The 121,376-nt window shown below is 42.0% G+C and overlaps 4 protein-coding genes across 22 annotated transcripts; all 4 read left to right on the forward strand.

Moving 5' to 3' along the window:
* The first annotated feature begins 11,035 nt into the window (after positions 1 to 11,035).
* Positions 11,036 to 30,713, forward strand: LOC135362865 (zinc finger protein-like). Of its 4 annotated transcripts, none has more exons than XM_064581518.1 (6): positions 11,106 to 11,153; positions 14,988 to 15,079; positions 17,963 to 18,005; positions 18,175 to 18,330; positions 19,071 to 19,163; positions 26,858 to 30,713. In XM_064581518.1, the coding sequence occupies exons 5-6, from the start codon at positions 19,127 to 19,129 to the stop codon at positions 28,249 to 28,251; spliced, it is 1,431 nt and encodes a 476-aa protein (XP_064437588.1). In that variant the 5' UTR covers positions 11,106 to 11,153; positions 14,988 to 15,079; positions 17,963 to 18,005; positions 18,175 to 18,330; positions 19,071 to 19,126; the 3' UTR covers positions 28,252 to 30,713. The 4 variants fall into 4 exon arrangements, with proteins under 4 accessions (XP_064437585.1, XP_064437586.1, XP_064437588.1 ...); XM_064581517.1 differs by having other exon boundaries at positions 18,175 to 18,301; XM_064581515.1 differs by lacking the exon at positions 17,963 to 18,005 and having other exon boundaries at positions 11,036 to 11,153; positions 18,175 to 18,301.
* Positions 30,714 to 39,178: 8,465 nt separating this feature from the next.
* Positions 39,179 to 59,208, forward strand: LOC123855738 (zinc finger protein 234). 2 transcript variants are annotated; one of them, XM_045891699.3, is made up of 5 exons: positions 39,179 to 39,247; positions 40,861 to 40,931; positions 45,762 to 45,856; positions 47,708 to 47,834; positions 55,569 to 59,208. In XM_045891699.3, exons 3-5 carry the CDS (start codon positions 45,848 to 45,850, stop codon positions 57,431 to 57,433), a joined length of 2,001 nt encoding a protein of 666 aa, XP_045747655.1. In that variant the 5' UTR covers positions 39,179 to 39,247; positions 40,861 to 40,931; positions 45,762 to 45,847; the 3' UTR covers positions 57,434 to 59,208. The 2 variants fall into 2 exon arrangements, with proteins under 2 accessions (XP_045747655.1, XP_064437374.1); XM_064581304.1 differs by lacking the exons at positions 39,179 to 39,247; positions 40,861 to 40,931; positions 45,762 to 45,856 and having other exon boundaries at positions 47,708 to 47,830.
* On the forward strand, positions 47,722 to 81,157 carry LOC135361442 (zinc finger protein 226-like). 8 transcript variants are annotated; one of them, XM_064581298.1, is made up of 5 exons: positions 47,722 to 47,834; positions 71,255 to 71,311; positions 73,949 to 74,075; positions 75,154 to 75,246; positions 78,531 to 81,157. In XM_064581298.1, the coding sequence occupies exons 2-5, from the start codon at positions 71,297 to 71,299 to the stop codon at positions 80,714 to 80,716; spliced, it is 2,421 nt and encodes an 806-aa protein (XP_064437368.1). In that variant the 5' UTR covers positions 47,722 to 47,834; positions 71,255 to 71,296; the 3' UTR covers positions 80,717 to 81,157. The 8 variants fall into 8 exon arrangements, with proteins under 8 accessions (XP_064437368.1, XP_064437366.1, XP_064437367.1 ...); XM_064581296.1 differs by lacking the exon at positions 47,722 to 47,834 and adding an exon at positions 67,352 to 67,514; XM_064581297.1 differs by lacking the exon at positions 47,722 to 47,834 and adding an exon at positions 67,352 to 67,499.
* Positions 81,158 to 97,190: 16,033 nt separating this feature from the next.
* Positions 97,191 to 119,990, forward strand: ZNF227 (zinc finger protein 227). 8 transcript variants are annotated; one of them, XM_045891684.3, is made up of 8 exons: positions 97,191 to 97,305; positions 97,798 to 97,965; positions 100,107 to 100,179; positions 100,417 to 100,516; positions 100,600 to 100,661; positions 102,042 to 102,168; positions 102,916 to 103,038; positions 116,759 to 119,990. In XM_045891684.3, exons 4-8 carry the CDS (start codon positions 100,495 to 100,497, stop codon positions 118,882 to 118,884), a joined length of 2,460 nt encoding a protein of 819 aa, XP_045747640.1. In that variant the 5' UTR covers positions 97,191 to 97,305; positions 97,798 to 97,965; positions 100,107 to 100,179; positions 100,417 to 100,494; the 3' UTR covers positions 118,885 to 119,990. The 8 variants fall into 8 exon arrangements, with proteins under 8 accessions (XP_045747640.1, XP_064437992.1, XP_045747644.1 ...); XM_045891683.3 differs by lacking the exon at positions 97,191 to 97,305 and adding an exon at positions 97,312 to 97,497; XM_064581922.1 differs by lacking the exon at positions 100,417 to 100,516.
* The last annotated feature ends 1,386 nt before the right edge of the window (positions 119,991 to 121,376 follow it).

A 121,376-nucleotide genomic window follows, 5' to 3' on the forward strand; every position in this document is an offset into this window, starting at 1 on the left:
AAGCAGTCGCCTCCTCCAGTCTCTACTAACTGGCTTCAGTAGAGAAATACTATCACTAGTCAGCTGGCTAGGGATTCTGAGGCTTTCTCAGAACTTTTCTTTCTTTTTTTTTTTTTTTAAGATTTTATTTTATTTATTTGACAGAGAGAGAGCACAAGTAGGCAGAGTGGCAGGTAGAGGGAGAGGGAGAAGCAGGCTCTCCGCTGAGCAGGGAGCCCAATGCGGGGCATGATCCCAGAACCCTGGGATCATGACCCAAGCCAAAGGCAGACTCTTAACCAACTGAGCCACCCAGGCGCCCCTCTCAGAACTTTTCTATGGATACATCCACTCCACACTTTGTTTTCTCTCTTGATGGGGACATTTATAAGATTGTATGCCTTTTCTCTACCCCACAAAGCCAGGACTGGTGTTGAGAGCCTCCCTTTTTTCCCTTTATGGTTTTTCCCTGAAGTGCTTATGTTTGTGTTCCTTTTCCAAATCCTGCAGAATTGGGCTGGCTTTCTATGTGTGTTTGCTAGAGGTCTGCAAAGGCTCATGCTTATCATCTGCTGGGGTAGGTGCAGGGAGCTAGTCGCAAGGTAGAGGAAATGAAGTATGTGGAGGGTTGGGGGTGCCAATAGGCAGTTTGCGGAACTGCAGGAAAGTCATCCCCAACAGCAGCTTGTGGGCAGGCTTCCTGACAGTCTGTGAAGCATTTAGTAGAATCTGTGTATCTTTTATGAGTTCCAAGCCCTGGTTGCTGTGCTCCCAGCCTCTCCCAACCCTTCAACCATGCAGATCACCTCAGTGTTCTGGGTAGAGCAGGAAAGAAGTGAGCCTCTTGAGCAGCATCCCACACAGCTAGGGAAGCCGAGTACCCACTCACATGATCATACTTTCCCACATGGGAGAAATTGGAGGCCAGTGGCATCTCTCTTGGCAGTGAGACCTGCTGTCTTGGAGGAGATGTGACACAAGTAAAGTGAAAATGTTCTTATCCTCTTTAATGCATCTGTTCTCAGATGTATTGCTCCAACAGTGCTGGAAATTTTCTGTTGGGAATACGGAATACCTACAAATGTATGCTTGTCCATGAGTGATTGCTTTCAAACCCCTGAATTTTGCAAAGTCGTCCTTGCCACTAGAAGCAGCCATTCCACTACTGCCTGAGGAAATTGGCCTTTTTATGCCTGAATAACATGCAGTGGTTTCCTCTGAAATAGATACTGTGAAAGACACTGCTGATTCTCCTCAGGACCAAATCCTGCCACACTTCTTTGCTTCCACACCTATACTTAGATTCAAGTCACACCTGGTACCAAAGACTTAGGTACAAACACGACACTGAGGTGGTACTCCACACATCAAGAGAATTTCATGATTTTTCAATTTATATAGACAAATCTGGGAACATGTTTGGGAATGGATCTTAGGGATATGGATCATGTACAAGGAGTATAAAATTGGGTGAGATGAATATACTGAAATAGGCTCACTAAGCAGAGATTCTGGATTCAAATATTTTAGCTCCATAAGTTGGAAAGAGCTTTTTTTTGCTTGTTTAGTTGGTTGGTAGTTTGAAAAAAATGGAAGGAGGTGTAGCTACGGTAAGTTGAGTTGAAATTCCAGAATTTCTTTGGTACAATGTAGAGGAAAGTGATCAAAGTCATAGGGAGATTTGAATGTTAGAGCAGATTTATCATGTTAGACATGCTCACCCACCATGGAGGAATAGAGAAATCATAATTCACCATGAGAAGGAATTTGTGAGAGGAATCTCAGCATCTTTGAAGAGCTCAAGGTTTGTTCTTCTCTGCAGATGAGTTATTACAGTGGGTACGCCATTGAACTGGGATCCCTAAATGAAATTAAATGATGGGATCCTAGTGTGATATCAGCCAAGTGGTGGCATTTAATCCCAAGACAAGTTGGGCAGGGATACTCTAATGGACAGCAGAGCCTATGTGGTATTCAGAATAGCCTGATAATATGACAACTTAATGTCCCTGAAATAAATAGATGTGAAGAATACTAAATTCTTAATTGATGTATATAAATGGAATAGTTCTATGTCATTTGGACAGAAGTCCAACTGCATCTACCAAAAACAGAGATTAACTACCTCTTAAACAGCACCGAGACATGAGCCAGTTTTAACACCCAGAGTTTATTGAATTAAGGAAAGGTTGAATCTTCCTGAGTAAGTACCCTGCTACCCTGCCAAATACTGCAATTTTAATCTTTTTTCCCGGGCTTCCCCCAAAGGGACCATTTACCTGGGATTGCTGGATCCTGGTTCAGAACTGGCACATTGGTTGAGGCTTATTGGCCCTGGTGATCAGGAAGTCACTGTTATCCTAGGCATATTGGTAAGACTGTATGCCAGAGGGTGAGAAATAAATTCCCTAAAAATCTAGGTGCCTTCCACTTCAGTAAAATTTCTAGGGGGATCATTGGTGTTGGCATGTTGAAATACCACTTCTAAAGTAAAGGACATGTTGCATCTGGCCCCTCCTACAACCAAAAGAGAGTCATCATGCCTAGTGTGCTCCCTCAGATTTTTGAACAAGCATATTCCTCATTGCAGGCTGCTACTCTGTTCTTCTTTTGTGTGACCTGAAAACTTTCTGACTGGAGCCCAGAGGAGAAGAAGGCTCTCAACAAGTCTAGGCTGCCTTGCATAAGTTGCTCTGCCACTTGCGTCATATGATCCAGCAGATTCCAGGGTTCTTGAAATGTCAGTGGCAGACAGAAATGGTGTTTTTAATGTTTGGTCAGCTCCTATAGATGATTCATAGCACAGACCCTTAGAATTTTGGCACAAACCCCTGCATCCTCTACAGACACACCTATCTTCCCTTTAAGAAACAGCTTTTGCTTTACTATTGCACTTTAGTAGTGGCTGAATAGTTAACCATGGGCTACCAAGTTACCATATAAGTTACCATATACCCTGACCTTGCTTTCATGGATTAGGTGTCATCTTACCAATGTAGGCTTAGATGTGGGCATGTACAGAAGCACTCCATTATCAAATGAAAGAGAGATATATATATGAGAAGTAAATGGAAGTATATATGAGGCATTGAAAGCATCAGTAAATGGCCCAAATGCCCATGGTCCATACTTGTGCTACATTACTTTCTCCCAGTGTGCCTCTATGGTTTTACGGAAAGTTCCTTATGACTAGCCAGGTGAGGAAGGGAAAACTCACTCCTGACCAATTTGCAGATGGTTCTGTGTGATATGTAGGCACGGACCTGAAATTGTTCAACTGGAACATAACACTCTTTCTGAGACATCCCTGAAGGACAGTTGTGAAGGGAAATCCTTCCAGTGGGCAGAACTTTGAGCAGTGTACCTTGGTTGCGCATTTGGCCTGAAGAAACAAATGGCTAGAATTAAGAGTCTATATAGTTTCATGGGTGATGGCCAAGGGTTTGGCTGGACTTTCAGGTTCTTCAAAGATAAATGATTGGAAAATTGGTTGCACAGGATCCTAAGGGAGAGGTAATTTGGATAGACCACTGAGTGGAGAAAGAATGTGAAGATAAGTGTGCTCCATGTAAATGGCCACCACAGGGTACTTTCAGTAGAGGAGGGTTTTTTTTTTTTTTTTTAAGATTTTATTTATTTATTTGAGAGAGAGAATGAGAGACAGAGAGCACGAGAGGGAAGAGGGCAGAGGGAGAAGCAGACCCCCTGCTGAGCAGGGAGCCCGATGTGGGACTCGATCCCGGGACTCCAGGATCATGACCTGAGCCGAAGGCAGTCGCTTAACCAACTGAGCCACCCAGGCGCCCAGTAGAGGAGGGTTTTAATAAGTAAGTAGTTTGACCCAGTGTGTTGCCACCTTTTAGCTTTTGTCAACAGCTACTTCTGTCATTGCCCAGTGAACTCATGAGCCAAGTGGCCATAATGGCAGGAATGGAGGTTATCCACAGTTTCAGCAACTTAAACTTCCATGTACCAAGGCCATCCTGCCTATAGCCATTGCTGAGTGCCCAGTTGCCGGCATCAGAGACCAACACCGGTTCCTTTATATAGCTCCTTTCCCCAGGATGATTTTGCAACTACCTACGGGAGTTTGGTTCCATTAGACCATTCCCATCATGGAAGAGGCAGTGCCTTGTTTTGAATTGAATAGACACTCTGGAAATAGATTCACCTTCCAGGCCTGTAGTGCTTTTACTAAAACTACCAATTATGTACTCTAACAGTTCTTTTCCACCATTGTAGGATTCCACACAGCATTAACTCTCTTTTTTTAAAATTTATTTTTATTTCAATTCCAGTGTGGTTAATATACAGTGTTATATTAGTTTCAGATGTACAATATAGTGATTCAGCAATTCCATATATTACTCAATGCTCATCAAGATAAGTGTACTCTTAATCTCCTTCACCTATTTCAACCATCCCCCACCTCCCCTCTGGTAACCATCAGTTTGTTCTCTATAGTTAAGAGTGTTTTTTGGTTTGTCTCTTTTTTCCCCTTTGTTCTTTTGTTTTGTTTCTTAAATTCCACATATGAGTGAAATCATGTAGTATTTGTCTTTCTCTGATTGGCTTATTTTACTTAGCATTATACTCTCTAGATCCATCCATGTTGTTGCAAATGGCAAGATTTCATTTTTTAATTTATTTTATTTTTTAAAAAGATTTTATTTATTTGTCAGAGAGAGAGAGAGAGCGCAAAAGCAGGGAGAGCTGCAGGCAGAGCTGGCAGAGGGAGAAGCAGGCTCCCCGCTGAGCAAGGAGCCCAATGCAGGACTCAATCCCAGGACTCTGGGATCATGACCTGAGCTGAAGGCAGATGCTTAACGACTGAGCCACCCAGGCGCCCCTGTTTTGTTTTTTGTTTTTTTTTTTTTAAGATTTTATTTATTTATTTGACAGAGACATAGCGGAGAGGGAACACAAGCAGGGGGAGTGGGAGAGGGAGAAGCAGGCTTCCAGCGGAGCAGGGAGCCCGATGCGGGGCTCGATCCCAGGACTCTGGGATCATGACCTGAGCTGAAGGCAGATGCTTAACCAACTGAGCCACCCAGGTGTCTCAAGATTTCATTTTTTAAATGGCTGAATAATATTCCACTGTATATATATATCACATCTTCTTTATCCATTCATCTATTGATGGACACTTGGGCTACTTCCATAATTTGGCTATTGTAAATAATGCTGCAGTAAACACAGGGGTGCATATATCTCTTTGAATTAGTGTTTTAATATTCTTTTTTTTTTAAAGATTTTATTTATTTATTTGAGAGAGAGAATGAGAGAGAGCACATGAGAGGGGGGAGGGTCAGAGGGAGAAGCAGACTCCCCGCCGAGCAGGGAGCCCGATGCGGGACTCGATCCAGGGACTCCAGGATCATGACCCGAGCCGAAGGCAGTCGCTTAACCAACTGAGCCACCCAGGCGCCCAGTGTTTTAATATTCTTTGGGTAAATACCCAGTAGTGCAATTACTGGATTATATGGTAGTTCTATTTTTAATTTTTTTGAGGAACCTGCACACAGCATTGCTTCTGATAAGGGATTTACTTCATAGCAAATGAAGTGTGGCAATGAGCCCATCCTCATGGAATGCACTGTTTCTATCATGTTCCCCATTACCTTGAAGTAGTTGAATTGATAGAAAATGGACTAACCTTTTGAAAATTTAGTTGCATTACCAAGTAGGTGGCAGTCTCTTATTGGGCTGGAACAATGTCCTCATAGATGCTGTATATGATTTAAATCAGTGCCCAGAATATGATGCTCTTTTACCCATAAACAAGTTTCACAAGATCAGGAATCCAGGGGTAGAAATTTGAGTGGCTCCACTCACTATTACTTCAAGTGATCCAATAGCAAATATTTTGCTTCCTGCCTCCATGAACAAGCTCTATAGAGATCTTATTTCCAAGGGAATGAATGATTCCATCAGAAGACACAATAATGATTCCATTGAATTTGAACTTGATACTTCCAACTGGGCACTTGATGTCTCTTACTTCTGAATGAATAGTCAAAGAAGGGGGTTATTTTACTGGCTGGGTAATTGATCCTGATAACAATGAGAGAATTGAGTTGCTATAACACAGTGGAGGTAAGCAAGAGTATGTCCAGAATGCAAGAGATCACTTAGGGTGTCTCTTAAAAGCACCATGTCTTATGATTAAAAACCAATGGAAAAATACAACACCACAATTCAGGCAGGACTGTTAATGTCTCAAAACCTTTAAGAATGAGAATTTAGTTCATCCACTAGGAAAAGAATAGGAAAAGAACCACAATGAACTGAGGTGTTTTCTGAGAGTAAGGGGAATATGGAATGAGTAGTGAAAGGTGATAGTTGTAGATAACACTATTACATCGGTTCCAACAATGGTAACTCTAATAGTTATAAGTATTCATTATTTTGTTATAAATATTTTCACATACATATTAACCAAATATTTATTTTCTTTTTAGCCCCAATTTTATTGAGAAATGATTGACATACATCACTGTATAAGTTTAAGGTGTACAGTGTGATGGTTTGATTTACTATATTGTGAAATGATTACCACAATAGCTTTAGCTAACATCCATCTTCTCGCATAAATAGAAGAAAGGAAAACATTTTCTCCTTGTGATGAGTACTCTTAGGATTTACTCTCATAAGAAGTTTCCTATATATTATATGACAGTGTTAGGTATAGTCATCATGTTATACATTACATCCCTAGTACTTATTTATCTTATAACTGGAAGTTTGTAGCTTTTGTCTACTTTCTTCCAATTCCCCCCACCCCCCACCCTCTGCCTTTGGTAACCACAAATCTGTTCCCTTTTTCTATGAATTTGTTTTTTGTTTTAGTTTTAGATTCCACGTATAAGTGAAATCATGCAGTAATTGTCTTTCTCTGACTTATTTCACTTAGCATGTCTTCAAAATCTATCCATTTTGTTGCAAATGGTAGGATTTCATCATTTCTTTTTTTAGTATATGTGCTGCTGAAGCGAGCATTGATCACTTCTTTTTATGGATGAATAATATTCCATTGTAAATATACACCCAAACTTCTTTATCCATTCATTCATTGATGAAAACTTAAGTTGTTTCCTTGTGTTGGCTATTGTGAATAATGCTGCTATAAACATGGGGGTGCAGATATCTTTGCAAATTAGTGTTTTCATTTCCTTTGGCTATATTCCCAGAAGTGGAATTGCTGAATCATATAGTAGCTCTATTTTTAATTTTTTAAAATTAAATCAATTTACAATCTAACCAACAGTGCACAGCTGTTCCCTTTTCTCCACATTCATGCCAGCATTTGTTATCTCTTGTCTTTTTCATGATGGCCATTCTAACACGCACAAAATGATATCTCATTATGATTTTAATTGGGGTGTTACTAATGACTAGTAAAAGTGAGCGTTTTTTCGTGTACCTGTTGGTATTTTGTATATCTTCTTTGGAGAAGTGTCTATTTAGGTCCTATGCCCATTTTTAGTTAGGTTATTTGGGAGGGGGGTGGCTTGTTTGTTTGTTTTGATATTGAGTTATATGAATTCTTATCTATTTTGGATATTATCCTCTTACCAGATATATGGCTTGTAGATTTTTTTTTCCCATTGCATAGGTTGTCATTTCACTTTGTTGATGGTTTCTTTTGCTGTGCAGAAGCTTCTTAGTTTGATATAGTCTCACTTGTTTATTTTTTATTTTGTTCTTTGTGCTTTAAGTGTCATATCCAAAAAATCATAACCAAGATCCATGTTAAGAGGCTTTATTCCTGTTTTCTTTTAGGAGTTTCTTACATTTAAGTCTTTAATTCATTTTGAGTTAATTTTCGTGAGTGGTATAGATATGGGGCCAGTTTCATTCTTTTACATGTGAATATCCAATTATCCCAGCACCATTTATTGAAAAGAAAGTCTTTTCTCCATTGAATGTTCTTGACTCCCTTGTCAAATATTAGTTGACCATATATGCTTGGGTTTATTTTAGGGCTATCAATTCTGTCCCATTGATCTGTTTGTTTTTATGCCAGCACCATACTGTTTTGATGACTATAACTTTATAGTATAGCTCGAAATCGGGAAATGTGTTACCTCCTGCTTTATTTTTCTTTTTCAGGCTATTGGGGGTCTTTTGTGGTGCCATATAAATTTTAGGTGTTTTTTCTACTTCTGTAAAAAAAATTGCCATTAGAATCTTGATAGGGATTTCATTGAATTTATAGATGACTTTTGATAATATTGATATTTTAATAGTATCAACAATTCCAATCCATGAACATGAATACTTTTCCATTTGTTTGTATCCTATCATATTGGGGCCCCACTCTAATGACCTATTTAATCTTTTTTTTTTTAAAGATTTTATTTATTTATTTGAGAGAGAGAATGAGAGAGAGAGAGCACATGAGAGGGGTAGGGTCAGAGGACGAAGCAGACTCCCCGCCGAGCAGGGAGCCCGATGCGGGACTCGATCCCGGGACTCCAGGATCACGACCTGAGCTGAAGGCAGTCGCTTAACCAACTGAGCCACCCAGGCACCCAATGACCTATTTAATCTTAATTGCCTTCTTAAAAACCCTATATCCAAATAAGTCACACTGGAGTTTAGGGCTTCAACATATGCATGGCAGAGGGGCACAATTCAGTCCATAGTAACATGTGAGTGGGAAACAGTTTCAAACAGGCCAATATCTTTTTTTCAATTGAGATATAATTCACATACTTTAATATTCACACTTGTAAGGTGTATGATTGCATGACTTTTGGTATATTCACAAAGATTTAAACTATCACCACTATCTCATTCCAGAGCTTTTTCATCAGCCTACCAACACCCGCCCCCATCCATTAGCAGCCGTTTTCCACTCCCATTGGACAAGTCCCTGATAACAACTTATCTTCCTGTATAGACTGATGTCTTCTGCACATTTCATATAAATGGGATCATAAAATACATTCTTTATTGTGTCTAGCTTTTTTCACTAAGCACGTTTTCAAGGTTAACCCTCGAATGAATCGGTACTTCAGTTTTTATTTTTTTATTTTTATTTTTTTAAAGATTTTATTTATTTATTTGAGAGACAGAGAATGAGAGAGAGAGAGAGCATGAGAGTGGAGAGGGCCAGAGGGAGAAGCAGACTCCCCGCTGAGCAGGGAGCCCGATGCGGGACTCGATCCCAGGACTCCAGGATCATGACCTGAGCCGAAGGCAGTCGCTTAACCAACTGAGCCACCCAGGCGCCCCAGTACTTCATTTTTTAATCACAGAATAAGATTCTACTGTATAAATATACCACATTTTATTATCTAGTCATCAGTTACTGGACATTTGGATTGTTTCTATAATTTGGCTATTCTGAATAATGCTGCTATGAACATTTTTTGTACAAGTGTGTACATATGTTTTAATTTCTCTTGGGTATAATTTCTCTTGGGTATTGGGAGTGGAATTTCTCTGTCATAAGCTCAATCTTTTTAAAGGCCAGTTTTGGTGATGTCAGGCTAGGGCTGACATCATAGATGAAGATACTCATAGCTGTGCAGCTTCTAAGACTGTATGTACTAAAGTGGTGCATGCACCCTGATGTTTGTAAGCAGCATTATCAACAATGGCAAAATTATGGAAAGAGCCCAAATGTCCATTGACTGATGAATGGATAAAGAAGATGTGGTATATAAATAAAAACAATGGAATATTACCCAGCCATCAAAAGAATGAAATCTTACCATTTGTAGTGATGTGGATGGAGCTAGAGTACATTACTCTAAGCAAAATGAGTCAGTCAGAGACAGACAAATTACTATGTGATTTCACTCATATGTGGAATTTAAGAAACAAAACAGATGAACATACAGGAGGGGGGAAAATGAGAGAGGGAAATAAACCATAAAAGGCTCCTAATGATAGGGAACAAACTGAGAGTTGATGGAGGGAGATAAGTGGGGGATGGGCTAGATGGGTGATGGGTATTAAGGAGGGCACTTGTTATGATGAGCACTGGGTGTTGTATGTAAGTGATGAATCACTGAATTCTCCTGAAACCACTATTGCACTGTATGTTAACTAACTAGAATTTAAATAAAAATAAAAGACTATGTGTGCTTAAGGAGGTGAGACTGTCAGTTAGAATGGAGGAGACTGTATAGCTCTTAGATCCAAGTAGATCGGGCCAGGCCCTGTGCCTCGAGAAGGCCCACACTATGCAGTGCCAATTTTTTTTATGTTGCCCTCTGCTGCCTGAATTTGGTCATTACTGGTAGTGAGTGTTGTCCAGTTGGGGTGCCTAGAGCCAGGATCTGGACCCGTGTGTGTCCAATCTTGTTTGTCCTTCTGGCGTTGTCTCTGGCCTTTATTCCATCTGAGTGGTCTACCAAATATCCCAGGAAACTCCAAGACTTGTGTCCATGAGGTTCTGTTGAGGTGCCTTGGCTATTCTTGTTAAAGGCGCTTCTCTGTGGCACAATATTTCTTTAGACCATCACGTGATAGTGTACTGACAGAATGGAGGTGACTCGTGGATTTTGGGTGATTCAGACTCCTGTGGGAGAGGTAATAAAGAATCAACCAAATTACCATACCTCTCTTGGGCCCATGAATTTTGCAATACAGTTTTAAAGTGTTTTTCTCAACAGTTCTGTGTAGATTTCCAAATGTACAGCTTCTTAAGCCTTGACCTTGTGCATTCTTCCGAAGATCTTAAGTTCATCATTGCAGTTTCAGACTAACCTTTCCAGTGATATATTAGCTAGGTTTGCTATTATTGTACAGACAAAACTAATAGCAGCTTAAATAACAGAATATTTTATGATGCCGGATTCCGGGAGAGGTGAACTCTAGCCCCAGTATGGGAACGCACGTTACCGCCCAAGAACCGGACAACACGAACTCAGCCCCCACGGCCATTGTGGGAACTAGAGAGCCGCATCTCCCAGGAGTCGCAAGCACTTCCGGCCGGGGAGGATGGGAATGGGGGCCGGTGTTCTCCGGATTTCTGGGAAATGTAGTCCGCCAGTTCGGTAGAGACTCGGGTACTTCCGCAAGGCAGCCGGGAGAGAGGAATTCTGGGTAGTCGATCCCCTCGGAGTTTGGGGCGGGGCGGTCTCAGGCACTTCCGCTCAGGTGGCCAGGTTGTTCCCGGCTCCGTTGCGGGCTCTGCTGCAGGCTCTCCGGTCGCTGTGGTAAGTGGGTTCTGGTTTCGGGACCCTCCTGAACTTCCCTGGGTGCTAGTACCGCTGGCCATTGATTTGGGGGGGAGAGCTGCGCGCGAGAGAGGTGGCTTGAGGGCTGGAGTGGCGTTCCCCTCCAGGGACCCTCTTGGCTTTTGAGGCGGTTGAGCAGCGTATGGCCTGGTGGAGGGTCTCCCGGACTCTCCGCCTGCAGTCCTGCCTCCCCAGGCCGCCCACCTTTCCCTCGCTCTGCCCTTGTCGCGTGGTTGAACATTCATTGGGCCACTTACTTAAATTTCTCTGTCTCGGAGGTTGGGGGGGGTTGGGTTTTTTGTTTGTTTTTGTTTTTTTGTAAAATTGGGATGACGTTCCTACCTTCCTATAATCCAGTGGTTTGAGAATCAAACGAGATGGTATAAATAAAAGTCTTAAGGACACTTCCTGCCGCGTGGTGAATGGTGGTCTCTTGGTATTAGACTCTAATTTTGTTAAGTGCTTAGTAACCGGACAGCCACGAATATCGTGGCTGCAGTGAGTCCTGGCACTTCTTTTTGATCCCTGTAGGAAGCTTGATAGTCCCGAACCCTTTCTGAGGAGTTACTCCTGTGTAAAATTAATAAAGGGAAACCTCCTTTAGAATGGAGTCCGAGGCCGGCAGGGGGAAAGCGCTCATACCCTGCCATGACTCTTGTCGATTGCAGACCCACTTGGAAGAGACCACCTGATACTATTTTAGCTCTTAGTTACTATCCCAGAGGGAGGAAGAATGGCTTCCCGCCCCGCGTCAGCCCAGCCCATGAGAGATTGTCAAAACTCAGCCAACGAAAAGCCACTATACTTCAAGCCCCCGTTTGCTCCAATGGACTTTTTCTTTATGACAGCATTCCCAAGTTCTCCCTTTACCCTGTAAAAGAGTGTTCCTCTCCTTTGTTCTGGGGACTTGCCTGTGTTTTTGCCATATCTTGCTTGTCCTGGATTGCGATTTTCTGCTATTCCAGTAACATAACTGGCAGTTTTATTTTTAAGGTTAACACTCCCAAACCATTTCGGGCTGGAAAGGAGGAGGGGCGGGGCGGGGGCAGAGTATCTCCTGATTTCTCAGGGACAAAGACGTAATTGTGGTGTTTCAGAGCCTCCTTTCTGTCCTTGGCCTTTGTCTCAAAAAAGAGTGCCTTTTTTGTTGCACCATTGACACTAAGTAGTTATGTCTGAAAATTGCTGATATTCTTGAAATTATTTATGATGAGTTGAAAACACCAAGGCCTAGCTGCTTCCAGCTGTCAACTGCCCTTGCCTTTTTTCCTTCACGCATCTCTTCCCCCCCCCCCGAAGAATTTGAGATTATGCTGTAGACGATACCTCTATGTCCCTAAGTGTTTGTATTGTTAACAAAAATTCAGCTGACTAAATTTGAAGACTTAATTGACTTTATTAAATGATTCATACCCTGGGCAGCATCCCATAAAGCAAGTAGAAGGCAGCTCCCGGGAGTTGTACAAAATGCAAGGTTTTTGTAGGAAGGAGGGTGGGGCAAGGAAGTTATTAGCAAGAGGAAAGAAAGGATTGTTTCAAGCAAGGCCACTTTCCCTTGGAGGGAAGAGCAGAGGATCTTATGCATCTTGAAGGGATGGAGAGGGCCTGTGTGTCAGATTAACTTCATAGGTGCTTATCAGAAAATTCCTGAGTGACTGGTTAACACTGTGTTTCTGGGGGAGGTTGAAACTGCAATTAGGTTAGTCATTAAGCCCCAGTTTGGTGACTTGGCCTAAGTGATGCCATTTTAGGCCTGTGTTTTTCTTTTAAACACTGTTTATTTTCTAGGAATCGGGATAGTCTCTTCTATAATCACAGTATCTAGATCAAAATCAGAAAATTACATTGTTAATGTGCTATTCTCTGACCCTCAGTCCATACTTAAATGTGTTCTGTTTTTCATTTAAAATCCTTAAAACTGTTTTCTCCTGATTAAAGCCAATGTTGTGGGCTGCCTTTTGCTGTCATGTTTTCTGTTGTCTCCTTTAACCCAGAATGATTCCTCATCCTTCATTATTTTGTTCGTGATGTTTTTGTTCATGATGTGTAGGCAAGTCGTATCAGAGAAAGCCCATCTTTTGAATTTTATGTGATAGATTTCACTGTTTGATTCAGATTATGCATTGTCAGGGATTCCACAGAAGTGGTGACGTGGCCTTTTCAATCAACATAACAGGAGCCGAAGGACATATTTTGGCTTTTATATTGGTGATGTCAGTTTTGTTCACTTGGTGAAGGGGATGTCTGTGCCATTTTACCACTGAAGTTACTGTATTTGTTTTTGTAATTAAAGTTTCCAGTGGGGAGACATGTTTTATTAGTGGGCTTTCTGCTGTAAAGATCAGCATCCCTTTTTGTCCCTCTTTTTTTTTTTCATTCAGTCAAATACAAATTTCATATGGACTCAGTTCAGGTTTGTTAACTTAAATGAGATGTTGCTTCTCAGACAATTCTTAAAAACAACTTAGTTGATCTCGATTTTACATATCAGAATTTTCCCTTTGCATGTGTACAATTCAGTGATTTTTGTAACATTGAGGGGTGCAGCTCTAGCCATAATTCAATTTTAGAACATTTTCATTCCTCCAGTAAGACCCCTTATTACCATTTATAGTTAATGTCTGTTCTCAACAACCCCAGACAACCACTAACTTCTTCTCTGTCTCTATATTGTGAACCCTTTATTTAAATGGGATCATACAAGGTGTGGTCTTTTGTGACTGGCTTCTTTCACTTGTGATATTTTCAGGGTTCATCCATGTTGTATACATCATAATTTTATTCCTTTTTATTGCCCATTAATATTTCAGTGTGGACACACCACACTTTGTCCATTTATCCATGGGTGGACATCTTAGTTTCCAGTTTGGGGTTCTTATGAATAACAGTTTTATAAATACATATGTATATGTTTTTGTTTGGAGATAGATTTTCATTTCTCTTGGGTAGATACCGAGGAGTAGAGTTGCTTGGCTGACTGGTAGCTTTTGGTTTAACTTTTTGACAAACTGCCAAAACTGTTTTCCAGATTGGCTTCATCATACTGTCCCCACCCACCCCACCCCCCAGAATCTTGTGTTTTCTTAATAGATACTAGAAACCGTTGTTGTTGTTGTTGTTGTTTGGGAAAACAGTGGTCCACAACAATTTAAAAATTATCACTAAGGTAACACAATATTAGGGAAGACAATGAGGCAGAGTTAACTGGTTTTTCAGAGGTTACAAGTGACCTTCACACAACAGGACAATCAACGTCAGAGCTTCAGTCAGGTATCCTACAATGTCTTTTGGAAATCACATGCATAAGAGCAATTTCATATTGCAGAATGTCATCTTTTTTTTTACTAGAGCTACAAAAGTAAGAAACCCTGAGTGTATTCCAAGTGTTGTCCAGCTCTCAACAGTTCCATGAGTTGGAAATATTATTGTCCCAGTTGTATAGATGACAAAATTGAGGAAAAGAGATGTTATTAATTCATCCAAGATGATTCAATTACTGAGCAGCTGAGGTAGGATTTGAGCCCAGATATTGTTGCCCCAGAGATGATTCTTGCTTGATGCATTATGTTGTGTCAGTTTCCATCATATCAGAATCTGAACTGCTACCTTGGGAGCAAGGCAAGATAGCACAAGGCAACACACAACAACCAGTGTGTGTGTTTTGTAGGAATGGAGTAGCCCTGATCTGCTCTTCGCGCTGTGGACAGCAACAGCCATCCCAAGGAAGGGGCTCCTTGGCTAATTCACAGTAAGCATTCATGTAGGCGAGCATCATCCCTGGGCACCCTTTCATGTCCTTTTCTGCCTTTCCAGACACGACCAGGCCCAGGTCTGCCTTGCCAGGACTCCGTATTCCAGGAATCTACCTCTCCAGAAGTAGGAAGAAAAAAATGACCACATTCAAGGTGCATATGGCTTGCCTTTCTTGCTGTTAAAATTCCATTTCACTACTCAGAATGTTACATATTGGGGCGCCTGGCTGGCTCAGTTGGTTGAGCGTCTGACTCTTGATTTCGGCTCAAGTCATGGTCTCAGGGTCCTGAGATCGAGCCCTGCCTTGGCTCTGTGCTCAGCCAGGGGCCTCCTTGGGATTCTCTCTTTCCCTCTCTGCCCCTCCCTACAGCTCGCTCTCTCTCTCAAAAAAAAGTTACATATTTTTTTCATTTCTTGGGGTGACTCAAGGAGAACACCAAGCTAAATCACCTGTTTACTCTGTATTTGCTTTTAGCAATAATTCTGTCATTATTCATTTTATTTCAAAAATAAACGTGTGTGGTGATGAGCACTGGGTGTTATACGCACCTAATGAATCATTGAACACTGCATCAAAAACTAATGATGTATTATATGTTGGCTAATTGAACATAATAAAAAATACATATATATTAAAAAAAATTAATGTGGACCAATTACTAGGAATGACCAGTTCTGCTTGCTTCACCAGTGACACATTAACTATTTTTATTTTCTCATACTTTCTTATGTATATTCATAGATTTATTAATATTCATGATATACATCTAATATTGACTTGTGCTTCTTGGTTTAACATAGAACATTCGTTATTTGTGGTTACATTGTATTTCTATTAAATTGATACGATTTTTTAAAAGATTTTATTTATTTATTTATTTGACAGAGAGAGAGACACAGCGAGAGAGGGAGCACAAGCAGGGGGAGAGGGAGAGGGAGAAGCAGGCTCCCCGCGGATCAAGGAGCCCGACGCGGGGCTGGATCCCAGGACCCTGGGATCATGACCTGAGCTGAGGGCAGACGCTTTAACAACTGAGCCACCCAGGCGCCCCTCAATTGATACGATTTTTAATTTTTAACTGCTTGCTGCTCCTACACATTAAGGTGGCTTAGGAGTTTGATTGTTTGAAGCAACACTGCAGTGATCGTTTTCCTACCTGCCGTTTTTTTCTGCAAAAAATCACTTCTCCGAATAAGCTACCTATTTTTTCTCCTCAATGTATTAGGAGCTCAATAATGAAAAAGTACATTTGATACATGCCACGTTAGAGTTTTGTAGATAAGATACCCAAATACGCCACAGCGCAATAGGCTCTAACTGCTGCCTTATGCGAATCTCGTTGGAGATTTTCACACAGGAAGAGCTAGATTCTGTCTTACGTCTGAGTCATCCCCTGCATGTCACTTACTGATCTGCTTTTATTCTGTCATGTATTAGTTTTTTCAAAGTAATGTATAACCTTGGGTTTGTGTATATATGTATATACATAGACTTTATTTTTTAGGGCAGTTTAACATTCACAGTAAAATCCAGAAAGTACAGGGGCGCCTGGGTGGCTCAGTTGGTTGGGCGACTGCCTTCGGCTCAGGTCATGATCCTGGAGTCCCGGGATCGACTCCCGCATCGGGCTCCCTGCTCGGCAGGGAGTCTGCTTCTCCCTCTGACCCTCCCCCCTCTCATGCTCTATCTCATTCTCTCTCTCAAATAAATAAATTAAAAAAAAAAAATCTTTAAAAAAAAATCCAGGAAGTACAGAGATTTCCCACCCTGCCCCCAAACACCCACAGACTCTCCCATTGTCAGCATCCGCCACCAGAGTAGTACACTTGTTACAATCGATGAACCTCCATCAGCACATCATTATCACCCAGAGTCCATAGATTACTTTAGGATTCACTCTTGATGTTGTTCTTTCTGTCGGTTTGGACAAATTTGTAATGATGTGGCCCCACCATTATAGTATCCTACATAGTAGTTTCACTGCCCTAAAAGTCCTCTGTGTTTCACCTATTTATCCTTCCCTTCCCCTAACCCTTGCCAACTACTGATCTTTTCTCAGACTCCATAGTTTGTAGTCTCCATAGTTTTACCTTTTCCAGAATGTCATATGGTTGGATTCATACAGTATGTAGCCTTTCAGATTGACTTCTTTAACTTAGTCATATGCATTTAAGGTAACTCCATGTCTTTTCATGGCTTGATAGCTCTTTTTGTTTTTTAATCCTTAAATTATACTCTGATCGGGATGTACAGTTTATCCATTTACCACCTAAGCGACATCTTGGTTGCCTCCAGTTATAAACTGAGGTATAACCTTAGTTTAAAACATCCAGGCCTGGGGCACCTGGGTGGTTCAGTTGGTTAAGCGTCTGCCTTTGGCTCAGGTCATGATCCCAGGGTCCTGGGATTGAGCCCCACATCGGGCTCCTTGCTCAGTTGGGAGCCTGCTTCTCCCTCTGCCTGCCGCTCCCCCTGCTTGTGCTCTCTCTCTCTCTGTCAAATAAATAAAAATAAAATCTTAAAAAAAAATAAAATAGGGTGCCTGGGTGGCTCAGTTGGTTGAGCGACTGCCTTCGGTTCAGGTCATGATCCTGGAGTCCCAGGATCGAGTCCCATATTGGGCTCCCTGCTCGGTAGGGAGTCTCCTTCTCCCTCTGACCCTCCTCCCTCTCATGCTCTCTGTCTCTCATTCTCACTCTCTCAAATAAATAAATAAAATCTATAAATAAATTAATTAATTAATTAATTAAAATAAAATAAAATAAAGGGGTGCCTGGGTGGCTCAGTCGTTAAGCGTCTGCCTTCAGCCCAGGTCATGATCCTGGGATCGAGCCCCACATCGGGTTCCCTGCTCTGCTGCTCCTCCCTCACCCACTCCCCCTGCTTGCGTTCCCTCTCTCACTGTATCTCCGTCTGTCAAATAAATAAATAAAATCTTTAAAAAAAATAAATAAAAGTAAAAAAATAAAAATAAAACATCCAGGCTTCCTGGATTTGCCATGCACTTAGTTCTGTCTCTGCATTTACTCCTTAGAGCTGCTGTATAAGGGGGGTTCCTGATTTCATCTTCCACCCAGGTATGTAAAATATAAGAAACCTACTCAGGTTCACACAGGAAACCAAGGGTCAGAAATGTTAGCCATTCTGTTGAGTAAAAGTGACAGATAAGAAGATATATCTCTTAGCGCTGTCCCTCTCAGTGAAGGTCGGTTGTAAGGTTGAGACAACATGTGCTTGGTGTTGTAGGAGACGGTGACGTTCAAGGACGTGGCTGTGGTCTTCACGGAGGAGGAGCTGGGGCTTCTGGACCCCGCCCAGAGGAAGCTGTACCGAGACGTGATGTTGGAGAACTTCGGGAACCTGGTCTCTGTGGGTGAGGACATCAGCCCTCTATTACTGAATGTTAGTTCCAGGAGTGGCTTCGTATCCTTGGGTTTTCAAGGCTTTGGGGCCCTCGAACTGGTTCTCTGAGTTTGGGGATCTGATTTTCCTAATATATGTGGGACTCACAGAGAGCATTATTTGTTTTTTTAACAACAGGCAAATCTTTGTTTTGTTGAAGAAAAGTAAATGGATGGTATACAGCTCTGCCTCATGTATTTCTGACCCTATCATGAGTTATAAAACCAGTACAGTGAGTCCTGTTATCAACTTTTTTTTTTTAATTGAGCTTCATTTTTTTTTTAAAGATTTTATTTATTTATTTGAGAGAGAGAATGAGAGAGAGAGAGCACATGAGAGGGGGGAGGGTCAGAGGGAGAAGCAGACTCCCTGCCGAGCAGGGAGCCTGATGTGGGACTCGATCCCGGGACTCCAGGATCATGACCTGAGCCGAAGGCAGTCGCTCAACCAACTGAGCCACCCAGCCGCCCCCTGTTATCAACTTTTAATGAAATAAATAAATTAGATAATAGCAGTCCTTCTCTCACTCTTCCAAAAAATCAAAGAAGAGTAAGTACTTCCTAACTCATTCTGTATATGTGTAGGAGACTTGGCAAATGATATTTTTCAAATGGTCATGAAAACAAATGTTTGAAAAACATTGCTTCTGATTGCTTGAAGAATATGTAGTGGGAACCCCATTTTCCAGTGAATTTTCCCTAGTGTGTTGACTTTAAACATATGACTTTGTGTGCTCCCAGGGCATCAACCATTTAAACGAGATGTGGTCCACTTGGTAAGAGAAGGAAAGTTTTGGATGGTGAAGTTAGCAACCCAAAGAAAAGGCAGTTCAGGTAAGAACCAAGTAACCATGAGTCTTGGAGGCACCTCTCCCGTCTGTTTGACATACATTTCTTCATGCTTATTTCCATCACCTTGTTGTAAATTGCCAAACCTTTTTCCTGGATTATTACAACAGCCTCTGTACGGGTTGTCCTGCTTCCACCCTTCCCGTCCTACACCTGTTTTCCACAGAGCAGCCGAAGTGATCCTTAGGCAATGTAATTGAGATTGCCATTCCTCTGGTCAAAATCCATTATGTCTGGGCACCTGGGTGGCTCAGTCCATTAAGCGTCTGCCTTTGGCTCAGATTATGATCTCAGGGTCCTGGGATCAAGTCCTGCTTCGGGCTCCCTGCTCAGTGAGGAGTGTGCTTCTCCCTCTCCATCTGCCCCCCCCCCCCCCCGGCCACTCATGCTCCCTCTCTCTCTCTCTCTCTCTCTCAAATAAGTAAATAAAATCTTAAAAAAAAAACAAACAAACATCCATGATGGCTTCTTTTTTTCCCCCACCTTAAAGTTAAAACCACTTAAAGTGGCTCTTGGAATCCCCTGGAGTCTGCTCTGCATCCCCAGTCCCTCTCCTTTGAATACATCTTCTGTCCTCTCTTTCTTGCTCCCCTTTTATTTTTTCCAAGGTTTATTTATTTATTTATTTTTATTTTTTATTTTTTTCAAGATTTTATTTATTTATTCATGAGAGACAGAGAGAGGGAGAGAGAGAGGCAGAGGGAGAAGCAGGCTTCCCGGCCGAGCAGGGAGCCCGATGCGGGGCTCGATCCCAGGACCCCGGGATCATGACCTGAGCCGAAGGCAGATGCTCAACGACTGAGCCACCCAGGCGCCCCTGCAGGAGGAGAATTTTAATTGTTTTGATAATTGGTGTGTCCTTGGTGCCTAGACTAGTGGAGGGATGAGGCAGATACCTGTAAATATATATTGACTTTGCGAATGAATTAATGGATAGGAGAATTTAACTGTATTTCTTGTCGCTGGTGATGCAGGATAGTTTGTTTTTCTGAATGCTTATTACAGGCTTTTAAATTTATTCCACAGCTCACTAAAGGTCTTTAGTTTGCAACTTAAAAATCTGGTGCAAAAGACAAGTTTATCTATATCCAGTTTTTCCACCCTATTTTCATTTTTTTTTTTTTTTTTTAAAGATTTTATTTATTTGACAGAGAGAGACACAGCGAGAGAGGGAACACAAGCAGGGGGAGAGGGAGAAGCAGGCGTCCCGCAGAGCAGGGAGCCCGATCCGGGACTTGATCCCAGGACGCTGGGATCATGACCTGAGCTAAGGCAGACGCTTAACGACCGAGCCACCCAGGCGCCCCTCCACCCTATTTTCAAAGAAACAGGCCAGAAGCCTTGTAAGAAACCAGGGCATAGGCTTCCTTTTCACCAGTCAGTCCATGACTCGTGGCAACAGCTAATAAGTGACCATAAACCAGAATGAACTGAAGATATTGAGGAATATTACTTGTCTTCAAATGGCTACCTATCCAATTTTTACTTACTTAGATGACTCGAAGTGTGATTGTGTGTTTCTGTGTGAGCACTTGACCCAGATCCCAAGGAAACCTCCAAGCGCTGTGGTTGTGACCACACCAGGGAGCATGCTTTCCCTGTAGACTTTCCTTTTGTAGGGGGCATAGTCATTTCTGGGAAGAAAAACTTTTTTTTTTTTTTTAAGTTTTAATTTTAATTCCAGTTATTTAACATACAGTGTTATATTAGTTTGAGGTGCACGGTATAGTTATTCAACACCTCCATATAACACCTGATGCTCATCACAAGTGCCCTCAATCCCCATCACCCATTTCACGCCCCCCCCCCACTTCCCCCACCTCCCCTCTGGTCACCATAAGTTCTCTATAGTTTCTTGGTTTATCTCTTTTTCTTTTCTCCCCCCCTTTGCTCATTTGTCGTCTTTTTTTTTTTTAAGATTTTATTTATTTATTTGATGGAGAAAGAGAGAGATCAAGAGCAGGAACACAAGCGGGGGGAGAGGGAGAAGCAGGCTTCCCGCCGAGCATGGAGCCCTACAAGGGACTCAATCCCAGGACCCTGGGATCATGACCTGAGTGGAGGCAGACGCTTAACAACTGATCCATGCAGGCGCCCCACTCATTTGTCTTCTTTCTTAAATTCCCTGTGTGAGTGAAATCATATGGTATTTGTCTTTCTCTGACTTATTTTACTTTACTTAGCATTATACTCTCCAGATCCATTCATGTCATTGCAAATGGCAAGATTTCATTCTTTTAGATGGCAGAATAATATTCCATTACACACACACACACATACATACACACCCCACACCTTTTTTATCTGTTCATCAGTCGATGGACACTTGCGCTGCTTCCATAATTTGGCTATTGTAAATAATGCTTCTATAAACATAGGGATGCATGTATCCCTTTGAATTCGTGCTTTCATATTCTTTGGGTAAATACCCAATAGTGCAATTGCTGGATTGTAGGGTAGTTCTATTTTTAACTTTTTCAGGAACCTCCATACTGTTTTCCACAGTGGCTGCATTAGTCTGCATTCCCACCAACAGTGCACTAGGGTTCCTTTTTCTCCACATCCTCACCAACACTTGTTTCTTGTGTTTTTGATTTTAGCCATTCTGACAGGTATTTTGATAGGGTTTGCATTAAATGTGTAGATTGCTTTGGGCAGTATAGACATTTTAACAGTATTCTTCCAATCTGTGAGCATGGAATGTCTTTCCATTTCTTTATGTCATCTTCAGTTTCTTTTATCAGTGCTTTATAATTTTCAGAGTACAGATCTTTCACCTTTTTGGTTAGCTTTATTCCTAGGTGTATCATAATTTTTGGTGCAATTGTAAATGGGATTGATTCCTTAATTTCTAATTCTGCTGCCTCATTATTGGTGTGTAGAAATGCAACAGATTTCTGTACATTGATTTTGTATCCTGTGACTTTACTGAATTAATTTATTCTAGCAGTTTTTCAGTGGAGTCGTTCAGGTTTTCTATATATAGTATCGTATCATCTGCAGATAGCAAAAGTTTTACTTCTTCCTTACCAATTTGGATGCCTTTTATTTCTTTTCGTTACTTGCTGAGGCTGGGACTTCCAGTACTATGTTAAATAACAGTGGTGGGAGTGGACATTCCTCTCATTTCTTTTTTTAAAGATTTTATTTATTTGACAGAGAGAGACACAGCGAGAGAGGGAACACGTGCAGGAGGAGTGGGAGAGAGAGAAGCAGGCTTCCCGCCGAGCAGGGAGCCTGATGTGGGGCTCGATCCCAGGATCCTGGGACCATGACCTGAGCCGTAGGCAGACGCTTAACCGACTGAGCCACCCAGGCTTCCCTCCTCTCTTATTTCTGACTGCAGAGAAAAAGTTCTCAGTTTTTTCCCTTTGAGGATGACGTTACCTGTGGGTTTTTCGTATATGGCCTTTGTGTTCCCTCTAAACCTACTTTGTTGTGGGTTTTTACCATGAGTGGATGTGGTACTTCATCAAATGTTTTTTCCACATCTATTCAAATGATGATAGGGTTTTTATCCTTTCTCTTATTGATGTGATGTACCACGTTGATTGATTTGCAAATATTGAATGACCTTGGCAACTCAGGAATAAATTCCACTTGATTGTGGTGAATGATTTATTTAATATATTGTTGGATTCAGTTTGCTAATATTTTGTAGAGGATTTTTGCATCTGTGTTCATCAAAGATATTGGCCTGTAGTTCTCTCTCTTTTTTTTTTTTTTTGGTGTGTGGTGTCTTTATCTGGTTTTGGTGTCAGGTTAATACTGTCCTCAAAAAATGAATTTGGAAGTTTTCCTTCCTTTTCTATTTTTTGGGATAGTTTGGTTTGGCAGAATTTGCCTGTGAAGCCGTCTGGTGCTGGACTTTTGTTGGGAACCCAACTTTTGTTGGGACTTCTTAGATTACTGACTCAATTTCTTTGCTGATAATTGGTCTGTTCGATTGTTCTGTTTCTTCCTATTTCAGTTTTGGTAAGTTATATGTTTCTAGGGATTTATCCCTTTCTTTTAAATTGTCCAATTTGTTGGCATATAGTTTTTCATAATATTCTCTTGTAATTATTTGTATTTCTGTGATTGGTTATTTCTCTTCTCTCATTTGTGATTGTATTTATTTGAGTCCTTTCTCTTTCTCTCTTGATAAGTCTAGCTAGAGGCTTATCAATTTTATTAATTTTTTTTTTCAAAGAATCAGTTCCTGATTTCATTAATCTGTTCTATTGTTTCTATATCATTTATTTCTGCTCTAGTCTTTATTATTTCCTTCCATCTGCTGTTTTTAGGTTTTGTTTGTTGTTCCTTTTCTAGCTCCTTAAGGTGTAAAGTTAGGTTGTTTGAGATTTTTCTTGCTTCTTGAGGTCAGCCTATAAGGCTTTAAACTTCCCTCTTAGAACTGCTTTTTCTGGGCGAATGAGTGGCTCAGTGGTTAAGCGTCTGCCTTTGGCTCAGGTGGTGATCCCAGGGTCCTGGGATCAAGTCCCACATGGGGCTCCACATGGAGCCTGATTCTCCCTCTCCCTCTGCCCCTCCCTACTTCTTGTGCTCTCACGCTCTCTCAAATAAATAAATCTTAAAAAAAAAAAAAAAAAAAAAAAAGAACCGCTTTTTCTGCATCCCAAAGGTTTTGGACAGTTGTGTTTTCATTTATTTCCATGTACTTTTTATTTCTTCTTTTATTTCTTGGTTGACCCATTTATTGTGTACTAGCATGTTATTTAACTTGCATGTATTTGTAGTCTTTCCAGATTTTTTCTTGAGGTTGACTTCTGGTTTCCTATCGTTGTGGTCAGAAAAGATGCATGGTATGACTATGATCTTTTTGAACTTGTTGATGCTTGTTTTGTGGCCTAATATGTGATCTGTTCTGGAGAATGTTCCATGTACACTTGAAAAGAATGTGTATTGGGCTGTTTTAGGATCGAATGTTCTTTTTTTTTTTTTAATTATACATTTTGTATTCTGAATGTCTGTTTTATTTTTTTAGGATGGAATGTTCTTAATATGTCTGTTAAATCCATCTGTTCCAGTGAGTCATTCAAAGCCATTGTTTCCTTGTTGATTTTCTGTTTAGATGATCTGTCCATTGATGTAAGTGAGGTGTTAAAGTCCCCTATTATTATTATTTTTTAAGATTTTTATTTATTTATTTGAGAGAGAGAACATGTGTGCAAAAGCAGGCAGAGGGGCAGAGGAAGAGGGAGAAACAGACTCCCCTGCTGAGCAGGGAACCCAGTGCGGGACTTGATCCCAGGACCCTGGGATCATGACGTGAGCCAAAGGCAGATGCTTAACTGACTGAGCCACCCAGGTGCCCCAAAGAAAACTATTATAAAGGGATAGTTTATTAAATAGAACCATAAAGTAGTATCTACCAGGAGGTACACACTCACCTATTAATAATTTTCCAAGTTTTCACCCTTAGGGCTTACCTTTCCATATGAACAATTTGTTTAATGAAAGACCTGCTGAGTTCCTGAACTAAGTTTTCAGACTTTAGAACACAAGCCCTACTAAGAAATGCATCTTTCAGTGTATCCAAAAGAAATATTTCATGCATATATAGATTTATATATATGACTTTGTAAGACAATTCATGCAGTCACCCCACTCCTGTGAGTAACGACGCTCTGATAGTTTCTGTCCCTTTTTCCTAAATGCTTATTGCATGATGTTAAATTTATTTTACAGCTGACTAAAAGGCTGCAGTTTTCACTCAGAAAAACTGATGTGAAAGCCTAATTTATCTACATTCAAAGATTTTCTTCACTCTGTTTTGAATGAGACGGTCCAGAAGCCTCAGAAGAAACCAGTGCATAAACCTTTGTGTAGTCTTTTCACCCCTAGTGGTTCTTGCCATTTTCATTTCTCTTATCAGGAACACCACCCTCCTTGTGGGTATGCTGACTTCACAGCAAAACTACAGTTTGCTCTCCCTTTTTAAGGTGTATTAACTGTGTGTATTAACACAGGAAAATAAGATGAACTATACACATTATGTAGAATTTGCAGGAATACTTAGAATATATAGCTATAATCAGTTCTAGGTGCTTGATATATAAGATTGCAAATTGTTTAAGCAACTATAAAGTTTAGAGGGACAGTTTACACAGACCTCCTGGCACTTAACACCAAATACAGGTTTGAGAGTTTCCAAAATTGCCTTCAGATTGAATCATTTTCTAAAAGGACTGGCAAAATTCACTGAATGCTGTTATACTCACAGTTAGTGTTTATTACAGGGAAGGATACACCTTACAATCAAGCAAGAGAAAAAGCACATGAGAGGGAGTTTAGGGAAGTACCAGAGGCAGAGTTGCCATGTTTTCTGTCCATGGAGTCAGGGATGTGTTATTGTGTTACTTTCCAAAATGAAGGTGTACAGTTATACACAGGATATTACCGATTAGGGAAACTCACCTGATCCTGTGTCCAGAGTAATTATTGGAGTTCTGTCATATGACCAGTGTAGACTGAATGGTTTCATATGGTTATTCTCAGGCTCTTGGTCCACACCACCAGGTGATTGAAAGCCCCACCTAAAATCATATTCTTGGTCTTTCTGGTGTGGTCAGCCTTGTCCCTAAATCATATTGTTAAACTGTCTAATGTGACTGAAGACCCTACGGCATTCCTTTGAGGCCTGACACGCCAGGGGCTTAGAACTATCTTTCAGATATTGAGGACAAAGGCCTTCATTGTGTATATAATTTATTTGCTGCATAATTTACTATTTAAGAGTTTATTGGGGGCACTTGTGGGGCTCAGTCAGTTGTGTCTGACTCGATCTCAGCCCAGGTCTTGATCTCAGGGTTGTGAGTTCAAGCCCTGTATTGGGCTCCATGCTGGGTGTGGAGCTTATTTTTTAAAAAAATAAGAGTTTAGGGCGCCTGGGTGGCTCAGTTGGTTAAGCGACTGCTTTCAGCTCAGGTCAAGATCCTGGAGTCCCTGGATCGAGTCCCGCATCGGGCTCCCTGCTCTGCGGGGAGCCTGCTTCTCCCTCTGACCCTCCCCCATCTCATGTGCTCTCTCTCTCTCTCATTCTCTCTGTCTCAAATAAATAAATAAAATCTTTAAAAAATAAATAAATAAATAAATAAATAATAAAAAATAAAAAAATAAGAGTTTATACACTGATTTATGAAATTCAGTAGAAACAGCAAAATTAACCTATATCATTATTACTTTTGTTATTAAGTCTTTGATTTCTAACTTGTATATCACATACAAGGCTTGGAGTGATTCTCAATTTGTTTCATTGATGCTTGCTTAGTGGATAGGAGCCTACTAGACTACCTCTTGGTTTGTGTAGGCATTTAAACCAGAGACCATGATATACACTAGAAGGATGTAGGGAATATTCCCTGGATTCATTAAAGTCCTGTGCTCTTGGGGTGCCTGGGTGGCTCAGTCGTTAAGTGTCTGCCTTCGGCTCAGGTCATGATCCCTGGGGTCCTGGGATCGAGCCCCGCATCAGGCTCCCTGCTCCGTAGGAAGCCTGCTTCTCCCTCTCCCACTCCCCCTGTTTGTGTTCCCTCTCTTGCTGTCTCTCTCTCTCTGTCAAATAAATAAATAAAATCTTAAAAAAAAAAAGGTCCCATGCTCTTTCCTAACATATAGCTATGAAGACATTGAACAAAGCCTTCATTTGTCTCTATCTGCATTCTCTGTCATTTTAGGAGAAAAAGTCCAACATGAGATGGAGACTATTCTTAAAGCAGAACCACATGAAGAACTTTCCTGCTGGCAAATCTGGCAACACATTGCTAATGACTTAACCCGGTGTCAAGACTCCATGATAAAAAGTTCTCAATTCTACAAACAACGCGATTTACCTGGCCAGGTTGGGGCAGGACTGTCTATAACTCAGACAGGCCAGAGAACTTACCAGGGAAATGGGTGTAAAAAATTCTTCAGTGATACCTCCAACTATGATCTTCAACAGTTAAACTCAGAAGAGAAGTCTCATACATGTCATGAGTGTGGGAAATGCTTCTTTTATAGCTCAGCACTTCGTATTCATCAGAGAGTTCACCTGGGAGAGAAACGGTATAGATGTGATGAGTGTGGTAAGGAATTCAGTCAGAGCTCACATCTGCAAACCCATCAGAAAGTCCACACTGTAGGGAAGCCATTCAAATGTGAGGAGTGTGGGAAAGGCTTCAGTCGTAGATCAGAACTTAGTAATCATTGCAGGTTACACTCGGGAGAGAAACTTTATAAGTGTAAGGGATGTGGGAAGGCCTTCATTAATGCTTGCCATCTTCAGGACCATCAGAGAGTCCACACTGGGGAGAAGCCGTTCAAGTGTGATATCTGTGGTAAGAGCTTTCGTCGTAGATCAGCACTTAATAGTCATTGTGTAGTCCACACAGGAGAAAAACCATACAAATGTGAGGAGTGTGGGAAGTCCTATACTTGGCGTTCACGTCTTCGTATCCATAAGAAAGTTCACATGGGACAGAAACCACACAAATGTGAGGAATGTGGAAAGAGCTTCTTTTCTAGGACACATCTTTATTACCACCGGAGGTTCCACACAGAGGAGAAACCCTATAATTGCAAGGAATGTGGGAAGAGCTTCAGATGGGTCTCACCTCTTTTGACACATCAGCGAGTCCACAGTGGAGAAAAACCATTCAAATGTGAAGAGTGTGGGAAGGGATTTGGTCAGAAATCATGCCTGCAAGCTCATCAGAAAGTCCACACCAGAGAAAAACCATACAAATGTGAGGAGTGTGGGAAGGGCTACAAGACAAGCTTGGATCTTGATGTGCACCAGAGTGTCCATATGGGAGAGAACCCATACACCTGTAGGGCATGTGGTAAGCACTTCACTAGGACCTCAAATCTTAAAGTTCATCAGAGAGTCCACACTGGAGAGAAACCGTACAAATGTAGTATGTGTGGTAAGGTCTTCAGTCAGTCTGGACATCTAAAGTCCCATCAGAGAGTTCACACAGGGGAGAAACCTTATAAGTGTAAGATATGTGGTAAGCAGTTCAGTTCAAGTTCCTATGTTAAAATTCATCACAGAATCCATGCTGGTGATAAATTTCATCCAGTCTCGTAGGGAAACCATTTGTTTCAGTAACAATGTTTCTGCCATAGCTGAATACATCCTGGTGATCCCAAGATCACACAAATGGTGCAATGAGGACTTTAGTTAGAACCTTAGCAGTTGTAGTTTTCACTCAAACAGGCTGAAATAATCTTTCTTTAGGCACTTATCAAACTCTAATGGTGGATATTAAAATTGATGTCCCCTGAAATACAAGCTTCGTGAGGGCAGGGAGTTTATTTGCTGTTGAATTTATACAATCAACACTGAGTAGCACTCTGTATGTGCACTTAGTACTTGCTAAGTGAGTCAAAAAGAAGAGAGAATTAGGGAAGATAGCAGAGTAGGAGGATCCTAAGCTTTCCTCCTCCCATAGATACAGCTAGACAACAGTCACATCAGCGTAAGTAACCCAGAAATGGCCTGAAGACTGGCATAACAAACTCATCAACTAAAGGTAGAGAAGAGGCAATATCAAAGAAGGTAGGAAGGGCAAAGATGCAGTTTGAGAGTGAAACAGACTGTGGCCATCTGTGCTGGGGACAGAGCTGGTGATGTGGAGAAGGCAAAAAACAGATTATCACAGTGGGGAGACCACATGGGGAAGACAAATCCCCGTAACATTTGGCTTTGAAAGTGAGAGGGGCCAAATTTCATGAGTTCTTACAACCAGTGGGACTTAAAGCCTGGATTTTCAATGTTTGTGGGCTGGGCTCTGGGAGAGCATGACAACCAACCAGTGGAGGTACAGCCAGGAATCAGCAGTTTGAAAAATGCCAGGGGCAGACGGGAGAGAGATTGACTTAATCAGAGCATGGCCTGGAGAGGCAGGGACCCCTCCAGGAACAAAGGAGCTGGTAGGCACCACTTCCCTCCACAGCCCCCTGGCATGAACACATGGCCTCTTGCTGGAACCAACGTGGTGCCAACACTCCTTACCTAACTTGCTTACACGGAGCCCCGCACCCCTGTGGTCCAGTGGAGCCGCCTTTCCCCATCACACTCGCTTCAGTCCTGGCACTGCAAGCCCCCTCCCCCGGGAGATCAGAGCAAACCCCACAAACCCCTCATCTGACCTGCATGTTTCATGGGATATCACGTCCAGAGGTGGCAGTGGCAGCATGCAGACCAACACACATTAGGATGTGCCCCACCCCGCTGAAGACCAGACGCTGCCCACAACGGGCAGAGAGAGCCTCCGCAGATGACTGGACTGAAGGAAAAAGAGGCCAGGACACAACGGCAGGCACAGGCAACACGCTTAGGAGACACTCCCTGAAGCGACGGTTCCCAGGGAACAGGAGACCATGCACTGCAGGGCAGTACAGACACCTTCGTGAGGCCGTTACCTTTGAGAGCCAAGAGACATAGCTGACTAATAATACACAGAGATAGAGACAAAATGAGGAGGGGTGGTATCTCCAAATGAAAGAACAGGACGAAACCACAGCAAGAGACCTAAGCAAAACAGATGTAAGTAATATATGCCAGATAGAGAATTTAAAGTAATGGTCATAGAGATACTCACTGGACTTGAGAAGAGTGAAGGACATAGTGAGAACCTTAGCACAGAGATTAAAAAGAACCTATCAGAGATGAAGAACACAATAAAACACTTGATGGAATAAGTAAGTTAGATGACTGAGGAATGAATTAATGACCTGGAAGGCAGAGTAATGGAAAGTAATCAACCTGAGCAAATAAAAAAAAAAATATGCAAATTGAGGATAGTCTTAGGGAAAATTTATTTGAAGAAAAAATTGCTGAAAAATTCATTTTTGTGGGGAAGGAAACATAGATCCAGGAGGCACAGAGAGCACCCCGAAAATCAACCCAAGAAGGTCCATACTGAGACACAGTTCTTAAAATGGCAGAAAGTTGTGATAAAATATTATAATCAGAGAAAATGTGCAATATTTAAAAATTGTATCTGGAAAAGGAAACCAGCAAAAAAAATAATTCTGAGAAACAAATAGGAATTGAAATGCAGAAATACACAGTACTGCATTCCACAGCATTATTTTGGTAGTATCCTATTGCAGTTGGCTCTTGGTATACCCTCAGCCTCTATTCTGTGGTTGGGTTATTTTTTGGGTTTTGATTTCATGTTCCATTGGTTTATACAGTAGAAAATCAACTCTTGTGATTTTTCTCACATTGCAGACAATTTTAACACTGATAACTGGCCACTGCACATAGCTTAATTGAATTTTCTCAACAATGTTAAGGCAAGGGTTCAAAGTAACATTAAAAGTGTCAGAGTAATGATAAAAATTTTAATTTTGAGTTCATTGATTTTTAAATTTCTGCATTTCTGTGTAATCTTTTATATGATTGCCTTCTAATTGTAGCACTTTTTTTCTTTTTTTAAATCAAACTTCTATGGTAGAAGCTATGTCAAATTTGAAGGACATTTAGCTTGTCAGCTTCCCATATTCTTCCCTCATCCCCATGAAATAAATAATAGAAAAATTTGGGATTTGGTGGTTTCATCAGATATATTAATTACTGATGCAGAAATGACAGTTACATGTTTTTCTTTCTTGGTGGCAATACATATCTTTTGAAAAGCAGTATATAACGGAATGTGTAACATGCAACTGTGATCTGGAAATCATACTATAGAAATACATGATTATGAGATTCAAACAATGAAAAGATGAAAATCACATCATTAATGTCACACAGTTTTTAAATGGAAATAACAAATGTTCACCAATAAGAATTTGTTTAAATTTCATATGATCCCATAATAATATGGGGTGTTTGAGGTAATGTCAAGGACATGTAATATCAGGAGAACATAATACAGGCTTTGTGAAATCAGACCATAGCCATCATAGTATAATAAAATTCATAACTCTCTTGTGTATATGTGTGTATTCTCTGTATGTCCATACATAATGTAGGAGTGGATGCTGTTAATATTCTTTGGCAAGGAGTATCTCCAGCAGACCCTGCTGAGCACAGAGCCAAATGCGGAACTTGATCCTACGACCCTGAGATCATGACCTGAGCTGAAACCCAGAGTTGGACGCTTAACCAGCTAAGCCACCCAGGCGCCCCTCTATTATGTTTTTATTTCTTAATGAACATCCATTTGATCAAACTGGTAAATTATGTACAATAGAATTTGAAAAATTATGAGTCCCTTACAGTTAAGTCACCTAATTAAGATTGCTCTACATTATTGTATGACACAGAAGATCAAAATTAAGGAGTAGGACTCCAGTATTCAAAAGCAAAAAAATTTTTGCTTTGAATACACTGATAAGCTAACGAGTATGATTGACCATCTTTGTAGTTGATGCACAAGATGCATCTTGAGGCATAAGCCAGGGAGCAGACAAATACTGGAGATACCAGTAAAGTGGTTATGTTGTGGAGGTTAAAAGAAACGCCTTTTTTTTTTTTTTAAAGATTTTATTTATTTATGTGAGAGAGACAGTCTGAAAGAGAGCGCACAAGCCCGGGAGGTTGGGTGACGGGCAGAGGGAGAAGGAGAAGCAGACTCCCCGCTGAGCAGGGAGCCTGATGCGGGGCTCAATCCCAGGACCCTGAGATCGTGACCTGAGTCAAAGGTCGACACTTAACTGACTGAGCCACCCAGGTGCCCCCAAAAGAAATGCTTTGAAGAAAAAATGCAGGGGTACGGATCATAGCATAGCAGTCAAGCCTCTAAGGGGGAAGAGCAGCTTTAGATGCCTTTCCACACTTCTTGGACACCATGGTGATATTTTAAGTGTATTGACTGAAGGGCTTTATTTACAAAATATATCTAATAGATTCATTTTCATAATCTGTTTTCTGGGCTATATCTTCACAGGATACCAGATACTGAGATCCATGCTGTCTCAATTTGTGTAGTCGTTTGGGAGTCCCTAACACCACCTTGAGGTTCTTTGATTTGCTCAGAGAATTCAGAATATAGTTGGATTTAGGACTATATTTCAGTGAAAAAATACAGAGCAAAATCAGTAAAGGGAAAAGTTACACAGATGTCCTTTTTTTAATTTACATTCAATTAGCCAACATATAGTACATTATTAGTTTTTGATTTAGTATTCAATGATTGATTAGTTGCGTATAACACCCAGAGCTCATCACATCACGTGCGCTCATTAATGCCCATCACCCAGTTACCCCATCCCACCCACACACCTCCCTTTCCACAACCCTCAGTTTGTTTCCCGGAGTCGAGAATCTCATGGTTTGTCTCCCTCTCTGATTTCTTCCCATTCAGTTTTCCCTCCCTTTCCCTATGATCCTGTGCTCTATTCCTTATTGTCCACATATGAGTGAAAGGAAACCAGGCGTGAGCTTCTTTTTTTTTTAATTATTATTTTTTTTATTTTTTTAAATTTTGTTTTTTATTTATTCATGAAAGTCAGAGAGAGAGGCAGAGGCAGAGGGAGAGAAGCAGGCTCCCCGCCCAGCAGGGAGCCCAATGCGGGACTCGATCCCAGGACCCCGGGATCATGGCCTGAGCCGAAGGCAGACGCTTAACCATCTGAGCCACCCAGGTGCCTCCAGGTGTGAGCTTCTAAAAGCCCTCTTCCCACGGTATCAGGACTCACTCAACTCCAGCATTGAATTGTGGCCACACGTGTGAAATGCCTACAAAAAGACTTCATTAGAGACCAGTACCCAGGGTTCTTACTAAGGGCTGGTCATGTAGGCACCATCTACTTAGCATGTAACAAAATCCAAGCCTTCAATAGGAAAAGCAGGTATTCAGAATAAACCACATCATAACAGTTTAGGCACAGTGAACAGCTCTTACCAGAAATGAGACGGAGTAGTCTTCCCAAATCCATGTTCCCTGACACCAGCCAAAGTCCAGGCTTGCAAGCAGGCCTTTCTAAGGATCACGGTCTCAGAATTGCTATATAAACTTTCCTGCCTACGTGGTGTACAGAAATCTAGGGCCTATAATTTTTTTTCCTTTTAAACTGTCACCAAATACTGGATAAATCATCACCAAAGCAATTATTTGTAACAAATCTCACCAGATTAAGCCAAAAGTACCTAACTTCTAAAACTGAAAAGACGACAGGTATGGCATACACCTAAGCTGCATAGCAAGGGTCCTCAAGGTGGTCACAGGTAGTGACAACACCTGAGACTGGCTGCATTGTGTTCATGTTCATGTCTCCCAACATGGGAGGCCTAGACTCCCAACCACCCTCAGTAGTAAATTTTTAGATCTGTATCTAGTTCCAGAGCTTTTGTGAGATCATCCAGTTTCAGCTCCCACTTGTCACCATGTTTCCCCATCTTAGCTTTGAACTTACCTACCTTTGATGGGGATTGTTTGAGGTCATCATCCTTTCTCTGTGTTTGAAAAGGAGAAGCTTCCCAAGTCATTAACATCTAACCATATTGGTAGGATATCCATTTAAAGATCTGAGTGCAGTACCACGGTATCTCCTGTTTATTTGACACACTGTGACTAATTCTAAAGTTATCAATCTCAGAACCTCTGCCTATTCATCTGGAGATTGACATTTTGTTACATATGCTATGTCTTAATACAAATATTTAATTCTTGAGAGATTTGTTTAAAGTATAAATACTTTCATATTTTTTTACTGACAAGAATAATGCCTGGAGGGGCGCCTGGGTGGCTCAGCTGGTTAAGCGACTGCCTTCGGCTCAGGTCATGATCCTGGAGTCCCGGGATCGAGTCCCGCATCGGGCTCCCTGCTCAGCGGGGAGTCTGCTTCTCCCTCTGACCCTCCCCCATCTCGTGCTCTCTCTCTCTGTCTCATTCTCTCTCTCAAATAAATAAATAAAATCTTAAAAAAAAAAAAGAATAATGCCTGGACATTGAAAAGAAGTACATCAATATAGGAAAATCAAAAGAAGAAAGTGGGAAGTAGTAGGAACTCACCACTATTAATATTTTGATGAGCATGCTTCAGTATATCTATGTATACAAGTAAGAGTTGTATAGAATTTTACAAACTTAGCACCTAATGCATACTATTTTCTAATTAGAGTTTTTCACTAAATTGAAACAATTCTTGAAGTTCACGTCAATAAATTAACCTACAACCTCATTTCTAGTGCCTACACAGTATTCTGGTGTGCCAACTATCATTTTTCCTTAACCAGTTTCCTGCTGACGAAGATCTGTGTGGTGGTCAATTTTATGTGCAATTCTATGCAACTCGCCTAGACTACAGTCCTCAGTTATTCTGTCACAGACTAAGTGTTAGGAAGGTATTTTGTAAATGTGATTAAAGTCCAGAATCAGTTGACTTTGAGTAGGGTGTAGTATCCCAGATAATTTGGGTTGGCCTGATTTAACAAGTTGAAAGTCCTTAAGAGCAGAGCTGAAACTTCCCTGTAAGAAACCATTATTCTATCTGTTGGTAGCATCTTTAGTTTGTGGCCAAGAGGTCCATTTTGGCCTTCCTGATGTCCTGTCCTAAGGATTTTTTTTTTTTTAAAGATTTTATTTATTTATTTGAGAGAGAGAATGAGAGAGAGCACGAGAGGGAAGAGGGCAGAGGGAGAAGCAGACTCCCTGTTGAGCAGGGAGCCCGATGTGGGACTCGATCCAGGGACTCCAGGATCATGACCTGAGCCGAAGGGAGTTGCTTAACCAACTGAGCCACCCAGGCGCCCTGTCCTAAGGATTTTGACTTTGCCAAGCCAGCCCCACAATCTAGTAAGTCAGTTTCTTGGAATAAATCTCTTCAATTAATTCTTTTTCTTTGGTTGAATCTTTATGAAAAAAAAAGGATTTTTGCTCCAAGAGTGGTTCTAGAGGAACAGAATGTTAAGAATAAATTTTCTGAATTGTGTTTTCGAGAATTTGTTCTTGAATCTTACTATATTTAAAGGCACTAATGACTCTATTTCCCATGCAAAATAGGGCATTTGCCATGGTGTGACAGCAAACATATATGAAATACATATTCAATATTCCTAAGGAGATAACTATTGAAGACCTTAGAACATATTGGTCAAACTAAGGAGTATAAGGGGGGTTTGTTCCTAACTATGTTGGAGAAAGTGGGGGAAAAAAAGAGCACATGGTTTCAAATTCCAGCTCAGGTATTAATGACTTGAGAGTTCAAGTCATTATGCACTGGCTTCTTGACCTTTCCTGTTGTCGCGCATTGAGATAAAGTTCTCAGACACCAGTCTGAGTGGCCGTGCAGGGCTGCTTCTGCAAGGGAGGGCAGCAACAGCTGAACCCTGTACGTAGCTTTTATTATTTATTTATTTATTTATTTATTTGTTTATTTATTTAATCAGAAAAGCAAGGACAGATGCCTGGAAGCGTGAGAAAGGAGTACAAAGGGATGGCGAATATCCTGAAGCCGTAAAACAGGCTTGCATTCTCCCCTATGCATAGGCACACAGGGCGTCAGTCATGGGATAAAGGAGGAGCAGGATGTTCGGGCTAGCAATCGCCAGGAGCAGAAAGGGGGGTACTGAAGGTTACATTCTTTCATAGCTCCTAACTTATGCCCTGCCCCTGGGGATCATGGGATCCTGTTCCTACCATTGTGTTCAAATGCCTAAGAACAGGAACGCTGCTGACATTTCAGCTGCTTCCACAATCACTCCTTAGGGCTTACAATATATTTTCTAGGAATAACTCTACATTTGGGGCGCCTGGGTGGCTCAGTCGGTTAAGCGTCTGCCTTCGGCTCAGGTCATGATCCCAGGGTCCTGGGATCGAGCCCCGCGTCGGGATCCCCACTCGGTGGGGAGCCTGCTTCTCCCTCTTCCTCTGCCTGCCACTCCACCTACTTGTACTCTCTCTCTCTGTCAAATAAATAAATAAAATCTTAAAAAAAAGAATAACTCTACATTTCCTTGTTGATCTTTGTGTCCCTAGTGAATAAAAAGATGGCAAGCTACTAAATTATTATTTGATCTACATAGGTGGCAGAGTTTTAGGTCAAGTAAACAGAAGCCTAACTTGAATCATCAAAACAGAGAATCACAGCTCCTAAATCAATTCTTTTTTTTTTTTTTTAAAGATTTTATTTATTTATTTGACAGAGAGAGACACGGCAAGAGAGGGAACACAAGCAGGGGAGTGGGGGAGGGAGAAGCAGGCTTCCCGCCGAGCAGGGAGCCCGATGTGGGGCTCGATCCCAGGACCCTGGGATCATGACCTGAGCTGAAGGCAGACGCTTAACAACTGAGCCACCCAGGCGCCCCCTAAATCAATTCTAAGACATGGCCAGTTTACAAACCCAGAATCCTTTGGGTGAAGGAGAGGCCAGGTCCTCTTGAGGATGGAAGCTTCTATACTGCAAAAATGTGGGCTGTTAATCTTTTCTCCAGAGTTCCCCAAAGGGACCTATGACTATTGTACCTGTGTGACTATGCACTGAGAGGAAATAATCAAACTTTTTTTTTGCAGTGACTGAATCCTTGCTGCTCTCAATTGGCACACTGATGATATTTTGCTGATTGGATCTGGTGAGCAAAAGGTAGGAACTACCTTACATGTATTGACTTGCATATCAGAAGGTGGGAATAAATGCCAGAAACATTCAGGGGTCTTGCACCTCAAGTAAAATTTCCAGGCTTTCAGTGTTGTATGTTGAGCTGTCCTTCTAGGTGAAGAATGTGTTGGGGTGCCTGGGTGGCTCAGTCGGTTGAGCGTCTGCCTTCTGCTCAGGTCATGATCTCGGGGTCCTGGGATCGAGCCCCGCATCGGGATCCCTGCTCAGCGGGGAATCTGCTTCTCTCTCTCCCTCTACTTCTCTCTCTCTCTGTCAAATAAATAAATAAAGTCTTAAAAAAAAAAAAGAATGTGTTGTATCTTCCCACAAAAATGAGTTACAATATCTAGTGAGCCTCTTTGGATTTTAGAGGTAATATAGTCCTAATCAGGGTGTGCCACTTTGCCTTTTATGAATGCCCTGAAAACTTTTTGACTGGGCCCAGAACAAGAGAAGCTTCTGCAATAGGTCTCGGCAGCCAGGTAAGCTGCTCTGCCACTTTCTATTTTCCCTATCATCCTGCAGTAATTGGCTTCATGATATGGCGAAATGACACTTGAAGGCTCAGTTATACGGCTAATTAGGTGGCAGTAACCTGCGGGGCTGCACACCATCCTCCCAGATGCTGTAAATGCTCTAAATCAATGTCCAGTATGTAATATTGTTTCACCAGATGTCAGGGGCTGTTTTTCATTCTCAATTCACTCAATGCAACATCATACAGCCATCATGTGGGAAGAGTTAGATTTTCAGTGACTGATACAAGAAAATGTTCAGCTTATACCGAGTTTAGAAAAATGGATAGAGAACATGAGACTTCATTTTTAAAAATCAAATATGTATGTTGATAGGTATATGTAAGTTTATGTAGAGACAAACTTTTATTTGGGACATTTTTTATCTTCAGGGGGAAAGATTCTAGGCACATTTTTTTCTTATTTACTTCATACTATTTTTAGTTTTCATTTGTCATTTGTTTTGGGTGCCTGGGTGGCTCAGTTGGTTGAGCGACTGCCTTCGGCTCAGGTCATGATCCTGGAGTCCCGGGATCGAGTCCCCCAGCGGGGAGTCTGCTTCTCCCTCTGACCCTCTCCCCTCTCATGTGTGCTCTCTCTCTCTCATTCTCTCAAATAAATAAATAAAATCTTTAAAAAAAAAAGAAAAATGGATAGAGAACACGAGACTTCATTTTTAAAAATCAAATATGTATGTTGATAGGTATATGTAAGTTTATGTAGAGACAAACTTTTATTTGGGACATTTTTTATCTTCAGGGGGAAAGATTCTAGGCGCATTTTTTTCTTACTTACTTCATACTATTTTTAGTTTTCAGTAACATACCTGTTTAATAATTATAATAAAGAATTTTAACCAGAAAATATAAGGGAAGAAACTCTTAATACTAGAACATGCTCCCTCACCTACAGAATCCTCCTCAGTGCTTTGGCATTAAATCACAGGCTTTGGGAATCAGAGTAACTCCGATGTCAAGCTCTCCAGCAGTCTTGCTTGCTTTGAGAGAGTGGACAATTTGGTAACTTCACTGAAACTTGACGTTTTCACCTCCGAAGCAGGGATAATTTTAATGAAAAGTTTAAGTGAGGGAAGAGCGATTTTCCATGAGGACAAGCTTCCACTTTGGCCCTTTTAAGTTGTTTTTCCTACTAAACTTGTGGTCCATCAGGGTCTGGAGTAGGGACGGGTAACTTCCTCGCTCCCAAATCATTCGACACCACCCATTCTTTAAACTCTGTTTTGGCCTCATATCGTCAGATTATGACTAAACATCATCCTCCTTTCAATCATCTAGTGTCGCCTAAGCGATCATTTCCCGTTAATTTCCTGAAGATTTTATCTCCTCACCCGTTGCCTTTCCAACAATACTCCTGTCACAATTGGGAGGCATTTCGAATTCAGGAAGTTGTATCCATGGAATAATTTCGCTGAGGACTCAGGCAGAGGTAACGCAGACTCTTAATGTAGAAACCCGTACGACCACCCAAGAAGTCGGGACTATGTGATTCCTTCCGTTCTGGCATTTGGGGAAGTATAGACAAGGACCTCCCAGTAGCCGCAACACTTGTTTTGGAGAGTGAGACCAAGAACGTTCTGCCTTCAGCCTTCTGGGAGGTGTAGTCCAGACGCTCTGTGTGGTGGCGAGCACTTCCGCTCCGGAAGATAGAGCTGATGCATTCTGGGAGGTGCAGTCCAGACGCTCTGTGTGGTGGCGTGCACTTCCGCTCAGGAAGGTAAGTCTGGTGCATTCTGGGAGGTGCAGTCCAGACGCTCTGTGTGGTGGCGTGCACTTCCGCTCAGGAAGGCGGTTCTGGTGCTTTCTGGGAAGTGTAGTCCAGGAGCCCCGCGGTCTCGCGGGCACTTCCGTTGGGGGAGCGTGAGGTTGCTACTGAATTTTCTTTGGGAGAGGTGCGTCAGTTCCGCCTCTCCCGGCGCTTCAAACTTCCTGGGTCTGTGCTTGGAACCTGCGGCGACCGGGCGATTTAGGGGGAAAGAAGCCTGGGTAGGGTACGCAGGTAAGGAGCTGGAGGGCAGTGGTGTGCATCTCAGGGGGAGTCTCTGCGCTCAGGGTGGTTTGCGAGTCCTGGGGTGGGGTGGGGTCACCTATGGCCTGGTTTGAGAGTTTCTGCGTGTCTCAGCTCGCCCAGTGTCTGCCTCCCTACACCCACGGGTGCTTCTGCTTCCTGGTGCTGGGGAATTGAAAGAGGTGGTGAAAGCTGCCTCCATTTTGACCCCAAACTTTCTCGTTGGCTTCTTTCCAGCTTGTCTCTTGGCTCGGGTGGAAGACCCCCGAGGGCAAAGCATCCGCCGGTGGGAACCCAAACTACCCCCTCATGCAATAAGGACTGCGCTTAGCCAGCAGGGCCCCACCCGTGATTGAGGCAGTGATCATTTGCCCTTCACTGCGCACTTGCCATTGCCCCACATTTTCCTTGTATGAACCTGGAAGTATTTTCAGAACCCTGAAGACAGTCTTTGAGCTGTTTGTCTGTAGTCTTTATGGTGTCGGCCTCACTGACATAAATTTCCTTTCTTATTTCACCACCACTCGTTTCTCTGCCTGTGGATTTTGTCAGGGGCAAGAGGCCGAGTGTGGTCTGTTTGGGAATCCCAGAGCCAGGTGCGTGTCAGTTATAGTGATACAAATAAAAATCTCAAAACGGGTTCTGGCACATGGTGAATGGTGACCTTTCTTAGTATTAATTTTCTGAGAAGCAGTCAGGTCCCTGGGTCAGGGTCAGATATCCATCCCACGGCAGAACCTTCTCTCTTCTCTCATTCCTGCACGATGCTGGGCAATCCCAGACCCCTTATAATCTCTCTTTTAGGAAGGCGAGGGTGTAACAGAACCAACGTGAGTTCCCTCCTTGGGAGGTCAGAAACTACCAGGTTGAGTCGTTGCACAAAGGAACCTTATTTGCAGCAAATAAAGAGATCACAGGGAATGGCTTCCAAAGCAGTGACCCCCCAAAAGAGGGTGAATGGGTTCCTTTTGTTTAGAGTTAGGAAGGAGTTTTAGATAGGGAAGGCTTGTCATTCTGTGTAGAGGCGGGCATAAGGTTGAGCATGCGGCTTAAGGAAACATGGCTATACATACATTGTATGTTATGTAAATGAGGCTGAGCCCTCCCTACCTCCCCCCACCTTGGGCAGAGATTTTAGTATTATAATGAAGCAAAGGAAATAGGTCATTCCAGAAGTCACTCCATGGTTCTTCTGTGCAAGCATGAGTCGGATTCCAAAGGTCTGGGTGGTCTGGGCCTGGGGCAGGTCTTGGCAGTTGTCATCACCCAAGGCGTGGTTTTGGGTTTCACTTGCCTGAGTTAAGAGGTAAGCTAGAGGGGTCATTTGATACCAGGGTCCTGGGATGAAGCCCAGCATCGGGCTCCCTGCTCCACGGGAAGCCTGCTTCTCCCTCTCCCAAGGTAAGCTAGAAAGAAGAGCTTAAGGAAAAATGTTAAGACAAAGGTTAATGAGTACAAGCAGGTGGGCAGTAAACATCAGGTCTTGGGCTCTAGTTGTTGACAAGGGTTGCTTCCAGATTGCACGGAGGGGAGGGGAGGTTTTAACTTTTATTGAGAAGGGCAACACAATCATGGCATTTCATAACATTCTTTTCTTTCCCCAGCCTGACTTCTCTCAAAGGGCTGCACAGAGGTGGAAGGAGTGACACCTTGGCTACTGACAGCAAGGTTCCACGTGAGTAGGATTTGGCATTTTTCTTTTATAGCAGTGTTCACATTAGTCGGATAATGTATAGGATGTGTAATCAGGCATGAGCATTAATAATAATGAATCCTTAATTGCCGACCTCACCAATGACGGTTTTATACAAATAAATACATGGTGCCACACCATAGCTCTGTGAAGAAATTCTGCTTTCCTTTTCTATTCTATAAAATGAGATTGAGGCCCACGGAGCATAAATGATTTGCCCATAGCCCCCACCTAGTAAAGAGGCTGAGCTGGGGTTGGGATGAAAGCAGTCTGAGTCCAGAACGCGAGTTCCTAATCTCTTGGATATGTTCTCCTTAAGCCATAGGAACTAGCAGGAACCAGACCCCGGGTAGTTAGCACTTCATTCTGGAGGACCTGAAAAGCAAGGCTAATGGGCTTTGACTTTTCTGAGTTTTTTCAAACATTGTCAACTCTTCTGTTTCACTTATTACTAATATGTTTTATTCTTATAGAACCATGATGGAAAATTCAGAAAATGCAGAAATATGAGGGGAAAACATTTTTAAATTATCCATTAATCCACAACGTAAAGATAGCAACTGTGAAGCTTTTAATGCATTTCTGTTTGGTGGTTCTTTGTGTATATTTGTATGTTTGTTTATAAATATTTTACGAAATTATCATATATTTTTTTGTGTCTGTCCCCTGGTGTATTTTAACTATGGAAAATTAAAAAAAAATTTTTTTTATTGTTCTGTTAATCCCCATACATTACATCATTAGTTCTAGATGAAGTGTTCCATGATTCATTGTTTGTGCATAACACCCAGTGCTCCATGCAGAACGTGCCCTCCTCAATACCCATCACCAGGCTAACCCATCCTCCCACCCCCCTCCCCTCTAGAACCCTCAGTTTGTTTTTCAGAGTCCATCGTCTCTCATGGTTCGTCTACCCCTCCGATTTCCCCCCCTTCATTCTTACCTTCCTGCTACCTTCTTCTTCTTCTTCTTTTTTTTTTTTTCTTAACATATATTGCATTATTTGTTTCAGAGGTACAGATCTGAGACTCAACAGTCTTGCACAATTCACAGCGCTTACCAGAGCACATACCCTCCCCAGTGTCCATCACCCAGTCACCCCATCCCTCCCACCCCACCCCCCACTCCAACAACCCTCAGTTTGTTTCCTGAGATTAAGAATTCCTCATATCAGTGAGGTCATATGATACATGTCTTTCTCTGTTTGACTTATTTCACTCAGCATAATACCCTCCAGTTCCATCCACGTTGTTGCAAATGGCAAGATCTCATTCCTTTTGATGGCTGCATAATATTCCATTGTATATATATACCACATCTTCTTTTTTTTTTTTTTTAAAGATTTTATTTATTTATTCATAAGAGACAGAGGGATTGAGAGGCAGAGGGAGAAGCAGGCTCCCCGCTGAGCAGGGAGCCCGATGCGGGACTCGATCCCAGGAGTCTGGGATCATGACCTGAGCCGAAGGCAGACGCTTAACCATCTGAGCCACCCAGGCACCCCTATACCACATCTTCTTTATCCATTCATCTGTCGATGGACATCTTGGTCTTTCCACAGTTTGGCTATTGTGGACATTGCTGCTATAAACATTGGGGTGCACGTACCCTTTCGGATCCCTACTTTTGTATCTTTGGGGTAAATACCCAGTAGTGCAATTGCTGGATCGTATGGTAGCTCTATTTTCAACTTTTTGAGGAACCTCCATACTGTTTTCCAGAGTGGCTGCACCAGCTTGCATTCCCACCAACAGTGTAGGAGGGTTCCCCTTTCTCCGCATCCCTGCCAACATCTGTCATTTCCTGACTTGTTAATTTTAGCCATTCTGACTGGTGTGAGGTGGTATCTCATTGAGGTTTTGATTTGGATTTCCCTGATGCCGAACGATACTGAGCACTTTTGGAAAATTTTTTTTTAAGATTTTATTTTATTCTTAATTTTTTATTATAATTTATTTTTATTTTTTTATTTTTTATTATGTTCAGTTAGCCAGCGTACAGTACATCATAAGTTTTTGTTGTAGTGTTCAACAATTCATGAGTTGCATATAACCCCCAGTGCTCATCCCAATATGTGCCCTCCTTAATACCCATCACCCAGTTACCCCATCCCCCCACCCTCTTCATTTTTAAAAAAAGATTATTTATTGGGGGAGTAGAGAGAGAGAGAGCGCATGAGAGTGCACATGCTCATGCAGGGGATGGGGCAGAGGGAGAAGGAGAGAATCTTAAGCAGACTCCCTGCTGAGCGTGGAGCCTGATGCAGGGCTTGATCCCAGGACCCTGAGATCATGACCGGAGCCTGAATCAAGAGTCTGTCACTTAACTGACTGAGCCACCCAGGCACCCTTTAAGATTTTATCTTTAAGTAATCTCTACCCAATGAGGGGCTCAAATTTAAAACCCCAAGATGAAGAGTTGCATGCTCCACTGACTGAGCCAGCCAGGTACCCCATAACTATGGAAACTTTTAAACACTGCCAAGAAAGAATAAACTAATGAGCTTCCATAAAGTTTCCTGATTATCTTTATTATTCCCATTATTACTGTTACGACTGTTCCTGATATTTTAAGACTTTATTTATTTTTTATTTATATTTTAATTTTTATTTTTTAAGATTTTATTTATTTATTTGACAGAGAAAGACACAGCGAGAGAGGGAACACAAGCAGGGGGAGTGGGAGAGGGAGAAGCAGGCTCCCCGCAGAGCAGGGAGCCCGATGCGGGGCTCAATCCCAGCACCCTGGGATCATGACCTGAGCCGAAGGCAGACGCTTAACGACTAAGCCACCCAGATGCCCCAAGACTTTATTTTTATATAATTAAAATTTTTCCATTGAAAAGTTGCAAAAATAGTTTAAGGAATTCTCATATAATCTTTACCAAATTCCCCAATTGTTTACATTTTGCCTGTTTTATGGCTCCGTCAGCCACATAACACCAGGAATATACCTGTAATTCAATGACAGCTTATTTTAGCTTTCTGAAGGAAGGAAGTCCCACATATAGGTATTAGGAGGTATCCTGGGAAGAGGGATTTAGGAGAGGCTGATTGTAGAAATTTAGCACCAGTTAGTTGGTAATATTAGATATTATACTACATAATAGTATCTATTAGTTATCAATTAGATGTTAGCTATCTAGTAAGTTATTACTAATAGTAGTTAATAGTGTTACCTGTTAGATAATGCTGGAAAACATTATATAATATCCTGTTATGTAATCCACAGTCCTGTTAATTTTGTTCTGTTTTTCATTTAAAGGCCTTATAACCACTCTCCCCTCCCCCATCCGAGTTCAAAGTCCCAATTTTATGCTTTGCCTTAAGCTGTATATTTGTTTATAAACATTTTACAAAAACTTCATCACACTTGATGTTCCTTAACGTGGATTGCATTCCATATCCTTTGTCTTTTTCATTGATGCTTTTCTTTTTTAACTTTTTATTTTTCCATGTAAGCTCTATGCCCAGTGTGGGGCCTTGAACTCGTGACCCCAAGATCAAGGGTTGCATGCTGTACTGACTGAGCCAGGTGCCCTTGTTCCTGAAGCAATATTTGTTTATTTATTATTCTGTAGATTTTATTTATTTAGAGAGAGGGAGAATGCAAGTGGGGGAAGGGGCAGAGGAAGAGGGAGAGAGAGAATCTCAAGCCGACTCTGTGCTCAGTGTGGAGCCTGAGAAGGGCTCAGTCCCATGACCCTGAGATCATGACCTGAGCCGAAATCAATAGTCGGACACCCAATCAACTCACCCACCCAGGAGCCGGTTCTTGATGCTTTTTAAAGAGTATAGAGGGAAATCATTTTGGAGAAAGTTCTTCATTTGGGGTTTATCTGATGTATACACGTTTAGGTTTTGTTCTGTGTCGTTGGCAGGGATTCCGCAGAAGCACTGAGGCATCCTTGTCATTGCAACGTAACAGTAGCCGAAGGATGTTGGTTTGTCAATGTTTTGGTGAACTCACCTTTGTTGACTAGCTAAGGTGATTTCTATTAGGTTTCTCCATTGTAAAGTTACTACTTTTTTTTTCATCAGAATTAATAAAGTCTTCTTATGGGAAGATACACTTGTTAGTGGGCATTCTTAAAGATTTATTTATTTGAGAGAGAGGATTTTTTTTAATTTATTTATTTGAGAGAGAGAGAGAGTGAGTTGGGGTGGGGAAGAGGGAGAGGGAGAAGCAGACTCCCCGCAGAGCAGGGAGCCCAATGTGGGGCTTGATCCCAGGACCCTGGGATCATGACCTGAGCTGAAGGCAGGCACTTAACCAACTGAGCCACCCAGGTGCACCCCATGAAATCATTGATTTTTAGTAACTTTGCTGAGTGGTGCAGCAATTGCTATAATTCAGTTTAGACCATTTTTGTTTCCCCAGTTGGATTCCTCATGCCTATTTTCAGTTAACGCCCCATTTTCTCCCCTAATACCCCAGCGACCACTAACCTGCTTTCTGTCTCCATAGATTTCCCTCTTCTGGACATTTCATAGAAAAAGAATCCTGCAGTATCTGATCTTTTGTGACTGGTGTCTTTCAGCAGTGTTTACAAGGTTCATCCATGCTGTAGCGTGATCAGTACTCCTTCCTTTTAATTGGCCAATAATATTCCATTATATGGATTTGCCACAATTTGTTCATTCCTGCATAGGTCATAGGTCGACATCTTGGTGGTTTCCAGTACGAGGGTTATTAACAAATAACGGTGCTGTGAACATTCGTGTACGGATCATGTACGGATTCACAGTCATCGTCCCTGTAGGTGAGCAGCAGCCTGGGCTACCTTTAAAGCCTTTTTTTCTGCCTTCCTAGGCACCCCGCCAGGTGCAGCTCCACCTTCCTCTTACCTGTGCAACTCAGGACTCTACACACGCCCGGAAGTAGGAGGACACAGGACCATGTTCAAGGTGAGGAGGGCTTGCCTTTCTCACTTTCTAAATTCCATCTCATTCCTCAGGTCGTCACACATTTTTCTGGGGACGACTCAAGCAGAGCAACAGGCATTTGAGGACCTATTTTGCATCAGGGTCTTACTTTGTCCCCTTTGAATTTACTCTGCACGTATTTTTGGTTTTTGTTTTATTATTATTTATCTTACGGAGTAAAAAAATGACTAGAAATGAGCAATTCTCCCACTTCGTTACTTCCTGACTGACAAATGAGCTGTTTCGATTTTCTCCTACTCTTACTCTTGTGGGCATGCATAACCGAATTTGTATTCATAATATACACCTAATTTTAAATTCTGATTTTTTTTTTCCCTTTAATGTTAAATAATGTTCATTTTTTACGGTTGCATCCCATTCCCATTGAATCGATCTATCTTTCTATCTTTAACTCCTTTCCATTCATAGACATGTCCACGGTTTAGGGGATTTTATTGTCTCAAGCAGCACTTTGGTGACCACTTTCTGACATAAAACCTTGTCCCCCCACATCAGCTCTGAAAACAGTCTGCTAGCTTTTTGTCCTCACATTTGATATGTGCCAGGTAGGCTGTTTTTTAGGTGGAATATCTAACTGCAGGCAGAGCAGGCTGGAAGAGCTGCTTCACACAGATCTTGCTGGAGGCTTGTGCTCAGGGAGAGCTGGATTCCGTCTTCCCCGTTCCTCGGTCCTAGTATCGGCCAGTGACTTGCATTCTGTGCCTTGGCTCCTCAGAGCAGCTGAGGGAGGAGGTGTCGGCCTTATCTTCATCTTAAACATGTGAATATGAGAGACCCGCTCAGATTCACACAAGAAACCAAGGGCAGGAATGTGAGGCATTCTGCTCGAGTGAAAGAGGTAGACAGGAAGACAGAGTTCATTTCGGGCCCTGGGCCCTGTGGCGTGTGTGTCTAGAGCGCTATTCTTCTTTTTTTTTTTTTTTTAAGATTTTATTTATTTGGCAGAGAGAGCAAGCACAAGCAGGGGGAGCAGCAGAAGCAGAGGGAGAAGCAGGCTCCCCGCTGAGCAGGGGGCCCAGTGCGGGGCTCGATCCCGGGACTCCGGGATCATGACCTGAGCTGAAGGCAGAGGCTTAACCAATTGAGCCACCCAGGCGCCTCTGAAAAGGTAGTTCTGTTAATTTACAATCAAATAAATGGGAATACTAATACAACTTGTTCTTCCAAATCAGATTGCCAAAACCATAGAAAAACATATAACCTGCTCCTGGCCATTGTATGGAGAACCCAGGTTGTCATATTCCCTTGAAAGATTAGGGAAGTAGGAAAAAGATTGGGAAGAAAATCTATCCTCATATGATCATAATTTTAAATGTGCCCATTTTTGACCTTTTAATCTTCTCTAGCAATTATTTTCAAGTCTTCAGGCAGGGCAACAAGATCTACGTAAAATGACGTACTTCAGGATGGGTTATAATGAGAAAAATATGTAAAATTAAATATCATTTGTTCAGAACAGGTAAGGATAGAGGATCTGTTCTCTGGGATAACACAGAGCCACAAAATGTGATGAAAAAGGTACTGATGTTGGCAACATGAAGAAATAATACGATTGATATCAGATGTTTGTTAGGCACCGACACTGTGCCATGTCCTGTTCCAAAGGCTATAGGTATTCCCTTGTCTAATCCTTGAGGGAACTTCAGTGTGTGGCATTGGCAAGGTAGGAGGAGAAGGGCCTGGAAGCCTGCCGATGGACTTGAGTCCCTCAAACTCTGAAACCACTTCCCACCACCCTTTCCACCTCCTCAATGCTGCCCCACTCCCAGCAGTCACCCGGTGCAAGATTGAGGTTGCCTGTGCTTGTTATAGGAGACGGTGACGTTCAAGGACGTGGCGGTGGTCTTCACGGAGGAGGAGCTGGGGCTGCTGGACCCTGCCCAGAGGAAGCTGTACGGAGACGTGATGCTGGAGAACTTCAGGAATCTGATTTCTGTGGGTGAGCACAGGCACTATATGCCTCAATATCTGCTTCCTGGATTGGCTCTGTGTCCTTGGGTGTTCAAGGCTTCGGGGCTCTTGAAATGGTTACCTGCGTTGATGGTGTACCAGTAGTTTTTTTAATAAAGTAGAAAATCTCAGTTTGTTATCTCGGTTTGAAAATCTCAGTTTGAAAATCTCAGTTAGCAGTAATGAATACATTACAGCAAAAATCTCCTGCCAATTGTGTGATAGACATTGGTTAGAAATAGGTTTCTGTCACGCATATACGTCTGGGTCTTGAAATAGGTCATATTTTTTTAAATGTTTGAAAAACGCTGATTTTGATTAATTGACCGGTATGTGTAGGAATCCAAATACCCATTTGTACCTTTTGTGTGTTCATTTTATTTTTTAATTTTTTAAAAAGATTTTTATTTATTTGAGAGAGAGAGGGCTTGAGAGGGGAGGAGGGGCAGAGGGAGAGGGAGAAGCAGACTCTGCTAAGTGGGGAGCCCGATGGGAGGCTTGATCCCAGGATCCCAGGATCATGACCTGAACCGAAGGCAGACACTTAACCAAGTGAGCCACCCAGGCGCCCTTGTGTGTTCATTTTAAATATGTGACTTCGCCTGTTCACAATGCAGCACCCCTTTAGACATGATATATTCCGCTTAGAGAGAGCAAAAAAGCTTTGGGTGATGCTAGCAACCGACAGAGAAGAGAGATCAGGTTAAGAACAAAGCAGATGGGAGTCCTTGCCGGTGTTCTTCCATGTGTCTTACTTCTTTCCCCCCCTTTGCCATCTCACCTGGTCCAAATGGCCAGACCCCATCTTGAATCGTTTCAGCCGTCTTTGTATGGCGCACCCATTTCCACACCTTCCCTTGTATTGTCTGTTCTCCATGTAGCAGCCAGTGTGATCCTTAGGAAGTCCAAGTCAGGGCGCCATTCCTCTGCTCAAAACTGTCTACGGTTTATTTTTCTTTGAGTTAAAGCCTCTTTATTTTTTATTTTTTTAAGAGTTTATTTATTTATTTGAGAGAGAAAGAAAGAGTGCAAGCAGCGGGGAGAGGCAGAGGGAGAGGGAGAAACAGACTCCCCTCTGAGCAGGGAGCCGGATGCGGGGCTCGATCCCAGGACCCTGGGATCATGACCTGAGCCGAAGGCAGACGCTTAACCGACTGAGCCACCCAGGTTTCCGGAGCTAAAACCTCTTCAGGTGGCTTCTAGAGTCCTCCATGGTGTGCTCCTCTCTCCCACATCCCCTCTTCGCTTCCTCTTGCTCCGCCCCCTCCACTCACATAGCGCCCCCCGTGTTTCTTAGCCTGGCCGGGGACGCTGTAGTGCCCACTGCCGCTGTAACAGGTTGCCACACACTTCACGGCTTAGAACGACACAGGTGGACTGCCGCACTGTTCCCCGGGTCCCAGGTGTGACATGGTTCTTACGGGCTACAGTCAAAGTGTCTGCACAGATGCCTTTCTTTTTGGAAATTCTCTAGGAGAGAATCTGTGTCTTTGCTTTTTCAGCTTCTAGAAGTTACCCCAGGTTTTTAAGCTTGTGGCCCCTTTCCTCCATCTTCACTGCCAGCAGCCTTGCTTTCCCTGTCCGTTCTTCTGCAGTCACATTGCCTTCCTACGCTCTTCTTCCATCTCGAAGGATCCTTTCCATTGCTTTGAGCCCACCCAGAAAATAGAGGATACTCTTCCGTTTTAAAGTCAGCTAATTAGCAGCCTTAATTCCATCTGCAACCTTAATTCCCCTTTGCTGTGTCATGTCACATATTCTGGGCTTCAAAAATCAGGACATGGATTCTTCAGGAGCCAGTTAATCTGCCTACTACATATCCTCTGCCTCAGAGCCCTTACTCTCTGGCCGACATACTCTTTTACCTGAAATCCTTTGTCCCCTGCCTCCCATCCCTCCTTCCACTCCCCACCTCCTTCCTTCCTTCCTTCCTTCCTTCCTTCCTTCCTTCCTTCCTTCCTTCCTTCTTTCCATCCATCCGTCCATCCATCCGTCCTTCCTTCCTTCCTTCCGTCCATTCATCCTTCCATCCATCCATCCTTCCTTCCATCCTTCCTGTCTGTGCTAAGTTCCAATATCACAAGAAAGGCCTTTTCTGACCAACTTACGTAAAACATCACCTTCCCTTTACTCTCATTCCTCCTTACGTTGTGCCTCATATGTTTTTGTTTGCTTGGTCATCTCTTCTCTGTCCCCCCTGGAGTGTGATCCCCACAAGTGAGGGATTGTGTCTCTTTTGTTCATTGCTCTGTCCTCAGTGCCTAGAATCATCAGGTATGTGGCAGGTGTCTGGAAATATGTGTTGATTTGGTGAATGTGTCAATAGATGGGGGACCCCTGTGTCTCCATGGGCCAGGGAGATAGCTGTAGGTCATGTGCCAACCAGAGTGAATGAAGGATGTTGCAGGATATTGTCTGTCTTCTGATTAATGCCTATCCAGTTACTTTCTATTTCACTCACTTTCTTGGGGTGCCCTTGGCATGAATGTGTGTTGGTCTGTGCCCTTGACCCATGTCCCAGAGAAACTTAGAAGTATTGTGGTTGTAACCATACTGAGGAGCGCCCTTTGCCTGTGGCTTTCCTGGAATCTTCCATCAGGGGGCGTTTTCATTTCTGGGAAGAATACTTTGGGATGAGAATTCTGATTCTGATTCTTAGGTCCCCCCACAGAGGGAGAAAGATCTGTTTCCTATAGTGTCAGACAGTGTCACCCAGGTTGTAAGCTGCCTTCCTCTTGAAGATTTGCCATCTGCAGCCCATTTGCCTCTTTCAAAGCCCCCACCCATGTTACTGCCCGCTGGTTTCCCCTTCCTTGTGCTTGAGGGGGAAGATTTAAGGTGAGAGTAATAGGAGACACATACGTGAGTGCTGCCTCTATATCTGGTTCAAAAATACATCGTGCTTTTTATTTTCTACAAATTTAGCCATTAAACAAATGTTAAAGAATATAGATGTCATACGGTTTTCCCTTGATTTTTAATGAAGATTGGGTGTTTTTCAACTAGTGAACATTCTAACCTAGAGAGAATCAGGAAACTTACTGTCACATCCTCAGAGGTACTCCCTGTTCCCCTCACACAGCTACTCTTTTTTTTTAGATTTATTTATTTGAGAGAGAGAGCATGTGTGCAAGTGGTGGGAGGGGCAGAGGGAGAGAGAGAGAATCCTCAAGCAGACTCCCTGCCAAGCACAGAACCTGACGCGGGGCTTGATCTCACAACCCTAAGATCATGACCTGAGCCGAAACCAAGAACCGACTGCTCAACTGCCTGAACCACACAGGCACCCCACACAACTACTCTTTCTAAGGGTCAGTTTGTTAAATATAACCATGAACTACATTACCTACCAAAAACGTACATACTCACCTAAGTAATTTTTTTCCAAGATTCTGTTCTTGCAACTTATCTTTCCATTTGAACAATTTGTTTAATTAAGAACTGGGGAACTTCTACAACCAAAGTTTTCAAGCTTTTTTGAGCATGAGCCATGGTAAGAACTGGATCTTTTATTATAATCAGAACAAACATTTCACGTGTCAGTTCACATCTGTGACTTTCATAGGCATTTTATGTAATGACCCCTGTCCTGTTGGCTGTGATGCTTTGATAGTTTCTGTCCTGGTTCTTTTCTTTTCTTTCTTTATTTGACAGAGAGAGAGAGACAGCTAGAGAGGGAACACAAGCAGGGGGAGTGGGAAAGGGAGAAGCAGGCTTCCCGCGGAGCAGGGAGCCTGATGCGGGGCTCGATCCCAGGACCCTGGGATCATGACCCGAGCCAAAGGCAGACGCTTAAGGACTGAGCCACCCAGGCGCCCCGTGGTTCTTTTTTCTGAAAGCTTATTACATGCTTTTAAATATTTCCAGCTCCCTGGAGTATTAGAGCTTTTTAATTTGAAAAATTGTTGTGATGGGCTATTTTATCCACACATTTGTATATGCACTGTTTTTCTACACTCTTTTATCAGATAGACAGTCCTAAAGCTTCAGAAGGAACCAGTGATGGTCCCTCCTTTCTTTTCATCCCAGGGATTCTTGCCACCTTTGATTTTCTCTTTTATTTTTTTTACTTGAGAGAGAGCACAGAGAGGGAGAAGCTGACTCCCGCTGAGCGGAGAGCCTGACGTGGGGCCAATCCCAGCACCCTGAGATCATGACCTGAGCCGAAAGCAGATGCCAAACTGACTGAGCCACCCAGGCGCCCCCACGTTTGATTTTCTTATTAGCATCCTGCGTCATGTACCTCTGGTTCTTGATGTCCCCTATACAGCTTTTCAGCTTCCCAGCAAAACGACAGTGTTCTATCCCTTTTCTGTTTCAAATAACTTACTTGGAAAAGATGTTTTCCTTCTAGGACTTGGCTTGAACTCTCACCAAAACAGTCAAACTGGGATTCATTTATTCATTCAACATGTATTTGTTGACTATGCACCATGTTCCGGACACGATTCTGGACATTGGTTATAAGGTAGGAAAGTGTAAAATGTGTTCAGCCTACAAGGTGTGACATGTTTTCCTCCTTGAAGCTGCATCATGGTGGGAAAGACACGGGGAACAACAGATGACTTAGCGTGTTACATAGTGCAAGGTGCTGCATGGAACATAAAAAAGGAGGGATGGGAGTCACCGGAGGTGAACTGGGTGAGGGCAGGATTGATTATTTTACACTGGGCGGTAAAGGGGCTTATTGCTGGGCTCACTTTGAGCAGAGACCTAAAAATCATTAGGAACCATCCATGCATCTGTCTGGGAAGAGTTCCTGGCAGGATTGAACTCCCACTCTAGGATTGGCTTTCAGAGTTCATACCGTAACCTTACCTTTTCCTTCTCCCAGGCTCCATTTCTGTTGTTTTCACATCTTTCCTGGAGATCTGAATTTCTGTCAGGTTTTAGAGCCATGTATATTTTCTGTTCAACTTTATTTCCCTTTTGTCCTCATGAAGGAAACTTGCCTGTAGAAACTTAAGTTCCACTCTCTGCTTTATGCTTATTTTAGTTCACGTGCTTTGGGTATTTGCTCCCAAACCCGCAAGTCATTCTAGACATTCAGGATACCTCGACACTGAAGTAACTTTCCAATAAAGTGACCCAAGGCTTATATAGTTATATAGAGGCTGTTTACCACATGTCTACTGGATTGAAAGAGGGGGCAGCTTTTAATTGACTATTCATACAGGTAGGGGAGTGAATTTTTCTCTTTTTTAAAGATTTTATTTATTTGACAGAGAGAGGGGGAGAGAGCTCAAGAGTGCACAAGCAAGGGGAGCAGCAGGGAGAGGGAGAAGCAGGCTTCCTGCTGAGCAGATGCTTAACTGACTGAGCCACCCCCGTGGCCCAAATTTCTCTTTTGTAAACATTTTTTTCAGTAGTGCTTTCAAAGACTATTTTTTTAGAGCAGTTTTAGGTTCATAGCAAAAAAGAGACAGAGATCTCCCATATAAACCTGTCCCCATGTACCCACAGCATCTTACATCAGTATCCCCTGCCAGATAAAATTGATGAACCTGTATTGACACATTATCACTGAGTCTTTACTCTACATTAGGGTTCATTCTTGGTGTTGTACGTTTTATGGACTTGGACAAATGGATAAAGCCATGTACACACTATTATTATATCATATAGAGTAGTTACACTGCCCTAAAAATCCTATTCTCCACCTCTTCATCCCTCCCCTCTAACCCTTGGCAACCACTGATCTTTTTACTCTGTCCATACTTTTGCCTTTTCAAGAATGTTGTAAAGTTGGAATTGTACTTTTCAGTTTGGCTTCTTTCGCTTAGGGATATGCATTACATTTTCTCCATATCTTTTCATGCCTTAATAGCTCATTTGTTTTTAGCACCAAATAATATCCCATTGTGTGGATGTACCACAGTTAATATTTATCTGTTCATCTCCTGGAGGACACCTTGGTTCCTTCCAAGTTTTGTCCTTATGAATACACCTGCTATAAAAATCTGTGTATAGTTTTTTGTGTGGGCTTAAAATTTCAACTGCTGGGATGCCTGGGTGGCTCAGTCGGTTAAGCGTCTCTGCCTTCGGCTCAGGTCATGATCCCAGAGTCCTGGGATCGATTTCTGCATCGGGCTCCCTGCTCCACGGGGAGCCTGCTTCTCCCTCTGCCTCTGCATCTCTGTCTCTCTGTCTCTCATGAATGGATAAATTAAAAAAAAAATTTTTTTTTCAACTTCTTTTGGTTAATACCAAATTGTGCAATAGCAGGAAGGTATGGTAAGAGTATGTTTAGTTTTGTAAGAAACCACCAAACTCGGGGCACTTGGGTGGCTCAGTTGGTTAAGTGTCTGCCTTTGGCTCAGGTTGTGATCTTGGAGTCCTGGGATCGAGCCCTGCGTTGGGCTCCCTGCTCAGCACCGAGTCTGCTTCTCCCTCTGTCCCTCCCCCTGCTGTGTTCACTCTCTCTTTCTCTCTCTCTCTCAAATAAATAAAATCTTAAAGAAAGAAAGAAACTACCAAACTCTTCAAAATGGCTGTACCATTTTGCATTCCCACCAGCAATGAATGACAGTTCTGGTTGCTCCACATCTTGGCAGCATTTGATGGTGTTGGTGTTCTGGATTTTGGCCATTCTAGTATGTGTGTAGGGTATCTCGGTGTTTGGATTTGCATTTCCCTGATTACATAAGATGTGGAGCATCTTTTCATATGCTTATTGGCCCCTTTGTATATTTTCTTCAGTAAGGTGTATATTAAGGTCTTTGGTTCATTTTTAAACCAGGTTCTTTTTTTTCTTATTGTTGAGTTTTAAGAAAAGTACTTCTTAAGCTAATTGAAAAGTTTATTGAAAAAATAATCTCCAAATGTTCAGATAACCTTTGTATAAATATAGAGACTTGGGAATGCCAATGAGATAATTTAGAAAACACATTTCTGAACTTAAATTATTAGAAGTGGTCAAAAATTTGTAATAGTAGCCAACTCATTTAATGTCTGTCAAAACAGAAAGATAAGATTAGGTAAACATGTTGTGCAGAATTTCCAGGAATACTTTGAATATATAAATATAAATATAAATATTTCAGGGTATTTGATATTAGGATATATAACATGAACCCAAAATTTGATTATGTTATTGCTTTTCCTGAAGTTCTAGTTGATTCATATTTTATTATATAACATTTCTGTCTCCATAATTTATTAACTACATAATTTGCTATTCAAGATTCTACACTGACTTTCAAATTCAGTGGAAATGGCCATAGGTTAACATTTGAATTATATTATCAATTTTTGAATGAAGTCTTTAGCATTTAACTTGTGCCTCTTTTAGGAGACTTGGTGTGGGGGGTGCGTGGGTGGCTCAGTCAGTTAAATGGTTGCCTTCAGTTCAGGTCATGATCCCAGGGTCCTGGGATTGAGCCCTGCATCGGGCTCCCTGCTTAGCAGGGAGCCTGCTTCTCCCTCTGCCTCTGCCCTTCCTCCCCGTTTGTTCTCTCTCTCTCTAATAAATAAATAAAATCTTATAATAAATAATAAATAAATAAAGGAGACTTGGTGTATACTTGCATAGCGGATAGGAGCCCACTGGACCCCCTCTTGGATTCCATTCACATGTAAACCAGAGAATAAGATACACAGTGGAAAAGACCAACAGAATATTCCCTGGATTCATTAAAGTCTCATGATGTCTTCTAAATGTGAAACCTTGAGAACACTGAACAAAGTCTTCAGTTGTCCACATCTCTGCATTCTGTCTTTACAGGAGGAAAGATCCAAAGTAAGATGAAGACTGTTATAGAAGCAGAACCACCTGAAGAGCTTTCCTGCTGGCGGATCTGGCAACAGATTGCAAGTGACTTAACCAGGTGTCAGGGCTCCATGATAAAGAGTTCTCAGCTCCCCAAACAAGGTGATTCACCCGGACAGGTTGGAGCAGGACAGTCTGCAACTCACACAGGCCAGAAACCTAATCAGTCTAGTGAATTTAAGAAATATTTCAGTGATGTCTCCAGCCTTGATCTTCATCAACAAACACACTCAGGAGTGAAGTCTCATACCTGTCGTGAGTGTGGAAAAAGCTTCTGTTACAGCTCAGCACTTCATATTCATCAGAGAGTTCATCTGGGAGAGAAACGCTACAAGTGTGATGAGTGTGGTAAGGAATTCAGCCAGAGCTCATGTCTGCAAACTCATCTGAAAGTTCACACTGTGGAGAAGCCATTCAAATGTGAGAAGTGTGGGAATGGCTTCTGTCGTAGATCAGCACTTAATGTTCATTATAAATTGCACATGGAAGAGAAACCTTATAATTGTGACCAATGTGGAAGGGCCTTCATTCATGCTTCACATCTTCAGGAACATCAGAGAATCCACACTGGGGAGAAACCCTTCAAATGTGATAAATGTGGTAAGAGTTTCCGACGTAGATCATCACTTAATAGCCATTGTATGGTCCATACGGGAGAAAAACTGTACAAATGTGAGGAGTGCGGGAAGTGTTTCTTTTGTAGCTCAAATCTTCATATCCATCAGAAGGGCCACACACGAGAGAAACCTTATAAATGTGAGGAGTGTGGGAAGGGCTTCATTCAGCCTTCACATTTTCGGGCCCATCAGAGAATCCATACTGGAGAGAAACCGTATGTATGCAAAGTGTGTGGTAAAGGTTTTACTATGAGTTCAAATCTTCAGGCACATCAGAGAGTCCACACAGGAGAGAAACCATACAAATGCGATGAGTGTGGGAAGAACTTCGGTACAAAAACCCGTTATCAAGTTCATCTGGTAGTCCACACGGGAGAGAGACCCTATAAATGTGAGGTATGTGGGAAGGACTTCAGTCAGAGAGCATATCTTCAATCCCATCTGAAGACCCACAGCATAGAGAAACCTTACAAGTGTGAGGAGTGCGGGCAGGGCTTCAATCAGAGTTCCCGACTTCAGATTCACCAGCTGATCCATACTGGTGAGAAACCACACAAATGTGAAGAGTGTGGGAAGGGATTCAATCGTAGAGCAGATCTCAAAATTCATTGCAGAATCCACACAGGAGAGAAACCATTTAATTGTGAGGAGTGTGGGAAAGTATTCAGGCAGGCCGCAAATCTTCTGGCCCATCAGAGAATCCATAGTGGAGAGAAACCATTCAAATGTGAGGAGTGTGGGAAGAGTTTTGGTCGCAGTTCACACCTTCAAGCCCATCAGAAAGTCCACACGGGAGAAAAGCCGTACAAATGTGAGGAGTGTGGGAAGGGCTTCAAATGGAGCTTGAATCTTGACATGCATCAGAGGGTCCACACAGGAGAGAAACCCTACAAGTGTGGGGAGTGTGGTAAGCACTTCAGTCAGGCCTCAAGTCTGAAGGTTCATCAGAGTGTTCACAGTGAAGAGAAGCCATACAAATGTGATGTGTGTGGCAAGGTCTTCCGCCACTCTTCACAGCTGCAGTCTCATCAGCGGGTTCACACAGGGGAGACACCTTACAAGTGTGAGACGTGTGGTCAGAGCTTCCGTTGGCGATCAAAACTTTCACATCATCGCAAAACTCATGGTGGCAATACATTTTATGAAAGTAAGAAGAGTGGTAAGAACATCAAAGAATCATCAGAAAGAAGTTCTCTAAAATGATGCTTAATAAAACCCTGAATTCTTATCATCATTGAGTCTCATAAGAGAGAAAATACTTGTGTTAGTTTAGTTGGTATTTAAGCAATAATTGAACATATCTCAGTTTTCACAAGATCACACAGTTGAGAAAACTTGTAAGTGGTGTGGTAAGTCTTTGTTCAGAATCACTTAGGAGGTAGTAGTACTTAGGAAAAGAGTTTGGGCTGGCCTTTAACACAAGTATAATGATGGGTATACCAGAATTGATACCCACTAGAATGTAAGCTCCATGAGGGCTGGGACTTTGCTGCTAAGTCTATACAGCCCTCAAAGCTGGAGGCATCATAATTCTGGACTTCAAGTTATATTACAAAACTAGTAAACAAAATTGTATGGTACTGGCACAAAAACAGACACATAGGTCAATAAAACAGAATAGAAAACCCAGAAATGAACCCATAATTATGTGGCCAGTTAATCTATGACAAAGCAGGAAAGAATATCCAATGGGAAAAAGTTTTTTTTCAACAAATGGTGTTGGAAAAACCGGACAGCCACATGCAAAAGAATGAAATTGGACTACTTTCTTACACCATACACAAAAATAAATTCAAAATGGATGAAAGACCTAAGTGTGAGACCTGAAACCATAAAAGTCCTTGAAGAAAGCACAGGCAGTAATTTCTCTGACATCAGCTGTAGCAACTTTTTTCTAGATCGGTCTCCTGAGGCAAGAGAAACAAAAGCAAAAATAAATTATTGAGACTACATCAAAATAAAAAGCTTCTGTATAGCAAAGGAAACAATCAAAACTAAAAGGCAACCTACTCAGTGGGAGAAGGTATTTGCCAATGACATATTCGATAAGGAGTTAATGTCCAGAATATATAAAGAACTTATAAAACTCAACACTCAAAAAATGAATAATCCAATTAAAAAATAGGCACAAGACATAAATAGACATTTCTCCCAGAAGAAATCCAGGTGGCCAAGAAACACATGAAAAGATGCTGAACATCACTTACTGTCAGGGAAATGCAAATCAAAATTACGATGAGATAGCACCTCATGCCTGTCAGAATGGCTAAAATCAACAAGACAAGAAACAACAGGTTTTGGCAAGATGTGGAGAAAGGGGAACCCTCCTGCACTGTTGATGGGAATGTAAACTGGTGCAGCCACCGTGGAAAACAGTATGGAGGTTCCTCAAAAAGTTAAAAATAGAATACCCTAGGATCTAGCAATTGTACTACTAGGTATTTACCCAAAGAATACAAAAATACTAATACAAAGGGATACATGCACCCTAGTGTTTATAGCAGCATTACTTACAATAGCCAAACCACGGAAATAGCCCAAGTTTCCATCAGTTGATGAATGGATAAAGAAGATGTGTATATATACAATGGAATATTATTCAGGCATAAAAAAGAATGAAATCTTGCCTTTTGCAACAACATAGGTGAAGCTAGAGATTATGCTGAGTGAAGTAAGTCAGTCAAAGACAAATACCATATGATTTCACTCATGTGGAATTTAAGAAACAAAACATGAACAAAGGGAGAAAAAGAGAGGCAAGCCAAGAAACAGACTCGGAAATATAGAGAACAAACTGATGGTTACCAGAAGGGAGGTGGTTGGGGGGATGGGTTACCCAGGTAATGGGGATTAAGGAGTGCACTTGTGATGAGCGCTGGGTGATATATGGGATTGTTGAATCACTATATTGTACACCTGAAACTAATACACTGTATGTTAACTAACTGGAATTTAAATAAAAGTTTTAAAAAAATCTACACAGCCTTAACGTTGACTAGCACTTGTAGGTGTGCTTACTACCTGTATGTTAAATAAACATAGGAAAATTGTATCCAGAGGAGGAAACCTACAAAATAAAATTCATTCAGGGAAATGGACATTTGTTGAAATGTAGAAAATCACCTGATATTACAATCCACACATTAATGTTATTACTGTACTATAATTGGTTCTTCTCCTCCCACAGCCTCTGTTCTCAAGTTGGGTTCTTATCTGGGCCCCTGTTCAGTTTTCCAAGGATTGTATACGGTGTACATTGAATTACCTTTTGTAATTTTTCTGACAGTATAGACTGAAAAAGTCTTTTTAGCAAGGACTTAACTGCATTTCACACAACTAATCTTTTTTATCTATCAACGTTAAGGCAGGAATTTACTATAACACTTTGAAAGTGTCACCAGTAGTTACCAATAACAATTTTCTTTTTTTTTTTTTTAAAGATTTTATTTATTTGACAGAGAGAGACACAGCGAGAGAGGGAACACAAGCAGGGGGAGTGGGAGAGGGAGAAGCAGGCTTCCTGCCGAGCAGGGAGCCCGATGTGAGGCTCGATCCCAGGACCCTGGGATCATGACCTGAGTCGAAGGCAGACGCTTAACGACTGAGCCACCCAGGCGCCCCATCCAATAACAATTTTCTTAATCAACCTGGAGTTGGTGATTTCTAATTGCATTTCCATCCCAAGTCAAAATGTTTGCCTTCTAATTACTGTAGTATTTCTTTTATCAAAACTTCTCATGGGCGCCTGGGTGGCTCAGATGGTTAAGCGTCTGCCTTCGGCTCAGGTCATGGTCCCGGAGTCCTGGGATCGAGTCCCACATCGGGCTCCCCGCTCTGCGGGAAGTCTGCTTCTCCCTCTGCCTCTCTCTCTCTCTCTCATGAATAAATAAATAAAATCTTAAAAAAAAAACACAACTTCTCACATAGGGTCTGTACTTTATTCCCCACACCCATGAAAGGAATATGCCCCAGATTTGTGAGAATTTGATAATTTTATCAGATGTATTTCTGAGGTGAGATTTGTATTTATATGCTTTTCCCTATTGGCAGCACTGAAGCATGGTTCTGGGAAAGGAGTATAGGTCAGTATAGATTGTACATCTCTTTGATCTGGGAATCATATATTTGGAAGTTAAGATTATGAGATTAAAATACTAAAAAGATGAGCACCATATTGATGATGTCACTGAGTTTTTATAAATGGGGTAAGTGCAATATGTAGGAATTTGAGTTTTGGTATATTCCTATACTGAAGCCATTAAGATTATGGCAGATATCTGTAATGAGAGAAATACATAGTATGGGCTTTGAAAAATCAGGTTGTAGCCTTCATAGCATAATCAAACATAGATCTTTGTGTGTTTCTGTGTGCATGCATGTGTCTATGTGTACATGTATAAGATAATGTATAAAGGGATGCTCTTCCATAGTGGTTATCCTTGGCAAGGAGCATTTTGTGGTCTTTTCCCATTTTTATTTTATTTATCTATTTATTTATTTTTTTTAAAGATTTTATTTATTTATTTGACAGAGAGATAGCGAGAGCAGGAACACAAGCAGGGGGAGTGGGAGAGGGAGAAGCAGGCTTCCCACTGAGCAGGGCTCGATCCCAGGATCCTGGGATCCTGACCTGAGCCGAAGGCAGACGCTTAACGACTGAGCCACCCAGGCGCCCGTCTTTTCCCATTTTTAAATTCCTCTCTCCTCCACCCCTGATACTTTTCCATTTGTTATGTTTTAGTTTTTCATTGAATATGGAATATTACCAAAGCAGTAAATTACTGTAATAGAATTTATGAAAGTACCAAATAATTATCCCTTGACGTTAAGCCATTATGAGTGTTCTATATTGTCATATGGCATATAAGATCAAAATTAAGGAATGGGTTCTGGAAGCCAATTTCAAAGCCGAGAACTTCTCTGATTGTTTTACATACACAAACAACTTGATGAGTTTTAACAATTGTATCTTTGTAATTAATGCATGCTGTGCTTGAAGTATAAATCCATAACAGTGAGAGGGCAAATCCTGGAGCTAGAAGCAAAATGAGTATACATACCTCGTGGAGGCATTAAAAAAAAAATGATTCCTTTTTGAAAAGGTGTGCATGAAGAAAGAAAATAAAATAACAGTTGACCCTCTGGATGTGGAACGAATAAAGATGCAGAGCAGGTTTGGATGCTAGTTCATAGACACAATGGTGATTTTTCATTGTAGTTAAAGAGCATTACTCACCAAATTATATCTAGTTGAGACAGGTTCCCACAATTGATTTTCTGGACCACATATTCATAGGATGTTAGTAGGTATTCACTAAGGCTTGTGTTGTATCAATTTGTGTGGTATGTTGGGGGTTCCTAAGGCTACATCCATGTTCTTTCATTCTCTATGAATACTCACAAGACACTAGGAGTACTCACAACTGATTTGTTACACTGAAAGGATAAAAGTAAAGTGAGAAAAGAGGGAAGGTAGGAAGGATGAAGTCTGGAGGAAATCAGGTTTTAGCTTCCAAGAGTTCTCTCCTTATGGAATCACAATGTACTAAGTTCCTTGAGCACTAAATTGTGATAACGTGTAACTGTCACCAGAGATGCATCAGAGACTTGGTGCCTTAGATTTTTTATTGGGGGCTGGTCACTTAGGCATTCTCTGCCTGGCATGTACCAAAATTAAAGACTCTCAGAGGGAAAATAGATATTCAGCATAAATCACATTGCACAAAGAGTTTAGGCAATGTGAGATACTCTTAGGGAATGTTAGGAATCCTCCAGCGCAATCCAAGTACCCAGATACCAATCAAGAGCCAGGCTAGCAACCAGGCCTCTTTATAGATAGCACTCTCAGCTCTATATTAAACTTTTCTGCACACGTGACATCAGAAACCAGTGCCTTCATTTGGGTTTGGTTTGGTTTTTGTCTTTTTGCTGTCATAAGATACCATAATAGGTTATCAGGGAATTTGTAACAGAAAACTCAGTAGATGAAAAAAAATGATTTGTCATCCTCAACCCATAAGACAGCAGGTATGGCTTATTGGTTTAAAGTTACTGAGAAACAGGATGGATACTACACAGCTGAAAATTTCTCTCCATAAAGTATTATTAATTATAAAAGGAAATATAGTAGGTATATCATGGAAATATCTGGTGAATACTCTCTTAGCCAAGATGTTCGTATCATTGATAATAGAACAAACCAACATTTTAAATCCCCTGATATGATGTCGCTTCACTATTATTACTGCCAAAAAAATACACAATTAAATCTAATCATGAGGGAATATCAGATAAACCTAAATTGACAAGACAGTTTCCTGCTTCACAATTACCTGACTGTAGGGAGCATAATTGATTAAAGGCTCCCACTGCTGTGTTCTAAAATCCACCACCACATTTGCATGGAGGTGTATTACCATGATTGCTCCCAGTCAACACAATAAAAATCCTAAGATGGGCCATTCTTGGAGGCTGGGACTCCCTGACAGCTTTGAAGAACTTTACTTAGCTTACAAGGCAGTTTCCCAATGTTTATAGCAGCAACGTCCACAATAACCAAAGTATGGAAAGAGCTGTTGACAGATGAATGAATAAAGAAGAGGTGGTGTATATATATATATATATAATGGAATATTACTCAGCCATCAAAAAGAATGAAATCTTGCCATTTACAACCATGTGGATGGAACTAGAGAGTATTACGCTAAGTGAAATAAGTCAGAGAAAGACAAATACCATATGATTTCACTCGTGGAATTTAAGAAACAAAACAGATGAACATAGGGGAAGGGAAAGAAAAATAAAATAAGATGAAATCAGAGAGGGAGACAAACCATAAGAGACTCTTAATTCTAGGGAACAAACAGTATTGCTGGAGGGGAGTTGGGTGGGGTGACGGGGTAACTAGATGATGGGCATTAAGGAGGGCACTTGATGTAATGAGCACTGGGTGTTACATGCAACTGATGAATCATTAAATTTTACCCCTGAACCTAATAAAAAATATGAATGTGCAAACAAAAAAAAAATTACAAGGCAGTCTAGTATGATCACCAAATCTTTCTTCCAAAATTCCTTCACTCAGGGTCACACTTGTACCATGATCTGATGGTTCTGACAACCCCCTCCCCAAGCTCCCTGTCATTTTCTCTCATAGATATTAGCCCTAATAAAATATTTGTGGTTTTTTAAAAAACGATTTTATTTATTTATTTTTTTGAGAGAGAGAGTGTGCACATGATCTGTGGGGGGGCGGGCACAGGGAGAAGCAGACTCCCTGCTGAGCAGGGAGCCCGATGCAGCACTGAAGTGCTGATGTGCTAAATCACTAAACTGTACACCTGAAATTAGTATTACACTGTATGTTTACTAACTGGAATTTAAATAAAAACTTAAAAAAAGATGTTATGGGTGCAGAAAATGGAGTCCTCTAAAATAAATTAGATGGGTGGATAAATCTTAAAAGCATACACCTGAATGGAGAAAAACACCAGAATGAATTTTATGACACAGTAGCATTTATGTAAATTGAAAACACATGTGCGACGAACCATGAGAGACGATGGACTCTGAAAAACAAACTGAGGGTTCTAGAGGGGAGGGGGGTGGGAGGATGGGTTAGCCTGGTGGTGGGTATTGAGGAGGGCACATTCTGCATGGAGCACTGGGTGTTATGCACAAACAATGAATCATGGAACACTTCATCTAAAACTAATGATGTAATGTATGGGGATTAACATAAGAATAAAAATAAATAAATAAATAAAAGAAAACACATGTGCAATCTCTCTCTGTCAAATAAATAAATAAATCTTTTTAAAAAATCTTAAAAAAAACCTGCACACATTTTGCACAAAAACACACCCAAAAGGTAACATGCTAAACAAATTAGGATGATTGCTTGTGGGGTAGAGAAGGGAATGGAGGATATCATGGGGAAAAAGTGAATGAATAAATAAAATGTTAAATTATGTTGTCATATTTTATCATACTACATTCAAGATTTCAGTTTACTTGTAGTGGGAAGAACTTCTGTGTCTGGTCTGTGTGCCATGTTGTATTAAGCCAGGCATGGCTCTTGGAGGATGATTTTCCAGAAGAATTTGGAACATAAAAAAGACACAAGGATCCTTTAATTATTGTTCCATTGAGTTATAGGTTTCAATGTTGCTGGGGCAATTAGCCAAATCCAAAGTAGTCCAAGTGTAGGGAAAATAATGTGATTTTCCATGAATTCAGTCTTATACAAAAAAAAAAAAAGGAAGAAAAGCACATTATTTTAGAACTATTTAATAGTGATAACCAATAAATCAAATGCATGGGTCTTTTTTTATATCTGGATTCAATAAAATTAGTCTAAGTAGACACATTTAACACAATTGAAAAATTTTTTATCAGGGCTTGGGCATAAATTGTTATTAAACAAATATTTTTACTTTTCTTAAATGTATAATTGTACAATATATTTAGGCTTTAAGAATGTTATCAGGGGCACCTGGCTGGTTCAGGTAGTGGAACATGTGACTCTTGATCTCCCAGTCATGAGTTCAAGACCCACGTTGGGGGTGGAGACTAGTTTAAAAAAAAATGTTCTTATTAGTAAGAGATAGATACTCATGTATTTACTTGTGCAAGTACATCTCTGGGATTTGCTTTAAAATATTCAAGACAAAAATAAAAATTGAGAATATATTAGAGGAAATAAAGCGATATTGGCCGGTTCAAGAAGGAATGAAAAATAAAGAGAAGGTGTACAAATTGGAAAAGAAAGAATAAAACTGTTGTTACTTACAATTAACACGATTAGGTGTATAAAAAGTCCAGATAAATGTGGCTTTAACATTGAAATTTATAGATGAGTTTGGCAAGTTTGCTGGATACAAGATCCAGCACAACTTTAAGTAGTTATAATCAGCATTGTGTTCTCATTCCCAATTTCAAAAGTGAAATTTCTGTCATTTCATCAAGTATTAATTTTATTATGTAAGTTTATATTTTTGTTTTTCTAGAAATATATTGATTTCATTTAAATTCACAAATACATTTTTATAAAGTTCACAGTATCATCGTAATATTTAGTGATGTTCTTTTTTATTTCTGATACTATTTTTCATATATGGTTTTTTTTCTTAGTCATTCTCACCATACTTTTATCAATTTTATTGCTTTATCCACAGGGTGATCTTTTGGCCTTTTGTGGAGGGGAAGATCCACTTAATTTTGTTTGTATTTCATCAATCTGCTCTTATTTTCTTCTGCTTTCTTTAGTTTTGCTATTTGTTTATTCACTTTCTGAGATTGATGTTTTCAGGATGGATTTTCAGCTTCTCTTCTATTTTAGTATATGCATTTAAGGCTCAACATTTCCTTCTATGTGTGTGTTAAAATCTCTAGTTCCGGGGCACTTAGGTGGCTTAGTCGGTTAAGTGTCTGACTCTTGATTTGGGCTCAGGTTATGATCTCAGGGTGATGAGATGGAACCCTGCAAGGGACTTCGCTAAGCAGGGAGACTGCTTGAGATTCTCTCCCTCTCCCTCCGCCCCTCCCCTGCTCATGCACGTTCTCTCTAAAATAAAATCTTTTTTAAAAAAAAACCCTCGGGCGCCTGGGTGGCTCAGTTGGTTAAGCGACTGCCTTCGGCTCAGGTCATGATCCCGGAGTCCTGGGATCGAGTCCCGCATCGGACTCCCTGCTCAGCAGGGAGTCTGCTTCTCCCTCTGACCCTCCTCCCTCTCATGCTCTCTGTCTCTCATTCTCTCTCTCTCAAATAAATAAATAAAATCTTTAAAAAATATATATAGGGCGCCTGGGTGGCTCAGTTGGTTAAGCGACTGCCTTCGGCTCAGGTCATGATCCTGGAGTCCCAGGATCGAGTCCCGCATTGGGCTCCCTGCTCGGCGGGGAGTCTGCTTCTCCCTCTGACCCTCCCCCCTCTCATGCTCTCTCTATCTCATTCTCTCTCTCAAATAAATAAATAAAATCTTTAAAAAAATAATAAATAAATAAAAACATAAAAACATAAAAAAAACCCTCCAGTTCCAACTGAGTTTGAATCTTTCTCTTTGTAGTTCTGTCAATTTTCGCTTTATAAAGTATGAACTGAAGTTATTACTTTCTGGTACTTTGAAATTTTATCATTATGAAAGGACCCTCTTTATGCCAAGTAATGCTTCCCCCCACCCCCGCGAAGTTCTCTTGGCGTAATATTGACATCACAAATTCTACAGTTATAGAAATAATTTGAGGCCCAGGATGATGACTGACATCCTCCTTTACAAAGGATTTTCACTTGCTTCTGCAAGGGTTGGAAGAGGCCAGCAATTCATTTTCACGCAATTTCAGGGATTGAGGTGATTTTCACATTTGCGTTTAGTTCCTGCCAAAGAAGGCCCAGTTTCCTTTTGCTCTTATTCCTGTGGTGAAGCTCTTTGGGGTTTACCAGGAAGCCTCTGTGGTAGGCAACGGATTTACGTTGTTTTAGCCCCTCGAGCTTATCCAAAGTGGTACTCAGCTTCTCAGCCTTTCGATGAACAGAATCTACACTCTTCTACGTGCCAGAATAGCAAGACCTCCGCCCAGACCTTCTTAGGGATTCCGGGAAGTGAAACCCAGGAGCTTAGAGTAGTCAGGCATTTCCGCATAAGGGGAGCAGCTTTGTCTGTTTTCCGGTCCCACAGTTGGTGAAGGGTAATAGGGAGGGCGGCGCTGCTGCCTATCGCCTCCCGCCCCAGGCAGTCGGGAACCTGTGGTGGTCCAGAGCTCCTAGTAGTCACATCCCGCAGCTACAGGGAGGCGGGTCTGTAAACGTCCCCCCACCCCACCCCCGCCGCGGGATTCTGGGAAGTGTAGTCCAGGGGCTCCGTGTAGTCCAGGAGCTCCGTGTAGTCGCAGGTACCTCCGTTCAAGACGGTGGTGGTGCGGAGTTCTGGGAAGTGTAGTCCAGGAACTCCGTGTAGTCGCAGGTACCTCCATTCAAGACGGTGGTGCTGCGGAGTTCTGGGAAGTGTAGTCCAGGAGCTCCATGTAGTCGCAGGTACTTCCATTGAAGAAGGTGGTTCTCGGGAATTCTGGGAAGTGTAGTCCAGGAGTGCCGGTTGGTCGCAGGCACTTCCGCCCCAGGAGGACGCCGTAGCAGCCATCTTTTCCCTGATTATAGTGTTTCAGGTCCGCTGTCCACGACCCATTCAAACTTCCCCCGAAAACGCACCTGGGTCCCGCAGCCACCAGCATTTCATTTGGGGAGAAAGAGGAAGAGCGGCTAAAAACGGAGGTTTGATAGCCCAGGGTAGGGATTTGCGTTCTCCTGGGCGGAACTTCTTTGCGCGTTGGGGACCTGCCCTGGATGGGGCGGGCTCTGGTTGTGCTTCTCCGGGTTTAAGGGTCTCCCGGGCTCTCTGCACCCCTGTCCTGGCTCCCCACCTGCGAGCCAGCCGTCTTCATATGGGTGGGTTACTGGGTAGGCTACTTAATCCCTCTGTGTCTTGGTTTGCTGTTCTGTAAAAGGGAAGTAAAAGGAATACCTTCCTAATACAGTGTTGTGAGGAATACAGTGTTGTGAGGGAAGAAACGAGGTAGTACAAGTAAAAGGTTTATAACTGCCTGGCAGGTGACTTCTTGTTACAAATACTGCTGTAATTATCCGAGAAGCTCCCATTTCTCAGTGAGGTTCTGTGAGCCCAGGCAGCTGAATTGTCCTGGACTCCTGACCTTTTTTTGGAAGGAGAGTTGCTTCTAGCTGGTACTGGGGAGTGTGATTTATCGGGAACGGAAACACAAACCTGGTATTTCGCAACCTCCTTTCCTTCCCCAGCCCTGACTTCTCAAAAAGCACTGCGCGGAGGAGGAGGCATCAGAGCTCCGCGTGAGTCGGACTTGGCGTTCTTCTACTGAGATAGTCGCGTAAATTGGAGAATGCGTGGGACACGCACTTGAGTAATGATTATAGCTGAGCCTTAGTTGCTAAGTTCGATTCTAAAAGCTTTACGCAAATGAACACATTTCCGTCACACAGTGGCTCTGTTAAGTGGTACTGCTGTTTTTCCTACTTTATTTTATTGGTTTTTTTTTTAAGATTTTATTTATTTATTTGAGAGAGAGAGAATGAGAGACAGAGAGCATGAGAGGGAGGAGGGTCAGAGGGAGAAGCAGACCCCCCGCCGAGCAGGGAGCCCGATGCGGGACTCGATCCCGGGACTCCAGGATCATGACCCGAGCCGAAGGCAGTCGCTTAACCAACTGAGCCACCCAGGCGCCCCTTATTTATTTATTTATTTGAGAGAGAGAATGAGAGAGAGAGAGCACATGAGAGGGGGGAGGGTCAGAGGGAGAAGCAGACCCCCCGCCGAGCAGGGAGCCCGATGCGGGACTCGATCCCGGGACTCCAGGATCATGACCTGAGCCGAAGGCAGTCGCTTAACCAACTGAGCCACCCAGGCGCCCTATTTTATTGTTTTAAAGATTCATTTTATATAGAGAGAGACAGCACGAGCTGGGGAGGGGCAGAAGCAGAGGGAGACGGAGAGGAAGAGAATCTCAAGCAGACTCCCCACTGCGAAGCCCTACATGGGGCTGGATCCTATGACCCAGAGATCATGACCCAAGTGGAAACCAAGAGTCCGATGCTTAACCCACTGAGTCACCCTGGTGCCTGTCAGTTACGTATATTTGGCCTGTTTGCTCTGTTAGTGACCGTCAGCCAAAACCTCCCAAGAACATACCTGTAATCAAAGAGTTAAGTTTGCTTTAGCTTGCTGAAGCAAAGAAGCCCACACACCCAGGTGTCTTGGTAAAAGGCTATTAGGTGGGGCTGCTTATAGGGTTTTGGCTTGTGTTAGCTGAGTTGGGGAGTTTTTTGTTTTTAAAGATTTTTATTTATTTATTTGACAGAGACACAGCGAGAGAGGGAACACAAGCAGGGGGAGTGGGAGAGGGAGAAGCAGGCTTCCCGCCGAGCAGGGAGCCCGACATGGGGCTCGATCCCAGGACCCCGGGATCATGACCTGAGCCGAAGGCAGACGCTTAACGACTGAGCCACCCAGGTGCCCCTGAGTTGGGGAGTTTTAAGCAGTGAGGATTTGTTCTAGTTCGCATGCTGTTCAAAAGCAGAAGCAAGTTGATGACTGGATGTTGTAATTATTTTTAGCTAGTAGATGGGAGAAACAAAATGAGACTTCAGTTGTCACTATTAATAAAGTAGTCAGTCACTCATGTTGGGGGGGACAGTTCTTGGGTTTTTTTTTTTTTTTCCTGTCATTGTAGAATGTCTTTGTCTCTGTGTTACGGAGTCTCTTGTCCTTTTCTTGTTCATCACGATCACTGAGACTGAGTGGCCCTGTCAGATTCTCGCTGATTAGTGGGAAACACCAAGTTCTAGCTGTTGGTCCTGCTAGCTTCCAGTGCCATTTTTGGGGTCTTGCATACTTTTATTTATTTATTTATTTTTTGCTGAACCATTTGAGGGCAAGCTAGAAACTGATCAAAATGGAATTAATTATATTGATAACACACTGTTATCTAATCCACAGCCCATATTCAGTTTTTCCAGTTTCCCCAATAAAGTCTCTGAGAGCAGTTTTCTTTTTCTAGTTCAGGGTTCAGTCCTGTGATATGCATTAAACTTAGTTTTTATTTCATTAATCTCCTTTAATCTGGAATGATTCCAGAGCACTTGGCTGGTCCAGTGGTAGAGCATGCGACTCTTCATCTCCGGGTTGTGAGTTTGAGCTCCCATTGGATATAAAGATTACTTAAAACAAAACAAAACAAAAAAATAGAATGAATCCTCTGACTTTATTTAGCTCATGATATTCACGAAGAATATTGGCAAATTATTTTGTAGAATGTCCCTCTTTTTTTGGTTTATGTGATGTTTATGATTAGGTTCAGGCTCTGCATTAGCAGCAGGGATGCTACAGAAGTAAGTGGTAAAGCACCTTCTCAGTGCATTCTGGGAAGTACGTGTCCGTTTGTGGGTTTGTCCCAATTGCTGGTTTCAACTTTGTTTTCTTCGGTAAGGTATCTGCCAGTTAATATTTTGAGACCATGTGACTATCTTACTTCTTCCCAAACTTTCACCATTTTTTTTAGCATCCATTGATGATTATCTGAACTGTCTTTCATTCTACATTTTTTGGTTTGCCTTCTGCTTTCGGGGGAACTTTCTCTTCTCACTTGTTTATTTCTTATGCATTCATTTATTTATAACAATATGTTTACAACTCAGATGGCTGTCTTTTTTATTTAACTTAGGTATGGACTGTCAACCTATTTTTTTGTTGTTGCAAAATCTTGGGTTTGATTAGTTTTCTTTACCTCAATGCCTACCTGTCAAAAGTGCACTTCCTGCTTAGAAAGAAACTTCACTTATTTTTATACCTTTTTATAAAAAGTTGGCCATGTCAATTTAGATATTATTGTTGAGGTAACAAATTATCAGGAAGACAGCCAGAGATTTTGAGCAGTCCCTGACTCATGACATGACAGAGCAACAACCTGTGAACTCCACATATTTTAACAATATTCTCTTGGTAGAAATCACATTTATAGGGATAATTTCAAACTATAGAATATCATTCTGCATTTGGAAAGAAATAGAAACTGAGAGTGCTCTGATAGCTTCCTCCCTTACAGCAATTCCATGAGGTTGATACCATTGTTCTCCCCCACTTGCAGATGACAGAACTGAGGCAAAGAGAGGTTAATCATCTTCCCAAGATGACATTGCTAGTGAATAGCCTAGCCAGGACTTTAGCCCATGCATATTGACTCCAAAGCCTTCTCTTACTGCTGTTGTCTCAGTTTGTACCCTGCCCAGAATAAGAATTACTACTGCAGAAGCTACAGGCACACTGGGACGGGGCCATTTATGTGGTTGGGCAGGTTGTTCCTTGAACTCCTACTGAAAGGGGTCAGGGGGGTATCTGGTACGCATGCCGAGTTCTGCTCATCAAGCTGGTTCACCTGCACCGTCCCATAGGTTAATGACATACTTGACGAGTTTCCATTGACTTTTTTCTCCTTTCCCAGTCTATCTTTCTAGGATTCTGTTTCCCCAGAAGGAAAGAGAATATGAACATGTTCAAGGTGAGTAGAGCTTGCCTTTCTTACTGTTAGAAATGTCATTTTAGGGGCACCTGGGGAGCTCAGTTGGTTAAGCATCTGCCTTTGGCTCCAGTTGTGATCTCTGGGTCCTGGGATCGAGCCCCACATTGGGCTCCCTGCTCGTTCTCTCTCTCTCTCTCTCAAATAAATAAATAAAATCTTTAAAAAAAAATGTTATTTTAGTCCTCAGAGACTGGAGACAAGTTCTCTTTTAAGGAGAGTGCATCTGAGGACTTGTTGAGTGTGTCAGGTGCTTTTTTCTTTATGACTTTTAAGTTTAATTGGTTTTGGTTTTAGCTTTTATTTCATCTTTTTTTAATCTCACAAGTAAAAGTAGAAAACTTGGGGTGCCTGGGTGGCTCAGTCGTTAAGCATCTGCCTTTGGCTCAGGTCATGATCCCAGGGTCCTGGGATCGAGCCCCCCATTGGGCTCCCTGCTCAGCGGGGAGCCTGCTTCTCCCTCTCCCACTCCCCCTGCTTGTGTTCCCTCTCTCGCTGTGTCTTTCTCTGTCAAATAAATAAATAAAATCTTTAAAAAAAAAAAAAAGTAGAAAACTAAATAGAAATGAAAATATCTTGCACTTCACTACTTCTGTGTATTTGTATTCATAACATAGATACAGCTTTATTTCTTTTAAGATTTTTAAAAAATCTTTCATATCTTTGTTTTATTTTTTACTTTTTAAATTTTGTTTTATTTTTTTTAAATGGAGGCGTAGTTGACATATTAGTTTCAGGTGTATAATACAGTGACTTGACAATTAGATGCATTGCAAAATGCTCACCATGAGAAGTGTAATTACAGTCTGTCACTGCACAAAGTTATTGTATTATTATTGATTATATTCCTTATGCTGTACTTTTCATCCCCTGACTTATTTTATAGCTGGAAGTTTGTACTTTTTTTCCTTCTCACCTGTTTGTCGATCCCCCAACCCCATAACATACACTTGAATCTTTTTTTTTTTCATTTAATACTATGCAACAATTTTTTTTAAGTTTTTATTTTTTAAAAGTCTCTCCTGATTTAACCTATTTCTCAAAAAACAGTCCTGAAAATTACTGCCTTTTTTTTGTCCTTAACAAGTACTCAAAATTGAAGAGGTATGTTTTATATCTGGTGCATTGGATGTTTTTTGGTAGGATATTCAAATATGGCACAGTGCGTCAGGATGAGACTTCAGCTTCACAAGAAAAGATACTGTTAGAAGCTTTCTAATTAAAGAGCTAGATTCATGCCTAAGTCACAAACCCTATGTGTATTTTATTTACTGTTTTTTTCCTTAGTCTATTTTTTTATTATTATTTATTTCTTAAAAATTTTATTTATTTGAGAGAGAGTGAGCACGAGCAGGGGGAGGGCAGAGGGAGAGGGAGAAGCAGGCTCCCTGCTAAGCAGGGAGCCCGACACAGGCTCAGATCCAGGACCCCGGGATCATGACCTGAGCTGAAGGCAGATGCTTAACCAGCTGAGCCACCCAGGTGCCCCCAGTGTATTTTTTTTTAATCAAAGTAATACATAACCTTAGTTTAAAAAATCCAGGGGTACTAAAGGACTTGTCGCTCACTGCATTGACACCTCAGAACAATTTTATAAAGAGGTGCTTGGTTTTATCTTCATTTTATTTATGTTTTTAAAAGATTTTATTTATTTGAGAAAGAGAGCATGAGCCTGTGAGCGCTCAAGCCAGGCAGGGGCAGAGGGGGGAGGGGCAGAGCAAGAGGGAGAAGCAGACTCCCTGCTGGGCAGGGAGCCTGACCTGGGGCTCGATCCTGAGATCATGATGTGAGCCAAAGGCAGACACTTAACCAACTGAGCCACCCAGGTGCCCCTATCTTCATTTTACAAAGACAAGCAGTTGTGAAAAAGACATCTTAAATTCACACACAACACTGGAGATCTGGGGTCAGAGTATGGTATTCAAGTGAAGACAGATGCAGGAGGAGAGAGAGTTTCTCATTCAGTGACCTGGCGTGCCCTTTTGGTTTATTTCCACAAAGAACGCCACCCTGACCTGGTTCCCACTTCAGTGGGAAGGCAGGTGCTATCAAACACTGCTGGGGCTGAACTGTTCAATGTTTCTGGGGTAATTGGCAGTGTTAATTAAAAAGTAAAAACTTTTTAGTTTAGGATGCAGCTGTTAGAATTCTAGGGAGTTTGCTTATTACAGTGCTCACTGAGAGGGCCAGGTAAATAGAGCTTTTTTCCAGAGCAGCACTTTTTTTTTTTTTTTTTAAAGATTTTATTTATTTATTTGAGGAGAGAGAATGAGATACAGAGAGCATGAGAGGGAGGAGGGTCAGAGGGAGAAGCAGACTCCCTGCCGAGCAGGGAGCCCGATGCGGGACTCGATCCCGGGACTCCAGGATCATGACCTGAGCCGAAGGCAGTCGCTTCACCAACTGAGCCACCCAGGCGCCCTAGAGCAGCACTTTCGATGAGGCTGAGGAAGATCGGTGTGGCATCAGCAGGAGAGAAGGAGAAGGGCTGGGAAATCTACAGATTGCTCAGGGGCCAGAGCACCTCCCCACCCTTCATCCCCACCTGTCCCCACCCATCCTCCCACCTCTCGCAGTGGACCTTGGGTATAAGATTGAGCTTGTATGTGTTTGTTGTAGGAGACGGTGACGTTCAAGGACGTGGCGGTGGCCTTCACAGAGGAGGAGCTGGGACTGCTGGACTCTGCCCAGAGGAAGCTGTACCAGGACGTCATGTTAGAAAACTTCAGGAACCTGGTCTCAGTGGGTGAGAACAGCCTCCCTCTGGAGGATCTTTGTCACCTTGGGGTTTTAAGGCTTTGGGGCTCTTGAAATGGTTCCCTGAGTTTGGGGATTGGACTTTGCTAATTCCTGTGGGACACAGGATGTTTCTGATCTTTCTGAACAGGATCTCTCAGGTCTTTTTCATTTGGGTTTTTGTGAAGGACTATAAATGGACAGTATACTGCTACACCTTGTCAATTTGATTTCAGATTTCACTCCTATCACATTAGTGAATTCTAAAACTGATTTATTGAATTCTATGAGCAGTTTTGAATGAAATCAATAGGGGGAGAATATCAGAACTTCTTAGGACACATTGCAGCAAAAAACTGGTTGATTGCATGAGTGTGTGAGGGCCACTGGGAGATTCAGTGAAAACAGACATGGGTTAGAAATAGGTCATTCAAACTTTCTTTGGATAGTACATATCTCTATGTATGTAGTTGGGTCATGAAATAAGTGCTATTTCTTCAATGGGTCATGATTAAAAAAAGGTTTGAAAAACACACTTTCGATACCTTGAATATGCAGTTGGAACTCAAATTTCCAGTAAATTTTAGTTCTAGCATGTTCATTTTATTTATTTGTTTTTTAACATACCTACTTACAATTTTAATTAACAGTTATAATCAAAAAGCAGATTTATATACTTGGTAAGGCCCTTTTTTTTTTTAAGATTTTATTTATTTATTTGACAGAGAGACACAGTGATAGAGGGAACACGCAGGGGGAATGGGAGAGAGTGAAGCAGGCTTCCCATGGAGCAGGGAGTCCAACGCAGGGGCTCAATCCCAGGACCCCAGGATCATGACCTGAGCTGAAGGCAGACGCTTAATGACTGAGTCACCCAGGCGCCCTGAAGGCCCTTGTTTTAATATAAGTACAAATCTTGAGGATATATTTTTTGAAGTCGGCTTCACTTTATAGACTGATAAATCTACTGTCCAAAAGTCACAGGGTTGCTTTTATTACTAATCCATCCATATAATTAAATCCACGTGGAGGGGCGCCTGGGTGGCTCAGTTGCATTCATTTTAACTCATGATTTTGCATGTTCTCAGGACATCAGCCCTTTAAACGAGATCAATGGCACATAGAAAGAGAAGAGAGGCTCTGGTTGATGAAGACAGCAACCCAGATAGAGAGAAATGTAGGTAAGAATGAAGCAACTGTGCGTTGTCACAGTTACCCGTCCATCTGTTTTGTTTCTCGCCACCTGTGTGCTGTCGCCTGTGTCCAGGGGCCAACCCTCTTTCCTGGATTATTGCAGAAGTCTTTGCAGTGGTGCCTGCCCCCACCCTTCTTCGGTCTGTGCTTTAGGTAGCGGCCTGAGAGATCCTTTATGACTTTAAGTCCGATTATGTTAGTCTTCTCTTCAAAATTCTCTTACGGCTTCTTTAGAATAAAAACCACTTAAAGCAGCTTCTAGAGAGTCCTCTGTGGTCTGCTCCCACGGCGTGTCTAAATACATGTCCTTCCTCTTGCTCCATTTTTTCTGCCTACGGTGTCTTCCCTGCCATTTCTCAGACCTGCGAAGGAAGCTTCTGCCTCAGAGCCCTTCACTTGTTCCTCTCTGCCCGGAATAGTCTCTCACCTGTAACCCTTCAGGCCCCTTCTTTACTTCTTTTAGGTCACTCAGTTCTCATCTCATGTGAGGACTCTGACCACCCTGTTGAAAATGCCATTCTCTCTTGACTCTCTCTGCGCTGCCTTATTTTGGGTGATCATCATCTCACGTATTTTTATTCATTTGTTTATTTTATCTTTGTCTCTTCACTGGAGTGTAATCTTCAAGAGTAGAGGAATTTTGTTCGTTTTGTTGATTGTTCACTATCCTCAGTGCTTAGAATAGTCCTGGTACATGGCAGGGGCTCTGTAAATCTTTGTTGAATAAATGAATGAGTTACTGTAGAGGAAAGCCTGCCCTCCACGGAAATAGCTAAGAGGTGAACAGATCCATGTGAAGAAGGGATATTGCAAAATATTTTTTGTCTCTAAATGAATTCTTAACCTAATTCTAATTTCTCGGCTGCCTATGGTATATGTGTGTGTGTTTGCCTTTCTGTACAAGTCGACCCGCACCAGCTCGTGCAGAGCCCTGTACAGAATGTGTAGTAGCACTGTCGTTGTAACCAAATTGAACACCGTTCTTTCCCTGTGACCTTCCTTTAGTAGCAGAGCATATTCATCTGGGGAGGAGATTCTTTTTTGGTAGAGGATTCTTTGGTCCACTTCTTAGGCAGCTCCCCCAGAGGAGGGGAAAAAATTCACCTTCCATATCTCTTATATCAGGGAATGGAAGGTCTCAGAAAATAGCCAGCTTGTGAGTTAGCCTTTCCCTTAAAAGATTTGCCCAGCCGTGTCCCATTTGCTTCTTCCGAAATGCACATACGGAATCATAAATGGATCTTATGTCATATCCTCAGACGTAGTGTTGGTGTATAGATGTAAATATACGACTTTCGAAGGCATTTCATACAATGACAGCTTTACTGCTTGAGAATCATCTAAACATTCCCTAATAGTTTCTAGTCTGTTTCTTCTAAACATCATAAGTGATGGAATTTATTTCCCATCTCACCAATAAACTGCATTCTGCACTTAGAAACAGTCATTTTAAGGGGAGCCCTCCTACACTGTTGGTGGGAATGCAAGCTGGTGCAGCCACTCTGGAAAACAGTGTGGAGGTTCCTCAAAAAGTTGAAAATAGAGGTACCCTATGATCCAGCAGTTGCACTACTGGGTATTTACCCCAAAGATACAAATGTAGGGACCCAAATGGGTACGTGCACCCCGATGTTTATAGCAGCAACGTCCACAATAGCCAAACTGTGGAAAGAGCCAAGATGTCCGTTGACAGATGAATGGATAAAGAAGATGTGGTATATATACAATGGAATATTACGCAGCCATCAAAAGGAATGAGATCTTGCCATTTGCAACGACGTGGATGGAACTGGAGGGTATTATGCTGAGCGAAATAAGTCAAACAGAGAAAGACATGTATCATATGACCTCATTGATATGAGGAATTCTTAATCTCAGGAAACAAACTGAGGGTTGCTGGAGTGGGGGGTGGGGTGGGAGGGATGGGGTGACTGGGTGATAGACACTGGGGAGGGTATGTGCTCTGGTAAGCGCTGTGAATTGTGTAAGACTGTTGAATCTCAGATCTGTACCTCTGAAACAAATAATACATTATATGTTAAGAAAAAAAAAAAAGAAGATAGCAGGAGGGGAAGAATGAAGCGGGGGAAATCGGAGGGGTCGACGAACCACAAGAGACAATGGACTCTGAAAAACAAACTGAGGGTTCTAGAGGGGAGGGGGTGGGAGGATGGGTTAGCCTGGTGATGGGTATTAAAGAGGGCACGTTCTGCATGGAGCACTGGGTGTTATGCACAAACAATGAATCATGGAACACTATATCAAAAACTAATGATGTAATGTATGGTGATTAACATAACAATAAAAAATTAAAAAAGAAGCAGTCATTTTTATTGAAGGGCAATGTATCTATATCCAAAATTTTCCACACTATTTTCAAAGAGACAGCATTCTTCCCTGGCCTCTAAATTTGACTCCTTTTGGGGCACCTGGGTGGCTCAGATGGTTAAGCGTCTGCCTTGGGCTCAGGATCGAGCCCCACATCAGGCTCCTGGCTCAGCGGGGAGCTTGCTTATCCCTCTCCCTCTGCCTCTCCCCCTGCTCATGCTCTCTCTGTATTTCTGTGTCTCAAATGAATAAGTAAAATCTTAAAAAAAAAAAAATTGATTCCTTTTGAGGCGGGGGCAGGCATTTAGGTGGGGGAAGGCATTTAGAGAGACAGTACAGAAGCCTCAGAAGGATCTAGTGTATGGATCTTCATGCTTTTCTTTCTTTAGCACCCTTGATTTTCTCCTCAGTACCCCCTTGGTATACTGCTGTCTGTGGTGTAGCCTTTCAGCTTCTTAGCAAACTGCATTTTCCCATTCTTGTCCTATTTCACATACCTTACTTATAAAAGCTCTTTTGCTACTCTGACTTGTATACATTTGAACTGGGATTTAGAATTCTAGATAATCTCAGACATCAGATTGGGATCCATCTATGCATGCATTTCTTGAACACCTACTAACTGCTCGGCACTGTTAAAAGCTGTCAACACTGCAAAATGCTTGTCCTTATTGATACTGTACTATGGTGGGAAAGACATGTAATTTTTGAAAAATGACTTAAATCGTGTGTCAGGTGGCAGTAATTTTGTTTTTGTTGGATTTCATTAATGCTAAGTGGTTGGTTTCCATCACTGTATAAGCCAGAGTATTTCATATATGGTGAAAAAGAAGCTGAACCATCCTGAGGTTCATTAAAGTTTCATACTGTGTCCTAAGTGTGAAATCTTGACTCTTTGCACAAAGTTTTCACTTGTCCACATCTCTGAATTCTGTCCCTATAGGAGGGAACAATCAAAATGAGCTGAGGACCATTCAAGACAGAGGACCACATGAAGAGCTTTCCTGCTGGCAAATCTGGCAACACATTGCAAATGACCTATCCAGATGTCAAAACTCCATGATAAATAGTTCTCAGCTTCACAAACAAGGTGATTCCCCCTGCCAGCTTGGGGCAGGACTCTCTATTCAAATTTCTGAAGATGAGAACTGTATACTAAATTGTGAAGTGGATGGTCCTAATGGTACTGAAAACTCAGACTTTGCAATTTTGAGAGCCCAGGACTCATGGAGGAAAACTTCTTTGACTGAGTCACAGAGTTACCGGAATAGATACCAACAAATTTCCATGAAGAATAAGCTGTGTCAGTGTAAACAGGATGTTGATCCCATCAGTTGGATTTCACATCACCTAGATCCTGGAATACACAGAAGTGACCAATCTTATAGCAATGATGATTGTGAGAAAGACAGCATGAAGATTTCAACATTGGGCCAGGATAGTATGACTCACACAGGACAAAAACCTTACGAGTGTAATGAATGTGAAAAATCCTTCAGTGATCTCTCTACCTTTGATCTTCATCAGCAGTTACACTCAAAAGTGAAGTCTCATACCTGTAGTGAATGTGGAAAAGGCTTCCGTTATAGCTCAGTTCTTCGTATTCATCAGAGAGTTCACGTGGAAGAGAAAGGCTATAAGTGTGGTGAGTGTGGTAAGGACTTCAGTCAGAGCTCACTTCTGCAAACCCATCAGAAAGTCCACACTGTAGAGAAGCCATTTAAATGTGAGGAGTGTGGGAAGGGCTTTGGTCGTAGATCAGCACTTACTGTTCATTGCAAAGTCCACACAGGAGAGAAGCCTTATCATTGTGAGGAGTGTGGGAGGGCCTTCAGTCAGGCCTCTCATCTCCAGGACCATCAGAGAGTCCACACTGGGGAGAAACCATTCAGATGCGATGCATGTGGTAAAAGCTTCAGTCGGAATTCACATCTTCAATCCCATCAGAGAGTCCACACGGGAGAGAAACCATACAAATGTGAGGAGTGTGGGAAGGGCTTCATTTGTAGCTCAAATCTATACATTCATCAGAGGGTCCACACAGGAGAAAAACCCTACAAATGTGAGGAATGTGGTAAAGGCTTTAGTCGGCCTTCAAGTCTTCAGGCCCATCAGGGTGTTCACACTGGAGAGAAATCCTACATATGTAATGTGTGTGGTAAAGGCTTTACTCTGAGTTCAAATCTTCAAGCACATCAGAGAGTCCACACAGGAGAGAAGCCATACAAATGCGATGAGTGTGGGAAGAGCTTCAGGAGGAACTCCCATTATCAAGTTCATCTGGTAGTCCACACAGGGGAGAAACCCTATAAATGTGAGGTATGTGGAAAGGGCTTCAGTCAGAGTTCATATCTTCAAATCCATCTGAAGGCACACAGTGTGGAGAAACCTTACAAGTGTGAGGAGTGCGGGCAGGGCTTCAATCAGAGTTCCCGACTTCAGATTCACCAGCTGATCCATACTGGCGAGAAACCGTACAAATGTGAAGAGTGTGGGAAGGGATTCAGTCGTAGAGCAGATCTCAAAATTCACTGCAGAATCCACACAGGAGAGAAACCATATAATTGTGAGGAGTGTGGGAAAGTATTCAGGCAGGCCTCAAATCTTCTGGCCCATCAGAGAGTCCATAGTGGAGAGAAACCATTCAAATGTGAGGAGTGTGGGAAGAGTTTTGGTCGCAGTTCACACCTTCAAGCCCATCAGAAAGTCCACACGGGAGAAAAGCCGTACAAATGTGAGGAGTGTGGGAAGGGCTTCAAATGGAGCTTGAATCTTGACATGCATCAGAGGGTCCACACAGGAGAGAAACCCTACAAGTGTGGGGAGTGTGGTAAGCACTTCAGCCAGGCCTCAAGTCTTCAGCTTCATCAGAGCGTCCACACTGGAGAGAAACCTTACAAGTGTGATGTGTGTGGCAAGGTCTTCAGTCGCTCTTCACAGCTACAGTCTCATCAGCGGGTTCACACAGGAGAGAAACCTTACAAGTGTGAGACGTGTGGTAAGAGCTTCAGCTGGCGATCAAATCTTACCATTCATCACAGAATCCATGCTGGTGATAAATCCTGTAACAGTGATAGGAGTGGGAAGAACATCAGAGAGTCCACCCAGGAAAACAGTTGTATAAAATGATTTCTTAAAACCCAAGTGTCATGTGAATTCTTCCAATCATGAAGTTCGAAAGGAAAAAATCATTTATTTCACGAAAGTCAATGTTTGAGGCACCGCTTAACATACCCCAGTAGTCAGGAGGCCACACAGCAGAGAACACTTGAAAGTGGCATAGTAAGGTACAGTTTGAACTTTGACCTTTATTAAATACTACTCAGGGGAGAGGCTTTGGAAAGGATGAGTTTTATCAGGCCTTGCAGAAAAGTATGATGGACACACTAAAAGTAATGCCCGTTAGAATGTAAGCTCCATAAATGCAGAGACTTGTTCTCTACGTAGTCTTAACATTGCCAGGTACTTGGGAGGTGCTCAATATTTGTTAAATTAATAAATGGGGGAAATGTATATTTGAAAATTGTGTTGAGATCACCTCCAGAATTTCATAAAAATTTGTATTCAGAACGGGTAACCTACGTGTGGCCTTAATAAAATTAATTCAGGGAGACCGTTGAAAGGCGAGAAAACTACTCAGTACTACAGTCTGTCCTAGTAATTTGGCATTGCCTTGTGATGAGCTCCTATCTTTCCCAGCCTCTTATCAAGTTGGGTCTTATCTTGGACTTTGAATTTACACTGCATAAAATCAGTGGATAGTTATCTTTTGTGACAGCATAGACTGAAAATTGATTGCTAATCCTACAATAAGCCATTACACTGTTTATTTTTATTCTCGAGAGTGTCAAGGCAGGGGTTTAAGTGTCAAAGTTATACTAATGACATACATTTCTTAGTAAATGTTGAATTGATCGTTGGTTTCTTATTCTCCACATTTCCATCCAGACTGGATGTGATTGCCTTCTAAATACGGGTTTTAGCATTACTTTCATTGAAACTTCTTAGGTAGGGACGCCTTGGTGGCTCAGTCCGTTAAGCATCCGCCTTCAGCTCAGGTCATGATTCTGGGGTCCTGGGATTGAGTCCCACATCAGGCCTCTTGCTCAGTGCGGAGCCTGCTTCTCCCTCTGCCCGCTGCTCCCCCTGCTTGTGTTCTCTCTCTGACAAGTAAATGAATAAAACTTCAGGAAAAACAAAAAACAAAAAACTTCTTGGGTAGAGAGGCTATTTGAAGTAGATTACTTTTGTCAAATTCTTTACCCTATTACTCCCTCTCCCCAGGAGTAGAAAGAGGAAAAAATTACTTGTTGGAATGTGGTAATTTTATCAAACACGTTGGTTAGTGGGGCATGACTGACTTTCACACCTTTTCCTAGCAGTGGATTGAGTAATGGCTTTTTAGTTTTGTTTTTTTTGTTTAGAGCGAGACTCCCAAGCAGGCTCCACACTCAGCACAGAGCCTGACACTGGGCTCGATCTCACAACCCTGAGATCATGGATCTGAGCTGAAATCAAGAGTTGGATGATTTAAAAAAAAAGAGAGTTGGGCGGTTAACTGGATGAGCCACCCAGGTACCCGAAATAATTGCTTTTTGAAGTTGGTCAGTATATATCAAAATACAGAATGTGGAATCCCCTTCATCAGGAGATGATAGAATAAGAATTTATGATTAGGAGATTCAAATAGAAAAAGATCAGTAGCACATCAGTGCTGTTAATTTTGTAAAAGTGGAAATGTTCATCAGTAGGAATTTATATAAATATATTTTGATAAACTTATGCAATAACAGATTCATTAAAATGATGGCTAAGACTTAAGATAGAAGAAGTAACAGTTTAAGGTAGTTTAGGGACATCAAATACCTTAAACATATGTGTGTCTCTGAATGTGTTAATAGTGCATCCAGTCATGTGAAGGGATATTTACCCTATATAAAGTGGCAAGATTTTCAGGGATTTTTCAATATTTTACTCAGATTTTTTTTTTTAAAGATTTTATTTATTTATTTGAGAGAGAGAGAATGAGAGAGAGCGAGTACATGAGAGGGGGGAGGGTCAGAGGGAGAAGCAGACTCCCTGCCGAGCAGGGAGCCCGATGCGGGACTCGATCCAGGGACTCCAGGATCATGACCTGAGCCGAAGGCAGTCGCTTAACCAACTGAGCCACTCGATCCAGGGACTCCAGGATCATGACCTGAGCCGAAGGCAGTCGCTTAACCAACTGAGCCACCCAGGCGCCCCTTACTCAGATTTTTAATTAAGCATCAGTTTTATAGTAAAATACTGTTACTTTGTGGTAACAGTAAACTATAATTTAAAAAATTTATAAGAACATATCCCTTACAGTGAGAAATTCTATCATCATGTGGTATATAAAACCAAAACTAAGGAATAGAACTCTGGAAATCAGTTGTTAAAAAAATTTCTGTGGTCATTCAGAGACAGATATATTAGCGAGTGTAACCATATATTTGTAATTATTGTATTTGAAGTTTAAGCGTAAGTCCATGTGAATAGAAGATTCTAGTGTAATTCCAACAGTGGAAATTTATACATCCTGATTCTTGTCAGACTTCCCTACTGGGTGAATGGATATCCCAGGGTGCTGGCAGTCCCTTCCAGTCTGATTAGGGAAGTAGCTGAGTCTTTCCAGACACCGTGGCACAGAGAACCTTGAACTGTGGGAGGAAAGGAATGATGAGAAAATTGTTTACAGAGTAACTGAGTAGGCAAATCATAAAGATGGAGAATGAAAGTACATATGTTTTGAGGTAAAATTTAACAAAGATTGCCTAAGGAAAAGATACCCATAAGGGAGCATCTAGCATGATGGGAACAAGCTGTTGAGCGGGTTTGAATACCATTTCCTACTTAGTCATTTCACTGATACTTAATGCTTATTTGGTTAAAGGGCTTTACTCAGCAAATACATATATATATATATGGTTTCCAAAGTTGACTTCTTGGACCACACCTTCACATGCTGTGTAAAGTATATGCTACCTCAAATTGTGTTAGATATGAGAAATCCTAGGCCTTCCATGTTGAGTTTTGTTTAGTAGATACCAGGATAGCCCATCAACCCTCAAGGTAATTTTAGTTTAGTGTGTTAAACAGAAGCTTGGCAAGCTGTTTCCTGTGGGCCAAATGTGGTCCACTGCCTTTAAAGCTTTATTGGAACATCGTCATGCCCATTCATTTATGTATCTATGGCTGTTTTCTCATTGCAGTGAGAGAGTTTAGTAGTTGTGACAAACACTGGCCCACAAAACCCGAAATACTTTCTGGCCCTTTACAGAAAACACCTGTCGATCCCTGTGTTAAACCAAAAAGATTTGTCTCCCATAACTGGAAAGGCCGCACGTAGAGCAGAATTTCAACCTGGTTCAGTCAGGATTTCAGAATGGTTTCCTTTTGATTCTTTTATCTGCCCTTCTGGCTGATCTTGTTCTTTAGGTTGGTCCAAAGATGGCGGTAACAATAGGGACTTCCTGTTTCTTCACAGCCAGTGAAAGAGAACTAGTCTTTCATTTGTAGTAATGGGTAGTTCACTACTCTCTCCGAGTGTGCATGGCTCCTCTGACCTTGACTCCCATCTACACTAAAGATTAAACTTCTGTGTATCCAGTTCCATTGACCTTCGCAGGCCATTCAGTTTCAACTCCCACTTGACACCATCGGCTCACACTTATTTTGGCCTCTGGGGGATTTTCCGATCTTTTGAGCGTGGCTACATATTAACACTTTGGGGACTTGTTATATAGAGTAAGCGTTTTTCTTTTTCTTTTTCTTTTCTTTTTTTTTTTTTTTAACAAAAAAAGGGACCCAAAGTCAAATTCAGTCAGCAACTGAATGATAACACATTGATTGGTTCACAACCTTGTAGATTCTTTTACCGTTATAGGGCATCAAAGGGAAGGAATAGAATCCTGAAAAATTGAGGTGGGAATATATGGGCAGGTTTTAACAAAGTTGAGGTCTTTGACCTCTAAACTTAGGTGAGTCTCCTTTGCCGTTAGGAGGAAGCCTTTTGCTCTGCTCTGACGTAGTCTCCTCTTGCCTGAAGAACCTGTAATGATCTCCCCCAAGATGGTTTCCTTGCAGGAAACTAGATCCTCTGGTGAGCTTTTCTTTTCTTTTCTTTTCTTTTTAAAGATTTTATTTATTTATGAGAGACAGAGAGCATGAGAGGGAGGAGGGTCAGAGGGAGAAGCGGACTCCCTGCCGAGCAGGGAGCCTGATGCGGGACTCGATCCCGGAACTCCAGGATCATGACCTGAGCCGAAGGCAGTCGCTTAACCAACTGAGCCACCCAGGCGCCCGAGCTTTTCTTATTCTGACCTGAGTCAACATGAGAGTTGTGGCCCTGCAGCCAATTCCATAACGAGAGTCAGTTCCCATTTCCAGAGCACCTTAAAGGTCAGGCTGGGTCCTTTTTAAAGAATCTGATATACCGCCAAAACTGTATACCATAAATTGTTCTAGACTTCCTCAAAGTGACTTGCAGCTATATTTTATGGAGGTTATATATTAGGTAAGTGGAAATAACCAGAGTATGGAGGGATTACTGGACACTGGAGATGACATTACTCCTGGAACCTCAAGTACATTGTGCTCAGCAATTCATAGTGGGGCTTATAAACAACAAATAATGGAGGCTTTTGCTCAGGTCCATATGTGACAGTCTGAATGGATTCCTGAGCCCATCATCTGGTTATTTTCCAAGTTCCAGAATGCAGAGTTGCAATAGAAATACCCAACAATTGGCAGAATCCTCACCTTGGTTCCCTCACCAATGAAACAAGGACTATTTTGATAAAAAAAAGGACAAGTAAACACTGTAACTGCCTTGTATGTACCAAAATAGAAAACCAAAAGCAATACCACATTCTTCAAGGGATTCTAGAGTTTAGTACCCCTAGCGGTATCTTGGAAGCCATAGGGATCATGTTTTCTATAATACCCCTCTTCAGTTTACTCATGTGACCTGTGCAGAAGACAGGCGAATCTTGGAGAATGACATGGGATTATTGTAAATTTAATTAGGACTTGACATGACTTGCAGCTTCAGATGAGGTTTTATTGCTGGAGCAAATCACCACATCTGCTGGCGCCTGGTATGCAGCTGTGCTTTTCCCCCTCTATACCTGTTAGTAAACATCATCCAAAGAAGTTTAGTTTCATCTGGTAGGGCCGTTGATACTCTTTTATGGCCCCAGCTCAGAGCTATACCAACTTTTCAATCTTTGTTCACAGTTGAGTCCAGGAATTGGCAAACTACTGTCCAAGGGGCAAATCTGGCTGCCACTTGTTTTTGTAAATAAAATTTTACTGAAACATAGCCATGACCACTCTACATTTTGTCTATGGGGCTTTCAGACTAATATGGCAGAGTTGAGTATTTGTGAGAGTTGTCTGTGTGGTCTGCAAAGCCTAAAATAATAACTATCTGGCTCTTTACAGAAATGATTTTATGACCCGTGATATATAGCTGATGACATATGAAGTGTCTGTGACAGATATGGACACTGCACGGAGCTCGCAGCATACATATTTGGGATTTGGAAGCAATGTTATGCCATTCTCTGCAGATGGCATTACTCCTGAGAAAGCAGCTTCTAGCTTCTTTGATCCCTAGTTAAAACTAAATATTTGGCGGGCGCCTGGGTGGCTCAGTCGTTAAGCGTCTGCCTTCGGCTCGGGTCATGATCCCAGGGTCCTGGGATCGAGCCCCACATCGGGCTCCCTGCTCGGCGGGAAGCCTGCTTCTCCCTCTCTCGCTCCCACTGCTTGTGTTCCTGCTCTCGCTATCTCTCTGTCAGATAAATAAATAAAATCTTTTAAAAAAACCTAAATATTTGGCCATGAGCCAGGAAGTTACCATGCAGTGAAGTCATAAATTTGAGCATGCCAGCAGCATTTCAGCATCAAGAGGCAGTGACACAGATGAGACTGGGTTTAGACAGAAGTCACAAGCTGCCTGAACAAGTGATTCAGATTGTCATAGCTCCTATTCCTGCTACTGTGACTCCCGTCTCTCAACCCATGCCAGTGGCCTCATGAGGAGTTCTCTGATCAGTTGAATGAGAAGGGACAAATTTGGTAGTGTTCTCCAAAGAGAATTACCCAAACCCCTGCTAGGAATTTGGTTACACCAGACCACTTCCACCATGGAAGGGACAGCACACTGTTTTCACTGGAGAAAAGTTGCTCTAGATAAGGAATTGTCTTTCTTGCTCCAGTGCTTCTGCAAAAGCACCATCTGTGGACCTTACAAAATACTGTGTTCTCCCTCATGGTATTCCATCTACCACTGCTAGTGCTTTAAAAAAAAAAAAAAAAAGAATTGTAGCAATTAGGCTCATGTTTGTAGGATTCACCGATCTTATACCATGTTCCCTGTTAACTGTTCTGCCTCAGTAGCTGGATGTGCCTGGATTCTCAGAATTCCTACAAACTCTGATACCTCCTTCCACATTTGTGTAAGGTTTAATTCCTATTTTAAAATTCCCTTATCTCTAAAATCATTGTGACAAAGCTTTCCTGATTGAACACTGGCTGATATTGAACCCTGGAGTGTAAGTGCCTGACGTTAAGCTATTGGTTGCTGAGGCATCCATTTAAAAAAAAAGTCATTTTGAATAATCATATTGCCAGCTATATGACATAGTTTCTAGCAAAACAAACAGATGAGGATCTAGGCCATCTACATCCATGAGTTTACCCTTTCAGTCGCCGTGGGTGACCTAGATAACTGACCACTTGGGTGACCTGGCTTCTGCTCTTCCATCCCCTAATTCCATTTGTATGTTGCCATTTAGCCAATAATGAGTGAACCCACATGAAGCCCCAGACATCCCACCCTTGGACTCAATCAAAGGCAAATAGCACAACTCAACAATGGGCCAAAGGATTTGAACAGATATTTCTTCAAAGAAGTTAGAGAAATGGCCAATAAGCACATGAAAAGATGGTCAACATCATTAGTTGTTAGGAAAATGTAAATCAAAACTATAATGAGATAGCATTTCACATTCACCAGACTGGCTATATCCAAAACAAAACAACTAGATAATAAAAGGATTGGAAGTGGAGAAATCAGAACCATCACACGTTGTGAGTGGGAATGTACAATGGTCTGAAGCCTTTGGAAAACAGTCCAGCAGTTTCTCAAAGGTTAATCTAGCTATTATTTGTAAATGTAAGCATATGAATATGCTGTGAACCAACAAATGCATTCCTTAGATATGTGTCCTAAATAAATTCTCATACATTTGTATAGGACTATGGAGATGTATTGCATCATTATTGCCAATGGAAAATTGGGTGTCTGTCATGGAAGAGTAAATAGATAAGATGTTGTAGGCGAGTTCTATAAGATAGATTAGATGTGGGGCACCTGGGTGGCTCTGTCTGTTAGGCATCTGCCTTCAGCTCAGGTCATGATCCCAGGGTCCTGGTCGGGCTCCCTGCTCAGCGGAGAGCCTGCTTTCTCCTCTCCCTCTGCTGCTCCTCCTGCTTGTGCTCTCTCTCTGTCAAATAAATAAAATCTAAAAAAAAAAAAAATAGATTAGATGTATGCTAAAAACATGGATGAATCTTAAAGACATACTACGGAATGAGGAAAGTAAAAAATCAATTTAGTTTTTTGCACAATACCACATATAAATTAAAAATATGTGTACACAAAACCACACCACACATATTTTGCACAAGAACACACACAAAAAGAAATAGTTGACCCTAGAACAACACAGGGATTTAGGGACACTGTCCCACCCAATTGAAAATCTGCATATAACTTTTGACTTCCCCAAAGCTTAATAGCTTACTATTGACCAAAGCATTACTGATAAACAGCACATATTTTGTATGTTACATGTATTATATATTGTATTCTTACAATAAAGTAAGCTAGAGAAAAGAAAATGTTATTAAAATCATAAGGAAGATAAAATATATTTATAGTACTGTACTACATTTATTGAAAAATAATCCATGTATAAGAGAACCTGCATGGTTCAAACCTGTGTTGTTCAAAAGTCAATTGTACATCAAATGAAATAATATCCTATGGGATAGACGAGTGAATGAAAGTGTTCCATGGGGAAAATAAAGGAATAAATGCAAAATTATTTTATCATATTTTATCACATCTGTCCAGGATTTCAATTGTACTGAAAAAAATTTCTGAAATATGCTTTAAAATATTTCAGCAAGAATCTTTTTTGAAAAGTGTGAAATAGGCTAAAAGGAACAAGAGTTTTTGTCAAATGCATAAAATATTCCAGCAAGAATCTTTTTGCAAAGTGTGAATGGGCTAAAAGAACAAGAGTTTTTGTCAATGCACAAAAGAAAGAAAAAGAGATAAAAGATACAAAGATTGAAAAAGAAGAAACAAAACTGTTATTTACCAACGACATGATTATGTATTTAGGAAATCTAAAATAACTTAAAACTAAGTTATTGGAATTGATAAATAAGCTTGACTGGTTTGCTGGATACCAGGCCCAGTACAATTTCATTAAAAGGGTGATATTCAGCATTCTCTTCTGATTCCTGTCCTCAGAGATAAAAATTTCAACATTTTATCGCTAAGTATTACATGTAATTGTTGTGTAGGTCTCTTTAGAGGTTATGTTGCTAAAGAAAAAGCCATCGTATTTTAGTTTTAAGGCGGATTTTTCTATGGGTTTATAACCATTTCACATATATTTTCAAATTTATCACTGTAATGTTTCCCTTAATGTTTTCTTAATATCTTTACTGATGTTGCCATTTTTTTTTTTATTTGCGAGAGAGAGAATGAGAGAGAGCACGAGAGGGAGGAGGGTCAAAGGGAGAAGCAGGCTCCCCGCCGAGCCGGGAGCCCTATGCGGGGCTTGATCCCAGGACTCCGGGATCATGACCTGAGCCGAAGGCAGTCGCTTAACCAACTGAGCCACCCAGGCGCCCCATTTGGTGTGTGTGCATTTGTGTGTGTGTGCACGTGTGTGTGTGTGCATGTGTGTGTGAAAGACTATTGAGAACATTTATGCTCTCTTATTTCCTTTATTCAAATTTTACTCAATTTTTGAATGGGTTGTATATTGCCACGGTTTAAATCTCAAAGATATAGAAAAGACCTTGAGTGAAGTCTCTGTCCTATCCACCCACCCAGTTCTGAGCCTTCCCTCCCTGCCATCACACACAGAGAACCACTGTTTTTGTGTATCCTTCCAGGGTTTCTTTGTGTGTTTATAAGAAATGCAAATATATATTTACTTTTCTCCTGTTTTTACACCAAAGGTAGCATACCATAAGAACTATCCAGCAGCATGCATTTGTAACTTAACTACATGCTCTGGAGATCTGTACTTCTCAGTTCATGCCATTCCGGAGTTCTTCCTCATCCTTTTGTACAGGTGTATCGTTCCACTGTGTGAATGGACCATAATTTATTAAATTGGTTCCCTATGGACGGGCACTTGGATATTTCCAATCTTTAGCCATTATAACTAAGGTTTGACAAATGACCCTGCCCGTTAGTCTTTTTTTTTTTTTTTTAAAGATTTTATTTATTTATTTGAGAGAGAGAATGAGAGAGAGCAAGCACATGAGAGGGGGGAGGGTCAGAGGGAGAAGCAGGCTCCCCGCCGAGCCGGGAGCCCGATGTGGGACTCGATCCCGGGACTCCAGGATCATGACCTGAGCCGAAGGCAGTCGCTTAACCAACTGAGCCACCCAGGCGCCCCTGATGTTGCCATTTTTATCACTGAAATTGGTAATGTGTCCTTTCTTTTTTTTCTTGGGTCACTCTTATTGAACTTCATCAATTTTATTGTTTTATTCATAGACTGGTCTTCTGGCCTTTTAAAAAAATTCAGTCTATTTTGTTTTCCATTTCATGAATTTCTTATCTTCATCATTTCTTTCCATCTACTTACTGTAGTTTTCGTTTTCTGTTTATTAAATTCCTGAGATGGATGTTTCCATTTTTATTTTCAGCTTCTCTTCTGTTTTAGTAAATGCTCTTAAGACTCTACAGTTCCTCCTAGGTATTAAAACTTCCCACTCTGATTGCGAATGTTTTTCTCCTTGTAATTCTGTCAATTTTGGGTTTTTTTGGGGGGGGGGGGTAGGGGCAGAGGGAGCAGGTGAGAGAGACTCTCAAGCAGGCTCCATACCCAGTGGAGAGTCCTGCATGGGGCTGGATCCCACAACCCCAGGATCATGTCCTGAGCCAAAATCAGGAGTCAGTAGCTTAACTAACTGAGCCACCCAGGTGCCTCTTAATTTTGCTTTTTAAAGTTTCCTTTATATTACGTGTAGGCTGTTATTCTTGATAACTTGAAGCTTATGAAGTGTTTCTTTGTATACCTCATAATGCGTTTATCTTCAAGGACTATTTGTCCAGTATTAATACATTTTAAAATTACAGAAAGAGGGGCGCCTGGGTGGCTCAGTTGGTTGAGCGACTGCCTTCGGCTCAGGTCATGATCCTGGAGTCCCGGGATCGAGTCCCGCATCAGGCTCCCTGCTCGGTGGGGAGCCTGTTTCTGCCTCTGACCCTCCCCCCTCTCATGTGCTCTCTCTCTCGTTCTGTCTCAAATAAATAAATAAAAAAAAATCTTTAAAAAAAATAAAATAAAATTACAGAAATAATTTGAAGCCTGGGATGATGTTCTCTTTCTCTAGAAGAGATTTTCACTTGTTTTTGCTAGGTGCTTGAAGAGTGTGACAAAAAAGGTTCGCTCTAATCCAATTTCAAGTAGTGAGGTGATTTCGAGTTTGTCTTCACTCTCTAACAAAGAATCCATTTCCGTTCTATTTTTACTGCTACAGGGCAGCTCTTTGGGATTACTCACCACCCTACCCCGACCCTCGTGAGCCCCTCCCCGCCCCCCGAGTGGCTAAAGTGCTGCTCAGTTTTCAATAACAGAATCGGTAGGAGCCACCAAGGAAGAAACTCACAGCCTAAAATGACACAATTTCACCAAGATTCACTCTGGCCCTCTAGGAGTTAATACACAGAGCTCAGGGTACCCGGAAGTATTTTCGCTTCAAAGGGCGGAGCTCGAGCGTCATTCATCTCGGGCATTCTGGGAGGTGTAGTCTGGGGGGGCGGTCCTTGTAGCCAGGAGCACTTCCGCTTCTGGACGGCGGGGCGCGGGAATTGTGGGAAGTGGTCCAGGAGTTCCCTCCAGTCGGAAGGAGACTCGCTGTAGGAGGGCTGCGTTGCTGCTCACCTTCCTGTCAAGTAGCTGTATCTTCCATCCCAGGGACCCTTCCAAGCCTGGAACTGCCCAAGGCTGGGCGGGGAGCCAGCGGGGCCCCTGTTCTCTGGAAAAGTAGGAGAAGCCGGGGCCGGCAGAGGAGAGTGGAGTTGGGAGAGATTTGCGTTCCCCTCCTCTAAGCCTCCCGCAAGGAGCACCTGGTGCTGCTGGGGGTTGGGACGGTCCGGGTCTCGTGTCTGAAGGTCTCCTAGCACTCCAGCCGGCTTTGCTCATCTACCAGTCAGCTCTTCCTAGCAGAACAACGTTATGCGATTTACTTAATCTGTCTTGGTCTCGTTATTCTCATCTTTCAAGTAGTGTCATTGGTAGTGGTGCCTTATCATTTTACATGAATTAATTCATGAAATGACCACAACAGCCTTATGAGATAGATAATGCTTTTTTTTTTTTTTTTTTTTTAAAGCAGGGGTAGTTGGGAATAAAACATCCTACTAACACGGAAAGTCCTCTCTACATAATGTAGAAAAGTAAACTATCTTATTACTGAATACTCACATTCAGAGCACAGTATAGTAGGTAATGTGGGGGAAGAGATTACAAAGAATGAAGTTTCACGCTATACAGTCAAGCAGTTACAAGCTTTTTATACCATTATATTTTTAAAAACTGGATACATGCAATCCAACCACTAGATACATGCATTCTCAGATTAACAATATCTTGTCTTCCTATAAGAGGACTTGACTGCACCATTTGCTGCAAATTCTTTGATAAATTTATGCTAAATTTACTTGGGAATCGTCTTAGTTCATTGACTTTATCCGAGGGAGTAATGAAATGTATCTTATCTCCCCTGTTAACAGATCTACAGTTCAGAGAAAAGCACCTTCGTTCAACTCCCACAGTGATAGGGACACTGGATTATTTTCTCAGACGTTTACATTTAAAGGGTACAAAGCCCCAACCTTTATTTTTTAATTTTTAATTTTTTAATTTAAGACCCAGACCTTTGAAAAACACTTCTGGATTTTAAACTTGGTAAGAAGCTTATTTAGCCTCTAACAAGATTTACATGTGTGTCTAAAAGTCAGAGAAAAGATCCAAAAAGCACTGGGTTTCCTATGGAAATGCTCTAAGAAAAAGGGCAGGGAGAATGCATCTTTTGGACAAGGAAAATTCTTTTTTTTTTCCTTTTTACTTACTCTTGGTGAGCTTACCTTGTTTGCCCAAAACTTACAGCCGGTAAGAGGCAGAACTGCCACTTGAACCCAACGTGTTAGAGCCTCAAGTCTATGGTTTAATCTCAATGTTGTACATTTAAAAAAAAATAACATAGGAAATAGTTCTGTATATGGTTTGAGGAAGTCTTTTTCTATCAGGTTTGGAAGATGGTTTGGGGCTTTATACTTTATATTCTCATTATAGAGAAATGCATGCCCATTATATAGAGATTAAGACTACAAAAATATAAAAAAGAAAGAATAGGAATCACCCATAACCTCAGGAGTTAGACATAACCACTGTTAACATTTGTAATGCACCCCGCATCAGTCATCTGCAACCCTTGTCAACATTTTTCCTGTCTTATTTCATCCGTTCCCCTTCTCACACAAAATACTTTCTTGGAGGATTGGGGGAAGGAGGAGCTGACATATTTCTTTTAAGTAGGATCCATGCCTAGTGTGGAGCCCAGTGCAGGGTTTGAACCCATGACACTGAGATCAAGAGTTGGACGCTTACCCAACTGAGCCACCCAGGCACCCCAGAGCTGATGTATTTTAAACCAAAACCAAGTCCCAGTCATAGAGTCAGTAGAGTCCAAAATCCGTTAACACGTCGATTGTATATGGAGAGCAAAGGAGAGTAAATGTTAACTTCAGGGTTTTCATTCTTGGCAACTAGGAGGATGGTTGTTATATAAGGAAGTCAGGAGGTATAGAAACATTAAAGTTTGGAGAGGAGTAATTATGAATTTGGTTTCTTTATTTGAAGTTTGATTTGGCATAGTCCTGTAGATCTTCATTTTTTATTTGTTTCTCCTTTAGGTATATGCTACTTTGTTGCAGGGCGTGTGTCCCATTCTTTACAGTGTGCTCCTCACCCAGCCAGAGACTTGGCAGAAGTTCTTCAGTATTTGTGGTCAGTGTAGCTGCCCAACATCCTGAAACACAGGCCTGCATCTCAGTTAGATTTTACTCAGAATTTCTGAAATGGATTTGGGAAACAATAAAAGGGAATAATACAGATTTTAGTGATCCTTCATCTCACTTTTTTTTTTTTTAAAGATTTTTTTTATTTATTTATTTGAGAGAGAGAGACAGAGAGAGAGCATGAGAGGGGGGAGGGTCGGGAGGGTCAGAGGGAGAAGCAGACTCCCTGCTGAGCAGGGAGCCCGATGCGGGACTCGATCCAGGGACTCCAGGATCATGACCTGAGCCGAAGGCAGTCGCTTAACCAACTGAGCCACCCAGGCGCCCCCCTTCATCTCACTTTTAACGGGATGCAGAACATGCCAGTTTTTTCCATAGCATTCAAAAATTGATGTACAATTATTGATAATATTTTAATGATCTTATTATTTTTTAAAAAGATTTTATTTATTTGTCAGAGAGAGAGAGAGCACCAGCAGGGGGAGCAGCAGGGAGAGGGAGAAGCAGACTCCCCGCTGTGCAAGGAGCCCGATGCGGGACTTGATCCCAAGACCCTGGGATCATGACCTGAGCCAAAGGCAGATGCTTAAATGACTGAGCCCCCCTAGGCGTCCCTACTTTAAGGATTGTAAAGCAAAGTTACTAAACCAACCATCCCTCATTCGTGTTTCCCATCATCTGAGGATAATATTTACTTTTTATAGGATGGTCATGAGTCAGGTAGGGTTTCCAGTCCCCTTACATGTACTTATCAAGATGTTCCTCATCTCAGTTCTATTATCTCCATTTTGCAAGTGGAGAAAAAAGGGACAGAGTTCACAGAATAAGTGGCAGGATTAGTATTTTAATCTAGGCAGCCTGATTCCAAGCCTGTAGTCTTTGTTATTACACACTGCTTTTATTATTATTTTTTAAAGATTTTATTTTTTTGACAGAGAAGAAGGGGGAGAGAGAGAAGCAGGGGGAGAGGGAGAAGCAGGCTTCCGTGGAGCAGGGAGCCCGATGCGGGGCTCGATCCCAGGACCCTGGGATCATGACCGGAGCCAAAGGCAGACGCCCAACGACTGAGCCACCCAGGCCCCCCTACACACTGCTTTTATTAGCGTACAAGACAAAAACCCACAAGAAGTCTTACTGGAATAAGGAATATTTAAGCTGTAGATGAAGACTACACCCTGGAAGTGAACAGAGCACCTGGGTATGACATAATGAACAGCAGATATAAAGAGGCTTTTTGTAGGAGTACAAGTTATTCACTATGGCTGGGCATGAATAGAAAGAGGATTTGAAGAGGAAAAAAGCACGGAAGGTTCCTGTTTGTGTGACTTGCTAAAGCATTTGGAACTTCTCTTGAGAGCACTAGATAGAAATGCAGGTGAAAATAACTGAATTTCCATGTTGTGCTATATCTCTCTGGTGTCAGGAAGGGGAAAAAAAAGATTGAAATGAAGTATCTGTTCATTATACTGTTGATTATACTCTGGTTGTCAAATGCCAAATTTTGAAACCTGGCTTTAGCACTTGCTAATTTAGTAACACCGGCAAATTACTTAACCTTCCTCTGCCTCTGGCTCCTAAGCTGTAAAATGAAAAAAGTAATAGTATTTACCTAAAAAAAAAGTTGTGACAAGAGAATCCCAGAGTCTAAAGTGTTTGGGATAGTCCCTAGCACACACTAAGTACTTCATGAGAGATAGTTGTGTGTAACAGAAGAAATACATGTTTATTATTGAGAGTTAGATGAAAAAGGAAAGAAGCCTCAGTTCTTTTCACTGCCATGGTTAAGAATTACAGGACAGCGAAAGGAAAGGAAAGCAGAGCAAAGTTGTATTAAAGTACACTCCAAGGGAGGAGCAGGCCAATCTAGAGAGACAATGCACCTCCCCCCCCCCACCCCGGACAAACTCCCAGGGGTGGGCTTATATCAATTTTTTCTTTGGGGCTGGTCCTAGGGTCACAACATTTGAGTGACAGGCCTGGATTATATAATAAGTAGCCAATTACACATGGCCTTTTCCAAAATATATTGGAAATGCCTGCACAGGGTAGGAAACTGCGACATTATTTCTCTTCTGGAGACAGGTCCGATAAGGACAAGAGGCTGCTTTCTGCACAAGTGCAACTAGCGCAACAAACTTAACTCTTCCTCTGCCAGGATGTTGTAACCCCAAAATGACTGCTACAGGATGGAATGGGGTGGTCCCTGGGTGGTCCTTGTTTGGGGCTCTCCATCAGGATATCTAAGGTCCATCCTCTTGTCGCTCATGCCTAGCTTCCTGCCTAACACGTTCAGTAAATAAGAAATGCAAACATATATTGTTTGGATATATGGATATTTTTAGGTATTCCTCTCTGCTCGCCATCTTTATTTCTTTGAAACATCAGTGCTGTCATGTATTTGAGCAAATAATAATAGTGACCATTTCATAAAAATCTAATTAAAAATAATGTATCCATCCCTCAAATTCAGAAGTCTGAGAAATGATGACAAACGCCCCAGTTGGGAAATTGATCATACAAGTATGCTGAAGCTTGTCTTTTTACTCTCGAGTATGTCTAGTCGTCCTCAAAAGCCAAGTTTTGAATTATTTGTGCTATTCACAAAAGTTGACATCTACAATACAGTCTGCCTCCATTGCAATTTTTTGGGCTCTCATTCTTTTTTATATCTAAAAAGTGTCTGAAACTGCAAAATAAAGGCTATCATTTTATCCCTTCGTCTAGTAGTAGTGGGTACAATTTCATTAGTAAAGGATCACGTGACCTGCTTCTATTACAAACTTTCTTTAAAGTTATTTGCTAAGTACGTTTTGTTTTTTTTTAAGATTATTTATTTATTTATTTATTTGAGACAGAATAAGAGAGAGCATGAGAGGGAGGAGGGTCAGAGGGAGAAACAGACTCCCCGCCGAGCAGGGAGCCTGATGCGGGACTCGATCCCAGGACTCCAGGATCATGACCTGAGCCGAAGGCAGTCGCTTAACCAACTGAGCCACCCAGGCGCCCCTTGTTTGTTTGTCAATGGGAAAAAAACTCGACTTCACTGGCATCAGACAACTGCTTTATGTCTGCAAATGGCTTCCCGGATTCTGGAAGTTGCAGTCCTCGAATTACCAATGGGGAGATTTGCTGGGGGGGAAGAGGGTGGCTTAAGGGGGCGGATATAGTTCCTCCTCCTCTTGGGGGTTATGGGTAATGTAGTCCTCCTCAACTCTGTCCGGAAACAAGGGGCGGCTGAGGCCCTTGTTCCCCCTCGGGACTTCTGGGAAGTGTAGTTCCGGGGCGCCGTGTAGTCTGAGGCACTTCCGCCCCGGAAAAGCAAAGCCGCCACCATCTTTTCGGCCCGGAGGTGAGTCGGTCTTGCACCCCCCACGGGCCCTCCGAGCGTTTTCGGCCTGAGCGTGGGACTAGTCGCTACCTAGCCGGCCGTGTTAGGATGGAGAAGTCGCGGCCGCCGGCGGAGGCCGAGAGACGGAGGGCAGAAGTTTGGATCCCTCAGCTCTCCTCCCCCACTTACCAAGCAGCGCTGCTACTCCTATCGGTACACTATCTGGCGACTTGCTCTCTGCGCTCTACTTGCCTCCTCTGTAAAGTAGCGCGCGCGCGCGCGAGTAACCCCTGGGTAGAGTTGTGATTCGCAGTAAACGAGACAATACGTGTCCAAAGCTTTGAAAGGTGGCGGTAGTTCTGAGTTGATACCAGTAGTTCTGTCCCCAGCGCCCTTCTGCCGGGAAGCCGCAGTGCAGGCAGCGAGGCCAGGGCTGTGGGAGCAACGGCATGGCCCCGCTGTCATCCTCCCGGACGCCGAGCTCTTCCCGAGCTTTCCCCCTCTCTCGTTTAGGAGGTCCCGAGTCGGCCGCGCCGGCGCCCGGGGATGTCCGCTGCAGTTTATCCGCGGGACGGACGGGGCCGTGCTGTCCCGTCGAGTCCTGTTCTTCACCCCCGCCCCTGACTTCGGAAAGGGGAGGAAGGACGGACTTCTCGCTGGCTCCTCCGCGCATAGCCCCGGGTGCGTACAAGCGAAAGTGCTTTCTTTCTTTCTTTTTTTTAAGATTTTATTTATTTATTTGACAGAGAGAGACACAGCGAGAGAGGGAACACAAGCAGGGGGAGTGCGAGAGGGAGAAGCAGGCTTCCCGCCGAGCAGGGAGCGCGATGCGGGGCTCGATCCCAGGACCCTGGGATCATGACCTGAGCCGAAGGCAGACGCTTAACCATCTGAGCCACCCAGGCGCCCCTATTTTATTTATTTTTTAAAAGATTTTATTTATTTGACAGAGACACAGCGAGAGAGGGAACACAAGCAGGGGGAGTGGGAGAGGGAGAAGCAGACTTCCTGCCGAGCAGGGAGCCTGATGCGGGGCTCGATCCCAGGACCCCGGGATCATGACCTGAGCCGGCGGCAGACGCTTAACGACTGAGCCACCCAGGCGCCCCCGAAAGTGCTTTCTTGATCTGTCGTCTCTGTTTTCCGCTCATCAGGTTTCCTTCCCTCAGTGAGTGACTTGCTAGGGAAATGTCCCAATATTTATTGCATCCACCTGCGAACGTTTAATCTCCGTGTTAATATGTGTTGAGTGTATATGTGAGTTTTAAGCACAAGCACGTGTGTCTGTTTTTGAATTTACCACGTTTTACATTTCTTTTTGTTCTCCTTTCTTGTCTTCCGTTTGGTTTCCTTTTATTTGCTCTCAGCTGGTTTGGAATAAAAACGGTTGTCTGTCTCAGATACTAAATTTAGCCAGTATGTGTTCTCATTCTGAGAAATGTAGAAACTAAACATGTACTTGATATTTGATGATGGCACCTCACCACCACCGCCTTTTTTAAACTGGGGGGCCAATTATAAGTCTGTATTTTGTTAAAACCACCCTCCAAATTGGTCCTATCGTTCTTGGGCCCTTTTTTTTTTTAATAACAAAAACGCAATGTTTTCTTACCATTGCTTCTTTTCGGGTTCGTATAGTTATGATTGTTCTTCATCTTTGTTCAACTGAAATGTCCTTTTTTTCTCCTTCGTGTCAATAATCATTCGGTTGAGCATAGAATGCAAGTTTGACAATTATTTTCTTCCTTTTGGAGATAGCATTCAGTCGTTTGAGATCTCCATTCTGTTTCCTTGATTCTGTCAATCAGATTGTCATTTCTATTAGGTAAACTATTTTCTTTCTGGGAGCTTTAAGGATTCTTGTTGTTGTTTTTAGTTCTTTGCATTCCTGCATTTCAGCATGATTTTTTAGGATGTATTTATGTGTTATTTATTTTTAAAGATTTTATTTATTTGAGAGAGAGAATGAGAGAGAGAGAGGGGAAGGTCAGAGGGAGAAACAGACTCCCGGTTAAGCAGGGAGCCTGAGGTGGGACTCGATCCTGGGGCTCCAGGATCATGACCTGACCCAAAGGCAGTCACCCAACCAACTAAGCCACCCAGGTGCCCTTGACTGTATTTATTTTTTAAAAATTTTTAGAGGTGGGGAAGGGGCAGAGGGAGAAGGAGAGAGAGAATCCCAAGTAGGCTCCATGCTCAGTGCAGAGCTCCAAGTGGGGCTGGGACTCAAACCCTGAGATCATGACCTGAGCCAAAATCAAGAGTCTGACACTTAACTGACTGAGCCACCCAGGCGCCCCAAGAGTGTATTTATTTTTATTTATACTGTTCAGAATTGCTGTATATGAACTCAGCAATTATCTTTTGAAATAAGACCTCTCTGCTATTTCTTCTGTTCTCTTTTCTTCATACTCCTCCTATTGGAGAAATGTTGGAGCCTCTCAATCTATCTTCTATGTCTTGATTTTTATTTTGTATATTTCTTTATCTCCATGCACATAGGATAAAAGGCTTTTACCAATAAGCCTTTTTGACTTCATAAAGTAAATTGACTCGAAATGATGCTTTGCTAATACCAGTGTGGATGAAATGTTATTAGGTGGGCAACAAATTATTAAGTAAGAAGAAATTTATTTATTTTTAGTTAGATAAGTAAGAAGAAATTTTAAGTTGGAATTAGGATTTTCAGAGAATAAAGGTGACTCTTATAGGAGAGTATTAATATGTGAGGTCCAGATACCTTTCAGGCCTTTTTTGCTATTGTTGGAAAAGACATCTGCAGATACAGTTTATGATGCAAAGTATCGTCTGCTTTTTTGCAGCTGCAAGAAAAAGGGACTCCTGGTTCTTTGAACTTTCCATCTACTCATTTAATGCGTGGAACAACCTTATGAGGTGGGTATGATTTGCAGTTCTTATATTCATGTGCAGATGATCACAGTGAGGCCCAGTTTTTTCTTTAACACCCCCAATGTTATATAGATGGTAAATACTGTTTCTAGGATTTAAGCATAGACCCTTGATTTCAGAAGCCATTTTTTTTTTTAACCTACGTGTTAACAATACCCTTCATTTCCTACATCCTCAGGATGAGAAATTCTTATAGTAGGGATATTGCATTTGGTTGTACAGGTTGTTCACTGTCCAGTGGCCCCTGGCTGACAGACTTGGTAGTTGGAATCTGCTCCATGCTCTGCTTACCATTGCTCTATGCGGCGACATCTGCCTGGAAGTAGGAAAGCTTTCATATAATTTCTGCAAAGATCCACATGGGCTCCCTGGCCTGCATCTCATGGCTTCTTTGTCCTTCCCCAGTTATGCCTTCCCAGGACTCTGACCTTCCCCAGAAGGAGCAGGAGAAAATGACCAAGTTTCAGGTAAGGCATTCTTTTCTGTCTCCTCACATGTGATTTAATTTCTCACAGATTAGGCACATCTCTCTCCTCTTCCTTGGAAAAGTTAATGGAAAACAACAGATTTCTTTCTTTCTTTTTTTTTTTTTTTTTTTTTTTTAAGATTTTAAGCGAGAGAGGGAACACAAGCAGGGGGAGTGGGAGAGGGAGAAGCAGGCTTCCTGCCAAGCAGGGAGCCTGATGCGGAGCTCGATCCCAGGACCCTGGGATCATGACCTGAGCCGAAGGCAGATGCCTAACGACTGAGCCACCCAGGTGCCCTAAGGCTTTCTATTTATTTATTTCACTTAGATTGTTGAAGATTTTTTTTAAAAGGAGTTATGTCCTATTTGGCCAGAGTCTAGAGATTCAGGAACACTTACACTCTCTTGCATGAAAGGTAAATTGGGAAAACCTTTTGAGACGGAAATCTGCCACTGTGCTTTGAAAATTTTGAAAGTGTTTATTCTGTGACTTTGCAGTTGCAGTACGGTCTCTGTAAAAGGACCTTTGCAGCATTGATTAAAATTAAAAATCTTGGGGAGCCTGGGTGGCTCAGTCGGTTAACCGTCTGCCTTCGGCTCAGGTCATGATCCCAGGTCCTGGGATTGAGTCCCGCATTGGTCTCCCTGCTCAGCAGGGAGTCTGCTTCTCCCACACCCTCTCCCTCTGCCCTTCCCCCTGCTTGTGTGCTCTCGTGCTCTCTCTCTCTCTTGCTCTCTCTCAAATAAAATCTGAAAAAAAAAAAAAAAGAAAATTGAAAATCTGTAATTATACATGATTTGGATGATGAAAAATAAATCATCAATTCTAAGGAAAGTTAAAATCTGTGGTCATAAAATGGAATGAGACACTATAACGATGATAATTGTTCAGATTTATTGAGCAATTTGCTACATGCCAGGCACCATTCTACGTGCTTTACATATACTCAGTCATCTAATGTTTTCAAACACTTTGTGGTATCGACGACATTAAAGAGAAGAGAAAATGGAGAGAGTGGGAAGTTAAGGAATTTCCCCAAGGTCCTAGAATTAAAACTTTGAAATTTGAGCAGAGTGCCTTCACCAGCTGTGAACGGGGCAGGTGGACACAGCATGTACGTTGAAAACACAGAAGAGCTGTGTGCTTGTCCTGAGAGGGCTGCAGAAGGCCTGTGAACACTGCAGACATTACAAACAGTGACAGAATCCAAGCTTTGTGGGGTGGTCGGGAGGGAACAGTGAGGGGAGACAACTGTGGGACTGAAATCTGCCTGGGCTCCCTCCAAACTGTCAACAAATTTTTTGGTAATCTTCTTGATCCTTCTCGGTGCTGCCCCAGTGGAGATTATGGGATTGAGGTTGTGTGTGCTCGGTGTTGTAGGAGGCCGTGACGTTCAAGGACGTGGCTGTGGTCTTCACCATGGAGGAGCTGGGGCTGCTGGACTCCACCCAGAGGAAGCTGTACCGAGATGTGATGGTGGAGAATTTCAAGAACTTGGTCTCAGTGGGTGAGAACAGGCGCCCCATGACACCCCCTTGAGAGTCAGTGTCCTTAGTTGTTCCAAAGCTTTGGACCTTTTGAATTGGTTCCCTGACCCTGAAGACACAAGTTTCTGTAATCCCTGGGATTACAGGCATAGGTTTTCCTGGTCTTTCTGCTCAGGTCAAATTCTGTCCAGGGGTGGTTTTGCCCCCAGGTGACATTTGGCAATGTCTGGAGACACTTTTGATGGTTACAACTGGGGTTGGGGAGGGGTGCCCCTGGCTACCAGTGCTGCTTAAACCTCCTACAATGCACTGGACAACCCGAAGGACAAAGAATTAGCCAGTCCAAAATATTGCTAGTGCCTCAGTTGAGAAACCCTGTTTAGTCATGGCATTAATTCAGTACCCTGTGCTGGCGTGTTTTTTTGTTTGTTTTGTTTTGTTTTTTGTTTTTTTCCAATGAAATAGAATAAAACAGAATAAGGATAGAAACTATCAGAGTTCCTTATCAAGACCTGCTCACATTGCAGCAAAAACTGACCATTTGCGGTGAGTGGTGTGAGAGTGTGGGAAATAGGATGAGAACAGACGTTGGCTAAATCTAATTTTATCTCTGTCTAAACATGAACTAGGTTATGACCTAAATTTACTTATCATGATCGAGAAGTCCCTAAAATACCACCTAAAAGGTTCTGAGGATTGTAGAACTTGGATAAAAATATATTTTAGCTGTGTGTATATCTTAGAAGTGTATATCTGCCTTTTCATAGGACATCTTCCCTTCAAGCCAGATATGGTATCCCAGTTGGAGGCAGAAGAAGAGCTTTGGATGATGGAAGGAGAACCCCAAAGAAATGGCTATTCCAGGGAAGACCACGTGGCTATTCCTTCAGGTACCAGCTAATCCGCTGCTCACCACGTCCGTGATGACCACTCTTGTCCGAGTACTGTCCTCCCTTTCCTGGACTGCGACAGCAGCCTCCGTATTGGTCTCCCTGCCTCCTCCCTTGCCTTCCTGTCATCTGTTCGGCACATGGTACTGGAGTGATACCACATGGTACCTCAGTTAGAAAGCAAGTGAGGCCATGCCATTCCCCTGCTGAAAACCCTCCAAAGCTTCCCATTTCACTCAGAGCCCTCACAGTGGCCTGCAAGACCCTACCCGATCTGGATTCCTCACCAGGTTCCTCTTTGATCAACCTTGCTTTTACCCTGACTTAGATCGTTCCTGGCATCCTGGCTCCCCTGGGGTGTTCTCTCTGCTGTTGCAGGGCCTTCGACTAGCTCCCCCTCTGCCTGGGCAGAGAGGCGGTGGCCCCTCCCTTACTAAGGTCTTTGCTCGGATTTCTTCGGCATCCGCTCGGCCTTCTGTGTCTGCCCTTTCAGACATCATCCCTCTCTCCGTTCTCCAGGCCCTCACCCTGCCTTATTTTGTGTCTGAGTACTGATTGCCTCCTGACCTACTAAAACATTTTTATTTACTTGTTCACCAACGACCTCCCCATGAAGTAGGAATTTTGGCAGCTTCATTTGTTGTGTCTACTCAAAGTCTCGGATGGGCCTTCTGCATAGGAGGGGATCCTGTGCACTTGGTAAATGAATAAGTTGTTTCAATAGTTACCGTCCTTGTAGAAGTGAGCGATGATACCAGCCTTTCCCGGATGGGAAGAATACCTAGTCCATGTCCCCAGCCTTCCGATTTCTTTCCCACCTAGCCTTTTTCACTGCCCCCATCCTTCTCTTGCCCTCTCTCTCTTATCTTTCGCCTCACTTCTCCATCTCCTTTCCTTTCTCTTTAATTTACGTATTCCTCAGTTCTCCCCATTTAGAAATTAAAAACTCAATATTCCCAGAGCAAGTAAATTCATATGCTGTCCTTCTGCTGGAAAAATGAAACAGAGAAGCCTGTCTGCAAAAGTGATAAATTAGGCAACGAATTCTGTTAGTAATTGATGGATGTACCCCCTTCTTGTTTTGTCCTTTTCCATATTTATGTTACTTCACATTTGATGTGTTCAGGATGTTAGATTCTTGCTTCACTTCTCTGGGTCTTATTTTCGCGTGCAGACTTAACCTCAGGAATGATGACCCTAATAAGTATTGTTACTTCTCAGTTTTGCATGATAGACCAAGTCTCTCTTGTAACAAATCTTGTAGCATTTTCTGCCACCTTTTCTCAAAGGTTTTTTTTTTTTTTTTAAGATTTTATTTATTTATTTGACAGAGACATAGCGAGAGCAGGAACACAAGCAGGGGGAGTGGGAGAGGGAGAAGCAGGCTTCCTGCGGAGCAGGGAGCCCGATGTGGGGCTCGATCCCAGGACCCTGGGATCATGAGCTGAGCCGAAGGCAGACGCTTAACGACTGAGCCACCCAGGTGCCCCTCTCAAAGGTTTTTTGAACTCTTCAACGTCAGCATATTTCTGTGTTTTGCAGTCGTGCCCCACATTCAAAAACTGTCCTAAAATGCTCTTTGTAGGTCACAAGAAGACAAATTAAAAGGCTTATTTTTATAAAGATCCTTAAAAATGAAAAGCTTACAGATATTGGAGACAAGTGGACATCACATCTCTGTTACTCCTAGAGATGCCCAATAGGTTTAGAGCACACTAGTGTGACCGGTGGATTGTTCTGGAACATTGTCTTCCAGTGAATGTCTAATATAATTCTCATTTCTGAGACATCTTTGAATATGTAAAGATTCATACTGATTAACCTTAGAAGATAAAAGCTATTCACAGTTATCAGGATGCATAACTAAACTATCAGAAATTATTAATGCCAGTATGCCCGGCAGTTCATTCATCAGCTCTCATGTAACAAGCTCAGTTGGCTACCTCGTTCATACAGCCAGCTTCCCACTTAAGCACCCTCCCCTCTCTCTGACGCCAAAATAATCATAAAACCCGTATGTGGTAGTCGTTTAGTAGTTTGGACGTTCAGACGTCAAAAGACACTGATATACCCGTGGAGATGAGGAGGGTCCTGGTTAGGAAAGAAAATTACAGACTTTGTGAAGTTTTCCAGTGCAATTTGCATCCTGGCGGTATTAACTAGCTGATAGAGCAACGTGAGAAGCCTTTTACATGCTGTAGTGAGTTGTGATACCAAACACCTGAAGTTAGCTTCACCAAACAACAACTTCCCAGGTTACGGGCACAGTCCTCCTCAAGACTGCCCACTGAGACATCAGATACCAGCTGGGCTTTCCAGGGCCATCTTCACTTCTGATCCAACTGGCATTCACTAGAATAACAGAATTCAGGAAAGCTCTACACTTAAAATTATAATTGCATTATAGCAGAAAGAATACAATCAGCCATTATTTTTTTTTAAAGATTTTATTTTTAAGTAATCTCTACCCCCAAGGTGGGGCTCTAACTTAGCTCCAAGATCAAGAGTCAAATGCTCGGGGCGCTTGGGTGACTCAGTCGTTAAGTGTCTGCCTTCGGCTCAGGTCATGATTCCAGGGTCCTGGGATCAAGCCCCGCATCAGGCTCCCTGCTCAGCGAGGAGCCTGCTTCTCCCTCTCCCACTCCCCCTGCTTGTGTTCCCTCTCTCACTGTGTCTCTCTCAGTCAAATAAATAAATAAAATCGTTAAAAAAAAAAAAAAGAGTCAAACGCTCTACTGACTGAGCCAGCCAGGTGCCCCCAAAAGAATACAAATTGGAACCAGCAAAAGGAAAAGATGCATAGGGTGGGGCCTGGGAGAGTTCCCTCCCACCACCCTCTGATAAGGACCCTTGTAACTATTTTGGGCCCATCCACATAATACAAGATAACTTCCGCATTTCAGGATTTTTTTTTTTGAGAGAGTGCACATGCAAGCAGAGGAGGGGGGTGGTGAGGGTGAGGGGCAGAGGGAGAGGGAGAGAGAATCTTTTTTTTTTTTTTTTTGATGTAGTGTTCCATGATTCATTGTTTGCGTATAACACCCAGCACTCCATGCAGTACGTGCCCTCTTTAATACCCATCACCGGGCTAACCCATCCCCCCACCCCTCCCCTCTAGAACCCTCAGTTTGTTTCTCAGAGTCCATAGTCTCTCATAGTTCATCTCCACCTCAGATATCCCCCCCTTCATTCTTCCCCGCCTGCTATCTTCTTTTTTTTTTTTTTAAACATATAATGTATTATTTGTTTCAAAGGTACAGGTCTGTGATTCAACAGTCTTACACAATTCACAGCGCTCACCATAGCACGTACCCTCCCCAAGGTCTATCACCCAGCCACCCCATCCCTCCCACCCCCCACCACTCCAGCAACCCTCAGTTTGTTTCCTGAGATTAATAATTTCTCATATCAGTGAGATCATATGATACATGTCTTTCTCTGATTGACTTATTTCGCTCAGCATAATACCCTCCAGTTCCATCCATGTCATTGCAATGGCAAGATTTCATTCCTTTGAATGGCTGCATAATATTCCATTATATATATATACCACATTTTCTTTATCCATTCATCTGTCGATGGACATCTTGGCTCTTTCCACAGTTTGGCTATTGTGGACATTGCTGCTATAAACATCGGGGTGCACGTACCCCTTTGGATCCCTACATTTGTATCTTTGGGGTAAATATCTGGTAGAGCAATTGCTGGATTGTATGGTAGCTCTATTTTCAACTTATTTTTTTTAATTTTATTATGTTATGTTAGTCATCATTATGTTTTTGATGTGGTGATCCACATCCATTGTTTTCATATAACACCCAGTGCTCCATGCAGTATGTGCCCTCCTTAATACCCATCACCTGGCTAACCAACCCCCCCTCCCCTCTAAAACCCTGTTTGTTTCTCAGAGTCCATAGTCTCTCAAGGTTCATCTCTCCCTCCAATTCCCCCCTCTGCTCATTTTTCCCTTCCTTCTAATGTCCTCCATGCTATTCCTTATGTTCCACAAATAAGTGAAACCATATGATAATTGACTTTCTCTGCTTGACTTATTTCACTTAGCATAATCTCCTCCAGTCCCATTCATGTTGATGTAAAAGTTGGGTATTCATCCTTTCTTTTTTTTTTTTTTAAAGATTTATTTATTTATTTATTTATTTAACAGAGATAGCATAAGTAGGCAGAGCGGCAGACAGAGGGAGAGGGAGAAGCAGGCTTTCCGCTGAGCAGGGAGCTGGATGCAGGGCTCAATCCCAGGACCCTGGGATCATGACCTGAGCCGAAGGCAGCCGCGTAACCAACTGAGCCACTCAGGTGCCCTGTATTCATCTTTTCTGATGGCTGAGTAATATTCCATTGTATATATGGACCACATCTTCTTTATCCATTCATCTGTTGAAAGGCATCTTGGCTCTTTCCACAATTTGGCTATTGTGGACATTGCTGCTATGAACATTGGGGTGCATATGGCCCTTCTTTTCACTACATCTGTGTCTTTGGGGTCAATACCCAGGAGTGCAATTGCTGGGTCATAGGGTAGCTCTATTTTTAATTTTTTGAGGAACCTCCACACTGTTTTCCAAAGTGGCTGTACCAACTTGCATTCCTACCAACAGTGTAAGAGGGTTCCCCTTTCTCCACAACCTCTCCCACATCTGTTGTTTCTTTCCCTGTCCAGTTTTGCCATTCTGACTGGTGTAAGGTGGTATCTCAATGTGGTTTAATTTGAATTTCCCTGATGGCTAATGATGATGAACATTTTTTCATGTGTCTGTTAGCCATTTGTATGCCTTCTTCAGAGAAGTGTCTTTTCATATCTTCTGCCCACTTTTTGACTTGATTATTTGTTTTTAGGGTGTTGAGTTTGAGAAGTTCTTTATAGATCTTGGATATCAGCCCTTTATCTGTAGTGTCATTTGCAAATATCTTCTCCCATTCTGTGGGTTGCCTCTTTGTTTTGTTGACTGTTTCCTTTGCTGTGCAGAAGCTTTTTATCTTGATGAAGTCCCAAAAGTTCATTTTTGCTTTTGTTTCACTAGCTTTTGGAGATGTATCTTGAAAGAAGTTGCTGTGGCCGATGTCAAAGAGGTTACTGCTGATGTTCTCCTCTAGGATTTTGATGGATTCCTGTCTTACGTTGAGGTCTTTCATCCACTTTGAGTTTATCTTTATGAATGGTGTTAGAGAATGGTCGAGTTTCATTCTTCTGCATGTGACTGTCTAATTTTCCCAGCACCATTTATTGAAGAGACTGTCTTTTTTCCATTGCATGTTTTTTTCTGCTTTGTCAAAGATTATTTGATCATAGAGTTGAGGGTCCATATCTGGGTTCTCTATTCTGTTCCATTGATCTATGTGTCTGTTTTTGTGCCAGTACCATGCTGTCTTGGTGATCACAGCTTTGTAATATAGCTTGAAATTGGGCAACATGATGCCCCCAGCTTTGTTTTTCTTTTTCAACATTTCCTTGGCGATTCAGGGTCTTTTCTGATTCCATCCAAATTTTAGGATTGTTTGTTCCAGCACTTTGAAAAATGTCATTGGAATTTTGATCAGGATGGCATTGAAGGTATAGATTGCTCTGGGCAGCATAGACATTTTAACAATGTTTATTCTTCCGATCCATGAGCATGGAATATTTTTCCATCTTTTTGTGTCTTCTTCAATTTCTTTCATGAGTGTTCTGTAGTTCCTAGAGTATAGATCCTTTACCTCTTTGGTTAGGTTTATTCCGAGGTATCTTATGGTTTTTGGTGCTGTTGTAAATGGAATCATTTCTCTAATTTCTCTTTCAACAGTTGCATTGTTAGCGTATAAGAAAGCAACTGATTTCTGTGCATTGATTTTGTATCCTGCCAGATTACTGAATTGCTGGATGAGTTCTAGTAATTTGGGGGTGGAGTCTTTTGGGTTTTCCACATAAAGTATCATGTTGTCTGCTAAAAGAGAGAGTTTGACTTCTTCTTTGCCAATTTGAATACCTTTTATTTCTTTTTGTTGTCTGATTGCTGTTGCTAGGACTTCTAGTACTATGTTGAACAACAGTGGCGAGAGTGGGCACCCTTGACGTGTTCCTAATCTTAAGGGAAAGACTCTCAGCTTTTCCCCATTGAGGAGGATATTCGCTGTGGATTTTTCATAAATGGATTTTATGAACTTGAGGAATGTTCCCTCTATCCCTATACTCTGAAGAGTTAAGCATGTTGTATTTTGTCAGATGCTTTTTCTGCATCAATTGAGAGGGCCATATGCTTCTTCTCCCTCCTCTTATTAATGTGTTCTATCATACCAATTGATTTGCGAATGTTGAACCACCCTTGCATCCTGGGGATAAATCCCACTTGGTCGTGGTGGATGATCCTTTTAATGTATTGTTGGATCCTGTTAGCTAGGATTTTGTTGAGGATTTTGGAATCCCTATTCATCAGGGATATTGGTCTGAAATTCTCCTTTTTGATGGGGTCTTTGCCTGGTTTGGGGATTAAGGTAATGCTGGCCTCATAGAATGAATTTGGAAGTTTTCCTTCTGTTTCTATTTTTTGGAACAGCTTCAGGAGAATAGGTATTATTTCTTCTTTGAATGTTTGGTAGAATTCCCCAGGGAATCCATCAGGCCCTGGACTCTTGTTTTTTGGGAGGTTTTTGATCACTGCTTCAATCTCTTTACTGGTTATTGGCCTATTCAGGTTGTCAATTTCTTCCTGTTTCAGTCTTGGCAGCTTATAGGTTTCCAGGAAGGCCTCCATTTCATCCAGATTGCTCAGTTTATTGGCATATAGTTGTTGATAATAATTTCTAATAATTGTTTCTCTTTCCTTGGTGTTAGTCGTGATCTCTCCCCTTTCATTCATAATTTTATTAATTTGGGTCCTTTCTCTTCTTTTGGATAAGTCTGGCCAGTGGTTTATCGATCTTATTAATTCTTTCAAAGAGCCAACTTCTAGTTTTGTTGATCTGATCTACTGTGTTTCTGGTTTCTAATTAATTGATTTCTGCTGTAATTTTAATTATTTCTCTTCTAATGCGTGGCTTAGGCATCGTTTGTTGCTTTTTCTCTAGTTCTTTAAGGTGTAGAGTTAGTTGGTGAATTCGGGATTTTTCTATTTTTTTGAGTGAGGCTTGGATGGCTATGTATTTCCCCCTTAGGACCGCCTTTGCAGTATCCCATAGGTTTTGGACCGATGTGTTTTCGTTCTCATTGATTTCCATGAATTGTTTAAGTTCTTCTTTGATTTCCTGGTTGACCCAAACATTCTTGAGCAGAGTGGTCTTTAGCTTCCAAGTGTTTGAATTTCTGCCAAATTTTTTCTTGTGATTGAGTTCCAGTTTTAAAGCATTGTGGTCTGAGAATATGGGGAATAATCTTGATCTTTTGATATCGGTTGAGACCTGATTTGTGATCCAGTATGTGGTCTCTTCTGGAGAAAGTTCCATGTGTGCTTGAGAAGAATGAGTATTCTGTTGTTTTAGGGTGGAATGTTCTGTAAATATCTATGAGGTCCATCTGGTCCGGTGTATCATTCAAAGCTCTTGTTTCCTTGTTGATTTTCTGCTTAGATGATCTGTCCATTGCTGAGAGTGGAGTATTGAGGTCTCCTACAATTAACGTATTGTTATCAATATGACTCTTTATTTTGGTTAACAGTTGGCTTATGTAGATTCCTGCTCCCATGTTGGGGGCATAGATATTTACAATTGTTAGATCTTCTTGTTGGATAGACCCTTTAAGAATGATATAGTGTCCTTCTGTGTCTCTTATTACAGACTTTAGTTTAAAATCTAATTTGTCTGATATAAGAATTGCTACCCCAGCTTTCTTTTGAGGTCCGCTGGCATGGAAGATGGATCTCCATCCCTTCACTTTCAGTCTGGATGTATCTTTAGGTTCAAAATGAGTCTCTTGTAGACAGCATATGGATGGGTCCTGTCTTTTTATCCAATCTGCAACCCTGTGCCGTTTTATGGGAGCATTTAGGCCATTCACGTTGAGAGTGATTATTGAAAGATATGAATTAATTGTCATCATGTTGCCTGTGAAGACGTTTTTTTTTATAGATTGTCCCTGTAAATTTCTGTTGTATATCACTTTTGGGGTCTTTCTCCTTTTATAGAACCACCCCTTAATATTTCTTACAGGGCCGGCTTAGTGGTCACATATTCTTTCAGTTTCTGCCAGTCTTGGAAGTTTTGCATCTCTCCATCCATTCTAAATGACAGCCTTGCCGGATAAAGTATTCTTGGCTGCATGTTCTTCTCATTTAGTACCCTGAATATGTCTTGCCAGGCCTTTCTGGCTTGCCAGGTCCCTGTGGATAGGTCTGATGTTATTCTGATGTTCCTCCCTCTGTATGTAAGGAATCTCTTCCCCCTAACTGCCCTTAAGATGGTTTCCTTGGTTCTAAGATTTGCAAGTTTTACTGTTACATGCGGGGGTGTTGGCCTGTTTTCCTTGATCTTGGGAGGGGTCCTCTCTGCCTCTAGGACGTGAATGTTTGTTTCATTCCCCAGATTAGGGAAGTTCTCAGCTACGATTTGCTCAAATACATCTTCTAGTCCTCTCTTTCTGTCTCCACTCCCTCCGGGATTCCAGTTATTCTGACATTGGAACGCTTCTTGGTGTCCTTATTTCTCTGATTATATTTTCATGAATTCTGAGTTGTTTTTCTCTGGCCTCTTCTTTTCCCTTTTTATCTATTATATTGTCTTCCAGGTCGCTTATTCGTTCTTCTGCCTCACTTACCCTAGCTGTTAGATTATCTAGATTGGATTGGATTTCATTGATAGCATTTTTAAGTTCTGCTAATTCAGCTTTCTTTTCTGCCCTTAGAGACTCTGTGTTGCCATTAATTGATTTCTCCATTCTAGCCATTGTCTTCACAATTGCTAGCCTGAATTCCATCTCCAACATCTTGGTTATCTGCATCCATTTGTAAATCTGCGGCATAAGTCATAATCTCTGAGTCTTTTCTATTTTGGGGGTTCCTCCTCCTAGTCATTCTGTTGATGGGTGGTTGAGGGAATGTATAGAGTCCAAATTATTGACCAGAACCCAAGCAAGATGCGCCTGTTTTCTTGGGACCTTAGGGTTGCTGGCTTCTTGTTTTCCTGGCCTGTCTTCTGGGGGAGGGGCCTGCTGCGCTGTTACTCAGGCAACCCTGTTTGGGCAGAGTTGCCCTGCCCCCCTGTGGCAGGGAATGGGCTCAGCGGGAATCAGTTTTTGGGACTTTTGTTCTCTGGTGGCTTTCCCTGGTGGCTTTCCGCGTATCTTCCGAGAGTCAGAGCAGAAGAGACCCATTTCCAACCCTCTGCCTCAGAGCAGAGAGACCACAGTCTGTTCTTCAGTGAGCTCTCCAGGCCACACTGTCTCCATTTCTGTCCATGTTGCTATAAACTGCAGCGTCCTGGGTTGTGCGCCCCTCTGCAGTGCTCCCAGTCCTGCCTCCAGGTCGGGGCACGTCTCTGCCCTTTGTGCTTCTAAAACCGCCAGCCGCTCCCAGTTCGCCTGCTCCCAGTTTGCCCGCACGACCCCGCTGCCCCGGGGGCTGCCCTAAAGTCCTTTCATCGCCGCTACTGGTCTGCGAGTCTGTGCCCCGTCCCCAGTGTGCAAGGCTGTCGCTCACGAGTGGTGTAGGATCCCCACGGCCAGGCACCCTCCCGCTGCCATTTATCCTCTGATATCTACCCGCGGAATCACAGCTCCCCACTTCGTACCTCAAAACCAACCGCCTGCAATATTCTGTAGGGATCCAGATCTTACATCTCAGGCTGGTTTCGTGGGTGCTCAGAGTGGTCTGGTAGATATCCAGCTCAATTCCGGGGACCAGTTGAAATAGGGTCCCTTACTCCTCCGCCATCTTTCCTTCTCCCTATTTTCAACTTTTTGAGGAACCTCCATACTGTTTTCCAGAGTGGCTGCACCAGCTTGCATTCCCACCAACAGTGTAGGAGGGTTCCCCTTTCTCCGCATCCCTGCCAACATCTGTTGTTTCCTCACTTGTTAATTTTAGCCATTCTGACTGGTGTGAGGTGGTATCTCATTGAGGTTTTGATTTGGATTTCCCTGATGCCAAACGATATTGAGCACTTTTTCATGTGTCTGTTGGCCATTTGGATGTCTTCTTTGGAAAAATGTCTGTTCATGTCTTCTGCCCATTTCTTGATTGGATTCTTTGTTCTTTGGGTGTTGAGTTTAATAAGTTCTTTATAGGTTTTCGATACTAGCCCTTTATCTGATAGATCATTTGCAAATATCTTCTCCCATTTTGTCAGTTGTCTCTGGTTTTGTTGACTATTTCTTTTGCTGTGCAAAAGCTTTCTATCTTGATGAAGTCCCAATAGTTCATTTTTGTCCTTGCTTCCCTTGCCTTTGGTGATGTTTCTAGGAAGAAGTTGCTGCGGCTGAGGTCGAAGAGGTTGCTGCCTGTGTTCTCCTTTAGGATTTTGTTGAACTCCTGTCTCACATTTAGGTCTTTCAACCCTTTTGAGTCTATTTTTGTGTGTGGTGTAAGGAAACGGTCCAGTTCCATTCTTCTGCATGTGGCTGTCCAATTTTCCCAACACCATTTGTTGAAGAGACTGTCTTTTTTCCATTGGACATTCTTTCCTGCTTTGTCAAAGATTAGTTGACCATAGGGTTGAGGGTCCATTTCTGGTCTCTCTATTCTGTTCCATTGATCGATCTATGTGTCTGATTTTGTGCCAGTACCATACTGTCTTGATGATGACAGCTTTGTAATAGAGCTGGAAGTCTGGAATTGTGATGCCGCCAGCTTTGCTTTTCTTTTTTCAACATTCCTCTGGCTATGCGGGGTCTTTTCTGGTTCCACACAAATTTTAGGATTATTTGTTTCATTTCTTTGAAAAAAGTTGATGATATTTTGATAGGGATTGCATTGAATGTGTAGATTGCTCTAGGTAGCATTGACATCTTCACAATATTTGTTCTTCCAATCCATGAGCATGGAACATTTTTCCATTTCTTTGTGTCTTCCTCAGTTTCTTTCATGAGTATTTTATAGTTTTCTGAGTACAGATTCTTTGCCTCTTTGGTTAGATTTATTCCTAGGTATCTTATGGTTTGGGTGCAATTGTAAATGGGATCGACTCCTTAATTTCTCTTTCTTTTGTCTTGTTGGTGGTGTATAGCAATGCCACTGACTTCTGTGCATTGATTTTATATCCTGCCACTTTACTGAATTCCTGTATGAGTTCTAGCAGTTTTGTGGTGGAGTCTTTGGGGTTTTCCACATAAAGTATATCATCTGCAAAGTGTGAGAGTTTGACGACTTTGATGATTTGGATGCCTTTTATATCTTTTTGTTGTCTGATTGCTGTGGCTAGGACTTCTAATACTATGTTGAATAGTAGTGGTGTTGGTGGACATCCCTGCCATGTTCCTGACCTTAGGGGGAAAGCTCTCAGTTTTTCCCCATTGAGAATGATATTCACTGTGGGTTTTTCATAGATGGCTTTTATGATATTGAGGTATGTACCCTCTATGCTTATACTCTGAAGAGTTTTGATCAAGAAAGGATGCTGTGCTTTATCAAATGCTTTTTCTGCATCTATTGAGAGGATCATATGGTTCTTGTTCTTTCTTTTATTAATTGATTTGCAGATGTTGAACCAACCTTGCAGCCCAGGGATAAATCCCACTTGGTCGTGGTGAATAATCCCTTTAATGTACTGTTGTATTCTATTGGCTAGTATTTTGGTGAGAATTTTTGCATCTATGTTCATCAAGGATATTAGTCTGTAGTTCTCCTTTTTGATGGGGACTTTGTCTGGTTTTGGGATCAAGGTAATGCTGGCCTCATAAAATGAGTTTGGAAGTTTTCCTTCCGTTTCTATTTTCTGGAACAGTTTCAGAAGAATAGGTATTAATTCTTCTTTAAATGTTTGGTAGAATTCCCCCGGGAAGCCATCTGGCCCTGGGCTTTTGTTTGTTGGGAGATTTTTGATGACTGCTTCAATTTCCTTAGTGGTTATAGGTCTGTTCAGGTTTTCTGTTTCTTCCTGGTTCAGTTTTGGTAGTTGATACATCTCTAGGAATGCATCCATTTCTTCCAGATTATCTAATTTGCTGGCATAGAGTTGCTCATAATATGTTCTTACAATTGTTTGTATTTCTTTGGTGTTGGTTCTGATCAGGGAGAGAGAATTGTAAGCAGGCTCCGTGTTGAGCCTGATGTGGGGCTTGATCCCACAACCTTGAGATCATGACCTGAGCTGAATTCAAGAGTTGGGACGCTTAACTAACTGTGCCACCCAGGCACCCCCATCTCAGGATCCTTAATTTAATGAAATCTAAAGTCCCTTTTGTCATGTACATGAACATATTCACAGGTTCCAGGGATTAGGGCATGGACATCTTTAGGGGGCCATTTGGTTAGCATACCTAGAAATGTGTACATATGTGTTGAGACTTTTTCAGCTTATATTTTTAGAATGTAACTTTACATTTAAGCAGATTAATTATTAAGGACTTGGTACCCACCCCACCCCCAAACATTTGAGGCCAGTGGCTTCCATTCATTTTTAGCCATGATCCTCAATCAGATATTTTACATCTTCACCCAGCATGGGTGTAATGTATGTGCGTATTTATTGTGTGTGTCTATAGATGAAACAAGCATTTCATATAGTGTTTTCCTTACTGCTTGTGATACACTTCTCATATTCTTATTCTATTTCTATTTTTTTTAACTATTTGTTCAATTTATGGAATTGGTTTCATAGTTCATTAATGTATCCCAACAATTTGAAAAATTGTATTACAGTGGAGATAATGTAATGAAGAAAACAAAACATGTTTTCTTCATGCGTGTTACAGTCTAGTGGGTCTAAAAAGACAAGAAAAAGTTAGGAAGTATACAGTAAGTCAAATAATATGTGCTGTAGGGAAAAATAAAGCAGGGTAAGACAAATGCGGAGAATCAAAGGTGTATGGGAGTGGGGAGGAATTATTTTATATTGGGTGGTGAGGAAGGCCGTACCCAACTGAGCAACATTTGAGTGGGGATCTAAAGGGAATGAATGAAAAAGCAAGCCTTGCAACTTTCTGGGAAAAAGCCTTCCAAGCCGAGTTTATCTCCCCTCTTCCTCTTCAGGGTTGCCTTTGAGAGTCTGTGCTGTGGTCTGTTTCTTTCCTTCTCCCAGGTTTCTTCTCGGTCATACGAGATTAGTTTTCCCTTTTCCTTTTCTTTCTAGAGCTCTGAATTACTACCAGGTTTAGAATAATGAATGTTAGTATTACTACCACTTCCCAAATTTACTCTTGGAAGATAATTCCTGCCAGGACCTGAAGTACTATTTCCTGTCTACAATCTGAGCTTTTGTAACCTAGTGGTAGAATCCCTCTTGTCATAAGCCTACTGAAGAAAAGGTGAGTAGGCTTTTAATTGATGTTATTGTAGGATGGAGTGTAAATTGTCTTTGTGGCCTGCAGCCATTTGATTTCAAACTTACAGCTCTCATATTAAATTACCAAATTTATGGTTCTAAATTTAGGGTCGCATTTACATTTAGTGGGTAAGAGTCTGTTGACCCCATTCTTTGCTTCCACTTGCATGGAAAGCATAAAAGGATAAATGATGTTGTACAGACACGACCCTGCCCCTGGTTTATTGAGGCGTTATCCTATGGCCTAGATGTGAATCCTGACATTTCTCTACTTAAGTATTTGCTTGTCCTCATCTCTGAATATTGCTTTTTCTTATAGGCAGCAAGAATCAAAATGAGATGGAGACACTTCAAAAAGTTTCATTGAAATACCTTTCCCATGAAGGACTATCCTGCTGGCAAATCTGGAAACAGGTTGCAAGTGATTTAACCAGGTGTCTTCAGAGAAAGCGTTCCCAGTTACTACAAGGTGATTCTGTTCAGGTTTCTGAAAATGAAAATAGTGTAATGAATCATAAAGGAAATGGCTCCACTTACGCTGTAAATCAAGAGTGGTCAATTTTGAGAACCCGGGACTCTTGTGGGAATACATACCTGCGTGAGTCACAGAATCAGAGTAGAGGTCAGCAAGTTAACATGAAAAATAACCGGGATATATGTGAGGCCTTCATGCAGAAATCACCGCTTACCAATCATATTAACACTGACACAGAACAGAAACCTTACAGATTCAACAAATGTGGCAAAAGCATGAGTGATGGCTTCAATCATCATGTACCCCCAGGAGAGGAATTCCATCCATGTCATGAGTGCGGAAAGGGTCTCAGTTATAGCTCGGTGCTTCCACATCATCAGAATGTTCATACAAGAGAGAAATGCTCTAGTCACAGCTCACATCTGCGGACCCGTCAGAGAATTCGCCCGAGAGAGAAACTCAATAAATGTCATGGATCTGGTGATTGCTTTAGTAAGAAGAGCTCTTTCCATCCACTGACCCACACAGGGGAGAAGGCCTATAGATGTGATTGTTGTGGCAAGGGGTTCAGTAGCAGCACAGGCCTTATCATTCATTACAGGACTCACACTGGAGAGAAACCTTATAAATGTGAGGAGTGCGGGAAATGCTTTAGTCAAAGTTCGAACTTTCAGTGCCACCAGAGAGTCCATACTGAAGAGAAACCATATAAATGTGAAGAGTGTGGTAAGGGCTTCGGTTGGAGTGTTAATCTTCGTGTTCATCAGAGGGTCCACAGGGGTGAGAAACCCTATAAATGTGAGGAGTGTGGGAAAGGCTTCACTCAGGCCGCACACTATCACATACATCAGAGGGTCCACACTGGGGAGAAACCTTATAAATGTGATGTCTGCGGTAAGGGCTTCAGTCACAATTCGCCGTTAATATGCCATCGGAGAGTCCACACTGGAGAGAAACCGTACAAATGTGAGGCGTGTGGGAAAGGCTTTACCCGCAATACAGATCTTCACATCCATTTCCGAGTTCACACGGGAGAGAAACCCTACAAGTGTAAGGAGTGTGGGAAGGGCTTCAGTCAGGCTTCTAATCTCCAGGTCCATCAGAATGTCCACACTGGGGAGAAACGATTCAAATGTGAAACGTGTGGGAAGGGCTTCAGTCAGTCATCCAAGCTTCAAACCCATCAGAGAGTCCACACAGGAGAGAAGCCGTACAAATGTGATGTGTGTGGGAAGGACTTCAGTTACAGTTCCAATCTTAAACTGCACCAAGTGATTCACACTGGAGAAAAACCATATAAATGTGAGGAATGCGGGAAGGGCTTCAGTTGGCGATCAAATCTTCACGCTCATCAGAGAGTCCACTCTGGAGAGAAACCCTATAAATGTGAGGAGTGTGATAAGAGCTTCAGTCAGGCTATAGATTTTCGGGTACACCAGAGAGTCCACACTGGAGAGAAACCATACAAATGTGGTGTTTGTGGTAAGGGCTTCAGTCAGTCCTCTGGTCTTCAATCCCATCAGAGAGTCCACACTGGGGAGAAGCCATACAAATGTGATGTCTGTGGAAAGGGTTTTAGGTACAGCTCGCAGTTTATATACCATCAGAGAGGCCACACTGGAGAAAAACCTTATAAATGTGAGGAATGTGGGAAAGGCTTCGGAAGGAGCTTGAACCTTCGCCATCATCAGAGGGTCCACACAGGAGAGAAACCCCATAGATGTGAGGAGTGTGGTAAGGCCTTCAGTCTCCCCTCAAATCTTAGGGTCCATTTGAGTGTTCACATTAGGGAAAAACTGTTTAAATGTGAAGAGTGTGGGAAGGGCTTCAGTCAGAGTTCACGCCTTCAAGCCCATCAGAGAGTCCACACTGGAGAAAAACCGTACAAATGTGACGTATGTGGTAAGGACTTCAGTCACCGTTCCCGTCTCACATACCATCAGAAAGTCCACACTAGCAGGAATCGTTAAAAGTGAAGAATATGTTAATGGCTTCGGTCAGGATGCACATCATCACGTGTTTGGAGAGTCCGGGCTGGTAATAAACTATCAAGCATTGAGAAGAAAGGGTTTTCTTCAGATAGAATCTTTCTAACAAATCCATTAAAATAATGGCATGGAACCATAATAACAGGGATAGAACTAATATTCAGGGGAGGAATGGCTTGTGACCCTCTTGGCAAGATCCGTGTGATATAAATGGTCTTTAAGAGTGAATATATGCCTAAAGATAATGCATGGAAAGGATATTTGCCATATACTAGCTAGTTTTTTGGGGGTCAGGGAAGTTTTTGGATAATTTTCCCTTTAACTTACATTTTATACTTACTTACAGTGACTATTATTTTTACTGAAGCTGTAAAGCTATGAAAAATGAATAAAATTACTAAAATTTCCTGTAACCAAGAACTCATAATATGATTGCTTTATTTCATATGGTATATTGGATTAAAATTAAGAAATAGATCCCCATTGATGAATCTTGGATCTTCAGAAGTAAATTGGTATCTGCTGCAGATGTATATAAAAGAATGGTCATTGTGTCATTGTTCATAATAGCAAACAATCAAATGGATTGCCAAGATATTTTATGATTTATTAATCCAGTGGAACACTATGCGAACATCAAATGGGAAAAGGTAAGTTTGTAGTTAAGGATGTTGGAAGATGTCCAGAATATATTAACCTGAAAAAACAAAGCATGGGATTTTTGTGTTACAAATATATATATATACACACACACACACACACACTAATATATAATGTATATAAATATATATATATTTACATTTCTTTAAACTTACTGTTTTGAAATAATCTAAAACTTCACAAAAAATGTAAAAATTATATAAAATCTCTTACATACCCTTTACTCAGATTCACCAGTTAACATGTTTGAGTCTTTCTTTGCATGTACGTGAATGTCTGTTCTTCACAGTAGGGAATGGTTTTTAGAAATCAAGACGTGGGAAATAGATATGTTACTGAGGGGATGGAGATGATAAATAGGTAGATAGATAGGGCGGTGGGTAGGGAAATACATAGGTAGAATGAATCATGAGTTTATACTTGTACCACCAATTTTTTAAAAGATTTTATTTAGAGAGAGAGCATGAATGGGGGGAGAGGCAGAGGGAGAAAGAGCATCTCAAGCAGACTCCACGCTGAGCATGGAGCCCAACGTGAGGCTCAATCTCACAACCCTGAAATCACGACCTGAGCTGAAATCAAGAGTCGGACACTTAGCTGACTGGAGCCACCCAGGCACCCCTCTACCACCAATTATTAATTTGACATCATAGTGTTCTTTCTAGCCTTCCCCCATTATAAATTGCATCTTTGTTCTCTAAGAATAAAAAATTTGGCTCCCAGCATCATCCACTTATTTACTGGAGAGTGTAAACATGCACCCAGCTACAACTTGGGGGTTCTATTCATGGAAAAAGAATGGGGTATTGGACAAGTACCAGAGGTGATTTGAATGGCGTAGTCTTTCCACCATAACTTTTCCCATTCTCAGGGCATTGACTCTTTAAACCAAGTTAAATCTCACAGGACCATGAAGAAAAGTAACCAATAGAAAAATAAATCCAAAGACAGGCATATCCAAATGAGAACCCACCAGATAGTGATTCCTTGCTGATTCTAGTGCTGCTAATGTGAAGGAATGGTACCTTGTGAAGGGCAGGTTGGGGAGCAGTTCTGGCCATTGACCAGCCCTGCATAACACCATCTGCTATTCACCTCCCATTTCCCCCTATACTTCTCAGAGTGAGTCTGACAATTCTCAGGACATCAAGGACTGCATCCCTCCATTGCTTCTTGAGAGAAGTAAAGTATTTTAGGAGAAACTGGAGTTAGACCAAACAAGAATATTATTTACAAAGTGGTATATTGTAAATTAAAAAGCAGACTCTGGAACTAGACTTGTTCAGTTCAGCCATTTGCCAGTTGAGTAACTGCAAACAAAGATGCTTAATCTCTCTGTTCCTCAGTTTGCTTGTGTGTTCAGTGTGGATGATAATATCTCTTCTGTTGTGAGGGTTGAAACTTTATGCCTGGCATATAGTAAGAGCTGTACAGTATTAGCTATTATCTTCAATAGATAGAATTATTACTATATAGTTATGAAATTCTAAGCCAGGGAACGGTAAACTATAGGGTTGGTTGGCCAAATCCAGCCTCTATCCTATTTTTGTATGGCCTGAAAGCAGGAATTTCACCTGTAAAGAATTTTAAGGAGGAAAAAAAGTAAGGAGGAAGCAAAGAATATGGACTGCAAAGCCTAAAACATTTATTGTCTGGCCCTTTAAAAAAAAAAAAAGGCATTTATTTTAGAGAGAGTACACACACGGTGGGGAGAGGAGGGGCAGAGGGAAAGGGAGAGACAGTCCCAAGCGGACTCTACTGAGTGCAGAAGCCCACGCTGGGCTTGATCTCAAGGCCCTGAGATCAGGACCTGA

This window comes from Mirounga angustirostris, unplaced genomic scaffold, assembly GCF_029215605.1.
Source record: "Mirounga angustirostris isolate CCGP_5_RB_7025 unplaced genomic scaffold, mMirAng1.0.hap1 SCAF_16, whole genome shotgun sequence".
NCBI lineage: Eukaryota > Metazoa > Chordata > Mammalia > Carnivora > Phocidae > Mirounga > Mirounga angustirostris.

Bases quoted from the DNA above. Each gene is read 5' to 3' on its own strand.
- LOC135362865 (XM_064581515.1), top strand. The intron at 18,302-19,070 runs GTGAGGACATCA...GTGTGCTCCCAG, and splicing joins CGGGAACCTGGTCTCTGTGG to GGCATCAACCATTTAAACGA. The intron at 19,164-26,857 runs GTAAGAACCAAG...CTGTCATTTTAG, and splicing joins CCAAAGAAAAGGCAGTTCAG to GAGAAAAAGTCCAACATGAG.
- LOC123855738 (XM_045891699.3), top strand. The intron at 47,835-55,568 runs GTGAGCACAGGC...CTGTCTTTACAG, and splicing joins CAGGAATCTGATTTCTGTGG to GAGGAAAGATCCAAAGTAAG.
- LOC135361442 (XM_064581298.1), top strand. The intron at 74,076-75,153 runs GTGAGAACAGCC...GCATGTTCTCAG, and splicing joins CAGGAACCTGGTCTCAGTGG to GACATCAGCCCTTTAAACGA. The intron at 75,247-78,530 runs GTAAGAATGAAG...CTGTCCCTATAG, and splicing joins CCAGATAGAGAGAAATGTAG to GAGGGAACAATCAAAATGAG.
- ZNF227 (XM_045891684.3), top strand. From the start codon at position 100,495: ATGCGGCGACATCTGCCTGGAA. The intron at 100,662-102,041 runs GTAAGGCATTCT...TCGGTGTTGTAG, and splicing joins AGAAAATGACCAAGTTTCAG to GAGGCCGTGACGTTCAAGGA. The intron at 102,169-102,915 runs GTGAGAACAGGC...GCCTTTTCATAG, and splicing joins CAAGAACTTGGTCTCAGTGG to GACATCTTCCCTTCAAGCCA.